This window comes from Panicum virgatum, chromosome 3N (genome assembly GCF_016808335.1).
Source record: "Panicum virgatum strain AP13 chromosome 3N, P.virgatum_v5, whole genome shotgun sequence".
NCBI classification, from domain to species: Eukaryota; Viridiplantae; Streptophyta; class Magnoliopsida; order Poales; family Poaceae; genus Panicum; species Panicum virgatum.
Genome location: NC_053147.1, coordinates 15,609,598 through 15,752,103, shown reverse-complemented (window position 1 = coordinate 15,752,103; position 142,506 = coordinate 15,609,598). Strand labels below are relative to the sequence as shown.

At 46.4% G+C, this 142,506-nt stretch overlaps 8 protein-coding genes, 2 long non-coding RNA genes and 3 pseudogenes across 12 annotated transcripts; 8 read left to right on the top strand and 5 right to left on the bottom strand.

The window, feature by feature from the left end:
* The first annotated feature begins 28,549 nt into the window (after positions 1-28,549).
* LOC120667603 lies at positions 28,550-34,064 on the top strand (annotated as a pseudogene).
* Positions 34,065-43,018: 8,954 nt separating this feature from the next.
* Positions 43,019-43,654, top strand: LOC120667602 (pectinesterase inhibitor 11-like). Its single transcript, XM_039947644.1, has one exon. It carries the CDS (start codon positions 43,019-43,021, stop codon positions 43,652-43,654), a length of 636 nt encoding a protein of 211 aa, XP_039803578.1.
* A 722-nt stretch (positions 43,655-44,376) lies between these two features.
* Positions 44,377-48,893, bottom strand: LOC120667600 (probable pectinesterase/pectinesterase inhibitor 32). The gene is made up of 3 exons (XM_039947643.1): positions 48,840-48,893; positions 48,429-48,762; positions 44,377-45,334 (listed from the first exon to the last, which is right to left on the bottom strand). Exons 1-3 carry the CDS (start codon positions 48,891-48,893, stop codon positions 44,652-44,654), a joined length of 1,071 nt encoding a protein of 356 aa, XP_039803577.1. The 3' UTR covers positions 44,377-44,651.
* A 4,225-nt stretch (positions 48,894-53,118) lies between these two features.
* LOC120668106 lies at positions 53,119-53,982 on the top strand. The gene is made up of 2 exons (XR_005672237.1): positions 53,119-53,249; positions 53,332-53,982. It is a non-coding gene; the product is annotated as an uncharacterized LOC120668106 (long non-coding RNA).
* Positions 53,983-68,233: 14,251 nt separating this feature from the next.
* On the bottom strand, positions 68,234-68,351 carry LOC120668168 (annotated as a pseudogene).
* A 27,033-nt stretch (positions 68,352-95,384) lies between these two features.
* LOC120667599 lies at positions 95,385-96,029 on the top strand. The gene is made up of 2 exons (XM_039947642.1): positions 95,385-95,770; positions 95,898-96,029. Exons 1-2 carry the CDS (start codon positions 95,495-95,497, stop codon positions 96,027-96,029), a joined length of 408 nt encoding a protein of 135 aa, XP_039803576.1. The 5' UTR covers positions 95,385-95,494.
* Positions 96,030-96,149: 120 nt separating this feature from the next.
* Positions 96,150-98,234, top strand: LOC120667598 (WRKY transcription factor 42-like). The gene is made up of 5 exons (XM_039947641.1): positions 96,150-96,158; positions 96,243-96,407; positions 96,514-96,981; positions 97,074-97,187; positions 97,304-98,234. Exons 1-5 carry the CDS (start codon positions 96,150-96,152, stop codon positions 97,967-97,969), a joined length of 1,422 nt encoding a protein of 473 aa, XP_039803575.1. The 3' UTR covers positions 97,970-98,234.
* A 1,307-nt stretch (positions 98,235-99,541) lies between these two features.
* On the bottom strand, positions 99,542-104,324 carry LOC120664611 (GTPase ERA1, chloroplastic). Its single transcript, XM_039943886.1, has 9 exons — positions 103,895-104,324; positions 103,502-103,647; positions 103,216-103,356; positions 103,016-103,129; positions 102,798-102,923; positions 100,388-100,486; positions 100,187-100,288; positions 99,933-100,013; positions 99,542-99,831 (listed from the first exon to the last, which is right to left on the bottom strand). Exons 1-9 carry the CDS (start codon positions 104,247-104,249, stop codon positions 99,745-99,747), a joined length of 1,251 nt encoding a protein of 416 aa, XP_039799820.1. The 5' UTR covers positions 104,250-104,324; the 3' UTR covers positions 99,542-99,744.
* A 140-nt stretch (positions 104,325-104,464) lies between these two features.
* LOC120664610 (pre-rRNA 2'-O-ribose RNA methyltransferase-like) lies at positions 104,465-109,796 on the top strand. The gene is made up of 11 exons (XM_039943885.1): positions 104,465-105,055; positions 105,481-105,528; positions 105,617-105,772; positions 105,866-105,909; positions 106,901-107,063; positions 107,149-107,210; positions 107,358-107,544; positions 107,628-107,717; positions 108,082-108,215; positions 108,314-108,446; positions 108,622-109,796. Exons 1-11 carry the CDS (start codon positions 104,582-104,584, stop codon positions 109,543-109,545), a joined length of 2,415 nt encoding a protein of 804 aa, XP_039799819.1. The 5' UTR covers positions 104,465-104,581; the 3' UTR covers positions 109,546-109,796.
* Positions 109,797-120,254: 10,458 nt separating this feature from the next.
* Positions 120,255-124,144, bottom strand: LOC120664609. Of its 3 annotated transcripts, none has more exons than XR_005670968.1 (7): positions 123,871-124,144; positions 123,512-123,780; positions 123,193-123,338; positions 122,157-122,689; positions 120,823-122,051; positions 120,654-120,747; positions 120,255-120,537 (listed from the first exon to the last, which is right to left on the bottom strand). It is a non-coding gene; the product is annotated as an uncharacterized LOC120664609 (long non-coding RNA). The 3 variants fall into 3 exon arrangements; XR_005670969.1 differs by having other exon boundaries at positions 122,157-122,318; positions 122,535-123,338; positions 123,871-124,101; XR_005670967.1 differs by having other exon boundaries at positions 122,157-123,338; positions 123,871-124,101.
* Positions 124,145-124,167: 23 nt separating this feature from the next.
* LOC120664608 (protein RADIALIS-like 3) lies at positions 124,168-125,496 on the top strand. Its single transcript, XM_039943884.1, has 2 exons — positions 124,168-124,534; positions 125,214-125,496. Exons 1-2 carry the CDS (start codon positions 124,276-124,278, stop codon positions 125,216-125,218), a joined length of 264 nt encoding a protein of 87 aa, XP_039799818.1. The 5' UTR covers positions 124,168-124,275; the 3' UTR covers positions 125,219-125,496.
* Positions 125,497-125,986: 490 nt separating this feature from the next.
* Positions 125,987-127,232, bottom strand: LOC120664607 (probable DNA-3-methyladenine glycosylase 2). The gene has a single exon (XM_039943883.1). The coding sequence runs from the start codon at positions 127,148-127,150 to the stop codon at positions 126,293-126,295; it is 858 nt and encodes a 285-aa protein (XP_039799817.1). The 5' UTR covers positions 127,151-127,232; the 3' UTR covers positions 125,987-126,292.
* Positions 127,233-129,668: 2,436 nt separating this feature from the next.
* LOC120664606 lies at positions 129,669-134,719 on the top strand (annotated as a pseudogene).
* Positions 134,720-142,506: the final 7,787 nt, after the last annotated feature.

Sequence of the window (142,506 nt, the reverse complement as noted above, 5' to 3'; positions counted from 1 at the left end):
TTCACCGCCTCGCGGTCCCTCGCTTCAAAGCCTTGATTTGCTCTTCTCCATTGCAACCGGTCCATCAAGCCAAGCCTTGTCTTGATCTTCTCCACTTTGGTCACATAACTCCATGTCATGTCTCATATGCAATGAGCTCCTCGATCACACTATATGAGCATAGCATCAACCCTTAGCCATTTCTTCTCCATGGCACATGTTGCTCATACTAGTGTCTTTGTGTGGACTAATTTACTGTGTATCTCAACATAAACACTTATTAGTCCACCTAAGTTGTCACTCAATTACCAAAACCAAACAAGGGCCTTTCAGAGTGTCACAACGTGGATTAGGGGTGTGTGCCAACACATCGACACCACGGGAAAAAATCCGGTTGTCTCTTGTCCACTCTTTCATTTTAAGCAATTACTTTCTTGCAATTATTCATGTGCTTGACCTTAGAGATCATAACTTAGCTCTACCTTGCTTAGTTTCTTTTCTTTGTTAGGTTGTGTAGATTGCTTAGTTAGCCGGTTGGTGAATTGAGCCTTACTAGATTTGCATAGGTTAAGATTGCTTTAATTGTTTTAGAAATCTGAAAAAGGCCCAATTCACCCCACCTCTTGGTCCATCGATCTTTACAGCTGTCCTGTCAGAGTAGAGTCTAGCCTCTGCAGCCACGCGTCGAGGTCATGATGAAGCGCCGAACTACTGACTCAGTCCACTGTAGCAGTGTGCACTGTTGCTCCAGTCAGTAGCTGGTCATCATGACTCGTCGCCCATGCGCGCGGCGCTGAGTCTTTAATGCTTGCCTTGGTAACTGACGAGCCGTCTCGGTAACTGGCGATCCACAGTGTAGACTGACAAAAGCTGCCATGTGCCCAGAGGCAGCAGAGCCCGCCTCAACCACTCGCACTTAATTCGGGTGGGTGAGGGAGCTTCCAGCGGAAAGCTTGCGCCCGCGCCCGCGTCTGCGTGACACGTGGTGGCTCCTGACCCTTCCCGAGCAGCTAGCTGAGCCGAGAGCTCACGGGGTCCGGATAGGCACGTGGAGGCCCCGGACCCATCTGCGGGAGTCCGGATGGCACGTGGAGGTCCCGGACCCACCTACGGGGGTCCGGGTCCACGGCCACAGGTGCTGAGCATTTCCACCTCTGGAACACGTGGTGACACCGGACCCGTCCCCAAGCGGGAAGCGGGTCCGGGACCGTTGGTCCGGTGAGATGGAGTCGGACCCCAGGGGTCCGGCTGCTCAGCTCCTTAGGGCGTAGTTACGGATAACTACGCGAGTCTTGTTACAGTAGGAGTGGGTACCCCAGTTGCAGGGTACCGACAAAAACAAAAGAAGAATCATCATCTCTTACCTCAACACACAGCAGACGGAGGAGACATATTGCTACACTGCCGGTAGCAGGAAAAAATGCAGGGGAATAGGAAGGTTCCAGATGCGCTAGGGAAGAGAAATAGAGTAGTAAAATCTGTTGGGGAAATAAATGAATCATAATTTTGTGTCGGTAGCAGGAAAAATGCAGGGGAATAGGAGGGATCCAGACGCGCTGGGGAAGAGAAATAGAGTAGTAAAATCTGTTGGGGAAATAAATGAATCATAATTTTGCATGAACAAACTCTTGGGCTCCTGGTAGATGAATGGTCTTGTGTGAGATGGTGGATTAACGTACAGCAAAATAGACGTACAGGAGAACAGGGAGGATGAAATCAGACGGTGTAGACTTAATTGATGACGTGGCTTCATGTGGTTGTAGCAAAATCAGAGTTAATGATGTTTAGTGGGTTCCATCTATATAGAATATATAGGATTACCCAAATATTCATATAGGCTTTATGGTAATTAATTATACAGCGCGTAAGGAAAACAAACGTTTACAGTTACAACGACTTAAAATCCAAAATGTTGAATCCCCTTGCCACCTTTTGTTCTTTCTTTTGTGAGTTCAAGTGTAACTGATAAATCATAAATCTATAGTTGCTAGGGGTATGTAATATTATCCCTTCCTTTAGGAAAAACAGGTTAAAGAACATAAGCTGCCATAATGTGGTTGGCCTACAAGATGGATGGTTAGGTTTCTATTACTTCTGGCAGACAGATGTCTACCCCTGCTTCAAAAATGACTTATAAATAGACTCTAGAGTCTCATATTTTTAGATAAAGGAATATTGAACAATATTCCAACCTCTATATCAAATAGTTATATCCGGCCCTTATTACAAACTTAGAGAGATAAACAGGAAGCAGATTACAAGCCACAAAGCCTATTACTAAACTGCCACCCGTTCCGTGCAAAGATTTCCATCGCCGTCACCTCCAAGGCGCGACATGCATCTGCAATTAAGACTCTGTCCTCCTCCTTTTGCAAAATCGCCCATGTCCTGATAAGATAAGTGGCCCTGAAAAGAATCTTGTCTAAGTCCCTTTTTAGTCTGGAAAATTTTTCCTATGTCATCATTGACCTTGACCCCAACGCTTCCTTGTCAAAGGCTTTTTCAAAATCTAGTTTTAAGATTACCCCATTCATCTTATTTTTGTGAAGTTCATGTAATGTTTCATGTAGAATTACAACCCCTTCCAAGATGTATCTCCTTGGCATGAAAGCAGATTGTGTTGGTCGGATGACCTTATCCGCCACTTGCGTCAGTCTGTTAACCTCCACTTTTGTGGAAATTTTGAAACTCACATTAAGGAGACAGATAGGACGGTACTGTTGAATTTGTACTGCATTATCCTTCTTTGGAAGAAGGGTTATAATGCCAAAATTAAAACTATAGAGAGGAAGGGTCCCATTGTGGAAATCTACAAACATAGCCATTAAATCATCCTTGATTAGATCCCAGAAAGGTTGATAAAATTCAGCTGGGAAACCATCCGGACCAGGTGCCTTGTTGTGTTCCATTTGGAAAATAGCCTCTCTAATCTCATATGGTTCGTTGATGAGTATGACAAAAATAATGAGGTTCTAGGCATAACACTTGCAGACATAATGTGAGTGGGATGCATCTGGAGTTCTAGTTCTGGGGCCAACAACCTGGACTGCACGTAGTAGTGGCCATAATGTTTAGCCCGAGTGGCTCACCAGTCATGATATTGCTGCAACAACGATAGGGCTGAAGGAATCTGTCTCACAGGTGCCTAGTCCAGTTCTAGTGCATCTCCTGGGTTTGGAAGAGATCAGTCAGTTTTTAATCCTGCAAGGATTAAAAAAACACTAAGCAACTGAACTGGTGTCTCCTCTGCTAGCAAATCGAGGAGCTCTACTAGATGGAACGGCCGAGCTGTACCCCTTCCTTCCACTGATGAATGACCACGACAACACTAGCACTGATAGATTATAGTGCTGAAGTTGCATTGGTCAGGTTCGTCCAGCATTTTTGGTAGTTGTTAGCTTTACCAAGACCCTATAATTTCTGCTTTTCTTTTCTTTTTGGTTAGAGTGTTCAAGTTCTTTCTGTTTTTGTATTGACATATAGCGCAGACTCCAAATATTTTTTGAGCCGTGAAAAATGTTTCTTCACATGGGGATTAAAAACTGGACATGGCCAGCTCGTGTTTGGCGTAGAGTTGTTGCATGGTCCAAAATAATAAAAAAAACTAAACTGGAAATTTTGTACCATAATAATCCTCATTCAGTGCATGAACAGAGCATTTAAAACTTCAGAATCAGAGTAACATCCAGATGCAACATGCAACACCTCTTGAAGAATCAAAATACACGTCAAGCCATGATGGGTCCAAGTAAGAAGCGCGGCAGCGTCTCGCATTTGCTGTGTGCCAGCCTACGATCACGCAGGCAACCCAAAAGGCTCTTCGGCAGTATGTCAACGCTCCGATGGAGGTAAACGATGATGAAGAATACCTGGATTGGCGATTCTTTGAGGCACAACAAGCTTTGTCAAGATCAGTGGCAGATGTCGCGGCATGATGATCCGGCCATTGGTGCTGCAGGGCAAGGACATGAAATGTCGATTCTGGAAGACCTCGGACTCGGACTCCGATTACACTGTAGATTACGTAATTGAGATGAAAGGAATCAATGATTTCGAAATATCCACTCCGAAGTTCATCGAGGAAGTATTAGCAGCTGGTTTCATATATTGTTCAGCAACTTAGACATGCAGAAGCAAGGCTTTCAGCAATTTCAACATGCAGAGGCAAGAATCGCTGCTCTCTAGCGTCTCAGAGCGTTGAGGTGATGGAAATTGCTTTTTTATTTAAGAAAAGAGAGGTGATGGACATAGGTTATTTACCGAAACATTATTTGTTAACATAAAAAGCTTTGGGTGATAATCTGGCTAGAGCCAACACTTTGTGGTGTTACTGTCACTACCGGAAACAGGCAGTCTTTGCCAAGTGTCTGGCCGTTAGGACACTCGGCAAAGTCACCGTCACCGTTATCCTTCAGTGCCATCTACTTTTTTTTGCCGAGGGCCGTCTAGACACTCGGCAAAGTGTTTGCCGAGTGCCCGATGTAAAACACTCAGCAAACACGCCTTTGCCAAGTAAACAGTTGCCGTGTGTTGTATGCCGAGTGCGACACTCGGCAAAGCAGAGAAATCCGGTAGTGTGTAACCTATAAACATATATCTGTGCACTCTCCATGCCCATATATATATATATATATATATATATATATATATATATATATATATATATATATATATATATATATATATATATATATATATATATATATATATATATATATATCGTGCCCGCAACTTGCACTACTACAGATCGGGCCATTTGTCCCGGTTCCAAAGGGCTATTTGTCCCGGTTTTGGAACCGGGACAAGGCCGCCGGGACAAAAGCGCTGGAGGCTTTTGTCCCGGGTGGTAGAACCGGGACAAAATGTCCCTCGCGCTAAAAAATATTTGCGCCCTGCGGGATTGGAACCCAAGACCTATTGCCTAGCGCATGACTTCCTTGCCAACTCAACTAAGTAGTACATGTGACTCAGTAAAGAATAACTCCCTTTTGAACTATCACGTGGAGGGGTCTTTTGTCCGGGTTGGTAACACCAACCGGGATAAAAGGGTCCTTTTGTCCCGGTTGGTACCACTAACCGGGATAAAAGGGTCACCCTTTTGTCCGGGTTGGTGTTACCAACCGGGATAAAAGGGGTTGGACCTTTTGTCCCGGGTGGAGCCACCAACCGGGACAAAAGGGGGGCCTTTTGTCCGGGTTGGTGGCTCCACCCGGGACAAAAGGCCCCTGTCCCCCCGCTGGCCCGGCTAGCCTTTGGACCCGGGACAAAAGCCACCTTTTGTCCCGGGCCCAAAGGTAACCGGGATAAATGACCTGGAACAAAGGCCTATTTTGTAGTAGTGTTGGTTAGCTTTATTAGTATGAATTACATCTACATACAGCTTGGAATATTGAAATTGGTTGGTGAAACAGTTTACGGGGAGAGTGTGAATATATGATCTAAGTCCATCATACTTCTATACTGACATATAAATGTAAACTGTATCCCCTCATTTGTTGCATCATCGGTGACATAGGACCAATGTGTTGTGTGGCATAATAATTGTAGTAAGAAATTGCATGCATATTGTTCTAAGTGTGTATACTATGAGTATGGGATGCATCGGGAGTTCCAGCTCTACAGTAGCTCATACCGGAAGTTATGGTTTCAGCACAACAAATCTTGTGTGAGGAAAGCTAAAGACAAGGTCCAGTTTTTCTCCGCCGAGCTGCTGCACCATGCCTGTACGAGTCTATGAGTACTTCTCACTAGTGCTGGTCTTCATGAAGCAAGCTGTTGTTGATGCAATTCAAGAAACAGCTAGAATTGCAAAAACTATCGCTAGCAGAATATGAGTTTTGTATTATGATAATCTTATAGTTGATGTCATGGTTGTACTAGACTGTTCGACGACGGATGGAAAATACCGTTTAGCTTTCGTGACGGCTTATAGTTGAAAAAAAGGACCACGGCTCCACCCATGGCACGGCTTTTGGCCCGGCCAAGGCATATAGCATAGCCCGACGATGGCCATTGAGCCAGGCATGGGACTGAGTCTTGGCAACGCCTGGCCCGCTCCAATGTCCAGCATGGCCACTGGCCAGGAACCTCAGGCCACCAAAAGCACCATCCACCTTAACCCCCATATATAAGCTCCAACCACATAGACTCCGACACTAGCCTCATCGCTTCCTGACGCCCCAACCCATATGACAATGAATTTCTCATCATTGCCATGATAGATTACTATAAATTTTCCACCAATTTACCTATGCTAAAGAAGTCAGCATTGCGATATTGGTCAATAGTCCACCAATGAGGATGCAAGTCGACAATCTTGATCACGGAGATCATTTCCGTAACAGTGATATTTTTCTAACTATTTTTTTAATCTTTACCTCATACAGGTTTGGCTTTGTATATTCTCCCCTTATTTCAATTGGCCCTTAATAGTTAAACTAATAGATATAAAATATATTTGATTAGTCAATTGTCACACCATTCAAATGGAGTCAATTTGGCCCTTTTCTCAGGATATTCCTCACCACTAAGTTTTGAGTGCTGTAACGAACATGGCACCATTTATGCCATTTCGAGTGATTTTGGTGATCGAATGACAACACAACACTTGGACTAATATGATTGTTTAGATGATCATTCTCAGGCTTTTAGGTTCAAGTGATGACAAAGAGAAAGAGAAGATAGGCGTAGCAAGGCCCAAGTGATGATCAGAAGCACCGGAAGATCCGACGCCATGGGCATCGGAGCATCCGGTGGTAGTCGGAAGAACCGACGCCATGATGTTTGGTGCAGGATGGAATCGAAGCCAAGTCAGCCTTTAGGCACCGGTTGAACCGACGGTCCAAGAAAGGGCATCGGTGCATTGGCCGTCCTTTGTACCAGAGACGATGTCAAGTGCCCAGAAGAAGTTTCTTCAACACCGGTTCAACCGACGATGCATCGGTGCATACCACCGGTGTAATGACGTCAGCGTCCAGGAGAAGATTCCTTCAGCACCGGTTGAACCGGTGAAGCATCGGTGCAAAGCATCGGTTCAACCGGTGGTCACTGCGTCAGCTGTCAGGAGTTCAACGGCTACTTCGGTTTATAAGTGACCGAAAGAACCGACGCTACCCCTGCCAGAGGCATCGGTTCTTCCGGTGGTACGCAGATTTTCAGCTGACCGTTGGAGCAACGGCTACAAGACTTGGTGGCCTATATATACGCCTCACCCCGGCCATTTGAAGATTGCTGGAGTTGCTGGACATCCCACACACACCCAAGAACATCTCCAAGCCATACAAAAGCATCAAGATCATATCCTTAGCCCTTAGCACACTTTGAAAGTGTTGTGTAAAGGATTAGCTCTTAGTGAGTGAGATTGCAAGGCCTTAAGCCTTTGTGCTGTGGTTCTTTAGCGAACCAAAACAAGAGCTTGGTGCGCCGGCACCTTGGAGCGTGAAGCTCGCCGGTAACGTCATCGACCCTCCGACTTGGTGTGGAGCGGCGACGACATCTTTGTGCGGGGGACGTGGAGACCCCCATCCTTTGTGGAGAAGCTCCTTAGTGGAACCCGGGGCCAAGGTGACCGTGATTGTGTTCACGGAAGAGACTTGGTGGCCGAGTAGCAATACTCTTAGTGAGTGCTACAACAACGTGGATGTAGGTGTGCCTTTGTGGCTAACCGAACCACAGGATAAACACCCGCGTCAAGAGTTTGCTATCTCCTATCCCGCTCCTTAAGCTTCCACATTTCATACTAGCAATTTGTGTGCTTTTACTTTCATAGAATAGTTTCTTAATAGGAAAGGCTATAGGTTGCTAAACTCTTTTGGGATAGGGGTTTTACACTTGAACAACCTAGTTGCACATCTAGATAGCATGTTTTAGTTTAAGTTTTGTGCAAACTAGTTGGAGCCATAGGTCTAAGTTTTTATTAGAGCCTAATTCACCCCCTCCCCCTCTTAGGCTAGAGCACCCGATCACTTTCAAGTGCCTGGCTTTTACCTGGCATGGTGATGATAATTCAGAACATGTGTTTTGAATGCTGAGTGTGCAGTTGTGAGTACTAGGTCCCGGAATGTTTAGGGAGCTTAGTTTGTAATAAACTAGCAAGGTGCCCTGCGCAAATAGCGCGGGTAGCTAGTTTTTTTTTCATTTTAACATTTAAGTTTTTTACTTCAAAATAATTTGTCCAAATATTATTGATTTCACTGTTATTCTTTTGTTCAAATTGCACGGACCATGGTGTCACATTTTTTTATCTTCATATTTTTGGTGGAAGATAAATTCTTAGTAAAAGTAATACATTATGCAGAAATATATCTTTTATGCTTACTGAAATATTGTAATTTTGGTCTTATAATGTGAACCTATTACAGAGTTTTAGGTATGGTGATAGCTATTCTTAAGGTTTGAAGTATAAATGTGTTAGTAGTTTTGTGTAGTGCGTATAGAATAAAAGCTTGTGAATGTAATCTTGCCTCACTCAACCAAATTCTTATATCTAGCTAGGGTGCCTGTATTTGACTTCTCTGTTCAATTTTGTATTGGCGGTGGCGGATGCATTCATCGGCCTTGTAGTCATAGCAACATTGGGTCTTCAATTTTGGTGTCAAAAGACATACTTTGCTGAAGGATGCGTTTGCCATAACTGCATCCATGGTGCCTCTTGCCGCGGTAGCCACCGATGTAGGTGACGAGATCATAGAAGTTGAGGGTTTCATCGTTGCAAGCTCCTTCTTATGTAACAATGTGATCGTGATAATAGATAGATCACATCGGTTTATGCCTATATATTTTTTCTTTTGTTTCCATACCAATGAAGAGTTCCTTCTATTCCATTCATCGGGAGTTTTAATTTCCATATAGAATCTAAGTCATAGTAATCCATATATGACTACAATAAATCTAATCTTTTTATTTTTTATATATATTCTTCTAATACATCTATCGGTTGTAACTTGCATGTATTCTTACCAACAATATATATTTTCTCTAGTTTCCACCGATTAGATCTGAGCATTATTCAAGTCAGGCCCAAAATGTATGCAACTAAATTCGGTCCAAACTTCACATATAGTTCCATCCTATGGCCAACTTTCGAACCGAGCTCGAGCTTTCCACTATTTTTTGGTTGAAAAATAATTAAATTATAATATCGGGCCATGCTCTCATGAGGCTGATTCTCAAATCTGATTTCCTCTGACAATCATGCCCCTACAATGGTGTGGGCAGGGCAAGACCGGATAAGTTCGAGCAGGGTCTAAAATGCTTGTGTTTACCACCTTTTAGTTGAAAATTTATTATTCCACAACATTAAAATGGTAGTTAATATTTTTATACTAAGTACTCTCTCTATTTTTATTTATGTGTCGTATTATGTTTGTCCTAAATCAAACTTGGCAAACTTTGACCAAATTTATAGAAAGAAATAATAACATTTAGAATACCAAATTTGTTTTATTGAATCCACTATAAAGTATAGGTTGATAGTGTGTACGTTAGATAATATAGTTGTTGCTATATTTTTCTATAAATTTGGTCAAAGTTAGTTAAATTTGACTTAGGATAAACCTAATATGGTATGCAAATAAAAATGGAGGGAGTAGATAGATAAGGGTATCGAGCTGTTTTATTATTTACATGGACTCTTTAAGTTATTGCAGATTAATAAAATCAAACTTCATATATCCTTTTATTTTTCTAGATTAATATTTTAATCTTTGGAAAATTGGATCCATAAAAAATCTAATTTTTAGAAAAATACTATTGAAAGATTGTATTGTAGATTTTAACATCAAAATGTTACTCATTATTTGCACCTACCATTCCACGTTAACTTCGAGAAAAGAGAAAAGCTCACACACTTCCCTAATCACTGACCCTATAAGCATTTCATCCAGGCTTTCCGAGCTCCGGCACCGTGTATAACTTCGTCTGCCGACTTCCGCACCGTAGTTGACCTCGGTATGCTCCTCGACCCCATTTTTACCATATCTGTGCTCACCTTCTGCTCCTTGGTCTTGTGCCATGCAACTTTCTTACCACCTGTGATAGTGGCTCCTCGACGATGCTAATGGATTTGCACTCCTTGTCATGCTCCGTGCATTCCCGTGCTATGAGGCCGATAGTGGGCCTTGCTGTGCACTTGTCAGACCAGGCGCGCTCGCTTTTGGCCATGACAGAGTGCTCACGATTGTCAACATGGCGATATAGCTTCGCGTGCCAACTCATGCACCCTGCATCCGTGGCTGCGTGTGCAGAATAGGGATGGTGAGGATAGCTTCTTCATGGGCTCATGACTGCTGAGGATTATTGGTGAGATGGACTGTGGATGATGCAAGAGATGCTTGTCTTGGTGCCTTGCTCCATGTGTTTTGACCTGGGATGCGTGCAGGTATTTAAGTTGGATGAGTGCCCGAGTTGAAACAACTTAGCAATCTTTCTCATAAATTCTAGTGTTTTCCTTATCCGATTGATAAGACAATTTCTTATTTCTTTTGTCGAACTTGGACTGTCTAGGTTAGCCTAGACTAAAATTAGCTTCTTATTTCTTATTTTGGGAAGGACTCTTTAGTATTGTCCTAATTTCCTTATTTTTTTAATTCTGGAATTAGCTATTTACTCATTGTATTTGATATGGACTTTTGAGTATTTTGGACCGTCAGATGTTCATAAAATCGAACATGTAAATCCTTCTCTTTTTTTAGATTAATGTGGAAATTTCTAAACCCTCTCAGCAAATGTGGTGTAGGTATTTACTCCCATGGTCCCTTCCATAAAAGTTATACGAATCTTAAAGCAAAAAATCATCAATTACTTATTTTCTAAATTATTTTCATCTAGATTTTATCTGGGTCTGGCCCTACTCGTGCCCAGCCCGTGCGCAGGAGAATCCAATCTATTCCCATACTGTTTTCCGAATCCGCACTCATCTTCGACCTATTTTCGCACTGAGTCTAGACGCAACCGACATCCAGCCATCCAGATCGACTTCGGGCGACGTCTGGCCACCGCCTTGATCCACACGAATGCACATCATTTTTTGCCTATCGTTTTGTAGTGTTCAGGTCCAGCTACTGATTTCGTTGACTTGTACTGCTCATCTCCATCATACTCCAAATGAAGGTCCGTTTGTGATTGATTATAGCGCGTTGCATCTACATGGCTTTAGGGTTGGTTGCATTCTCCATCTGTCGTGGATAGTAATGCCAAAGTTGTTTCGTTCTGGCAACTAATGAAGAAACCACCTGTTCTAATAAGCAAATCACCTGTTGTATGTTTCTATGAGTGATTGATTATAACGTTTTGCGGGCTGAAGGAGCCGCCGTTCTGACATCTAAGCGACTAACGGAGATCGAGATGAAAGCGAGACTAACCTGGGCTAGGGATATGGATGCGGGCTGGATCCGGATGAGGACGATAAAAATTTAACTAAACATATTTTATCGTGCAAATTTTTATGGAGGGGACTACCGAAACAAAACTCGTGTATTTGATATGGACTCTTGAGTATTTTGGACCGTCGGATGTTCATAAAATCCAACGGTATAAATTCTTCTCTTTTTTAGATTAACGTGGGAATTTCTAGACCCTCTCGGCGAACGTGGTGGCTTCCTTTAACACTCCTTTAATAATATAATAGATACCAGTGGCGGGGATAAGAACTTGAGATATGTTCAAAGGCGACCAATGAGATTTAATCGTATATATACATTAATTTTTGAAAAGATGTTCACGTACTCAAACCATGGCCATTATATGTGGCAATGATGTCTTACTTTTACAAGTACTATGTTATGGTTTCTTTCACACATTTACCACAAATTGCTTCTTGATATTTCAGAAGATTTTGGTCCTGGTCACATGTCTTCTTTAATATTTCATTAAAATAAGTTGATATAATACAACATTGTCGTAAATATTTTTTTACAAGTGGGTTAAAAATATATTTTATATTTCTGAATCATGTGAATGCTGTTATGTTTTAGGTGCCCAAAAGAAGGTTAATTATACTATTCACGTGATAGAAAACAATGGCCATGGATTTTTAACTGTAATCTGTGTTGGGGATGAGGATCCTGGGGATCCCAAGGGTGGCGGAGATAATCGGAAGAGCCCTTGTCCACGGAAGATTGGGGCGAATGTAACAGGTAAACTGTGCCCCAACCCCAGAAATTATCCGTCAGAGGGAACGTCTCTGGAGCATCTCTGCTCCCGCTGGCAGCAGGTAGGGGAGCTTGTGGAGATAGAGACGATCAGTCGAGCATTTGTACAGTTGTGTGAAGAACACAACGCAAAGAAGTGATAATCTCACATCGAGTCAAGTGCACTCAGAACATCTCCGCTCTTCGCACCATCGACCCTAATGGTCTGCGGAGATGCGGGTAAATCACTAATGAATACTTGTGGGTGATGGATGATGTGCAGGAATGTGCCGAGGTCGCCCAAGGGTCACTTGGAGCGAAGATCTCTGCCGTTCGTCCCCCCGATCATCAATGAGTTGGCAACGGCGAAGAACAGGAGGCAAAGCTGAATGAGCAATACTTGGGCCCGGTCACCATAGCGGGCCAGGCCATCGATGGACCGGTGCGGCGGCCCACGCACTAAGGCGATTGCTGTTGAAGAATTACCAAATGCTCCCTGGACTTAAAGGAAGGCCTAGAGGATATTCCTAGGATATTTCGAGGGACAAAAATGTAATAGTACCAAAGGCCAAACAGTAGCCTATAAATAGGGGGCTCAGCTCCATTGTAAGTTGGTTGGTGAACACATTTATGAAACCCTAATTGACCAAGGTCAACCCTTTGTCACTGCCCCTTTCCATATCTCCGCTCAAGGCCACACTTGGAAGCGGAGATCTTCATCCTTTTGGTGATATTACTTGTTGTCGGAATCGCAATTCCAACATTGGTGCCCACCGTGGGGCCCGAGCACAGTCGTCTGTTGGTGTAAGACACTCTTCGGGGCAAAGAGGTCACAACAACTCGGGTGACGGAAGGTAAAGTCCTCAAAGAAATAGCAAAGGTCGTAATGGAAGCACGAAAATCAAAGTGATAGCATTTGCTCTCTGTTTCATAATCCATTCTATAGTTACAGGGGGGTATTTATAGCCCAGAAACTCAACTACTCCCAGGACAAAATTCCTTTTCTACCCCCCAACCGCCAACATCTTGGAATATTCCCTGGGCAGAAACGTAATAATACAATACTCGACACAACTTAGTGGAATTACAGCTGTATAGTCCATGCAGAGTTCCGACAGTGGGGCCGCCTTGCTTCGTGCCTCTTCGCAACCGAGGGTCTTCGTTGCTCCGGTGAAGGAGCTGCCGGAATCGCCTCGCCGTTTGTCTCTTCGGTCCGTGCGCCGTCCCTTCGCCTCGCTTGCTGCCTCTTCGCTTGTCTTCGGGCGGCTTCGGGCAACTCCAGCCTTCGCTTGGCCTACTTCGCAATTCGTCCTCCTCGCTCACCGCCGAACGCCTTCGCCGATGGCCTTCGCTGCACAGCGAAGGTGGCGTCCCCAGTAGTAGCCCCTCGAGGCTTCGGTCGCCCCTTGGGGCTATCGAAGGCATGATCATCCGTCGCGTGGAACGCAGCCTCAAGCGCCACCCTTCGGGCGTGCAAGCGTGCGAGGACGTCCTGTACCTGCGGAGTCAAAAGGGAGGGCAAAAAGAAAACTTGTCGTCGAAGTTAGGTGTCGGTTATGTATTTTTCAGTTTTTGATCAGATTATTTTCGTTGGACAAAAGGTATGGATAAGTTTTCGTGGAAAAGACGCTGCTGTCCCGCGGCTCTTCGGATTCTGCTTGTTTTGCGCGTGGGCAATTTTGACATTTCTTGCTCGCGGCGTGCTCTCCCATCCGCCACGACCGGGAGCCTGGCACTATATAAGCTGACCCCTGGGGGGTGGCGGGCGAGAGCTCACCTCCCCCGCTCCCCTGCCAGTCAGCCCCCCAGCCCCTTGTCATTTCTCTGCTCTTGCTCTACTGGGCCTTTGCAAGGCTCAGGCTGGCTGTTTTTCTTCGTTCACATTCCTCGGGCACGAAGTATTCTTCCGAAGAAATGGCGTCCCGCGACAGAACTCGTTTTCCTCCGACGAAGGTTATTGGCAAGAGCTACATGACCCGGGGCATGATCGAAGACCTGGAGAGGCGAGGTGTTCTTGGAGTTGGCATGGCGCGGCCTCCTCCAGAAGGCGAGATTGAAGCGAAGCCTAACCATGACGAGGTCGTTGTCTTTCGCAACTTCTTCATTGCTGGTCTTCGTTTCCCGCTGGACCCGGTGGTGGTGGAGATATTCAAGCTCTTCGACGTGTACACCCACCAGATGACGCCGACAGGCTTCGTTCGGCTGAACCTGTACATGTGGCTATCAAAGACCTACAAACTGAAGCCTTTCGCCTCTTCAGGTGCCACTATCAGCTGAAGACGGTGTTCGTGAAGCCCAGCGAGGATGCTGAAGCTACAGAGGCGGATCCTCAATTCAGCATTTACATGTTCGCTTTCCACACCCAACTGCCAAGCCCGGTCGTCGCTTACCGCAACAGGTGGGGCGCGTGGCAGACGACGTGGTTTTCTATCACAAGGTTCCCCTCGAAGGACCATCCGGGACTCATCCTTTGGTGGTGAAGGAGATTGGTTTTCTTCCGGAGCAGCCTCCGTCCGTGGAGGTTGATGAAGGGACGGAGGAGGCGAAGGCTCACATCGCGATGCTACGCAAGGTGTCGAAGTTGTTTTCGACACGTGATATTGTCGAGGAATATGTCGCTTGCAAATGTTTTCCCATTCGCGAAGGTTGGTCTATAACCTCGTGGGTGGGAAGGGAGAAACGTTTGGGCGGCCTTCCGATGCCCAACTTCTCTACGTCTTTCGGGATCACGATGGAAGGTTAGCTTCTGGCCATTTCTTTTTTTTAACGTACTTCGCATTTTGTGCGCAGGTGTTGATGCCGTGGCCGTAGAGATGCTTGCTGACGAAGCCATTGGGGCGGAGGCTGCGAAGGAGCGGACTCTTCTTGTGTCCCGACTGGGAGGCACCCGGAACAACCGGGTTTTCGCTTTCTTTGAGATCGAGCCCCCCTGGCGTGCGGCCGACGCTCGGGTCGCTGAAGCCGAGGAGAAGAAAAAGGTGAAGGTCTTCGGGTCGCTGTAGACTGACTAATGGGTATGCGTTTGAGTACCACTTCGTGGGATGTCTTCGGTTCCTATCTTGTCGTTGTTGGCGCTATTGGGTTGCTGCTCTTGATTTCTCTTGTGGTGGTGTTTAGTCACGTGACCTTGATGCCGCGACAGAACCTAGACTCTCGTGTGTGCTGCAGCCACATGATTGAGCTACTAGGAGCGCGCTGGTGTCTAGGTATGTGTGACGTAACTCACTGCAATCTCTTTCTATGCAACCTTATTAGTGTTCTAACTTCTGATCCTTACTCAAGGGTATAGGGCTAACGAGATTTAGTCGCGGGAAAATAGGTACGGTATGCGCATTGCACTATGTGCATCATGCTTGTGTATCTCATACATGCATCCGTCAAGAGCATCATCATCGTTGCATCAGAGTGTATGCAAACTTGGGTCAGCATTGTGGCAATTGCATCATGTCATAAGCACCATTTCAATCGTGTATAAAATATTTCGTCATTATATTGCACTAGCATTGCAATCATACATCTCAAAAATGCATCATTATCACGGTTATCGAGCATATGCATCTCGTATCGTACCATTTAATTTAATCAATAGTTTGAGCAAGAATGTCCTTGACCAAAAACTCACCTTGATATCTTCTCTATCTAGATTCACCACCAGATTGAGAAATTGATTCTTCCAGGACTTAGATCCTATCTTCTCTGCAAAATCCTGCTATATGTTAGCACTAGGATAGTCCATCGGTCCTTTCCAGCTGATTTTGGCGGTGATTGTGTTCACCTATATTATCCACAGACTCTTTCTGCAAAAACTGAAGCCCTGGAGATTTTTAGGGTGAAAAAAAAAACAATTGATTAGTTCACACAGTGGCACAGTTAATCCCTACCATGCATTGTTTCTTAATTTTTTTCTCTAAGTTCCCAATCCTTACCTACAAGGGATCATAGCGTCAACATCAATATTTTCTATTGTGACTTTGTCCTGCTGACTTTGATGGTTAGTCTACTCCTCTTCCCTTGAGAGTCTTTCGTTCGGAATCTCGGGACGAGATTCTTTTTAAGGGGGGTAGGCTGTGACGGCCCAGGTTTTTAAATAGCCAATTTAGGGTAATTAGAACCAAATCATGCATCATTAAATAGGAAACCTTGAATTAATGCATGTGTATGCATGAATGTTTATGAGTATGTGTGTTTATGTGTATATGAAATTTTGCACATAAAATGACAAGTCAAATGAACCATAGTATTCGAGGTTTTAAACAATCTTTCAAATTTTAAACAAATATGCTTTGAAAATAATTTCTAAAATATAGCTCAAATGAATTTTTGTCCAAAACTAAAGTTGTAGGTTTTCAAAAGACGAACAACTTTTGTGTTCAAAGTTTTTCGAGTTATCACACAAAAATGGGAGAAAATTTTGAATTTTGAAGTATATAGTACCTTTTCAAATGCACTCAAGTTTCAAATTTTAACTTTCAAACGAAGCTTCAAATGAACTTTTGCCTAAAACGAAAGTTGTAGATCTCGAAATTTTGAACAACTTTGGTATTCAAGAGTTTTTCTTTTGAGGTGAATAAAATGGAGAAAAATTGAGTTTACAAAATGAAGTTTTGGAAATTCGAGTTATTTACGAGTTTGCCATCACTCCATCTCCTTCTCTGTTTTTCCCGTGACGCCGTCGACGCCGAACGCCGAGGCCGCCGGCCGCGTGCCGCGCCCTCGTCGCTCCCCCAGCCCTTTCCCCGCCCCTGGTTTCTCCCGAAGCCTCTCGACCTCGCCACGCGTCGCCGTTCCCTGCACGCACGCCGAGAATGGACGCCGAACCGCCACGACGACGACGTGCCGAGCCGGCCTACCCGCGCCTCATCCTCTGCCCTGCTCTCCACCCTTCCATTTACTTCGCAAGCAAGCTCTCTACCTCCCCCTCCACTCTCCTTCCTGCTCCGAGCGCCTGGCCGTGCTTCCCACAGCGTCTAGAGCCGCCGCCGCCCGCCATTAGGGCCACCGCGAGCAGCTCGCCGCGGAGCTCCACTCCCCAACCCTCCTCCGCCCGAGAAAGCCCTCGGAATCGGTCCCCCACCCCACCCCGAAGCTCTCCAACCATTCCTCGCCGCCCCTCCTTCACTGGACCGGCGCCGCCGCGGAGCTCCACCACCGCCGGCCGCCCTGCTCCGTCGAGCTGCTGCTTCCGAGCACCTCCCCGCTCCCCAAGACCACCCATAGGTGCAGCTCGAGCCCCTCTAGCTCCTCCACCCCCTAGCCCTCGCCGCCGGCAAAGGGAATCGCCGAAAAACCAAGCACCGCCCCTCCCCTGTTCTGTTCCGTCCGCCAGGGACCTTCCCTGAGAAGAAACAAACTTCCAGGGGCCTAAATGCAAGAGTTCGTTTTCTTTTTCTTTTGTTTCAAAAACAGCAAAATTGTAAATTCCATATAAAATAGTAGAAAAATCATAAAAATGTAAACTAAAATGTTTAGGAATCCTTAGATCAAAACCTACAACTTTTGTTACAGTCACATGTTCATATTATGCATCTATTTTAATCTAGGATAAAGATTAGATTAAATAGCACACAAATGTATCTAATGTTGTATTCATGAACTAAGGCTAGTTTTTGGAAAGAGTGCTACACCATAGATTAATAGCTTACTGTAAACATTTGAGGACATTTTGACAACTCTAGCTATAGGTTTCATTAGATCTTGTTTTATGCCTAGGTTAAATAGAATTAAATCCACAGGGTTCTATGCTAGTTTTCTTGAGCTTAAATTTTTACAACAGCCTTACCTTTATTTCTGTATGCTATAAAAATTTTTTGGGAATTTTTAGTAATGTATAACTAGTATTTTCGATTTAATCATGAATAAATTTTGTAAATCAAAAACCCTAGTTTCCTTCATTAGAAAAATCTCATAGTTTTACTAGAGCTTGAGTTTGAGTAGATGAACCTACATGCCAAGTTTGAGAATCAATAACTTTCTATTTTGTCCTGTAAAAATAGATCTTTATCCCAGCAAAAGTTGTTTAACTTATTATTCATGTTTAATCTGCTTCATGAAAATAGCTGAAAATTTTATTGTAAGTTGGTACTTCAGTTTTGCTCCTTGCATCAAAATTTGAACCCCATGAGCTATGGGTAATTATAGTTTTGGACAAAGCATGTTATCTTTAGTTTTGTTAGAAGAAATAACTTTAGTATGTTTTGGTATATAATGAAAACCCCACTTTGATTTTATGAACTAAGTTGTGTTAAATAACTACTCTATAAATGACTGCCCAAGAAATGTTAATTAAGAAGTTTCACATCCAAACTCACCTCATGTTGGACTACAACTTTATCGTGAAGGAAAAATAATAAAACCTAAATTGCGAAACAACTCGGAACTTTGCATTCATACATATGCATTGTTGCATTTCATTTAGGTATGATAGATGTACCACGTGAAGGATGTGATGTTGAAGCCGAAGCAGGTCCCGGAGAAGCTCAAGTGAATTTCAAAGACGCCGTTGAAAATCTGATCCCAACTCCAGAAGCCTCTAACTAACACTGACCTAGTGTTAATTCCAGGCAAGCCCCGGAGCATGTCCTATCTATTTTAAATTTATGCAACTTATTATTGTTTCTATCTACTTGCGCATTTAAGTTTACAGGAGTTGCTTGGAACCTTAGCTGCATAATCCTAGATACCTGTGCTTGAACACTAGTATGTGTAGGTCGCTAGTTGGCTAGGCTAATTGTTCGGTAGAAGTCGAGTGATTTCCTGTCACTCGCGAGAATTATAGGAGTTGAATGTCTACTACATACTGCAACTATAAGGCTCACGGGCGGGGTTGTGGTACTTGTGATACCCCGTCTATTTAGTGAAAATGGATAAGGCCGCAGTGTGTGGTAGTGGTGGTTAAGCTTTTGAACGTACTAACCACATGCCGAGAAATATGGTAATCGGTAAGCTTAAGTAATGGATTGCACCGAGGCCGGAACATACCTCCCCACCGTCTTTGAATGTTGTTCTCATGCGGCCACATGCGGGTGCAAGGAGGCTCACGACCCGGCGCCGTACCGTGGCGTGGATTCTTGTAGTCGAGGGCGGTGGGCCTGTTTCGTGCAGCGGGAATTGAAGGGAAAAGTCGCGTGGGCAAAGCGAGACGTCGATCCCCATGCGTGTGTGTTAGGTCTGCCTGTCCAGGTTAACAAATTCGATTCGAATCGTCCGCTTCTCACGGTTTGGGACTGCTTAACCCTTTTGCCACATAGAGTAAGAAGTGAAAGATGATGATGATGATGAATATGGTTGGTTGGATGATGAAAGATAATTGTTTCCCACCATGTATGCTATTGGATAGATGCTCACCTAGAATGGTTAATTGAACTAGAATTTGGAAGCTAAAAACTGAAATTAAGGAGCTACTCTTTACTGCTTTTCGGCAAACCAAACCCCTCCAGCCAAAAGCCTTGCATGTCTAGATAAAGGGCTAAGTATACCCTTAGTCGGGTAAGCCTTGCTGAGTATTAGTATACTCAGCCTTGCTTGTGGTTTTGTTTTTCAGGTGGTACATTTGGGGATGTGGCTGACGTCATGTACGGGCTTCATCATGACGTCTTGTTTCGTCGCTAGACTATCGTTCGTTTTCCGTCAAACTTAAACTCTGTTGTACTTTTATCAATTCAAACTTGGTTTGTAATAATAATTCAGTTTCATACTTGTACAGTAAAATTGCGGAATGTTGTATTCTCTGAACTGCTTTGTCGATCCTGTTTCAAGTGGTTTAATCGGGATTTTACCCGACAGCACTGCCGGATTACTCCGTTTTAAGTGCGTGTTAACCCTGGGTGCCGTTTCGGTGATGGTTAGCGCACTTAAGCCGGATTAATTTAGGCGGGACCGCCACACTTTGTGTGGCCTTCGCCCGACGAGGTTCGACCCGAAGCTCTGCACGCCCTTCCCAAAAATATTGCGAAGAACTTTACTTCGAGCTTTTTCAAGACGCATGGGAGGGATCTTGTTCGGGGCGAAGCAGAACGACTTCGGCAGCAGGTTTGTTTGCAGCTTTTCGTGAAGTGTCGTTAGTTTGGCTTGTTTCTAAGTTTGTATTCTCCCTCAGCTTCAAGACAACGCATAAGCCTTCGCACGTGCCTTCCTTAGACCTGCCGACGCCGGGAACATTCGCGGTGCTACGGCAAGCAGTGCTGCAGCGGCTGCTGGGGCGAAGGTGGACATGGCGCTCACCCTACCGACGAAGTAAATGCCGCGGACAAATAATTTGTGGATGTAACTATTTTGGAGTTTTTGTAAGAAACTAATGCCTTTGGTGATTGCACAGGACCCTGTGTTGGAACCTGCGTGGGTCACCGAAGGTACTTTGCCTTTGTGGATGCGTTTTGGTTCTTTTCATGTTGCCGGTCAGGCCTGGGCTAAATATCATTATGAACATCCGTGGGATTCGTTTGCGGAGTGGTTGGAGCGCTTGGAGCAAAAATATGATAGGGATAATGTGAAGGCCAAACTATTTTGGGCTGAGTTTTCTCGTGATTCGGAGAGACAAGCGGAGATTCTTGCTGATAGGTCGCTTTATCGCGAGACAATGCGTATTTTAGACACGGAACGTCCTTATATGCCCGCAAGGGGCTTGCTTGAGCCTAAACCCGAACCTGTCGACGAAGCCTCTGATGTTGGATGCTTCGCATATCGTCTGCAAGGGGACATTATGTCTGAATGAGACTCATGGCGGGCTTCGCTCATTTTCAGGCCTGGACTTCGAAGCATACCTGCGAAAGACGGCCGAAGAAATAATTGATCGTGTGGTCCGCATTGTCATCGAAGATGTGGACCGCGCTGTTTTCGAAGAGGAAACGTTGAGTGTAACAATGTAATTGAATTTATGGGCTTAGGCCTTTTTGTAAATATACTCGTTTGATTGAAAGGTGGATCCCTTCGAGGACAATTTTTACTTTGTAAGCGAAGCGCCACCCCCCCCCCCTTTGTTGTTTCTGGAGGGTGACACATTTCGATTTTGTGTAAAAGTCTTCGTATATGCGAAGACCTGATTGTTTGTTTCGTAATGTGAAAACTATCATGGCTGTTGTCCCTTCGAGGACATATTTTATTTTCGAAGCGCCATCCCGCCCTTTTTGTTTCTTGGGGTGACACACGACTACAAGATCGCAACATGTTTTCTTGCGAAGCGCCACTCCCCCCTTTTTGCGTTCTTGGGGGAGTGGGGCACGTTATACTTGTGGGTGCCTTGGGAACTATGTTCCGAAGGGCTTTCTTAGGGGGACCTTCGGCACTTTTGCTCGATTAGGTGGCCCTAGCCTTTGGCTTCTGCGCGATAGGACTTTCCATGCCATTGGCGCTTCTGCGCGTAAGGTCTTTACTATGCCCTTAGCGCTTCGGCGCGGAGGGACTTTCCGATGCCTTCGGCGCTTCTGCGCGGAAGGTCTTTTCCATGCCCTTGGTGCTTCGGCGCGGAGGGACTTTTCGATGCCTTCGGCGCTTATGCGCGAAAGGTCTTTTCCATGCCCTCGGCGCTTCGGCGCAGAGGGACTTTCCGATGCCTTCGGCGCTTCTGCATGGAAGGTCTTTTTCAATTGAGAAAAAGTAAGAACTGAGGCTCAAGGGTGCTGCGGGCCGCTCAGCTCCGCGAGCCCTGGGCTCATTTCTAGAAGTGTTAACCACGCACACCGCACCGATGACTCCCCCCTTCGCTGCGACGGAGAGGGAAAGATGCTTCGGTGCCTTTTCACATGCTAGATTTTTATGGGGACCATGTTTATATTTCACAAGGGGTTACATTGGGTTGCCGCCTTATTAAAAACCTCACACCTTCGGCAACCAAAGCAATTGCGCAAAGGCTTCCCCTGTGAGGAAAAGAGTACGGGCCCTTGAATACATTGTTCAAATAAACTGAAATAATATTACAAATTATTACAAAAAAAGAGGACATCGTGGAACTAGACAAAGTAGCGCTGGAGCATATCCTTGTTCCAGGAGTATGGCTCTTCGACTCCTTTGAGTGTGCGAAGACTGCAGGCTTCGGGTCTTGCCATCGAAGCGACCAAGAATGGTCCTTCCCATTTGCAATGCATTTTCCCTTGTTGCTTGCTCTTCGGGATGCGTCGAAGGACGAGATCGCCCTCCTTGATTTCTCGAGGTCTCACTTTTTTGTTGCGCCACGTTCGGGTTTCCTCCTGGTATTTGTCGAGGTTAATTGCCGCTTGGGTTTTGATAGCTTCGATTGTGTCAATTGTTGGATTGATGTCTTCGTCGGGTGCTTCTGTCCTATAAGACTCGTGGCGAAGTTCTCCTGGAGTCATGGCCTCTTCGCCATAGAGGAGCTTGAAGGGTGTGAACTTTGTTGCCCTCGACTCCATTGTGTTGTGACACCAGATTACTTTCGGCAGCTCATCTACCCACTTGCCCTTCGGCTGCTCTGTGATGTTCTTTTTGATCCCTGTGAAGATGATCCCGTTTGCTCATTCAACTGCCCCGTTCGATTGCGGGTGGTATACTGAGGCGAAGCACAGCTTGGTGCCCAAATGTTGACAGAACTCTCTGAATGTTGTGCAGTCAAATTGTTTGCCATTGTCTATAGTGATTTCTTTGGGTACGCCGAATTGGCATACAATGTTCTGCCAGAAGAATTTTTGCAAAGTGGCGGTCGTGATGTCGTGAAGAGCTTTGGATTCGATCCACTTCGAAAAGTACTCTACGGCGACTGCTGCATACTTGAAGTTGCCTGGAGCTGTTGGCAAGATTCCTACAATGTCGATGCCCCATCACGCGAGGGGCCAGACTGGGGGTATGAGGTGGACTTCTTCGGGTGGAAATTTGCTGTAGTGCGCGTGCTTCTGGCAGTTTGGGCAGGTGCACACGATTTCATGGGCGTCAGCCACGGCCGAAGGCCAATAAAAGCCTTCGCGGAAAGCTTTTCCCACCAGGGCTCTTGTTCCGATGTGCGAAGAGCACATTCCAGTGTGTATTTCTTGCAATAGCTGTCTGCCTTCGGGTTGTGAGATGCATTTCAACAACGGAGCACAAACACCCCCACGATACAATGTGTCATTGATTATTGAGTAGCTTCACGCCCGAAGGGCAAGTTGTTTCTCCTCTTTTTCATCTTCTGGAACAAAATGGCCCCGAAGGTAAGTCATAATCTTAGTTCTCCAGTCTTCACTCAATATAGCATTGACAAATTTTGCTAGCTCTTCAGCACAATTTACCGAACCGCTCTTGATTGTTTCGAAGAATACATCCGGAGGCAACGGGTCATTTTCTGCTGCTGCCTTCGCCAGGACGTCTGCCTGCTTGTTCTGTGTTCTAGGGAAGCTTCGCACGCTGAAACCCAAGAAATATTTTTCCATGCTGCGGACAGCTGCCAGGTACTTCACTAACTCTGAGTTGAGTACTCTGTATGTTTTGCCGATGTGGTTTGTGATTAGTTCGGAGTCAGACTTGATCGACAGTCTCCTCGCACCAAGTGCCCTTGCCTTGCGAAGGCCTAGGAGCAAACCTTCATATTCTGCGACGTTATTTGTACATCATGGGAAATCCAACCTAGCTGCGTACTTGTGTTGAATTCCCGAAGGTGCTGTGAGAATTGCCGAAGCGCCTGAGCCATTTTTGCAATAGGCTCCGTCACATTCCAACTGCCAAATGGCTTCGATGATCGGAGGGTTTTGCGAAGGTGTTGATGGTGTCCAATCGGCAACAAAATCTGCCAAGACTTGAGACTTGATTGCGCTTCGCGGGATAAAATCGATGGTGTGCGAAGCCAATAGTGTTGCCCATTTTCCAATTCTGCCCGAGGCCTCTCTGTTTTCAAACATGTTGCCAAGAGGAAAAGATGTTGGGACTTTGATCTTGAAACTCTAAAAATAATGGCAAAGCTTCCTGGCTGCCATTACCACTGCATAGGCCATCTTCTCCATTTCAGAGTAAAGGAGCTTCGATCCATTTAGAGCTTCGGATACGAAGTATATTGGTAACTGCTTCAGGGTGCCTTCGATTGTTCTCTCCTCGACTAGTGCCGCGCTCATCGCGAAGCTTGAAGTTGCGATGTACAACAAGAGCTGTGCTCCGGGCGTTGGGCTTGTCATTACCGCCAGGTTTTCCAGGTACTTTTTCAGATCTTCGAATGCTTTGTCCTGCTCAGGACCCCATTGAAAATTTTCTGTGCCCTTCAACACCTTGAAGAAATGAAGAGATTTCTCTGCAGACCGCGAAATGAATCTATTGAGTGAAGCTAGGCGGCCGGTCAACTTCTGCACGTCCTTCTTGGTCGAAGGTGGTCGCATTCTTCTTATGGCTTCGATCTTTACCGGATTTGCCTCTATGCCCCTCTCAGTGATCATGCATCCCAGAAGCTTTCCCCTTCTGACCCCAAAGACACACTTTTCTGGATTCAGCTTGAGCCCATGTTTGCGAAGGTTGGCAAAAGTTTCTCGAAGATCCGCGATATGTTCCTCGCGTTTTTTGCTTCGCACGACGACATTGTCGACGTACGCGGAGATATTCCTGTCTAGCTGTGTATCAAGTACAGCTGCGACAGTTCTGTTGAACGTGCACCCTGCATTGCGAAGCCCCTCAGGCATTCTTACATAGCAGTAAGTGCCGAAGGGTGTGGTGAAACTGGTCTTCTCCTCGTCTGACTTCTTCATGAAAATTTGATGATAACCGGAGAAACAATCTAACATGCTTAGCATCTCTGATCCTGCCGCCACATCTACCAATGTATCGATGCGAAGCAACGGAAACTCATCCTTTGGGCAAAACTTGTTGAGAGTAGTGAAATCAATGCACATTCTCCAATTTCCATTCTTTTTGGGTACCATGACTACGATTGCCAGCCACTCTGGGTACTGCACTTCGCGGATTACTCCTGCATCAAGTAACTTTTGAACCTCGCTTTGTGCAGCTTTCTTTCGGTCTTCGGACATTGTGCGAAGATGCTGTTTGTGTGGCTTGACCTTTGGATCGACTCTCAACTCGTGTTCCATGACTGCCCGACTGACACCACGTAGGTCCGAAGATGACCATGCGAAGACATCTTGGTTGTTTCTCAAGAACTGTATCAATCTGGACTCTTCGGCTTCCTCTAGGCCTCTGCCTACTGTTACTGTTCGATCTTGGACATCTTCGCAGAGCAGAACTTTTTTGGTGTGCTCCGCCGGCATGACTCCGTCTTTGTCGTGTTGCCCGGGACTGAGTGGCTTCGCTTCCTCATCTTCGTCATTATTGTTGTCGGCTTCGATTGCGTGCACATTTTTCATTGCACACGCTGCATTGTCCTCACACCTCCTTGCTTCTTCTTGGTTGCCGAGGATCGTGATGACTCCTCCGGCCATTGGGATTTTCATGCACAGGAAGGCTTGATTGATAACTGCCGCAAACTTGATGATGCTGTTGCGGCCGAAGATGGCATTGTATGGATAGGTGATATCTACCACATCGAAGGTTATTATTTCTGTTCTCTGTGTGTTGCCTTCACCGAAGGTCACATTCAACTCTATTTTGCCGAGGGTTTCGATTTTTTTGCCTCCGAAGACGATAAGTGGGTACTGAGATTTGTGGAGGTTTTTTTTCTGTGAAACCCATCTTCACGAAGCATTGCCAGGTCAAGACATCCGCGGAGATGCCATTGTCGATGAGGATCCGACCAACATCATTTCCCGCGAAGTGTACAGAATTTTTCCCAATGTTTGCTCGAATGATGAGGGGATCATTGTGTGGGTAATGCTGGAGCCTGAGGTTGGCTTCGGAGAAGGTAACTGGGACGTGGGACCAGAGGGTGCGGAAGTGTTTGCCTTCGCAGACGTGTGAGATGGTGCGGAGGTATTCTTTCCTCTGACGCTTCGTCTCATGCACTGGCTCGTTTGATCCGCCGGAGATGGCATTGATGACATTCACCGTGCCTCCGACCGGATCGTTGGCTCTCTCTGGGATTGTGCCGGGTTCTAGCTTCGGCGGTGGAGGGAGGTAATTGGAAGTGTGTGGCTGGTGTTGTGGGCGCCACCCTTGATGTGGAGTCGAAGGGTTTTGGATTTGCGGGAATTGGGGGGCCGAAGGCGCTGGAAGAGCCGAAGGCGTTGGTAGGGCTGGAGGGGTGTATGTGGGGTTATAGTAGAAGGTTGGAAAAGATGGTGAAAGGGTGGGATATGCCGAAGTCCAATGTGATTGATGCGAAGGCTGCCACTGAATTTGCGATGGCGGGCCTTGCGACTGGTTTCTGTTGGTGCAGTTGACGGGCTTCGGCAGCTGCTCGGTGTTTGTGGCTCACTCCAACTCTTCTTTTTTGTCCTTGATGAGGGGCCATTCATTGGTCCAATGACCTTTGTCTCTGCCATGAATGCAGCAATAGGGTACTTTTTGTTTTCGGCCAGAGTTTTCCCTCCGACCACTATTGGAGTAGCTTCGGTCGCTCCTCCCTCCTCTGTTGTTCTGAGGCCGGGAGTTGAGGGCTTCGTCACCGGAGACCGTGTTCACGGCCTTCGGTGTTTTCTCTTGCTCGGTCTGATGTTGGTTTCGGACGGTCGTGATTACGTCCCCTGTTCGCATTCATTTCTTTGATTCTTCGATGCTTCCCTTTGTCAGATACACAGTACTCTTGCATAACCTCAAAGAGCTTGTTCAGAGTCTTCGGCCTGCGGTGTTCGAGGTACTCTCTGCATGGGCCGAGACTCAAGCCGGCGATTGCAGCATCGATGATGGTCTTCTCATCTACATTTGGAGCTCTTGTGTGAAGCTTGACGAGACTGTGCTGATATTCTTGCAGCGAAGAGCCTCCTTGCTTTAGGTTGTGGAAGGCACAGGAATTGACTTCTTCAGGCTTCGGTGCTCTGAAGGCAGCGGTGAGCTCTCTTCGGAGCTAGTCCCAAGTGTGGATGTGTCCAGCCGGGAGATTGGAGTACCAATGTTGAGCGAGTCCCTTCAGCGAGAGGACGAATGCTTTTACTTTGCAAGCCGCGCCGCCTCCAGACGCTTCGATGGCCGCTTCGTACTTGAGTAGAAAATCTCTTGGATCGGAATCCCCATCGAACTGTGGGAGGATGGTTGGGTTGAAACGTGGAGGCCACGTGATCTTTTCGAATTCTACGGAGAGGGGGGTGGTGGGGTTCTGTTGTGGGTAATGCTGTTGTTGGCGAAGCTGGTTTGGAATCACATACTCGCCTTCCTCTTCGTCCGAGTACTGGTCTTCGGTGAAGGGGGTTTGCCTGCGAAGTCCTTGAGGCTGAGGCACTTGTTGCACTAGTCTTGGGTCTTGACGAGGGGGTTTCATCTTCACCAAACGATCTCTAATGGACTGTCGCATTGCCTTGCAGCGAAGTTCTTGTTCTTTTAATTTGTTGAGTTGTTCCTCTAACTCTTCGGCAGATAGCTGGTGCCCTTTTCCCTTTTTTGTTGCAGCTGCCACATTGGATGTGCCGGTTTGTGCTTGTTGCGCTTGAAGCTGCCTCTCTGCGAGGCATGCGTCGATTCTCTTCATGGCTTGGATGTCTTCGACAGAAATGCCGAGGTCATGGAGGTCGACCTCAAGGCCTCCGTCAGCGAGGTCTTCGACCTCGAGGTCTTCGCCATGGTCGTGGTTGTTACTGGTGTTGATTGGGACGATGATGTTGTTCGAAGGCCGGGCTTCGGTCGAAGCGTTGGCCTCCGAAGCGCTAGGATCTTCTTTGCTGCCATGTGGTCGTGTCGAGGACGAACCGCGGGTGGGCGCCAAAACTGTTGGTGTAAGACACTCTTCGGGGCGAAGAGGTCACAATAGCTCGGGTGACGGAAGGTAAAGTTCTCAAAGAAATAGCAAAGGTCGTAATAGAAGCACGAAAATCAAAGCGACAACATTTGCTCTCTGTTTCATAATCCATTCTATAGTTACAGGGGGGTATTTATAGCCCAAAAACTCAACCACTCCCTGGACAAAATTCCTTTTCTAACACCAACCGCCAGCATCTTGGAATATTCCCTGGGCAGAAATGTAATAATACAATACTCGACACAACTTAGTGGAATTACAACTGTATACTCCGTATAGAGTTCCGACAGTGGGGCCGCCTTGCTTCGTGCCTCTTCACAACCAAGGGTCTTCGTTGCTCCGGCGAAGGAGCCGCCGGAATCGCCTCGCCATTTGTCTCTTCGGCCCGTGCACCGTCCCTTCGCCTCGCTTGCTGCCTCTTCGCTTGTCTTCGGGCGGCTTCGAGCAACTCCGGCCTTCGCTCGGCCTACTTCGCAATTCGTCCTCCTCGCTCGCCGCCGAATGCCTTCGCCGATGGCCTTCGCTGCACAGCGAAGGTGGCGTCCCCAACATCGTCCCCATGGCTGGTAAGAGGAAAACCACCGCAAGGCCTACCAATGCCCCGGCTCCGGCCAGGGGAAGGCTGCGAAGAAATACACCGAGTACATAGGCTACCCCACATGTGGATCAAGAGGCAAGCGCGGAGATCCAAGATCCTCCCATGGGCGATAATCCAGGAGGAGAAGCAGTGCCAGTCTTAGAGCTCAATCATCCGGTGGTGCAAGGTAGTGAGCAGGAGTTGCAGCAGCTGCAAGTGCAACTTCAACAACTTCAGCAAGAGAGGGATAGAGCTGCAGCTGCGCTGGCCGAAACACAAAGAGCATAGCAAGTCTCGACGAGAGCAGCGGAGATGCGACAACAGATGGCATAATTGCAAGCGGAGATATTAAGCATGCAAACAGCGCAACCATCAGCGGCACCAACAATGCAGCCCACAGCGTTCGTCAGTGCCACTATGCCTTCAGTAGCCCAGTATGCTCCTGCTCGCACCTCAACGGGGCTGCTAAATAGAGCGTTCGATCCCAAATCCCCATTATCCGAAGGCATACAGAGAACGCCATGGCCGGCCAAGTACAAGCCCATCCAGTTGCCGAAATTTAGTGGCCGATCAGACCCCCATCTATTCATAATGAGTTATGAGGCCGCCATAGCCTCCGCTGGCAGAGACGAGACGGCGTTGGCCAAATCTTTCATTATAGCGGCTGAAGGGGATGCACTGGCCTGGTACACGATGCTGAAACCTAGTACCATTTATTCGTGGGTAAATCTCCGCGATAAAATCTTGGCAAACTTCAAAGGTTACACCAGTGAATCTCTCACTTCAATGGATCTGTTTCTGTGCAAACAAAATCAAGGAGAGCCATTGAAGGATTACTTCCAAAGATTTCTTCAGATCAAGTCGAAAGCACCTTCCTGATGAGACTATCATAGATGCGGCCATCAAAGGTCTCCGCATAGGCCAATTCGCCTCGCACATGGCCAGGAAGAAGCCGAAAACAATGCAGGAATTGTATGATCAGTTCGAGAAATGGTGCAGGTCAGATAATGACTATCGAAAAAGGCTGGAAGAGCAAAATGATGGCAAGCCTCAGAACAGCAAGAGTCAGTTTAAAGGGTCTGATAGCAACAAAAAGCAACAGGGTCAGCCACCGCAAATGATCAATATAGAGCAATAAACAGTGCCCAGAGGAACGAACAATTCAGATTCAAAGCAATCGAATTCTCAGCAGAAGAACCCCCAGGGGAAAGCAAACTACCAGGGAAAACCATGGAATAAGAAACCCAAGAAGCATTACTGTGCGGTTCACGGAGAAGAACAGGGCCACTCCACAAAGGATTGACCTGAAATCCTACAAGCCAGGGAAAGGGCCAAGCAAGCCGTTCAACCTCCGCAACAGCCCGGCGGGCAGATAAACCACGCCTTTACGGCAAGCCAACCCGCCAACACTCTGCAACCATATTGCCCAACGTACTCGCAAAACCCGAATGCTTTCCCGCCACCACCAAATGTCTCATCGGCATACTATCCGAGCTTCCTACCAGCTTGGCGGCCTCCGAACCCCAACCACCTCCGCCACAGCTGCATGGGGCACCCTTTGCTTACAGTCCAAGACCGCATCTCACTTACATTGAGCAACCTCAACCTCCGCACTGAGTTCTTCAATACCAAGCGCATGGCGGGGCTTCGGGTCATTTACCAACACCACCGCACATGCTATAGCCAAAAAATGAACCAAACTTGGAAAATCAGCACAATACTCATGCACCATTGCCAACCATTGGTCACATATTGCCAATAGCGGGAGATCTGCGATGGAATTTTCCACCAAAAGGCAGAAAAAAGATCATCTTCGCCTGGTTAACAATGTGGCAGTCCAAGCTCAAGTTAGATCAAATGATTGGTCGAGAGTACCACTAACTTTCTCCGAAGAAGACTTGAAGTTAGAAAGTTATCCTCATACAGACGCATTGGTCATAAAAGCCAACATAGCAGCTTGGGGCATAAGCAGGATACTAGTGGATTCTGGCAGCTCAGCAGACATCATCTTCGCTAGTACCTACGACCAAATGAAACTAAGCAGGGGCTAGCTACAGCCTTCTGAGTCACCATTGATAGGATTCGGAGGTAAAGTGCACGCTTTGGGAAAAATATCCCTCCCAGTGTCCTTCGGGGGTCACGAGAAAGCAAGAACAGAATACATCACCTTTGATGTAGTGGATTTATACTACCCTTACAATGTGATATTTGGAAGGGGCTTCACGAACAAATTCAACGCAGCAATACACATGGGCTACCTATGCATCAAAATCCCAGCATTTCATGGAATAATCACTGTGCATGGCATCCAGAAGGAAGCCAGAAACATAGAGAAGGCTATATATAAAGAACACAAGAATATTAATTATGTGCAAACTCCGGGCGAAGATGTTGAACTGCCGGATATGCCAAAAGGAAAAACAAACTTGAAAGATCAAGAAGAGACCAAGACAATACCTTTAGAAGCGGAGATTCCAGGAAGGAATGTCATCATAGGGGCGCAGCTGCCACTGGAAGAAGAGATGGAACTCATGAAAACCCTGGTAAAGAACAAAGACATCTTCACCTGGTCTGCAGCTGACTTGAAAGGAGTCAGTAGAGACATCATTCAGCATATATTGGATATTGATCCGAAGATAAGACCAAAGAAGCAAAAACCAAGGAAGATGTCAGAAGAAAGGAAATTGGCAGCCCAAGCGGAGGTGCAAAGATTACTGGACGCTAACATCATCAGAGAAGTGAAATATCTAGAGTGGATGGCCAATGTAGTGCTAGTGTTGAAAAAGAACGGCAAAATGAGAATGTGCAATGATTTCACAGATCTCAACAAAGCTTGCAGAAAAGATCCCTTCCCCTTGCCAAGAATAGATACCTCAGTGGACAAAGCAGGTTGCCGGAGGTTCTCTTTACTAGATTGTTTCTCAGGTTACCATCAAATATGGTTAGCCAAAGAAGATGAGGAAAAAACAAGTTTCAAAACACCTTCGGGAACATACTGTTTTGTCCGAATGCCTGAAGGGTTGAAAAATGCAGGGGCAACTTTCTTAAGAATGACCAGCAAAGTGTTCAAAAATCAGTTGTCAAGAAATATGATAGCCTATGTAGATGACATTGTGGTCATGAGTAAAAACGAAGAAGATCGCATCAAAGACTTGCAAGAAACATTTGCAAACTTAAGGGAAGCTGGCCTAAGATCAAATCCGGAGAAATGTGTCTTCGAGGTAACCAAGGGAAAGATGTTAGGTTACATTATCAGCTCTGAAGGCATCAAGGCTAACCCGGAGAAAACAAGAGCTATCATCGCCATGACAGAACCAAAAACAAAGGAGGTGCAGAACTTACCGGTCGCATAGCAGCTCTCAACAGATTTATCTCAAAGTCTGCAGAAAGAAGCTTACCATTCTTCAAAACCCTAAAGGGAGGAGATAAGTTCACTTGGGGACCACAGCAGTCCGAAGCTTTTAATCAGCTCAAGAATTACTTGGCAGCACAGCTTGTCGTCACAGTACCATCGGCGGAATCACCACTGCTACTATATGTAGCTGCCTCAGATCATGCAGTAAGCGCTGTTCTGGTACAAGAGAAAGAAGACAATCACTAGGTCACGCAAAAACCAGTGTATTACATCTCTGAAGCTTTATCATGGTCTAAGCTGAATTACTCGGAGATCGAGAAAATAGCTTACGCAGTGCTCATATCAACCAGAAAACTGAAGCATTACTTTCAAGATCATGAAATCATAGTCCCAATGTCTCAACTGTTAGCGGAGATCCCGAAGAACAAAAAAGTCTCAGGGAGACTGGGAAAATGGGCAGCAGAGATATCACAATTTGATATATCCTACGTCCCAAGAACAGCCATCAAATCTCAAGCTCTGGCAGATTTCATGGCAGATTGGACACCTTCAGACAAAAGAAATGATGTGCAGCCCACTCAAGTCTGGATCAGCTACACAGATGGTGCATGGGGACAGCACGGGGCCGCAGCAGCAGCAATCCTCATGTCTCTGGCTGGAGTTAAAATGAAATATGCAGTACGGCTTGAGTTCAAAGCAACAAACAACATAGCAGAATATCAGGGGCTGATTCTTGCCCTTAACAAAGCAAAGGCTCATGGAGCTAAAGTCTTAGAAATCAGAACAGACTCCCAGATAATCGTTGTGCAGGTAGAGAAAGAGTGCATGGCAAGGGAACCGGAGTTGGTTAAATATCTATCGGTAGTTAGAGCGCTCGAGCGAAGATTCCAGGGGTTCATGGTCAAGTATGTACCCAGAGCAGAAAACAAAGAGGCAGATGAATTGGCTAAAGCAGCAGCAACAAACTCCCATATCCCGTCGGAGGTCTTCTATCATGTAGTGAAGAAACCAGCCACTGATATGCTCAAGATGGCCTTCAACTCCGTAATGCTAGTCCAGAATGAGGATTGGAGACAGGTTATCATAGATACCATCCACAACTCCAGTTCATCAAAAAGCGAAGCAGAGGAACATAGGATGAGTGCCAGGGCAAGAAATTATACAATCATTGATAACAAACTATACAAGAAAGGTGTTGTTCAACCAATGCTGAAATGCATAACACAAGAAGAAGGCATAGAGTTACTACAAGAAATCCATGCGGGGATTTGTGGATCGCACATTGGTCCAAGGGCACTATCTGCGAAGGCAATCAGGCAAGGATTCTATTGGCCGACCCACGCCGCAGATGCACAGCAAGTAGTCAAAACATGTGAAGCTTGCCAAAATTTCGCCAAACAAAGGTCAGGGCCATCGGCCGAAACTCAGCTCATCGCACCATCGTGGCCACTGCAAAGATGGGGGATTGATCTAGTCGGACCACTGCCAACTTGCCAGGAGGGAGCAAATATGCGATTGTTGCAATAGAATATTTCACAAGGTGGATAGAGGCCAAGCCTCTAGCGAAGATAACCTCCGATTCAGTTAAAAAATTCTTCTAGCAAAACATTATATGTAGGTTCGGAGTGCCTAGAATGCTTATGGTCGACAATGGTAAATAGTTCGACTCAGACAATTTCAAAAGTTTCTGCAGCTCCATGGGAGTAAAGATAGCCTTCGCATCAGTCTATCACCTAGAATCAAACGGAGCCGTAGAAAGAGCAAACGGCATCATATTCTCTGCCATTTCCAAAACTTTGTTCAATCTAAGAAAAGGAAAGTGGGCCGAAGAACTGCAAAAAGTTGTATGGTCGCATAACACAATAGTGTCCAGAGCAACAGGGTTCACCCCCTTCAAGCTGCTCTATGGCGAGCTATGTTACCAGGGGAGATAAAACATGAAAGTCTCCAGGTAACGAAGCAAGCTCTGGCAGAAGACGAAGATTACACAAAAGAAACAGTCGAAGAAACAAGGTTACGGGCCGTACAAAACATGCAAGCATACCAAGAAGAAACCAAAAGATGGAGAGACAAAAAGGTAGTAAGGAAAAAATCCAGGACGGAGATCTAGTCCTGAGAAAAAAGCCAAATGCAGATACTGTTGAAAAATTGCAGTCCAAGTGGGAAGGCCCATTCACAGCAAAACAAACTGGAAGAAAAGGATCATTCCACTTAATAGACTAGAAAGGTCAGCTCTCTACACACACTTGGAATATTGATAGCCTTCGAAGATTTTACATATAGAAAATTACTTCTTGTAATAAGCCTACGCATACTATAAGCGCAGGTTACATATCATTTTTCATGCATTTTGTTCAAGTATAGTCCTGTACTCTTTTCCTCACAAGGGGAACTCCGTTACGGAGGTGAGGTTTTTAATGAGGCAGGTACTTTGTAATCCCTCTATAATATAAAGAGGAAAAGTTCCCCAATTGACCAAATTTCTCCGTCGAAAGCAACTAGCAAAGAAGTTGCAATATTCGACAAAAGCAGTAACGCGAAAAGAGAACATCTCCGCTGCTATTAGTCAAGAATCTAATTTAGCAGCGAAGAGATCTCATGTGAATATACCTGAAAGAAGACCTGTAGATAAACAGGCATCAGGAAGGCCAAGGCCTTAGAAATTCGGAAGAAGACCTACCCAAGCGGTAAGGCACCGATGATAAACTCCAAATCACAATATCTCTGATTAATAAAATCTAAAATCTTACAAGTACATTTTCACAGAAGGAATTTTAAAAATTACATATCTTCGCCAACAGCTAACGTTGTAGCAGCTGCTACTGAAACAGCTAAGGGAGGCAAAATTAACATCTCAGGTTACTTTTATTGGCCACACTGTAGTAGAAGAATGAGTGCTCGCGAAGAAATCACATAAGATAACTCCGCATCAAAACAATCAAGATCAGCAACCAGAAGGCACTGCACCAGTTGTAGCATCGGCACTCCGATCACGATCTGAAAAGGAAGATTAATCTGTCTGGATATGTGGTCTTCATGAAGATTCCTTCATGGTTTCTCATGCTGACACAATTAGCTATTTCTTGCTTGATCTGTCAACGTATAGATGGACTGCTGTCTTGGCAAGATCTTATATTATTGGACTTCTATCAGGGAGATGTTTATATTTTTAGAAAGGACGCAAAAGGTTTGCCGCGATTTCTATTAGACGAAGAAAGAAAAAGGCAAATAACCGCCCAGCTTTTTTTAGTAGAGACTGGGCCCAAAAACCATACAACCGAGTAGAGTGTTCCATCGTCCTACACCACTTTTGTACAACCAGCCAACTATCAGCTCACACCACTGCTTGCTTCAACTTGGTCGAAAAGACCCAACTAAAACAACTCAACTAACAACTAACAAGGATAGAAAAAACACAACGACCTGCCACACGACACCAATCAGCACAGCTTGGGCCTTGGGGCACCCAAAGTCATCCTAAAGGAGCAACTGCAGAACTAGAAAACCTAGCCATGCCTCCAAGGAGAAAATGACGTTAAAAGCGCAGACAAGGTAGCCGTCATGGGAAGGTTTTCACCTGCAACATCTAGTATGGTAGGAGGAGAGGTAGGAAAAGACGCCTCTAAAAAGGGAACGGCATCTGCTAGCGTCGTCGTCCAAGCTTTCGCCCCAACCTCAAGCAACCTCCAACACCATCGACACCGGAGACCAAACCCTACCAGGGAGGCTAGGTTCGGCGACAGATCAACAACAGCCCCACCTAGCCGCTGCCCTTGAGAAATGCCGGGAGAAACCCATCGGAGAGTCCATGTAAACCACCGGAACCGGCTAAGCTGGCCAGCAACAACGAGATCCGGCCAGCTTCACCACGGAACCAAACTGAGGAAGAGGAAAGGCAGATTACGGGAAAAAGAGAGTCAGGATCAGAAGAAGCCTCACTCGTCTAGCTCACCAACATCCTAAGGCGGACCCGCATCAACCACACCACGTACGTACGACCCCAACAACCTCCACATGTCATCAGCGCGCCTGTGCCCTGGCCCTCCGTGGATCTGAGCCAGACCACAGCACAGCCAGAAGAGAAATTATTGGAAAGTTGGGTTGGAGTTGCTACAGAAGGATAGTGAAATAAGTTTTCCACATATTTTGTTGTGTGTCAATGTTTAATCCTTTTAATATATTAATTTGTGTGTTCCGCCTCGTGGTGTTTGGTTAAAGTACTTTTTTAGACCAAAGAAAAATTATATTATATGATAGTTAGGTACATCAAGATATTATAAGCACTCTGGATTATAAAAAAAGTACCTACGATGTAAATAGCACAACTCAAAACCTAACTTGTTAAATGTTCTGTAGTGTGGATGACCACACAAGCTAACACTCGGCAACGAAAGATGGTCTGAGAACAAATGCCCAACGAACGACGGCCAACATTCATGTAAGCGGAATTGAGGATCTTCTTCTTTCTGGTGTCTTTCTTTTTCTTCTTTCTGCCACCGAAGAATGAGAAAGATAGATTTGAAAAATATTCTCCCTAGACCTTCATTGTGGCTAGATCTAACCACAACAAAAAGGAGAAGAGACCGGAGAAAATTATTCCATGACGGCGACATCATCTCCTCCTTGATGGCGCTGTCCGGAAATAAAAACCTTCATGTCGTCATGTCGATGAAGATGTTGACGCCGAAGTTGTCACCCTCATCTTCAACGGAGCCGCCATGGAGAAGACGATTCCACCCTTCCCCTTCACCGTCGGCGGAGAGGAGGAGGAGGAGATAAACCACCAATACCAAGAAATTTGATATGGAGAGACACTAACTTTAAGACTCAATGTACTAGAAAAAACTTATTAAAAACAATGGCCTTCAGCCTCCGGCGTGAGCTAGGGGAGAAGAGAGGGGACCAGCGGCGGTGAATGACGGGGCGCGGCGGTGGCGGCAGTTCCTCTAGGGCTCACCCCATGCGGCTCCTGTTTCCGTAACGCGAGTTGTAATACAAACGGTTATACTCATTCACTTGGGGATGAATGAGGCCAGAATAATTTTTTTTCCTGAATCTAAAAATCAAAATCTTACAATGTACCTCAGTGATCTAATTCTAATCAACAGTCCATAATCGCATTGCGAATATTTAGAGAGCACTGAACTCGATGAAACATGATTTACTCCAGGCAAATTACAGATCGAGGTCGATTTTATTCCAGCGCAATCAGATCTAGAAGGATGTCAACTTATTTACTCCTGTAGGTGATTTAAGGAAACACAGCTGCATTTTATAGCAAAACTAATATCTGTTAGTACATGAGAATTGACAGCAAACGGACCTTTCCTTCAAAAAGGATCCAAGCTCCATCGTCGTTGTTCATATATTTACCCCTCCCTCCGTACCTATGGTTTTGCTAAAAGACCCAAAGTAGTCGCAGTTCATATCATATGGACTGTTGGAATCACTCCCTCTCTAGGTGTTTATCACAAACACACTAGCCTTTCTGGTGGCTCACACACACACGCAAGAAACACAGCAGCACAAGAAGTCTCTTTTGGTCGACGCAAGCCACACAGCTCTCATCGTTTTCATTCATATAAATAGACTGAAGTACATGCAAAGGATAACAACCGGCTAGTCTGATCCATGCATAGACTGCGCCATACTCTCCTAAACTAATGCAAACGTGCAGATGACATGCAAGCCTATCCATCCTATTCTCCTGCCACGAAATCTCATCATGGCCTTGACCCGAACTAACAGGGCATGCACTCCTGCCGTGCTCATCTCATGCAGGTCACACTGCATGCATCAGATGTTGGAGCCTCTGGCCGCTTCTCCGGCCGCTTCACAGATCACACGGCTCGTTTCACACGCATCGCCGTTACATTTCTTTCGGCACCACTCACTGCTGCAATGCAAATTTCTACACTTCTACACGACATTATTGACTACATGCAAGTACTACTTAACAAACGTGCACATGCATAAACTAAATCAAGATTAGTTCTAACATTGACAACCCAAGCCATGGCGATAGAAACCATCTCCCTCCAACTCTTCCTCCTAATCATAGCCACCGCCGTCGTCGCTACACAGAGCTCATCATTAACGTCTCCGGCACCCGTGCAGTCGCCGGCATCCATTTCCACGATCAGCTTCCTCAGGACATCATGCGCCGTCACTGATGTTCCAGATGCCTGCTACAATCTCCTCGCCGTCATTGATGTTCCAGATGCCTGCTACAATCTCCTTCTCCCGTACATGGACACCTTCCACGGCAACCTCGCAAGGGTCGCCCGCGCTGCCAGCGCCTTTGCGGGTGCTCGACAGCACGATCTCGCCGATGATCTCGCCCGTCTAAAGCTCCGGGGAACTGGCGCTGGGAGGGTGGCGGATATGACGCTGGGGGACTGCTATGACACAGTGTCAGGAAGCAACATGTTTGCCAATGAGACGCTGGGCCACATTGACAACCTCGTTGTGCAAGTAGGAAGCAAGAAAGATATGGACTCCGAGCAGATTTTGGCTCGGGAATGGCTTGAATCTTCGGACTCGGGCATGATGCAGTGCATAGACTGGTTTCATGATGCTGGTGAAGCCGCCGTCTCGTCGCCGGTGGGGAAGGAGGTGATCGCTGGGTGCACCACTGTGTCTCTTTACATGAATATGGCCCTCATGCTTGTAAATGCCATAAAGTTCTAGGCCTTATATGGCAGAAGGATGTCAGTTCCCCGCGGGTTCCTGACGGATTATCGTGAATACTTTCACTAACCCTTGAATTTCGAATACTGCAGTGAGACATAAATCACATCATTGTGTTGGTAATCAGCAACTTGTTTGTTAAATATCTTTGACGGAAAAAAGTTATATTGAAAATACCATAGTTTTAAATAGCCGGCTATAACTGCTGCTATAGCCGGTTATAACTGCTAGGAAGGGCAGCGGCTATGGCATTTATCCGGCTATAGCCCGTTATAGCCTCTATTTAGCTGTCTATAGCCCGCTATAGCCTGTAATGGCAGCCCTACCGCTAAACGTCTAGCCGGCGATTTAAAACCTTGGAAAATACACATGTTGAGTAACTCAAATACATTTAATTTGATATTAAACAGTAGATGACCTGACAATATTACTATGATCCGGTTGCTTATTTTAAAAAGTTCTTGTTGAGGCTAGAATTACGTGCAAATTAGATTATTGTCTGGGGGTACCTAGCCCGAAAGGCAACCCTCTCCTAAGGTTGTTCACATTTTTCTGTGATTTGTTTCGGTTTTTTTGGGATATTGATGTGATGACATAGTTGAGCAATTCATAAGCGTAGTGTGTACGTGGAAGAAGATGGTGACACCATCTTACTTTCTCAGTGGCAGTGCTGTCTGTGCCTACAAACTGTGCAAAGATCAGGATCATGATCAGTACCGGATGGCGCCGCCTACCAGCTAGGGTTGATTGTGTTCGCCTTTTTTGCAAGGAAGGCTATGGGCTCCTCACGCATCTAGGTAGCCAGATCGTGTGCGCTGTCTGGATTGGCATGTATTTCCATTGTAACTGCAATACGTTGCACGCGGTGATCACCACCTTCACCTTTGTTGTTAAAAGCAACAATGAATGCTGGGAGCAACTGTGAGATGTTTGTTCCGGAACATGTTAACATTCTGCATTCCACCTGCCGTCAGTTAGACATGTCCCCAGGCAAGCCCAATGACATTTTCAAGTTCTGCTTACTGCAGTAAGTTTACCACTCCCCAACTCCCCTTATTGATTCCTAGTTTCCATTCTCACTAGTTCTATAGTTCAACTATCAATTTCTTTTTGCATCACAAGTGATTTTTTCTTCTGTTTTCTCTCTCTTTTTTTGTACTTGTTTGAACACCAACTAGGGTGTACGAGGAGTTTCATCATGCGAAACCAGCTCTGAAGTGCTGATAGATACTTGTTGCCTCGCCCTGAAGCTGGTTTCAACATCTATCCCCTGAAGATATTGGGACATTTTCTTCAAAAAAAAAAGATGTTGGGACATCACACAATGGCACCTTCAATGCCGCTGGAGGGGATGGATGTTGAAACCGGCCCTGGAGTGCTGACAGATACTTGTTGCAGGTCTGAATTCTTTTTTCTCCATGAAAGAATCTGTATTTGACTAAAATATTCTTCTGTACATATTAATTGTTAAAGTTCCTTGTGATTTTGAATGTACTTTTTTTTGCTATGAAATTTGTCCGGGAGGATTTTTTTCGCGATCGGGTCATTCACCCGTGTTTCAGAGCAGGAGGATCTTAAATGGGATTGCATATTGGCATTCTGTTGTGCTAGATGACTCTGCTATCCAGATCAACAAAGTTCTATATATTATTTGCCAAGTTGCCTCTCTTTCAACTGTGTATAAGATCACTGTATCAAATGGAAGATTGGATTGCCAAGGCAAAACTCTCACACAGTCACACCGCATTGCACCATGGACACGGTTACTATATCTGATGATGATTATGAACTGATGAAGCAACCTTTATCATGGCATTTTGTTTGTGGCAGAAAAGTCATGTGCTGTACCAAGCGAAGAAAATGAAATCTTTAGGTGCAGCTTGGATTCGGAAACCATCAGCATTCTCCCACAACTTGTGTTCATTTCTATTCAATATCTTGTGTTCTTAATGTCGATATAAGGATCGTTGCGATGAGTGATTCTCTCGAGTATGTCTATATTTTCTCTAAGCCTCCCGAAAACAGATGGATGCATTGCAGTACCCAAGGTTCTGTCGATCTGAAAAGGAAGATTAATCTGTCTGGATATGTTGTCTTAAGTGAAGATTCCTTCATGGTTTCTGATGCTGACACAAGTAGCTGTTTCTTGCTTGATCTGCCAACGCATAGATGGACTGCTGTCTTGACAAGGTCTTATATTATTGGACTTCTATGAGGGAGATGTTTATATTTTTAGAAAGGACGGCAAAAGCTTTGCCGCGATTTCTATTAGACGAAGAAAGAGAAAAGGCAAATGACCGCCTAGTTTTTTTAATAGAAACTGGGCCCAAAAACCATACAACTGAGTAGAGTGTTCCACTCGTCCTACATCACTTTTGTACAACCAGCCAACTATCAACTCACACCACCGCTTGCTTCAACTTGGTCAAAAAGACCCAACTAAAACAACTCAACTAACAACTAACAACGATAGAAAAAACACGACACCAATCAGCACAGCTTGGCCCTTGGGGCACCCAAAGTCATCCGAAAGGAGCAATTGCAGAACTGGAAAACCTAGCCATGCCTCCAAAGAGGAAACGACGCTAAAAGCACCGACAAGGTAGCCTATCATGGGAAGGTTTTCACCTGCAACATCCAGTACGGTAGGAGGAGAGGTAGGAAAGGACACCTCCAAGAAGGGAACGACATTTGTAGGCGCTGTCGTCCAAGCTTTCGTCCCAACCTCAAGCAACCTCCAACACCATCGATGCCGGAGACCAAACGCTACCAGGGTCCGGCTGGGTTCGGCGATGGATCAACAACAGCCCCGCCTAGCCGCTGCCCCTAGGAAACGTCGGGAGAAACCCATCGGAGAGTCCGCGTACCACCGGAACCGGCTAAGCCGGCCAGCAACAAGGAGATCCGGACAGCTTCACCACGGAACCAACCCGAGGAAGAGGAAAGGCAGATGGCGGGAAGAAGAGGACCGAGATCAGAAGAAGCCCCACTCGCCCAGCCCACCAGCATCCCAAGTCGGACCCACATCAACCACACCGTGTACGACCCCAGCAACCTCCGCACGTCATCAGCACGCCTACTCGCTGGCCCTCCGTGGATCTGAGCCAGACCATAGCACAGCAGGAAGAGAAATTGTTGGAAAGTAGGGTTGGAGTTTCCACAGAAGGATAGTGAAATAAGTTTTCCACATCTTTTGTTGTGTGTCAATGTTCAATCCTTTTAATATATTGATTTATGTGTTCCGCCTCATGGTGTTTGGTTAAAGTACTTTTTCAACAAAAGAAGAATTATATTATATGATAACTAGGTACATTGAGATATTATAAGCACTCTGGATTATAGAAAAGTATCTACGCCGTGAATATATAGCACAACTCAAAACCTAACCTGTTAAATGCTCTGCAGTGTGGATGACCGCACAGGCAAGCACTCGGCAACGAAAGATGACCTAAGAACAAATGCACAACGAACGACGGTCAACATTCATGTAGGCGGAATTGAGGATCTTCTTCTTTCTAGTGTCGAATTGAGGATCTTCTTCTTTCTGGTGCCTTTCTTTTTCTTTTTCTACCACCGAAGAATAAGAAAATATAATCTGAAAAATATTCTCCCTAGTCCTTTGTTTTTTTTAGATCTCCCTAGTCCATCGTTGTGACCAAATCTAACCACAACCAAAAGGAGCAGAGACTAGAAAAAATTATTCCATGACGGCGACATCATCTCCTCCTTGATGGCGTTGTTCGGAAATAAAAATCTCCATATCGTCATGTCGATGAAGATGTCGACGCCGAAGTTGTCACCCTCATCTTCAGCAGAGCCACCATGGAGAAGACAATTCCACCCTTCCCCTTCACCGTCGCCGGAGAGGAGGAAATAAACCACAAATACCAAGAAATTTGGCATGGAGAGACAGTAACCCTAAGACTCGATGTACTAGAAAAAACTTATTAAAAACAATGGATCCTCACTCCCCTCCGCCGTGACACCGGAGGAGAAGGGAGGGGAACAGCAGTGGTGGACGGCCGGACGCGGCGGCGGCAGTTCCTCTAGGGCTCACCCTGTGCGGCTCCTATTTCCGTAACGCCGCGAGTTGTAATACAAACGGTTATACTCATTCACTTGTTGATGAATGAGGCCAGATTAATTTTTATTCCTGAATCTAAAAATCAAAATCTTACAATGTATCCCACTGATCTAATTCTAATCAACAGTCCACAGTCGCATTGGGAAGATTTAGAAAGCACTGAACTCAATGAAACATGATTTACTCCAGGCAAATTACAGATCGAGGTCGATTGTATTCCGGAACAATCCAATCTGGAAGGATGTCAACTTATTTACTCCTGTAGGTGAATTAAGGAAACACAGCTGCATTTTATAGCAAAATTAATATCTGTTAATACATGAGATTTGACAGCAAATATACCTTTCCTTCAAAAAGGATCCAAGCTCCATCGTCATTGTTCATATATTTATCCCCCCTCCGTACGTATGGTTTGCCAAAAGACCCAAAGTAGTCGCAGTTCATCATATCGACGACCCAAGCCATGGCGATGGAAACCATCTCCCTCCAACTCTTCATCCTAGTCATAGCCACCGCCGTCATCGCTACACAGAGCTCATCATTAACGTCTTCGGCGCCCGCGCCGTCGCCGGCATCCTCTTCGGCGATCAGCTTCCTCAGGGCATCCTGCGCCGTCACCGATGTTCCAGATGCCTGCTACAATCTCCTCCTCCCGTACGCGGACACCTTCCACGGCAACCTCGCAAGGGTCGCCCGCGCGGCCAGTGCCTTTGCGGGCGCTCGGCAGCGTGATTTTGCCGATGAGCTCGCTCGTCTAAAGCTCCGGGGAACTGGCGCCGGGAGGGTGGCGGATATGACGCTGGGAGATTGCTATGACACTGTGTCCGGAGACAACATGTTTGCCAATGAGACGCTGGGCCACATTGACAACCTCGTTGCGCACGTGGGCAGCAAGAAAGATTTTGACTTCCAGCGGATTATGGCTCAGGATTGGCTTCAATCTTCGGGCTCGGGCATGATGCAGTGCGTGGACTGGTTTCATGATGCTGGTGAAGCCGCCGTCTCGTCGCCAGTGGGGAAGGAGGTGATCGTTGGGTGCACCACTGTGTCTTCTTACATGGACATCGCTTTCATGCTTGTAAATGCCATAAAGTTCTAGGCATATATGTTGACTCAATGTCCCTTGCTTTGGGATCATCAAGAAATCTTTCGTTAAGAGATAGAAGCTTGAATGCTGAAGTGACAGACAAATTCCATGGTATTCATAATAATGAGTAACTTCTTTGTTTGTTAAAAGATCTGTCACGCCTTTAGAATCTCGACTTTGAGATGTTGACTAGAGAACATTAAATAAAATAAAAGATTTAATATTTTTTCTTAAATTTTGTTTTATTTTGTATGTTGACAATTGAAAGACTCGAAAATATGTTTTATAATTTTTCACAAGTTAATGAAATATGTTTTCTCCAATTCATACTATTGTATTAATTTTATTGTGTGGAAAATAAGTTTCTAAGATTCGTTTTGGGCCACATGTAGAGTATATGGTTAAAAATAAAGCTTCAAAGTTGTGTGTCAAAAACTTAGGTAATAAAAACAAGTTCAATTTTGAGATTGAAATGCCTTTTACATGTATTTTAGATATGTTCCTAAGTGACAAAAAATGGCTTCAAAAATAGTTTGTCTACGCTTTCGAGATTATGGTCCCGTTTGCAAACACAGATTTTAAGAATTCTGGATAAAAAAAATCTCAGAATTTCATAATCTGTTCTAAACACCATAGGATTCTAGATGATTTAACACCATAGGATTCTAAGAACAGAGTGGGTTCAGACTGGAGCATGAACACTAGAACTTCGAAGTTCAATCCGGAAACCAGTATAATTCACCAAGGTTCATCGATCTTGATATTTTTGGACCTTTGATCAGTCAACTTTAGTGTCTATAAGACCTGTAGCTCTACATGCCAGCTTCAAACTTTAGTAAGCCAACTAGCCAAGGGATGTTGGCAACACACATTCAACCCTGACAGATTTTAGATACCAAACATCATATTGCCATGACCCACACCTAGTCAGCTAAATACTACTTGATACAAGAAGAACACCTACAGCTCAAACCAGCTAATCAAGAACACAGCCCATGGATGTGCACCGTCACAGACCAGGTGTGAACTCCACACCTGTCCCCGGTAGCCAGCTTTGCCCTTCCAAGAAACTCGCAACAGTGAAGTTGGCTGCTTCAGCTGCGGTGATGGCATGGAATCCTGGCCAGTTTACTCTGCCCTTCACATCGGAGCCGGGTCCAGAGTTATTGTACTCACCATAGAAGAGAGTATCAAGACCCATAGAACCGTTCCAAGGCAGGTAGCCCCGGCGGTCAACCACGGAGTCGATGAAGCACTCGATGAAGACAACACGGGAGTAGGGCTTCCAGGGGCGTCCAAGGTACGTCTCCACAACCTTCTCGCGTAGAAGTGGTTCACCGGTGATGTTGCAGAGCTGGAATACAAATCCAGAAGTGCTGTTCGCCTGGTAGCGTCCTTGAGCTGTTACGACATTCTGCTGACCTGGGTGAGGAACGCGTGCTACCAGCAAGCAGCTCTGGAAGACAGCAGTCGCATCTTCAAATATGAAGTCCACTGTTCCTGAGATCATGCAGGCATGGTAGAACTGGTAATGGTCCTGAGCGTAAAGCGTGTCTTGGTGGGCTTCCAAAGACACTCTGTACACCACAGACCTGGCGGAGTGGGACCGAAGCGCCAGCGCTTGTTGCTTTGCAGATCCAGCGGTGTTCTGGATGGTCAAGTCGTGCGCTATGAAGCCAGGGCCATCCACACCTATACGCATGGGAAATTGTTCATTAGTACTAGTGAGGATTGATAAAATTATACTTACAGGAGATCCAACAAAAAAGTAACCTAAACTTGCTCATATTTTTTCGAACCAGGATACCCTCATTTCCATTAACATGGAAATCAATACAGTTACAGAGTTTAGAGCAGCGAAAGACAGAGATACTGAAGCACCTGTTTCAGGTGAGAACCAACACTTCTAAAAGAGAGGAGAACTACAAGCCAATCCATTACCATCCCAGCAAACAACAGCATCAGAAAGAATAATGTACGAAATAATATTTTATATGTAAGTATATTGTGATTATAAGCATAATATATACTCCTAAGAACACCTCTGTTCATAATATAATATAGTACTACTAGAAAAGCAGTACGTGGAGTGCTGCCATTGTGAAATTGGTCTCAGTGAACTTGGATACAACGTGGCTGATAAGCAAAATTGGCAGTTACACATAGTTTCAGTGAGCAGCAGAAAAGTTACTACAATCCTTAGTCGACTAGAGTAATAAAAAAGGGCAATGTGTACTGTGTAGGGTATGATATGTAATTAAGAAAAGTAACCTGGAATTACAATGACTTTTAGGCTTCTAACTGTGACAATAATGTGCTTCTGAAACCAAATGGACAGGGCATAATCTTCTTCATACACTGCACATAAATGAATATATGACAGAAAATGTGTTATGTCTACGTAGAACTAAATGGTTGACAGTTCTGTTGCTTCGCATTAAGGTATATGTATTCTTTCATAGTAAATAATATCTGCCAATGAACATAGAGAAGTGCTAAGGAACACAAAAATCTCATGTAGTATGTAAATCAAACTAAGAAAGTAATACAAGCATGGCTCAGCAACGAGACTTCCCTTAAATAGACGATTGGAGATGTATGACAGAGTAGAGATTTATGAAAATTAGTAGCTTAGTAGAATGAGAATGTCATCAAATCAGTCTTATCCTATTTTTATGAAAATGATTAAAATTAGCAGCTGTAACAGTCTCGCAATGCCAGGGAGAAACTATAACAGTGTAAATCATATATAAACTGCAACAATTTCATCAATCAAACGCAAGAGGCAAGGTAACCAAATAAGGAAAGCATGTGTAGTGTGTATACCAACAGGTTGAGCAGATAAGCACCATGGCACAAACTGCCTAGAAGGTGAATGGAATTAAGTGGGATAAATAATCACGATGTGGTATGAAGCTTCATCAAGCAATTAATTAATGCCAATTATAAACATTATTGAATTAGTTCTGACATAAGAGCTTGAAATTATGCAATGGAATTTGAGAATGCCAGGTACACGGTTTCATGAAGACAAAATAGGTAATTCGTATGGAAGAAAGATTCCCAGAATATAAAGTACCTTATTTTGCTAATTGGTTAAGTTGTGTTTATTTCAGTTAAAAATAAGCTGTAAAATCTCTTTAAAGTTTCATGCTTACAGACTGAGGACATTTTTTTTAATGCAACTGACATCACCATTGTACTTTTGACCCTTGCCTGTGCTTTGCGGCCAATAGGTTACAAAGAATACCTGAAAGTTTTAGCTCAGTGTACGATATAAGGTTAAGTAAGAATGATAGATTACCACCTGATCTTGGGCGTGCAGTGTCAATTGCTATCTTGCTGTAATGTATGACCTGTATTGTTTTTAATTACTCACAAAAACACTCCTATGGTGCATAAAGTGATGATCTCAAGTAGCCAGATTTTGTCGTGAGCAAAGAAGAAAATGTAGACGGATAAGCAATTGCCTCACTTTGGAGGCCCCAAAGACACAACTTTAACTATTAATTTGTTTGACGGCATATATGTCTATAAGAAACACAAAGATAAGTGATGGCCTGTGGATTGATCCATCAACCTGCAATCTCAAATAGTAAACAGAGAGCTGTTTTTATCTAGGCAGCACATCTTACAAAAGCTTGAAAATGCTTTTTGCCCAAAAATATCAAATCCAAGATTAAAGATAAGGAGGGACCTGTACCAGAACTTCTCCATATGGGTGAGGAAGGAATCGAAGAGGGGCAACTCGGCATGAGTATGTGGATGCTAGATGGATATGCCGAGGTGATTGCTGCGATATCATCGGAATGCAGCTCTGAATGAGGCAAGATGCGGCACTGCGTGCATCTTGAGGGAGGCATTTCGTCGACCAGTTGCTGGCCATCGACGGCTCCTCCAACTGTTGGGCACCGGCCGGTGCGGCCTCAAGTGCGACCGAGGAACCAACTGTTGGGGCGCCGGCCGGTGTGCTCTGCGGCACAAGCGACGAACCAATCGTTGGGGCCCTGATCTGTGTTTTGGTCCAGGGTTACAAGTTCTACTCTCTTTTTTTTGTGTGTGTGTGCGGGGTGGGGGGTTGTGAACATGTGAGAAGTTCTACTGAAGAACTATGGACGCCTGTTTGTCATCAAGCAGTGAGCCCAAAAGGGCGCGGTACAGCTGAAGACAATTTAACTGGGCCACATGGGTCGACCAAGAGAAGCAAAAGGGATCCAAGGCCCAATCCACGATGTTCCAGAGAAGAATAGAAAGACTTTTAGCGGCCCAGGAAGGACTTTGCCAGTGCGTTTTGCTTCCTGGAGCGTGCAACCGGTGACGGCGCCGACCGGCGGGCTCGCCGGCGGTGAGACTGGTGGTCTAAGGAAGAGGTCTCTCGTAGGGCAAACTTCCACAGGTATAAACTCCAGAGAAGAGGTCAAACAGCAGGGCAGTACACTCTTTTTTTTAGAACAACTTATTGGCTCTCTAGCGCCGGTAAAGCGTGTTGCATTGAACTTTTACTCAATCTCAAAATAAAGACTCTTGTCAAAAAAAAATCTCAAAATAAAGACATGCAAACTGATCATTGAAAAAAAAAGGGCAAGGCCATAGGCCTGTTGGACAGAGCTAGAACCAAAATTCGCGAGGAAGAAGGCATCCGTTGCCATCCCTTAGCCGCTGGGCCGTCACACACTCACACCTTAATACCGGCCCTGACAGCCACGATCGAGGCAATGGAACAGGAGAAACATACACAACTAGTATACTACTACGCTATCCATTACTATGACACGTAAGTACATACCGACGGTGGCCGTCTCCGGCATGGAGTAGCCGTCGTCGAACGCGCGGCTGCCAGTGACCACCGTGACGCCGATGCCGTCGCCGAGCAGGGTGAGGTTCCACACGTCCTCAGGAACACGGACGATCTCGTCGTAGACACCCTTGGCTAATCGCACGACATGCCTTTTCATACTCGCTCGTGGAGCTGCGTCGATGGCGGCCATGATGGACTCGAAGTTGCCGCTTCCATCCTTCGCGACGACGACGTCGACGGCGGCGGCTGCTCCCTGCTGTCCTTTCTGCAGAACGGCCGCGGCCCACTCCGGTGTAGCAGCTTGCTCCGCCTCCGACGACGCCTGCAGCATGTTAATTACTTTATAGCAGCGCATGATATATAATATATGGACTGCAATCCCTAAAGCTTCTGCTTTACCTGGATTTCAAAGAGGAAGAGAGCTGCGAGCATGATGAACTTGAACATCGTCATGGTGGAATGCCCGCGAGTGTGTGTACCGTCGTCTACTATGGCTAAGTAGCGTGTACCGTCGTCTACTATGGCTAAGTTTGGAAATATTCTCTCTGTAGCCCTATCCTGTTGCGGCCACACTGACACTGCCACCCTTTCCAATTGGGCACGCATCGTCTACATATGATCTTTCCATATATTATAGGGTTTTGAGCGCCTTCTACTTTGTAAATCTTGAAATGCTGGTTCCGTTCAAAGTAGAAGAACTTACAGCAGAAGCAAATGAGCCACTATTATGAGTGAAAATGGTCAAACAGAGTAATTCCTTGTTAACCTTTCTACGTAAAGAGGATGAATGTCTGAAAGTAGTAGCTATGTAAAAAACTTAGAGAGGGAAGGACCCGGGGGGGTCAATAGTACCTGGTCTAACAAGATTGACTGTGTTGCAACATGGACACCTTACGGTGTCTGCACTGCGAGTATACATCAGCAAAGATCGACAACCACCACATATAAGCTGAGCCATCTCCAGTCCTGCAATAACCAAGTTAAAAGAACATCAAACTAGAGTGTGAAGGACTATGAAGCAACTATAAATCTCATAATGGTATTCGGAAGCCCTTTGTAAATCTTTTCTTTTCATGCAAACCAGGGGGGGGGGGGGGGGGGGGGGGGGGGGGGGGGACTCCACCGGAAACAGAGAAATAAGACATACTAAGTCATAATGTAGGATTTGCCTCATTTCAAAACAAATAGATGTAATGGTGGTAGAAGATGACTGGAACATAGAGGTGAGCACATAAACAAATTGCGAACAAAAAGGGACAGCCCGGAAGGATATAGAATCTGTAGCTTGATAGAAAGATAGAGCTTGTTACCAAAGCTGCGAGGGATTAGCTTAATTCTAATGTTTGTTCTCCACAGAAAATGGTTCCTGTAAAGAAAAGGTGGATCATTTGTTCATTGCCAGTTTTGTCAGGACCCGCTTGAGGAAGCTGCAGCATGCATGCCTTATTTTCTTTATTTCCTTTCTTTGTCTCTCGAGGACTTTCTGTTTTTCTTCCTTGGCTCTTTATTGGTCTTGTATTTGGTTTGTTTTTTTTTTGAACTTTGTATTTGGTTTGCTTTCTGCGTTGAGAGGCATTTCCAAGTATTGTAAAAAAGGCTCTTATAACTAATGCATTTCGATAGAGAGTAGAGACTGGGCCTCTCGGTCCATCATGCTGTTCCCTTATATATTTTTTAAAAAAAAAAACAATGCAGCAGCACTTCCGGTGTGTCTTCACGTAATACGATTTCTTTGACCACCTCGCACTCTCAGACGTGTATGTAGTCAAGGTGAACATGCACCGTTGCCCTTTCGTCTTGCTACTCCTGTATTGTGTTGATCCCGCCCCTCTCTACGACTACGTGGATCGACTTCGACGGCTGGTGAGTGGGTGCCCGCCTGCCCGTGACTTCCCGCAGGGTTTGTGCCGCTGGTGTTTCTTGCCTAAAAGAAATGGTATCAATCTCTTGGATCCGAGCAGTGGCCCCGCCTGGAATGGAAGGTTGCACATGCAGTCTCCAACGATTCTGATACGACTACGAATATGGTTTCTACTGTAACGATTTTTGCTCTGAGCATGGTTTGTCTTTTCGTCCAGTATACCTGTGGTTCGTGGGTCCGCTTGTTAGAGTATTGGTCACCAATTCGTCTTGGTGTGATACTATACTACCTCCGTTCTCTTTTGTAAGACGGCATGATCTTCTGAATAATAACACTTTGATCGTTCATTTATTCTGTTTATAAGATTAATTATGATTATTGGATGTACAATTGTTTATAAACCTAATCTAATATCAAGTTTGTATTATACGGAATAATGGTTTCAATTCATTATTGGTCAATTTTTTAAAGTTCAAAATCTTAATATACATGTGCGTTCCATGAAATGGAACGGAGGTAATACTTTTTTTAAAAAGGAAACTTTCATTCCAGCCTTCACATCCACACAGTAGATGATTACAGCTCAAAGTCACAATGCAAGGGACATAGCCCAACAGTTCCGCAAAGCAGTTAAAACAATATGAAAAAATCCTCACGTAGGAGGACAACTAATACACATCATGGATCAAAAGATGCCAGATAACCACCAGTCATCTAAACCAGCCATGTTCAGACATACCAAAACGAACGAAGGAACAAGCAAACAATGCCTGATTCAATTATTCAAACAGACATCCAGCCACGTTCAGGCCCCTTGACCGAGCTCCATCAAGCATCAGACACTGTGTCATAGACTCCATTACTTGTGTTAATTAACTAAAATAATTAAGATATTTATATTGCATATTTTAATCCTATATCGGGATTGATATTTTCCTATTCCTGAGGATAAAACTGTTAAATTGCATATAAATAACTAGCAAAATTAACTTGTATGTGGTGCAAAGTGTGGTTTGGGGCACCAACATACCCAATTCTATTATAAAATTACAAATGTAACAAATATGTTGGTGCAAAACAGGGGGTTTAGGTGCACCAACATAGCCCAAAAATAATTATCATGTCACAAATGTAATATGTATGTGGTGCAAAGGGGGATTGGGTGCACCACATACTCCAAAAATATAATAGAAATATTTATGGCATTGTAATATAGTATATGATCAAACCACAAAATATATTAAATGCCAATGTTCAGAAGGTACCAAGAAATAACAGTCATGTCCAATAATTGATGTTCTTGTAGGAGAATAAATTAGCTAAATCATATGCTAATTAATTCTACTACTACTGAAATGAAATAATAATGAAACAATTAAACTGGGCGCAAAACGAAAATAGAAAAAGCCCCAAGCAGCGACTGATCAGCCAGCGGCCTTGTGGCAGCCCATTAGCGCGCGCCCAGAACTTGGCCCAGCCATCTAGCGGCCTTAGCGGCCCAGGCGGGCATCCTGGTGCGGGCACAGGCATGGCCCAAGTGGCTCGCGTCCATGGGCCAAAATCCGGCCCGTCCGCCGTCCGCGGCCTGGGCGCCGAAGCCCAGCGCGCGTGGGATAAAAGCCGGGCGGTTAGGGTTGCCAAGTCCCAACCGCCGCCGCCGGTGATCCTTGAACCACGGCGGATTGCCGCCGCCGTTTGTTCCGCCACCGTCCGGCCTCCAGCGCGCTACTAGCCACCAACGCAGCACCCAGCCGCCATTAGCCAAGCCGTGCGCTGCCGGACTGCCGCCGTTGACGTTCATCCGCCGATCCGCCGCCGCCATGACGATCCGCTGCCGGTGAGCCATCGTCGGCGTCTAGCCAAGCCCGACGACCGGCCGACCAACCGTGCGCGACCGCCGCCGTCAAACACGTCCAAGGTCGCGAAGAAGCGTGCGTGCTCGGTCGCGCAGCCACAGCACGAAGGCCGTCTGAAGCGAGTAGAGGGTCGTGCGGGTTCATGGCGAGGAGACTGTCGGCCGCAAAATCGCGAGTCATGCGATTTCTGCCAATAGGTCTCAAGAGAAGCGGGATGTGTTGTTTGGACTTCTACTTTGACTAGAACTTGAGTGTGGAATCTATGTAGGAATTAGTACTAACTCCTACATGCATGTACGGGGTCTTGAAGGAAATTATATAGGAAGGAATTATAAGCCATGACAAGGGGCTGTAGCTTGTAAGGAGCTGTTATTAAGAGCACTCAAAAAGATTAGGGCTACACAGTTCTATTATACTAAATCCGGACCAAATTATAGTTCGTTGACTTTTTTAACTCTAAGTTTGACCACTCGTCTTATTCAAAATTTGTGTGAAATATAATTTTTTAAAAAAAATTTCAACTCCAAGTTCAATTTAAATTTGAATATATTCGCATCAATATTTGAATAAGACGAGTGCTCAATTTGGTACTGAAAAAGTAAAAAAAATTATAATTTGGAGCAGAGGGAATACTTGATTCCTTTATAATGCTAGACACTGCTACACAAAAGATTTTGCATGGCATTTCCATTTTATTAACCGTAGCAGTTTTTTTTGAAAAACACCACTATTAATGTCGGCCGGCCGAGCCATCCGACACGGAGGAAAACTGTCTTGGTTAATAGATTAACCATGGTGGCTTTTGTAGAATGACCGCTACGGTTAATTTTCATTAACTGTGGCGGTTTTTTATAAAAAAGCAGATCCTAGTTTAGTCCCTAAAAGCCCACTCAGCCCGGCATTATGCTCTACGTATAAAAACGATTCACTCCCCCACCCATCCTAACCCTAACTCATCATTCACTCCCCACCCATCCACTCACCAGTTCCTCCTACCGTCCACTCCATGCTCTTTACTCTTGCAGCTTCAGATCTGCAGAGCATGGAGTAGCGCTAGCCGCCGCAGCTGCAAAGACATTTCAGCCATCGCTGGTAAGCAGACGACGACGGCTGCCCCTAATTTCTCACTGGCAATTGTTCCTCTTCTCAGCGACACGTTTTTTATTTGCTCCAGGTCGCATTCCCCTCTCCAAGTTCCCTTCTCTTCAATTCAAGCACTTACTGCTCAGTCGACTCCTTCCACCTACAAGCTAGCCAGCGCCGCTGTGTCGCCATGAGCCCCATCATCACGATGCTCCTCGTCCTCATCGGGGTCGTCGTCGGCGGCGCCGTGGTGATGATCTGCGTCTGGTTCGTCAAGCTGGAGCGCGAAGTGCTGGCAGGAGTCGATGCACTAGCAGCACTTGCTGCAGTGGCAGCGCTGAATGAGCTGGCGGCAGCAGCAGGCAGGTCCCAGCTGGAGCCGGAGGAGCCGACGGCGACGCGCCGCCGGCGCCATGCATGATCGATCGTCGAGATGGAGCTGCGGTGTGCGATTTGCAGTTTATTTAGACAATTTGTTGGTGAGGTATGGTCTCGATCTGCTTCGATCTGGTGTTGTGTGTATGTGTGCTGGGGTTCGATTTCGATGCAAGCTAGCTAGCTCAGCTCGATCAGCTACTTCATCTCTCTTCTTTTTCTAGTCAGATGCAGTGTTATTAATTGTTCGCTGTATATATGTCTCTAGGGTCTTAGCTTGTGTGGATCGACTATGTGAGAAAATGATCCATCAGCATCAGGCACTGTCGTGTGTGTCGTGGATTAATTATTCGAGGATGCTAATTCTAATTGCTGGGGTTCTGATGATAGTAGTAATGTGCTAGAGCTAGTTACCAGCTAGATATGATGCATGGGTATTTAATTAAGTTGAGCCATATATGTCACATACTCCCTCCTTCCCCGTTTATAAGGCATGGTGGAACATGACACGGTCTTCTAAACAACACTTTGACCATTTATTTATTATATATTATATCACTTTTGATTATAAACTTATAATCATTGTAAAATATATTTGATTATGAATCCAATCATATGAAATTTGCATTATAAAAATAAAAATTTAATAGTCAAATTATTGGTCAAAGATGACAAGGTTTGAATCTTGATATACGTGTATGCCTTATAAACAGGGAAGGAGGGAGTATTTGGGTAGCTCAAGTTGAGGATGCTACTAGGCTAGTCGATCGATTTCATTTCCACATGCTCAATGTGTTAAGTGAAGAGATTTGTTTGCTGCAGCCGATGCTTGACACGTCAGCACGATACGAACCACCACGAAGCATCGTCCCATCCTCACACGATGCACAGCAAAAGCAGAGTGAGTGGCCCTAGTGTCATGATAACATGCACTGCTCCAATTGCACCCAAATGTGTATAGGTTTCCAATTCCATCGACCAGTCTTTTTCTTTGGCCTCTCCGCCTCCGTGTCGACCCATCAGTGGTGGTGCACGCCCTGAACCAAAGTTCTGTGATAGATGCATGTGCACGCATGTTCCTGCAGAGCTGCTTAACTTATCCCCACGACCAAATGTTGACATGCGGACTTGATAGATTGTCCACAAGTTAGCCCCATCAACACACACCCTAAAAATGTTCCCAAAACACACACACACACACACACACACACACACACACACCCTAAGTTCTGTTGTTACATATAAGTACTATGTAATAAAGTTTCGTTGACAAATTAAGTTAGGGGCATGACCGAGAGCATGCCACTGGATAGTGAAGCCCACTCGTTCCCTATGGATTTTTTTTATATCCCCCACTAAGAACTAAGATGATAATTAAAATGATATCCCATTATTGTCCGTGACAATACTGACTAGAGCAACCCACATTATTGTGAGATCAAGGGTGTTGAATTTGCGCCATAGCTCTGCAGTTCACGTCAGAAATTTGCATTGGTTGCTCAAAGTTGAGGATGCTACTAAGCTCATCGTTCGACTTAATTAATTCATTCCTTTTTCCTACATGATCAATGTTGTAAGTGATGAGATTTGGTTGTTGTAGCTGATCGACGACACGACACCAGGATACGCACCTCCACATGGCATCGTCCCATCTCCCCATACTCAGTTGACGGATGCAGCTAAAGCGTGTGGCCCTAGTCACTACTCGATAGATCAGTGACTAGCAGCTAGTGCTCCTCCCGTTTCTAGCAAGCACGCTAGGCTTTGATCACATGAATCGATGCCGTGTAGTAGGCTGTGAATGGCTTGTAAAAGTATCATGAATATATGCTTCCGCATGCACTGCTCCACGGTCCACCACTTTCGCCAAAAAGTGTCTAGGTTTCCAACTCCATCGACCAGTGTCTTTTTGTGTGATGGCTACAAATTATTGAACTCATGCACAGATATTTTTTTATCACGATTCATCTGCAAATTACATCTCTACTGCAATTGTGTTGTGCCTCACAAATGCCCCTTGATAGAAAAGTTTTTGTCCTCGCAAAAAAGATGCAAAGAATGAAAATTAAAGCTTAAGTTGTAGACTGGATACATAGTAAATCGATCATGGGTACTTCATTACTTCATTTGCACCGTACCATATCTCTGCAGTTCACGTACGTTAGGATCAATTTTACGTTAGGATCAATTTGGTTGCTCAAACTTTTTTTTTAGCATATTTGGTTGCTCAAACTTGTGGATGCATGCATGCATGGTAGTAAGCTGATGGATCGATTTCATATTTTCCCAAGCTGATGCCAAGTAGTTAAAGATGTGAGTGACATATGGTTGGGTGCTGCAGCGAGGTGATCGAAGGATACACGCACCGCCACGTGCCCTCACTCGTCCCATCGATACACTCAATCAAAGCACCTAGCAAAGAGATCGAGAGCTAGCTAGCGTTCAGTGCTACTCCCTCCGTTCCAGAAAACATGCAATTCTAGCACAGTATCATGATTTAGTATCTCAAGTTTGATTAATTATAGATAAAAAAACTATCAATATTTATGTTATCAAATAAATATCATTAGATTCATCACGAAATTTTATTTTTTTAAAATTTATTGTAAGTCATAAATGTGAATAGTATTTAGTAAAAATTTGGTCAAACATACACTACTTTTGACGGCACGCAACCCATAGTTGCATTCTGTCTGTAACGGAGGGAGTACTACGTACCATGCATGCAACTTTTGCCCTGCTCCTACCATGCTTCAGAAGTTCAGATGGCTGCTAGTACAAGAGCGCATACAGTGCTAGGTAAACCTGCACAAAATGCGTGTTCAGGATGACGACATCTGCGAGCTATGCTGTCAGGCACCTCATCTTCCAGTGCACGGTTGCCAGGGCATTCTGGAACCACCTTGGCTGGCACGAGTGCACGACCTCCCAATACTGGCGGTTAATCGACTCTGATGAGGGCCTTGTTTGGTTGCAAATTTTTTTGGAATTTTGGTATTATAGCACTTTCGTTTGTATTTGGTAATTATTATTCGATCATGGGTTAACTAGGCTCAAAAGATTCGTCTCGCAAATTACAGACAAATTATGTAATTAGTTATTTTATTTAGCTATATTTAATACTTCATGCATGCGTTCAAAGATTCGATGTGATGGGAAATTTTAGAATTTTGAATGCAACTCACCCTGCTAACAGTTTGGGCTAATATGGGTTTATTGGATTGGTTTTCGAAATGAGCTGCATTGGTTTGGTTAGTGATGGGCTGAACTACTTGTTAGATTGGTTTGGATTGGGTTGTTGGTTAAAATGGAACAGTCTGTTACCATTTTTTGGTTCCAATCCATTGGCCGAAACCATGGACTCACCCGAGAGGTCCAAGCTTCGCCTTAGTCCCTCTGCAGACTGCAGCTCCTCGCCTCCGTTCTGGTCACCGCCGCTGCCGACCCCTTCTGTTGTCGCCTCCGCCGCGCTCGCCGACCCGTCAGTCGCCTCCGCCGTCGACCCCGTCGGCCGCCGACCCCGCCGACCCCGCCGACCCTGTCGCCTCTGCCGGTGCCCGCCAGGCCACCAAGCCACCGTCGCCTCCGCCACACTCGTCTACGCACTCTCCCTGTCCGACGCCGCTGCACAGGGCCGTCCACCATCCTCTTCCACCACAGGGCCGCCCGCCGCGTCGCCTACGAGTCCTTCGATCGCAGCCGCAGCGCCACCTGACCCCACCGTGCCAGCCGCTCCCACCGTCCCAGCCGGGATAGCACTGGCATCGATCGGTGCATCAGCAGCCACGGGCGCCACGGCCAGTGCGGCAGCTGGAGCACCAGCGGCGGCGGCACCGGCAGCAGCACCAATGTCGTCGTCGTTGTCATCGGAGGTCAGCTAGCTTGTCCCGATTTACCATTATTTAATTAAACGCTGCGCGCGCGTCGGCGGTCGGCCTCACCGCGACGGCGCCGGACGCGATGAGGAGAGTACAAGGAGGGAAGAGAGGGTGACGGACGATGGCTGGCTTCTTGAACGCCATCAAAACTGTGTCTCTCTCTCTCCGCCGTGCCTGCACAACTGCACTGATGGTGCTGTCACTAGCTACTCTCCCTGCTCATTTGTAAATTTTGATGGCTTGATCGTTGAGTGGTTGGTGGCGGCCTGGCGGGGCCTCGTGGAATCGCTCACTTGCTCACTAGGATGGTTTAATGGGCTGAATCCATGGATTGTGATTTGGTTTGGCTTGAAATTATACAATGGTTTGGTGTAGTTTGGATTTTCAACATGGAGGGTTGGATAGGATTGGGTGGATTTGATTTGTATTGTGGAAGTGGATTGGTGGGGGTTTAGGTTGGATCCTGGCCCATTAGCAGAGCGAAATGCAACTAAACAAGGGCGACAAATGCCCAGACCTGACAATATGCCCCCAAAATTTCTTCTCGACGATGTTGCTCCATGCCCCCATCCTCTTTTGTTGGCAAATCAGGGACTACTGACACGACGTTGTCATCTTCCGCCACATCCAATCATGCTTGCGACGACTGATTGCAACATGCAAGATTAAAAGCCGAGGATAGATGGATAGTTGAGTAGTCGACAAATCTGTGCAACATAAAAAGAATGAAAGGGGGACACCCCACCGTGCGGTATTTGTTCGCTCCGTCGCTCTGCCGTCGCGTGCGATACCGCGACTTCTCCCTCCGAGTCCCACGCCGTGCAAGGATCCGACGCCGCGCAAGGAAAGCCAACGCAATCCCCGGCTCCTGCGACTCCGCCCTCTCCCCAAACATAGACTGACACCGCCAGGAACAATCACCGCTCATTCCTCCATCTCTCTCCCGTACGTGCATGCATATACAATACGTTCATGCATATACGCATATATCTTGGCCTTGCATCTCGACGTTGCTTGCATCTCAGCAAGTCCGTACGTGCATGGATATACGCATATATCTTGCCTTGCTTGCATCTTGATGAATGTTGCTTGCATCTCATCATAGCACGTACATCTTCAGGCGACGTTTGCAAGTTTGAAGCGCCGAACAAGGAGCAGGAACGACGGTCCCTCAACGACGCACTGCTGCGGCACCGCCGGCAAAGGGTCGCCGCCCTCGACGACGCGCTGCGGCGGCACCGCCGGCAAAGGGTAGCCCTCGACGACACGCTGCTTGTCGTCGTACGTACTCCATTTCTTCCTGCTCCATCGATCTGGTTGGGTACTTTGAGCCGCAGTTGCCGCTATGGCTTTGTGCCAGCACTGTCGCTCCTAAGCTTCCTATGGCTGCTGCCGCTAGGTTTGCCATGGTCTTATCGGAGCCTTGGTTGTCTAGCCGAGCCTGGTCCACGCCTGCTGCCGCTGTGTGGATCTCTGCGTACCGGGTTTTGTTAATGATTTGACGGATGGATTTGAGGACGAATTTTGTGATGATGTGTGGTCGTCATCTACGATTTTTTTTTTACTCAATCTACTTTGGTGAAAGATCTGCTAAAAGGCACCTCTTTTCTGTGATGGACGTCATGCATGCTACTGTTGAAAGCCTCTCCCGTCCTTGCCGGTCTCCCATCGTCGCCTCATCCTCTCCCGTCCTTGCGTCGTCGCCTCCACGTCGTCCATGCTAAATTATATATTTTTTTCATGGTGATGTTTAGTCTAGGTGCTTAATCTGGAACACATTTGTTTACGTGTGAAACCATATTTTGGTTCCTTTTTTTTTTGCGCTTTCCAAGTTTAGTATACAGAGAATCGGGCGTTCCAGAAATTCAGCTAGGCTACAACATTGTGGTACGAGGATTACTGTCAACATAATTGTGTGTTGTCTGCTTTGCCAAACTCGATAGGACTGAAATATATTAGTCTTGAGACCCTTTTGGCATGTACATCTGTAGCTTCTACGTCTCAATTATGTCTGCCATAGTACCCTGTCCATATTACATTCAAATTGTAAATGTTTCCACTCCTTTCTGCTACGTTTAGCCTGAGAAAATGCTTATGTTAGTATGAAATCATTTGATGTCAGGTGAAGCCTCTAGCTGTCCAGCTGACACAACGAGAAAGGGGGATTAATTTATGAGAAGACTGAAGTAAAAAAAATTGCCTAAATTCCTTAAGACTGCCTTTTTAAACATAGCAGCACGGCTAGGTACCATGCACACGTTATTATGATATAGATGGTGCTTAACGGAGTGCTTATTTTTATTTTTACTAGTACAGGATATGGCTTTATTCCCGGTGCTAAAGGGCCTTTAGTCCCGGTTTTGGCACCAAGACTACGGTTCCGGGACTAAATGTTTTCGGTCCGGGACTAAAGGTCGACCTTTAGTCCCGGTGCGTAATACGAACCGGGACTAAATGTTTTCGGTCCGGGACTAAAGGTCGACCTTTAGTCCCGGTGTGTAATACGAACCGGGACTAAAGGGTCCGCCAGGCACGTGGCCTGGCAGGCACCTTTAGTCCCGGTTGGTGTTATGCCCCGGGACTAAAGTTCCTTTTTTTCTTTTTTTTTGATTTGATTTCAATTTATGATTCAAATAGGTTTCAAATTAGGTTTTCGAATACGATTCTACGCTGCACATGATAGATGTATACGCGGGCTATTTTCGGTTCGATCATTGTACGGAATTAAATAACACAACTAAATGAATGAAACTAAAGTAGGTAAAGATATAACACACACACACACACACACACACACACACATATATATATATATATATATATCAATTGTATACACAATTTACAAACACATATACGATTGTCAACATGTCATTTGTCTTCGAATTACTTTTGGCTTGTCCCCTCACCCACTTCCTCTTCAATTACCTCTGGTGCTGGCTTCCAATGTACAGTGGGGTCATAGTAGAACTCGCCCTCGGGATTCAAGACCTGGTCATTAAGAAATCCTGCTATGGTCTCTTGAATTGCTTTGAGCCCGTTTAACTTTATTGTTTGTTGTCCGTTCAACCATTTCGTCTTCAATTTGAGTTAAAGAAAAAGTATTAGTATATATCAATATATATATATAATAATGATTAACTGTGTTTATGTATCTATATGCATGCACGTACTCTTTCGTTTTCTATAATGCTTCTATCTGTGCACATCCTCATGAACTCGCAGACGTAGAATCCACAGAGATTGCTCCCCGCTGGCTGCCGCGAACACCACTTTACGAGAAAAAGATTCATCATCCAATCTGGTAAATCATATAGGGAAATTGAGATAAGATAGGAATTATAGTACTTACTTTGTAGGGCTCACAAATCAGTGGCGTTGGTCTATCCAAATGATGTTCTTGAACGACGCTCATCCAAGCACTGTCCAATAAAATAAAAAATATTTGAACCATTAATATTGCATGTAAAGAGAAGAGGTATATATATAGTTGTGCTAGAGAGACTGCAGTTACCCCTGGAGTGCATCTATCATTTCTTGATACTCTTTCTTCGGTTTTTTTAGTGAGTCATATACGAGCATAGTACCGGTCTCCAGACATAGGTCGAACAATATCCAGTGGTCACCGTAGTTGTAGGGGAAGAGTATATATTTCTTGTAGCGTTGGTTCTCCAAGAACATCTTTATATTTTTCTCCGTATCGGTCCAAAATCTTGGATAGGTTTGATGTCTTTTAAAAATGATGTTTGGATCAATGTAACCAATAGAAGTAGTTCCTCTCTTTCTGCACTCTCCCATCTCAAATCTGCATAAACATATATACAGTGATAGGATAGTTAATTATTAAACACATAAAATTTTAGATATACGTAGTAGTGACTTAATAATATTTAGTACAAAGAATCACTTACAGACAATAGCAGCTAATGAGAGTTTTGTCGAGGTCCCTCATGTGGCATAGTTGGTGTAGTTCTGGAAACTCAACAAACATAATGTCTGTGCCACGGAACCAATGTTCGTCTCTAATCTGGACACAAATGCTCATCTTCCCATCTTTACATGCCTCGATGTACCATTTGTTCAGCAAGTACATTTGTGTTCCCAGATGATCATAGTTTACAGGGTCCCATAGGGGCTGACCCATCTCAAATTTATCATAACCACCAACTACCGGCGCCATTTCGAATATCGATCCAATGTCGACACCATGATCTAAGTATAACCCAGCAAGGTCCAATACATTGATTTCTTTGTCAGTAGGCAATTCCATCAACTTTTGGTTTGAACCATATTCATAAGGAATCACTAGTGGAGCGACTGTTTGCAATGCTTGTTCTCCAAGTTGTGGAACACCTTTCCCGGATTTTTTTGCTCTCTTTTTCTTATCAATCTCCTTTTGTAAAGTGCGGTCATAGTCCGTTTGTGGCAAGGGCTTTTTTCCTTTTGCCTGCTGCTTATTCTGAAAATTTTGCACCCAATGCCTAAATTCAGCTCTTCCTATCTGCTTCTCCGGCTTCTCCTTCACCATTGGTGCGAAGTGTGCTTTGATGTATGCATTGACGTCTGCTTCCAATTCTGCAGCAGTCTTTTCAAAAGTCAACTTAGGGGGAACAGACTTTGTCTTCACGGTTGCTTTCTTGGGAGCCTTCGCCTTCGGTGCAGATGGCCTCTGCGAGGAGGCTCTCTTCGGGGTAGCAGCAGCTGGCTTTGCCATGGGAGCTGGCGAGGGATCTCACGGTGGAGACTTCCTTGGAGATGGTGTGGATGCAGCGCAACCATAATCGCCGCCCAGAGCACTATGATCTCCTGGGGATTGTTGTATTGGACTTAGCCTCGGGGAGACCCTCCTATGTGAGCACAAGAAATGCGGTATGAGTAAATTAAATTGTTATTTAACAAGCCAATAGAAAATCAGTGAAAAGACTATTTCGATCACTTCATTAGATCTGCACCTTTGCTGAGGTACTTCAGGAGGAGGCAGTGGAAGACCAGGAACAATGATGTAGTGCTTGCGCCATACAATGAATGCCTTCTCTGCTTGTCCTAGCATCTTCTCCCCATCACCACCTTTAATCTCAAGAGCCAAATCTATATATTCTTTCTGAACTCTATCCACACTGATGGCAGCATATCCAGCGAGTATTACTGAGTTGTGGATTCTTGGTGTCTTGGTACAGTCTATACGGCTCACAACACCAGTTGCCACCATGACTGTGGCATTCCCCCGTGGAATGTGCAGCTCACATGGTGTAAGAGGTTTAGTGACGTCATCCACGGGGAAGTGCTGTGTTGCGTCATCTTGACCTGCGGGTAGCTCTGTGGAAGCACAACTGCTTTTCAACTATCCAGGGGGGCTGATGTTGGCTGCGGGCTCCAACTCCCCTTTCTTCAGGGCACTCAATGCTAGTTGCACTTGTCTTTTGATTTCCTCCTGCATTCTTTCTTCCAAGGATTTTGTACACGCCTCTGATTGGCGCTGTGCTTCCCTTGACTCAAGAACTAATTCCTCCATCACGCGGAACCGCTCTTCCACCTCATCCTTCTTTCTCTGGCGGCTTTTATATGTATCTCTATACTCAGGGAAAGCATGCTCCCATGAAATGGCGCCTTTGCCTCTAGTTCAGCCACCATGCTCAGCAGTGCCAATGGCATATGTCAGCTCATCCTTCTCTCTGTTGTGCCTGAACAAGCCTCTTTCTCTAGCATTTATAATAAATTTCAATCTCGCTATTGCTTCATCGAGTTTTTCGCCGCAATCTACCTTCCCGGTCTCTGGGTCTAAGCCTCCCCCGTGACCGTAGTACCACTCCTTCGTGCGCTCAAGCCAATCAAGAGTTTCTGGCACTTTCCCTTTGGCAATAAGATCACGTTCCATTCTTTCCCACTTGGCCTTATTGGTAGCGTATCCACCTGAGCCCATGTGGTGGTGGTATTTCTTCTGCGCGGCATTCTGTCGGTTCCTTGTATTCCGTTCCACCGACTCTTCGGATGTCTTGTACTGGACAAAGTCGTCCCAATGTGGCGCTGCCTTGCTGATTGGACCCTTTTCGTTGAAGTTTGGCCTCGTATTGGTCTTGACATATGTGTTGTACAGGTGCTTCTTCCAATTCTGGAAAAGTTGGGCCATCTTTCTCATAGTACATTCCTTAACTGTTTCTTCAAACTCCTCTCGTGAGACATCTAGATAAGCATCCGCTCTGATCATGAAATGATCCGTAACAGCTTTCCAGAGTATGTTCATGTCTACATCCGAGACATAACTAACGTCAGGAGCACTGGGCTTTTTCTTCCATTCACGGATACTGATCGGGATCCTATCCCTTACAAGGTACCCACAGTGATGGACGAATTTATGTGCATACAGTCCTTTTACTTCGCCTGATGTCGTATCAAACTCTGTTAGTATGTAGCGGCCGTCCAACGGCTTTTGGGGGCCTCGACCTCTCTTCCTCTTGCCTATCATGTTTGATCCAGAGGGCTACGTACATATGCATAGACACACACATAGATTGAATAAATATATATTTATTACATGAATACACAATTACCACACATAATCAATAATGAACTACTACCTCGTCATCAATATTTTCTTCCCCCTGATTAAGACATAGGTATTGACTCCCGTCGTCTTCAATGTTCTCTTGGATATTACCCTCATCGGCAGGTTCTTGACTGCCGCCGTGCATAATATTCATAATTTCATCTTCCATGTCTCTCCCGTCAGCCATCGAAGCTTATGCAAATAAATACTATAAGTTGTGAATAGAAAAAAGTACAAAATGAATATTCATCATGCTCCTGGATCATATTCATCACTTCTTTTTTCATTTATATTTGGAGTACAAAATTAGGGTAAGAAAAGTACAAAATTAATCAGAAAATATACAAAGTAGGTAAGAAAAGTACAACATTGTAGCATCATTTAAGAAATTGTAGTTCGAAAGTACAAAATTAGGGTAAGAAAAATACAAAATTGTAGCATCATTTACAAAAATGTAGCTTTGTAAATATTTGGCTCATAAGTGCCCATTTCTCGCGTCTACACTAGTTGCTTGTATATGGTATACAAGCCGTCCTATGCCACTGCCTCAGCATAAAAAGATCCACATCATTGCATATGCCATTGCCTCAGCATAAAATTGAAGTGTATAAAAATTTCAACAAAAGTGTCACATCATTGCACATGCCACTGCCTCAAAAGTAGTAGAGTAGTAGAGAGTATGAATAGTAGTAAGTAGAGTAGAGAGTAAGTAGCTAGAGTAGAGAGTAAGTAGCTAGAGTAGTAGTAGTAGAAGAGTAGTAGGAGAGTAGTGTAAGTAGAGTTGTAGTAGTTGAGTAGTAGGAGAGTAGTGTAAGTAGAGTAGTAGTAAGTAAAGTAGAGTAGTAGTAGTAGTAGAGTAGTAGGACAGTAGTGTAAGTAGAGTAGTAGTAGAGTAGTAGTAGGAGAGTAGTAGAGTAGTAGTAGTAGCACTACTACAGGATATGCCTTTAGTCCCGGTGCCAAACAACCTTTTAGTCGTCCCAGCACAAAAATTTATAAAAAATTAAAAATCACAGTGGCATATGCTCAGTTCAAGTTTATATATATAAGAATATATGTAATAGAAATATAGCATCACGGGCAGAAAGTTTTTTCACAGTGGCATATGCTCATCTCAAATTCATCGCAAATTAGCATCACAGGCAGCATATTTTTCGTCACAAATGGCATCACAGGCAGTGGCATATACTCGATTCATCCATAAAAAATTGCATCACAGGCAGTTCGATTTTCATCCCAAATGGCATCACAGGCGCCGGCAGCTAGCTAGCAGAGCATCGATCATGTGAGAAGGTCAAAATTTACCACTGGCGGCGAAGAGGGAGCAGCGTGAGTCGGCCCGGGAGTAGGGAGAGGATGGCGCAGGGACGACGCAGGGACGGCGCAAGGAAGAGGGCGGTTGGCGGGGACGAGGGGGACGGTGGGGACGGCGCAGGGACGACGATGAGAGGCGGTGGTGTGCCGTGGGCGCGCGTGTCTCGACGGGGCGCGGGGAGGGCGGAGACGGCGCGCGGGCGAGGGCGCGCAGCAGAACGGAGGATGAGGGCCCACCGGGGAACGACGAGGACGGCGGGGACGGCGCGGGGACGAAGATGCGGCAGGGGACGGCGCGGCCAGGTCGGCGTGGACGTACGATGCGGCGGGGACGACGGAGCCAACTGGAGTAGGGACGACGGCGGGACGCGCGTAATGGCGGCGCCGGAGGAGGAGCAGGGCCACTGGGGAGCAGAGGGTCGACGGCGGGGATGGCGATGACGGCGGGATGATGTGGCGTCGATCTAGAGCGGCAGCGGAGATCGACGAGGAGTGAGAGGAAGGCAGAGTGACTCGATGGGAGAAAGGGGAACGGCCGGGTTGCTTTTATACCAGAGGGACTTTTAGTCCCGGGCCTTCTTAAGCACCAGGACTAAAGGTCTTTTAGTCCCGATGCGTGGCTAGAGCCGGGACTAAAAATATCCCCTTCAGTCCCGGCTCTAGATACGCGACTAAAAGACATTTAGTCCCGGTGCGTAATGAGGCCCAGGACTAAAAGTGAAATTTTGGCGGGCCAAATTCTGCGGCCCGCTTTAGTCCCGGGCCCTGATTTCAACCCGGGACTAAAGGGGGCTGCAGTTTCAGTTCCCGCCACTTTCAAAGCACCCTGTTTTTTATATACTTTACTTTTTTATATAAATGCTAAAATCTCATTATTTATCCAGAAAATTGTATAATTGGGCATAATAATTTTTAAAAAATAATGAGGGAGCACAATTTCCTTTAATGCACGCAAGAAAAATGTTTAACCTAAATTATTTTTTATTTTTGCTACAAATATTGAACATAATATAACTACCTACTCACTATTTCGTTAATGCAAAAATGTAGTCCTTAATTAAAATAGTTAAAGCTATTGGTTTTCGACAGGAAATTTGTTGTCGCATCATTTTAACGTGAAACTTTATGTTCTTCATCACCCATTGTATAAATGTGTGAAGCCTTACAATTATTACATATAAATAAAGGAAAATTACAACAAAACATATAAAATTCAATTTGAACCTAGGGAAAAAAAGTAACTATGTGGCGCCTGCGTCGCTACTCATCATTCAGCAAGATGCATGGATCTTTGGTCACTATGAATGGCACAATTCGGTGGTCATCCTTCTCGTAATCCGTTGACAAGTCTGATTTGTCCTCAATTCCCACGATGCTCCTTTTTCCTGAAAGAACTATGTGGTGCTTGGGCTGATCATTGATTTGGGTTTTGACATTTTTCCCTTTCTTTGGTTTTGTAGACATGTCCTTAACAAAGAACACATGATTCACATCTTTGGCTAGGACGAATGGTTCGTCCATGTAGCCAATATTGTTGAGGTCCACTGTTGTCATCCCATACTCGTTGTCGACTTTTACCCCGCCTCCGGCCATCTTCACCCATTGGCACTTAAACAAAGGGACCTTAAAAGTAGGTCCATAGTCTAGTTCTCATATCTCCTCTATGCGGCCATAGTATGTATTCTTAATCCCATTCGGGTCTGTGGCATCTATACGAACACCACTATTTTGGTTGGTGCTCCTTTGATCTTGGGCTACTGTGTAAAATGTGTTCCCATTTATCTTGTACCCTTTGTATGTGAGGATATGCCATGATGGTTGCATAGCCAACAAGTATAGTTGCTCTGGAATACACTCATCCGTTGCATAGCCAACAAGTATAGTTGCTCTGGAATACTCTCATCACCCTGACATTTTTTCGCAACCAACTACTGAAAGCTTCCATGTGCTTATGCGTAACCCAAGTTTCATTCCTATCTGGAATCTCTGATCGCAGGACCTCCTTGTGTTTCTCGATATACGGACCCACCAAGGAGGAGTTTTGCAGGACAGTGTAGTGTGCTTTGTCAAAATGATCGTCCTCCATACCGATATAACTTTTCTTCCCTAGTGTCCCCTTTCTGCTTAGCCTCCCCTTGTGTCGCGATTCAGGTAGACCAATCGGGTCAAGGTCAGGAAAAAAGTCAACATAGAACTCAATGACCTCCTCTGTTCCGTATCCCTTGGCGATGCTTCCTTCAGGGCGAGCACGGTTGTGAACATATTTCTTCAGGACTCCCATGAACCTCTCAAAGGGGAACATGTTGTGTAGGAACACATGACCAAGGATAGCAATCTCCTTGACTAGGTGACCTAGGAGGTGTGTCATGATATTAAAGAAGGATGGAGGGAACACCAACTCAAAGCTAACAAGACACTGAACCACATTATTCTATAGATTAGCTATATCCAGTGGATTGATTGCCTTTTGAGAAATTGAATTGAGGGATGCACATAGCTTCACGATGTCTAGACGTACATTTGGAGATAGATTTCCTCTTAATGCACAGGGAAGCAGTTGTGTCATCAGCACGTGGCAGTCATGGGACTTTAAATTTTGGAATCTCTTCTCTGGCATATTTATTATACCCTTTATATTCTAGGAGAATCCAGATGGTACCTTGATACTACTTAGGCAGTCAAACTTGCTTTCCTTCTCTTCTTTGGATAAAACTGGCGCAGTGTATTGAACGTACGAAAATAAAGGAAACTATGCTAAAGTCGTGGCCAAAACAAAAAATAATTTAAAAAATCAAAACAAAATAGGGAATGAATGACATAAATGAAGGAAACATGGCAAATTCGTGGCCAAAACAAAAAATAAATCGAAAAATTAAACAAAAACGGGAATGCAACACGAGGATTTTCATGGAGGTCACCTACTTAGTACTATTCTGGTCTAAGCACTCTTAACTTTAGAGTTCCGATGGGATCCAGTTCTTTAATGCTTGTATGATCGTACCCGACGTACCTTGTGTTCTCCTTCCTCTTATGCCCGCGCCTCCATGCCCGGCTTGCCCGTCACTTGGGCCCGAACACGCCGCATCGAACAATGGCAAAATCAAAAAATTAATAATAAATCAAAATGTCAAAGAAAAAGAGAATACAACATTAGGACTTCCCAGGAGGCCCAGCGGCAGCCCTACTCCGGCTAGTTTAAATACTTGTTTAATTGTTTGGCTTAGCAAGTGCCTTTATAAACTAAATCAATGAGGATGGATTTGACAACAAATTTTTAACTAGAAACATGTATTTAATATTTTAATTTCATACTTTTGGCCGGGAACGGCCCCTTACCGATCCACAGTACCTCCATCGGGGTGGTCAGAGTTCGAGTCTGTCAAGTTTGAGTCCTGACAGACTCGCTCTCGTGGCTTCGGCCACAGCAACCGAGAGAAAAAAAAACCACTCCCTCGTCTATTCGTTATCTAAATTATTCAATTAGTTATTTGTTTTATTTATATTTAATGTTTCGGACATGTGTCAAACATTTGGTGTGATAGGTAGATATAAAGTTTTTGGGTAAAGAACTAATCAGGCCCTAATTAACTATACTGCTGCTACTGATGGGTGATGGGTGCTGCCAAACACCACCCCTGATTGTGATTGGGACGCCAGCTACTCCAAATAAAATAAACCCGGAGGCGGCAAATTAAAGGAATCTGCTTTGCTATTTCGATCTCAATCCAATCTCCTCGCAATGTAACACCCCTCCAACAATGGACTTTCCAAAAAAAGTGTCAGGCGCCTGGGCCAATGGGCCCAAGAGCCGGCCGTGCAGCCCAAGGAGGAGGGGGGGGGGGGGGGGCGCACGCACGGGCAGAACCTGGTAATGGGCCAGGATCCTAACTGAAACTGCACCAATCCGATTCCAATACAGAGGCAAAGCAGACCCACACCCAACTATTTCCCTGCCGACGGAAACCTCACCACACCAAACCGCTGTTTTGCTTAAGCCCAGACTGATCCAAACTAGTGGTCGAACTGTGGATTCTAACCCATTTGAACCTGTTTTCCAAACCGTGGGCTCTCCATAGCAAGCTGAGCAGATCAGAGGCTAAATCCACGGAAGGGGACGAAGCCAATAATCAAGGTGGAAGACGACGCGGCCGTTGCCGGACGCGACAGGGCGGGCGTCGTCGAACGAGGCACCCCCTTCGCCGCCGGCGAACGGGCCGCCGCGAGACGAATGTTGTCGGGACGAATTAGCAATGCCGGTCCTCCGCCACGCGCGCAGCGGTCGTTCTCCTGGAGGAAGGCGCCGATCGCGAGGTGGGGAAGGAATCCGCCGGGCACGACAGATGGGGCGGCGCGCGTGGCCACCACGCGGTCCCAGCGGCGGCACGTCGAGGCACAGCGCGCGGCGTCGGTGAAGCCCGACACGCGGGAGAAGAACCCAAAGAGCACGTCGTCGGGCAGAACGGTGGGAGATGGAGGCGCGCCGCCACTAACGACGTTGCCGGATTCTCCGCGTACGTTTAGGAAGCTGAACCGTGGTGCGATGCTGGGTTCGAACTATAGTTTTAGCCCAATATGAAGCCAAATCGTTCAGTCCAAAACCAAACCAATCCAATCCAGTGTAAGCAGTAACTCAGACCAAACCAGCCCGTATCTTGCTCAGCCCGTTTTCACCCAAATCAAATTGGCCCAACAAAGAAACCAGACAATACAAACCAGTTCTGGCCCGAACCATTGTCAGGTCCCAGAACTGCCGCTGCCGCCGTCTCACATCACTATCTACATATTTATGAAATAAAGATAATAGATAGAAATAGAATAGAGATTGGTTAGAGGCTGAGTCTTTTTTTTTTTGCGATCACCGGCCCCTTTCATTCATTAGAATCAACGTTACAATCTCGGATCAACAGGTTTGATACACAGGCCAGGGCACAAGACCACCACCCGGACCTTGTGTCACCTGTGACCTGCTTAGCTATAACATGTGCTACCTCATTACAAGATTGAGCAATATGAGTAAATTTAAAAGACTGAAAAACACCATTCAAATCTCTAATCTCCTAAGTCTCCTTCATAATTGGATCAATGGTAGATCGTTGATTCGGGCCAGCTTGCCAAAGCCGCAGCACCTCCTGAGAATCAGTCTCCAGCCAAACTTTGTAGCATTGATATGCCGTGCCATCTGGAGCCCATCACGACACGCCAGTGCCTCTGATGTGAGGGCATCAAGACAGTTATCATACCACTTTGCGCTAGCTCGAACAAAAGCTCCATTGTCATCCCTAAGCACAGCACCTGTTGCTCCTTTCCATTGCCGGTCATAGAAGGCTCCATCAGTGTTACATTTCAGCCATCCTAGGTTTTTATAGGACTATAAATACAAGGGGCATGTAACCATTTGATTTTAAGAAAGAAAAGAATTAAAAGAGGAAACCCTAATATTTCTCTAGCTCTCCAGCTCTCCGGCTCTCTCTCGCTCGCTCGCCGCTGCCGGCCCTACTCCCGTGCGCACGCGCACGCCACCACAGCGCCCGCGCGCGGCCACGCCGCCGCCTCCGCCGCTCGCCGCCGGCGAGAGCCCGTCAGGCTCCTTACAGAAAGCTTCAAAGCTCGATCCATTCCAGCTTTGATTTACTGTCTACTCCCTCGATCTATTCCCGCTTTAATTTCCTGTCTATATTCCCTATCGGTGGCAGCTGTCAGGTGAAGCCAACGATCGACGAGCTTAGGCATCGTGCTATTGCTTGCTATCACGTTGCATCTTCGGAATCGGAATCGGAATCGCAAAAGCAAAGAGCTGTCGCACGAGTGTGATTTCTGCGTGTTCATTGCTTACATCCATCCAGGAACGAAAAGCAATCGGGAGTAGACACGCGTACCTTGCTGGTCGTCGTCTTCCTTCCACTGCGGGGAGGAGTCGGCCTGCCACCGCAGCAGCGTTTCTCCAAGCAATATACCGAACTCCCCAGCGTCACCCATGTCGAGGTCATCAATGCCTTCCTCAAAGGCACGACGTGCAGGAACCTGGTGCACGAGCTTGCGCGAAGCCGTCCCGCCAGTACCAACGAGCTATTCGATGCCGCCACCAACTACGCCGCCGGCGAGGAGGCAGTTGGTGCCATCTTTGACAGCAAGACGAATAAGCGCAAGGAAGATGCGCCTGCAGAGGGCAGCAGTGCCAAGACCAACGCCCCCGCCAAGAGGCAAAAGCGGGGAAAGAAAAGAAAGAAGCCGGCCCCACCGAACCAGCGCGGACCGGGACAGACGAAGGACTCCGACGAGGCCTTCGTCGCTGCCCCAGACCGCAAAGGACCTTGAGGCCCCCCTCAAGACGGAGGCGGCCTGTTCGACGATATGCTCAAGTAGCCGTGCCCTTACCACAAGGGCTCGATCAACCACACCCTCGAGCAGTGCGAAATGCTCCGGAAGTACTACAACCGCGTCGCGCATCGCGACGAGGACAAGAAGAAGGATGCTGGCAACAAAGGTGGAGACGACGAGTTCCCCCCAGTGGAGAACGCCTTCTGTTGACGGTCACTAACGACCCATTTTGACCGTCAACTATCGTGCAAAAGTCGAGCATCAGAAGGAATAAATGATAGCATATGATGATTATTTGACAAATTCCACAGATACTGGTCTAAGAATGTGTGTAGGTGAATTTAGGCCAAAACTGCAGATAACTAGCATATTATCCAATGTATAAATCCCCAGCCCAAGCACAAGCAAGCCCAAGGGACAAAAGGCCCATTTGGCAGCCACACAAGAGGAGGAGAACCAGCCCATGCACAATGCCACATCAGCAATCCGAGGCAAACTCCTCTCGACCAATCAGACGCAAGCACGAGGATCAAAGGACCCACATGGCAGCCATACACAAGGAGGAAACTTGGCGTCCACTCTTCCCTGGATGAGGGGCCCACGTGTCAACCACACAGCCAAAGGGGAGGTCGATGGGCCACAGGGCCAGGCCGGCCGACCAAGGAGGTCGGCCGACGGCCCATGGGCCCCACCGCCTTCCATCCTCCACGTGGCGTCTCCCCATTGGCTCCTTATGGCGGTTCCAGAAGGAAGAGGTCGTGGCTCCCTCCTATATATACAAGGGGAGGGGGTGAGAATGAAGACACCACACATCACACAACACACATCACTCACCTCCAAGTGTAGAGCCTCTCTAGCTTGTGTTTAGTAGGAATTTAGGAGTAGAGGTACTCAGGAGGGGTGCCGGCAACAACGCTCTTCTCCAAATTGTACCTCTACGAGAGTGAGGGAGATAGTCGGGGGATGTGCCGGGCTTGTCGGCGCTCTTCTCCGCTTGTCGACGGATGCTTATTCGGTTGTAAGTGCTCGAGACTTTGTTTGCTTATTTAGAATTAGAGTTTAGATCGCAAGTTATCATCTCTGCCTTATATTAGTTGATGTGTATGCTAGCGAGTAGCATTTGACTCTAGAGTGGGCTCCGGATAGAAAAGGATAACCCTGATCGCCTCTAGAGTTAGTAGGGAAAGGCGTAGACGTGGTGTCTAGGCTGGACTATACCACTCAGTTGTCTGATAGTCCCACAGTTTGTAGAGGTAGCCGGCAGTACGCCTCCTCGAAAACAAGTTCGACGGCCTAGAACTCAATCACGTCCCGCGCAAGTACAACGAGGATGCCGACGAATTAGCCAAGATCGCGTCAGGGCAGACCACCGTCCCCCCGAACATCTTTGCCCGTGACCTCACAAAGCCGTCTGTCGATTTCAAGAACCCTGCAGAGGCCGCCGGAGCGGCACCCGAACCCTCGGGGACTGCAACCACGGGGCCATCGGCCGAGGACCCCTCGACGGAGGAGCCTGTGGCCATGGACACTGACTTCGAGACCTCCTCTGTGGACGAGGCTGAAGCAATGGAGATCGACGAGGCTCCGCCTTCGCGAGATTGGCGCACCCAGTACCTTGACTGGATAATTCGAGGGGTCCTACCCTCGGACCGCGCTCAGGCGTGGTGCGTCGCGAGGCGGGCCAAGTCCTTCGTCTTGATCGATGACGAGCTGTACAAGCGCAGTCCCTCGGGCATTTTGCAGCGATGCATCCCCATCCCCGAGGGCAAGGAGCTGATCCGTGACATCCACGCTGGCATCTGCGGTCACCACGCCGCGCCGCATACCGTCGTGGGTAACGCATTTCAGCGAGGCTTTTACTGGCCCATCGTGGTCGCCGACGCCACCGACGTCGTGCGGACCTGCGAAGGTTGCCAGTTCTACGCCCGGAAGACACACCTCCCAGCCCACGCTCTGCAGACCATCCCCATCACGTGGCCATTTGTAGTGTGGGGATTGGACCTTGTTGGCCCGCTGCAGAAGGCGCCCGGGGGCCACACCCACTTGTTGGTGGTAATCGACAAATTCTCCAAGTGGATCGAGGCTCGACCCATCAGCAAGATTAGATCCGAGCAAGCTGTTCTATTTTTCACTGACATTGTCTTCAGGTTTGGGGTCCCGAATTCGATCATCACCGACAACGACACCCAGTTCACGGGCAAGAAATTCTTGGCGTTCTGTGACAGCTACCACATACGCGTGGACTGGTCAGCTGTGGCGCATCCACAGACGAATGGGCAAGTGGAGCGTGCCAATGGCATGATCCTCCAAGGCCTCAAGCCAAGGATCTTCAACAAGCTGAACAAGTTTGGCCGAAGGTGACTCATAGAGCTGCCCTCGGTTATCTGGAGCTTGAGAACGACCCCAAGCAGAGCCACGGGCTTTACCCCGTTCTTCCTCGTCTATGGCGTCGAGGCCATGCTCCCCACGGACTTGGAGTACGGGTCACCGAGGCTCAAGGCCTATCAAGAGTAGCAGAACCAGCAAGCCCGCGAGGACTCGTTGGACCAAGTGGACTAGGCTCAAGACGTGGCGCTCCTGCACTCCGTGCGTTATCAGCAATCCTTGCAAAGATATCAGTCGCAGAGAATTCGGCGCCGAGACCTCAACAAGGGGGACTTGGTGCTGAGGCTTCGGCAAGACAACAGGGGACGCCACAAGCTTTCACCGCCATGTGAAGGCCAGTACATCATCGCGGAGGTGCTTAAGCCCGGCACGTACAAGCTGGCGAACGAAAATGGTGAAGTCTTCACCAATGCATGGAACATACAGCAGCTACGTCGCTTCTATCCTTAGAATTCCAAGCTATTTGTACATCACTTGTACTCGTATTTAAAATTTCCCTAAGCAATAAAGGAGTATGCTTTACTTATTTATCTTTCGGAACTCTCCGAAACCTCGGGTCTCGGATGCGCACGAATACTGAGGTACGCTCGGCTTTACCCTGGGCAAAGCCAAGCCTCCCTCGGGGGCTACTACGGGGGGAACCCCCGAACGTCCCCAAAAATCGCCAACGTTTTTTTGAAAAATTTTCGTATCTAAGTTTCTCGTGTACTTAGAAAGGTGGACGCAAGGCGTAATCGACTAAGGAACGGGATCGGCCAAGCCGCGGGACCGCCTACGCCTCCGGGATACGGCATCCCCACTCACCTCCCTACGCCTAAATCACTTATGAACGACAACTTCCTCGCTGAAGCCTATCTAAGACGCATACGAGAACACGGGGGTTAAGTAGCAAAAAGCAAAGGCTCGAACGCACAGGGCCTCGATGGGCCACACCGTCAATATACGATAACGAATTACTTAATCCAGAAGTACAATTATGACAAAGTACTAACTTTTTACATAGGCTCCGAGGCCCAGACTTCCTACAGGTTATCATCCCCCCTTGCGGGTTTTCAACTGCATCGAATTCGGCTATGGGGGGATGTCAGCTTCAAGCTTCCCGCCCAGGACGGTGGCAAACTCCTCGGCGGCGGCGTCGACGTCATCCATGATGGCCGACGCAACATCCGCATCGGCATCGGTTGGGACGACGTACCCCGACGACACCCTCTGAAGTTCCATAATATAGTGCGTCGAGGCCATGGCGAGGGCTCGCAGGACACCGAGGCGGAAAGTGCTCTTGGCATGCTCGGCGATCCGGCCGCCTAGCGCTCACAGGCGGCTGACCACCGAGCTACCAAACACGGCACCGTCCCCCTCGAGTTCCTGGCACACGCTCACGGCGTTCCGCTCCAGTTCAGTGTATTCAACTTGCGCCGCCATGAGCGTGGTGTTGACAGCCTCCTTCACCGCAGTCTCGTCCGCCACTTTCTGCCTCAGCTCTGATCAGAGGAACCAAGATAAGTTGCGATAAACTCAGATCAAACGACAATGAAATTTCGAACGCTCACCCGCGATATTTTTCTGCACCTCTTCCTGCTGGACCCGGGAGGCCTCCTCGAGCGAGGACAAGGAGTCCTCCTTCTCCTTGAGGGCGGCCTCCGCGTTCCGGATGGCCACCTCCTTTTCCTCGAGGGCTCTGCCCTGCTCCTCGAGGGTCCCTGTCAGCGTAGCGACGGTCGCCTTCTCGCGCTGGAGCTCGGCCTCCTTCTGCTCAAGCACCGTCCTAACACGCTACAGCTCGGCAGTCTGCGTCTCGGCCTCCTGCACCTTCTGCTCCGCTGCGGCCCTCTGGACGTCGCGCTCGCCGGCGGTCCGCGCCAGCTCCTCCTCTAGCGCCCGCTGGCGCGCCCCCAGGTCTGTCATCTTGGTGTTGGCGTCGATGTTAAGGAGCACCAATTCGGCGTTGCGCTGCCCGAGCCAGCGCATCTGAGAGTACAGCCGGGCCAGCTCGGTGCTCTTTTTGCGCGAAATATCCCTCAGCCGCTGCAAATAGAAGAGCGTGAGTAAAACGCACAAAATCAAGACCAAATGCGAACGATTCCCAGGAGAGAGCCACCTACCTGACTGATCTGGAGGTCCGTCGTCCGGTGAAGCCCTAGGGCACGGTCGAGGTGGTCCTGAATTTGAGAGCCGACCTCGAACTGCGTTTTCCAAACCGCTTCCTCCTCCTGCTCACTACGGAGAAATTCCAAGGGGACCCCAGACTGGATGATCGCCCCATGACGGGGCCCCTCGGACGTGCCCGCGCTAAGTACCTCATCGGAGGCCGACATGAACTCGGCAATCCGGTCGGCGGCGCTGGTCGCAGCAGTGGGGTCGATGCCCCTCGAATCCCCGAACTCGTCGCTGCTCTCCGGCAGCTGCACCACCAGCACCACATTCTCTGGCGCCGTGCACGCCATTGCTGCTGCGGCAGCGGCAGCGGCACACTCGTCCTCGGTCCTCGCGGGCTTCGGGATGTGGGTCTCCTCCATTGCCGGCGCTCTTTGGCTGGCGGGACGCTCCTGCGCGCCCCTACCAGCTCCTCCTCCTGCAATCGACTGGGCGGCGCTGTCAGCGTCGCCCCGACCGGCCTCGATTTCGACGTCCGGCCGGGTGGTGTCATCCGCGCCGCCCCGGCCGACCTCCTCCTCGGCGTCGGCTCGAGCGGCCGTTACAACGCCGCTCTGGCCGGTGTCGCCCCCACTCTCCGGCGCTCAAGCCAGTTGGTCCTTCTGGGCCCCTTGAGCCATCGCCTCTTGGAGCTTCGCTGCCTCCGCCACTATGTCCACTACGGGCAGGGGCTGCGGCGCCGTGTGCGACATTGCACGCGCCCCGATCTTGAGGGCCTTGGTCGGCGCAAGCTGGGCCGCATCCCTGGTGACGGCCCCGGAGCTGGGTAATCGGGGAAGAAGCATTGAAGTCAACAGGACTGGAGGGTCGATTAAACGAATGCGAAGGATAAAATCAAGATCACTTACCCTGACCGGGCGCTCATGCTGTGTTTGCCCGTGCTGCTCCTCCGGGCCCGCGGCACGCTGACACCTCTCGATGACTGACCCGAGGGCGCCGCCCTCGGGTCGGCCTGGTGCCTCGAGGCCGTTTGCGCGGGCGTCTCCGCACTCGCCGCGGACCCTCCGCCGCCCGTCGACACCGCGGGCACGGGTGTCCTCCTACCCGTCGCCGGCGGGGGCGACCTCTGCCCCGCCACGGGCATGGACGATCTCCTCCTTGCTGCCGGCGTGGGTGACCTCTGCCCTGCCGCCGGCGTAGGCGACCTTCGCTCCGTCCTCACGGCGGGCGGATCCACCAGTGATCCCAATGTGAGCCTCGCCTCACCTAGCGTCACCGTCGCTTCCTCGTCACCAGCCCCTCGATAGGCCGATAGGGATTCCGCGCCCGTCACCACCTCGTCGTCATCCGAGAGGTTGAGCTCGACGTCCGAGGAGTCCTCCTCCTCAGTGGACTTGGGTGTGGCGGGCCGCGGCCTTCCCTCCGCGAGTGCAATTTTGCACTCCTTCTCGTGCTTCTCCTTCCTCTCCCTCTTCCTGGTGGCGGCCTGCTTCGCCACATCCTTCTTCTTCTTCACCGCCTCTCCGTGCAGGCGGTAGGCTTCGCGTTCCTCCGGGACCGGGGGCTTGGAGACATAGCCCTTGTGGCTCACCCCCTGCAAACGCAACTAAGTCAGGATCAAGGAGCGGGTAGAGGAGTAGCACAAATCGACAACGAATTGAAACTTGAACTCACCACAGAAATATACCCCGTCTCCGGGCGCATCTTGATCTCCCAGAGATTGTCTGGGTTGTCGGGGAACTCCGCCACCACACTCTTGGCCCTCCGAGCAGCGACGTCACGGGGGAGCAGCACGTTCGATGTCCTCGAGCCCGCGTACGGGGACTCGGGGGTGAGGTTGAAAATTGGCAGGTTCCTCTCCGTGAGAGGAATCACCCTCTGCTGATGAAAGTTTGCGATGACGGCCGCCGCCGTCAGCCCCTTCCTCGCCAGACGCTACAATGTGTTGGTGAGCACCTCAAGTCTGGCCTGATGCGGTGGGGGCGATACCCCCCAGTTCCACTTCTCCGGCCTCTCCCGGAGCACCTTGTTGGTGAACGCCGGGAGCCGGTTGCCGAAGTTGCGCAGGTAAAACCACCCCCGGGTCCACCCGGCGTTGTTGGTGGTCATCTTGCTGGGGATGTACAGGTGCGACCTGTACCCGCGCACATGAAGCATGATGTGGCAGAACCACCTGAATTATCCCGGCTCAAGTTCACTGGCCATCACCATAAAGGCAACACCGACTCAAACGCACTTCAAACGGAACAATTCTTGGTCTATCAGGTAACGTCCCGATACAACCACCGGTTCTCGGATCGAACAAGCATACCCCGCACTAAGGCGAGTCCAGAGATATCACAACCATATATTTTACAACACAGGCATAGTATTTATTACATCAAGTTCAAAGTACTTAAAATAGATCCAAACTTAGCAAAACATTATACAAGACATAAGTTTAAGTTCAGAGTTCAAAAGCAGCGGAAAGAAAACACGACGGCTACATCACGTCGCAAAAGGACACCAAGCTAGCCCAAGCAAGGTATCACTCATCGGGGTCATTGCCGGCCGAAGACGGATCCCATTCTACGGACCAGCCAGGAGGCAAAGAGCAGGGCCAAGACAGACTAGCGATCTGGTCCTCAAAACTCATACCTGAAAAATGTTTCAATAGCAAGGCTGAGTATTCTAATACTCAACAAGACTTAACCGTCAACGGATATACTTAGTCCACCTAGCTAGACTATGCAGGGTTTTGTAGGCTCTGGTTTTTCTTTTGCTGAAAAGCAATAAAGAGTAGGTCCTTACTTTCAAATTTTAGCTTCCAAGATTCTAGTTGATTAACCATTCTATGTAAGCAACTACTCCTATTCAACCATGGTAGAACTTTAAGCAAATATCAAGATTGATCATAATAATGTTACTCTTATTACTCTGTGTGGCAAAGGGATCAAGCAGTCCCAAACCGTGAGAAGCGGACGATTAGAATCGAAATTTGTTGACCTGGCCAGGCAGACCTAACACACACATTTGGAACACTGTCGGGTCATTCCCAAACAACCGTTGACCTTTCATTCCGGCTTGTGGATAGGGTCACTCTCCCCGACTACAGGGCACCAACTTCCTCCCTGCACCCGTGGTGTTGCGCAACATAAACATAAATAAAACCTATCTCTAAGAGAGAGTGAAAGGTATATCCACTTCCCGGTCTGATCGGCTACTAGGCTTACCGCGTACCATATTTACGGCATGTGGCTAGTACGTTCAAAAACTTAACCACCGCTACCACACATCGCGACCTTAGCAGAATTTATCAACACAGATGGGGTCTCACCCAAGGTCATGATATCGAACACGACCCCGTTCGTCATCCTTATATTGATAGCAGAAAGTAAACAAGTAATTCCTATAGAGCTCGCGAGTGACAAGCAATCACTCGACTTTTACCGGTCATATAAGCTTAGCAATTATTCGAACTCAGGTCTAGTGTGTTCAGTACATAGGTTCCTAGGATCATGCATCTAGGGTTTCAATTCAAATCCTAAGAACTGTAAATGCACAAGTAAATAAAAACAATAAATTGTAATAATTTGAAATACTGGGTTATGTCAGGGGCTTGCCTTCGCAGTAGTCACTAGCTAGATTAGCCTTGGGCTCTTCCGGACTTTGGTCCAGGTCTTCAGTCAGTACAGCAGCGTTCACCTAGACTTCTGGATCACCTCCTTCAGACTCCGAGATCAACTCCTATGTCCCGTCAGCTAGATCAGTCGTATCTATATGTGATGCAAGAACAATATTATAAACATACACACGAGGCGAAGAAACTGCTGTCTAACAATTAGCAAACAAACTTAACACATGGGCAATCATTTATGGAGTAGTTAATTAAAATCTCTTACTCCTCAAAACAACATGATCAACTTCACAAAAGAACTACACTATCTTCATAAAGCAAGTGGTAGTTGTTTCCTATAGCAAATAAAACATGGTTTGCTAATAAATCAACAACTCAGTACTCAAATAGCAAGAAATTCAGAAAAAATTACTCTCAACAGATGGTATACAGAGTAATTAATCATGAAAATTTCATATCAATTAATGTAACCAATTATTCAGAATAAATCATTTATTCAGACAACACCTAGATAAAGATTGAATTTTTCAGAACAAACTACAACACTTATGAAGCTCAAAATTTTACAGAACAGGATTCATATGTTTATGAATGTTCTATAAATTTTTCATAATTTATTTAATCATAAAACTGAAGTACTAATTTTGACAAAAGTAAACCACATATGGTAAAACTAATTAGTACAGGAAGCTCTATAGGCATTCTGGATCTTAAATTTTACAGACATGATTGAACGACCAAAATAGAGTTCTATAAAAATTCTCAGAATCTTCTAAGCAAGTAAATTATTTATCATAATTAAAGCCTACTTAACAAGTATTAAATCAAAGATATAGTTCAACCGTTCTAAAATTTCTCAAATTTGTGTATCAGCAAGGTTTTAGTAACACATATGCATGGAAAAAAAGTTTCACAATCAGAACTTGATTAATTCTACCAGCATAAATAAATTATCATAACTAGTAGATCAAGGAATCTTGAAACTTTGACCTAGCTAATGATGTCAAATAGGTTTAATATTTTTACCAGACACTAATAATACTGCAAGACACAATCAAGCCAAAGATCACATGCAATTACAGAGTATAACTCCTAGAACAATTAAAGCCTAATTATTCAATTCTTTTTCTTAGATTAAAATACAAACCAGAAATGAAAATGTGCATGTAACAAAACATGTAGTTCTTATAACAAGGATTCCAAAACATTTGGATTTGCATTTTTTTGATTTTTCTGCGAATTTCTAGGCATTTTCAAAGTTCACTGGTTTGAATTCTAGAGTTCATGAACATTTCTCAAATTAGCCCCTGGAACTTTCTTTTCTTTTCAAACGAGGTCCCTGGCCGGAGCAGGGGAGGAATGGCGCTGCAGATCCCGGCAAGGTCCAGCCCTGGGGCGAGGGGGAGGTTAGGGGAAAGAAGGAGGAAGTCCCTGCGCACCTTTTGGTGGTCTTGGATCGGTGGGAGAAGGTCGGGAAGGTGCTCGACGGCGGTGGACAGGGAGCGGCGGTGGAGGTTCAACGGCGGCGAGGTTCTCCGGTGAGGGATTGGTGACAAGGGGAGGCTGGTGAGCTTCGCAGGCCCAAGGTGGAGCTCGCTAGGGGGTCGAGAGGGTCGGAAAAGATCTGGAGCAGCAGGTTCACGGCGGCGTCTAGCTCACCGGAGTTTAGGTGGCGGTAGTGGTGTTCTGGGGTTTCGGGGCGGGGATTTGGCGAGGAAGTGAGAGAAACAGAATGAGGGGGTTCTGCTGGTGCTGCTACGCGCGAGAGGAGGGGAGCCGGGGCACTGCCCTGGGCTGGCCACGGCGGCGGCGAGGTGGCGGCCGCAAAGCTCGTCGGGGTGGCGTGGCGAGGGAAGGAGGGGTCCAACGCGAGGGGAGGTGGGGCCAGGGGGTCGCGGGGGCGCCACGTGGGGCGGTGGGGAAGCAGGAGCTGGCCTGCGGCCCTCCTCGGCGGCGGGCGGCGCGGAACTGTGCCGGCGGCGGTGAAGCAGAGAGGGAGGCAGGAGGTTGAAGAAGGGTGGACTTCTTTGTGAATTCAGAAAATTCCAGGGACCCTACTGTAAATCAATATTAACTTTTAAACTAGGGCTCAATTGAAAAAGTGCCAAACATGAAAGTTGTTCAACATTTCAAGATCTACAACTTTGGTGTTGTGCAAAAATTGATTTGACCAAAGGTTAAAGAGTTATTTTGAAAACATAAGAAGGATTTTGAATTTAATGGACTTTTGTCTTTTCCAATTCAAATACACCTCAAATTCAGACTAAAAAGTAAAATTTTCTGCCATGTAATGATTGCACTGAATTTTGCAAATAAACCCTCCACCAAAACAATAATCACACATCCTATTCAAATAAAACTATAAGAATGACCCTACATCAATTCATATTTACACAAATGGGCCTGATATTTTTAAAATAGACCCTTACTCAAGCAATTTCACACATGAAGCACAGAAAATAAATGTTGTTCTACTATGCAGACACCAAGGGTGTCACACATGAGGCCGCCGGCGTGAGTGTACCTCTTTGGCTGGCCCCGCACGTTCTCGACGAAGAGCTCGCCGTGGAACAGGTGGATCCACAGATCCCAGTGTGCTTCAATTCCCAAATACCCCTCGCAGAGGGCGACGAAGACCGCCACCTGCGAGATGGAGTTGGGGCTGAAGTTGTGCAGCTCCACTCCGTAGTATTCGTATAGCACCCGCATGAATCTGCCGACGGGGACGCCGAATCCCTGCTCGTGGAGCCGCACGAGACTCACGACGTAGCCATCGGGGGGATTCTGCTTGGTCTCCTCCGGCCGCGGGGGAATCCACACTGGGCGCTCCGAGTTGATGTTCACCGGCAGCAGCCTGTCGGCGACCAGCTGCTCCAAGACCGCTGCGGTGGCGGTGGACTTCCCCCACGGCAACGGCTCTTGGACATTCGACATCATTTCAAACTGCCGGGGAACGCGAGTAAGCAAGCTCTACGATGGCTAAGGTGCGCTTTCGCTCCCTCCTTCTTCTTCCTCCTCTCGCTCTCGGCTCTGGGTTCTAGATGTAGGGGAGGCGGGGAAGGCAGGGGAGACGAAGGCAAAAGGCCAGGTAAGCCCAAACAATCCCCCTCTTTCTGCTTTTATCCATCAAGACGGGCAGATTCGCCGCCGCAGCCCGAATCCACCGCATTAAATGTGGTAGATTTTGCTGTCACCGATAGCTGGGCCCCACGACCGCGGAGTCCCCCACGTGCGCACCTGGCAATAATTACGGCACGGTAACCAACGGGCGCGGCGCGACTGTAGTACTATTCCATCTGTTAGCCGCCGCCCACGCCTCTCCACCTACCCAAGGCAGCCGCCTGAAAAGGCACGCCCTGCACCGCGCTACGCGTACTGGGCCACGTAGCCCACGACTAGCGGGAGACTCGCGCGCACAACCGGTGACTCCACGCCGTTTTAGCGAACCGTTACGGAATATTCCCCCGGGGATTCCTAACCGTCGAAGGAAATCAATTTCGAGGCCTTACTGATCAGGGGTTCGAAGCCTGGCCCGTCGAGGGTTCGACAAACGCCCCAGATTACTAGAGTCAGGGACTGCACGGATGTGCCGTACAAGCTACCCTCGAATGCAGAGTTCGAGACATCCTACATAGTGTTCAAGGCCAGTCGAGGGTGCCTAGAAGGGGGATCCCATCGAGGGAGAGCATCGAGCCCTCGGACCCTATCAAATGGGTCCGTGCCCCGCCTAGCGAACATTTGCGAGCGCTTTATGTGATGTGTCCAACCCTTATCGAATGGGGCACGGACGTCCACTTGAACCACCCGATAACAGCTCACTAAAGCAGCCATAGCTCGCGGCCCGGGCATGGGTAGCATGGTGCGCTTCACCTCTCGTCCCTGCGGAAGGGCGACGAGGGTCGTAATAAAAGTTGAGGGTCCCCTGAATGCCTTCATGTAGGCCAGGGCTCAGGGGCTCCTCGCACACCGCGGCTCAGGCCGCACCCTCGAATGCCGGCTGAAAAGGAAGCTAAGCAGTCTCCCCAGTAAAGCAACCAAACAGGGCGACGTTTATAGCCCTTGGACGAGTGCAAACACTCGTCCAAGGCCTCGGGGGCTACACCCGCGGGTGCACTGATGCGCCCCCATGGAGGAAACTTCACATATTCGAGGACCAAAATCCTCTACAGGCATGCTCGAACGCCTTCAGCAGCCCGACGGCGACATCCCCAATGATGGCGCCATGGTGCTCGAGGCGGCTATGATCTGCATAGACAACTCGGAGTAGCCTCCTCATTGCTCCTCCAATGAGAAACCCCTACTTTGGATCAATCTTCTCCGACAACGCACTCTGGAGCACTGTTGCGCCCCCGCCGGGTGAACCGAGATCCCCACAGTCAGCACCCGAGTCACGCCCTCGAAGTGTTAAGCCTCCGCAGGACTGATGCTCACCCCTACAAAGGCTCGGGGGCTACTGTCGGGTACCATAATTAGGGGCACCCTAATTAGGGGACTAAATTGCCCTAAAAATGCAAAACATGGCCCACGAAGGCCTATGGCCTTTTTCCAAATCCGGAGGAAAGGAAAGGACTCAAAGAAGCCCAATCCACGGCCCATGTACACAGTGCGGCCCCTCCGAGCCCCCTCGAACCCGCGGGACAATCTCTACCTCGCTCGAGGGTCTCCCGACGGGACCCTTGACAAGCGCCTCACGTTTCCGCTTCGCTCGAGGGTAGTGAGCCTACCCTCGAGAGAGCATACTGACTCCGCCTCGCTCGAGGGTAGCTTGAGGGTAGGGAGCCTACCCTCAGGGGAGCGGATCGTCTCCGCCTTGCTCAAGGCCACCCATCGACGGAAGGGACAAACGGCCCTTCCGCTCGCCCGCCCCGCTGTACGAAGGCATTAAATGCCAACCACTCCCTCGCAGCGCCCGGGTCAGACGACGTCAGGCCTCCATTCCCCACAGTGGCTGTGACCGGAGTCCTGTCCGCCAACTCCGGTCACTGCTCCGCCATTCCGGACGCTGCGGCACCACTATGGGAACCTGCGATGTCGTGCGAGATGTGCTCGGCACTGCTCCAGCCACTGTGCTGCCAACTCCCCATACCTCCTTCGTACTTTCCCCTCCGCGGGACCCTCGAACGGCATGGGCACGACCCTCGAAAGCGGCTCCGACCTTGACCAGGACAAGACCCTGGCCTGCAGAACCTTCGGAATGTCGCCACGCCACGCCTGGAGGATGGTACACCCTACAGCAACCACCACGCCGCCGGCTGAAGCTGCCAGGACGCCAGCGCAATCTCCGCAAGGCCAACGACGACACCCAGGACGACCGCCACGCCAGGCGCCATACCCCACAGTGTACTTTCTACAGTGCTCGACCACTGCACCCCCGCGATTTGGGAAAAAGATGACGACTTCTCCCTTCTCCTGTACATGTACACCGCCCCTCCTTGTGTCTATAAAAGGGGGAGGCGGTCACTGTCCTCGAGCGACGGGATCAGGCGAAACACCACACTCAGCAACACTCACAGAACACATACGCTCTTCTGAGCCCCGATATTGGCACTCGCCTCAATCAACTCCTCCTCTAGCAGAGACCTGGGAGCTTCCCTCCCTCTCTCGCCTCGTTTGTACCCCCTACTACAGGCACCCTCGGTGCAAGACAGTACAGTGCTCTCGCACACCCCTTTGCTGGACGTACGACCCTGCGGCCGGAACCAGGATAAACCCGTGCGTGATTGTGTTGCCTCCTGCATCAACCATCTGGGACGAGGAACACGCAGCATCATCACTAGTTGGGTCCGGAACAACGGGTCAAGACACCGACAATGTTTTATTAAATCACCATGTTTTAAATAGCGCGCTATAGCAGCGCTATAGCGCGCCAATTGAAACACCGTGATGCAATTGCACTTTTTCGCGCTATAGCGTGCTATAGCGCCGCTATCCTGGAATAGCGCCATAGTGCCGCTATTCTGGTGTATTGTCATTTGATCAGGCCGGCCCATATGTTGATAAAAAAAAAGAAAACAGCCCGGCCCAAACTCTACATATTGATGATATGGCTGTTTGCATGCACTTAATTCCATTATCAGCTATCCTATATGGTTGTGAATTGTGAACTTATTTGCTTTTATGCCTTTATGTATGGCTGAACAGCTTGTTTGTGTGCATTATGTTGGATTGTTGTGTGAACTAAGAACTTATTTGCTTTTATGCCTTCATGGCTGTATGACTATTTGCTTTTATGCCTTCATGGATAATATTATCACTTATCACTATTATGTACTTATGTTATGTTATCAGATATATCATATATGCATATATCATGGTTTTCATGTTTTCTGGTTTTTTTGAAACAAATAGCACGCTATAGCGCCGCTATAGCGGCGTAATAGCGGCAACAGCAGACTACCGCTACTGCGCGTAGCTGCCGCTATAGCGCGGCCATAGCGGCACTATAGCGGCGCTATAGCGCGAGATAGCGGCCAGAAAAGCCCGCCGCTAATTTTCATAGCGCGCGATAAAAAACATGGTTAAATCATCACATCGAATAAAAGAGGTATGCAATAAAAGAGAGAAGATGATGAAGCTTGGACAATTCAGGGGCATTGTGGGTAGTACACATGAGGTAAAATTAGATTAAATGTTTTATTAAGTCATCACATCGAATCATATCGATTCATGTAGTTTCATAATAGCTCCTGAGGAATCCTAAGCGTGGAGTGATATTTGTAGGATCTCTAAAGGCCAATAGAGGGGTGAATAGGCCTATAAAAATTCAGCTCAAATACAGGTCAAATTCCACAGTGGCACTACCACACCTACAGACAAGGTCAGTTCATAATTCAAAATCTGCTCGAGTAAATTTAGATCAGGTAAATTTCTGACTTTCCTACAAGGGTATAGACCACATATCGACAACTAAGCAAGTAGATCGGCCACAAATCATAATCACAATATGAACTTACAAGACTGAAATGAAGCACGCGAGACATAATTATTTATCCTGTGGTTCAGCTCGCCACCAAGGTTTGCCTAAGTCTACGTTGTTGAGGAAGCCACAAAAGGCTTGGGCTCACCACAAAGGTTAGCCTTACCTTGTTCTCTAATCAAGAGAGCAAACTCTTGAAGTGTGGGATGATTTCTTTAGCTATAAGAGGGTATTACAAACCTCCCTAGGCTGCCACAAACGTAAGCAAGCTCTAGGGCGATGCGCTAGCTAGCCGGTTAGGAGCCAAGCTCTAAGAGTAACAAACACAAACCACCGGCCAAAATGTGAACTAAGTGCTGCTAAACAATGGTGATCAGTGGATTTGCTCTCTACTCGAGTTTGGAGCACTTTTCTCTCAAGGATCATTGATGGTAAATATCAAGAGGAAGCTTGAGAGATTGGAAGAGCACCAATGGAGGAGAGAGAGATGAGCACGTGCCGTTGTTCTGTCGAACTGAACCAAGCTAGGAGAGAACTGTTGGGGAGAAGATAAGGTGGTAATAATACCCCCTGGTCCCAATGGTCAGTTCAATGCCGCACATGAACTGCGGCACTGCCGCACAAGCAAAGACAGCAACTGGTGAGAATGAAAAGCATTGCTGTCAATGCTAGGGAAAGGAGGATATGTGTGTAGAATTTGAGCACTTGGGTGCACATTTTGAATAGAGGTTTTAGTCCCTCTTAATAGTACGGTGATTCCTAAACACAATTTTCAAAATGTAAAAGAATTTAAACCTCCAATGAGCAGAATGTCGTCATGAAATGAAATTAGAGCCTCATCTATTCCATGTGCCTGTTTGTCATCTCGATAAATCTCATTAGTCCTCTAATTAGGTGTTCATCAACACCAAAACCCACATTAGGGCTTGATTAAACTTACAATCTCCTCCATTCTCAAAAAAAAACTTACAATCTCCTCCTTTTGGTGATTGATGACAACACAATTAAAACTTACAAAAGATATAATCATAAAATTAAGATTTTTTGAGCCTCTGCAGGCCATGATAATAGGGATTGAAATTCCAATTTGGCATAAGACGCCAAGATTCTCATATTTAGATGAAAGTTGGAGATCCTCCCTCTAAATATGTGAATGGGATTTGAATTCCCAAATTTGCATGACACGGTCATGTTCACATATTTAGAAGAATGAAGAGGTCTCCCCTGCATCCATGTCTGTTGTAGGGTGCTTATAACATAGTGTCACACGAATAATGTGATGCACATGACAAGATAAGCACAGCAAGGAGCCTGGCTGCTATTGGTGAGAGCGGCACTGCCGCACCCAGAGGGCGACACTGCTGCAAAACCTTCAATAGTTAGGTCACAATGAAATTAACACATCAGAAAATACACATTAATATTAACATCTAGCACAAATATGAAAAGCTAAATCACACAATATCAATACAAGGTCCATATCCCATACATAGAGTCAAAAAGGTAGCAATATTACATAAATTAGAGGTTTCACGCTCTCATCTCGCACCTAACACTACTCTCAACGGATAAGACCATGAAACGTAGCTGCATCATCATCATCATGGCGTCAAAAAAGAATTGACCCCTCTAATTTTCTCTCCATTTGCATCAAGTACCAAAAAGAGAGGAGAAAAGAAGAAAAGTCAACTCACTCATCATCAGAATGCCCATGCGCTCTCAGTCTGATGCCATTAGGCTATTTTGGATTCTTGTACTTCATGTACTCTGCATCTGCCATCGAAACAAAACAAAGCAGTAGAAGGAATGTCCAGGAAATATTGGAGTATCTCATGTCTAAAAATTTCTTTGGGATAGTTTGGCCTGATGGTCTTGATCCTCGAACCATGAACAAAATTCATGAGGCCCTATATGAAACATTAGATATTAGATAAATCAAAATCAGCAGGCAGATCAGAAAGAAGTACGTACCAGTGTATGAACAAAGAAAATAGTTTTCTTTCGAAGGACACAAAAAATGGGCTTCAAGACGTGACCTAATTAAGTTGTAACTCCTGATCTTGTTCAAGAAACGAAGCACACCTTAACATGTAGTAAAACACATGATATGAATGATATTATTTTTTAAAAGAAAAAAAATTATGTCTCTTGTGCAGGTTATCTATTTGGTTACCCACTAGCTACATACTTGGGCTATTCTGCAGAAGCCGGATTATATTTGCAAGATACAGTTGTAGCGGTATCACAACAGCTGACACATGTGGTCAAAGATATTTTCTCCCAGGCACATGGGTGTAAATCTGGACGAAAAACTCGAAGCTCGTTAGCTCGCTCGGCTTGTAGCTAGCTCGGCTCGACTCGACTCTGCTCGTTAGGGTAACGAGCCGAGCCGAACCAAGATTTTACCTCGTTAGCTATAACGAGCCAACTCGAGCCAGCTCACGAGCTGCTCGCGAGCCAAACGAGCTACACATTGAAGAAAAAACAGTAAAATTTATATTAGTTTTGTATTACTTCAAGTCATGCATTATATATGTTAGCATATATTAAGTTTTTTTTCAATTTAAAGTGGCTAGATGTATTACTTTTTGTATTATTACTATTTTTAAACTTTAAATAAATACAAATATTATATTTTGTGTATTTTTTATACCTCGCTCGCGAGCCTACAAGCCGGCTCGAGCTTTTAATGAGCCGAGCCGAACTTTTAGCTCGTTAAGATAACGACCCAAGCCGAGCCGGCTCGTTATCTTAACGAGCCAAAACGAGCCCAGCTAAGCCGAGCTGAGCTGTCTCGTTATCCAGCTTTACATGAGTGGCGGTCTAGTTTACAAATTGATAGTCACTAAATTGTGTCTCTTTGAGTGTGTGGCTCATGTTAGACAGAGGCCGAAACTCGTCTCCTTTGGCTTTGTATCACTCGATGTATTGCTACTGAGGTTTTAATAAAGGGTTAATTGGATCCATGACATTACAATTTCTCAAATTCAGTGATCTGCCATTACAATTCGTCATATTGGAACCGTGCCACTGCAATTTTACAACTCTCTAAAACCTGCCACTATGTACCCCTTCGTTGTGTTTCTTAAAATTTTTGGATCAAAATACCCTTGCCCTTCTTCTTCATCTCATCCACTCTCCTTGCTCTCTCCATGGCAGATCCCCTCTGGACTGCCTCTGAGCTTCTCGATGACATGATCCGCCGCGTCGGCGCGGCGCCGGCAGCACTCGCAACCTCGACGCCTGCGCGCTCGTTTGCCGCCGCTGGCGCCGCCTCGAGCGCGCCTCCCGCCGCACCGCACGCCTCGCGGCGTCTGGGGAGCGCCGACGAGGTGCTCCGCCTCGTCGCGCGGTGGACGAGCACCTCACCGCCCCCAGTCGTGTCGCCCGCACCAGGCACACGCAGTTAGTCCCCCACCCCCCCCCCCCACACACACTGGAGGAGATCTTCCTCCGCCTCGACGAGGCGGCCGACCTCGCCCGTGCATGTGCCGCGCGCATCCTTCAGCCGCATCGTCTCCGCGCGCCCGTTCCTCCATCGCGGCAGATCTCTCTGCGCCCTGCCAGTGCTAGGGTTGCTCGACATCCATGACACCCAATGGTGGCGACGACGACGGCGGGGTCAGAGGGGAGGCGTTCGGGCTCGAGGAGCACGACACGGAGGCCGGCGGGGAGCTTGGGGAGGAGGTCCTGGGTGGTGAAGGCGAGGACGGGGCGCGCGTCGGCGACCTGCTTGGCGATCTCGGCGGGCGTGTTGAGCGGGTTGGCGGTGGTGAGCACAGCACCGAGGGACATGGTGGCGAGCGCAGCGACGGCGAAGTGGACGGAGTTGGGGGACATGGCGGCGAGCGTGGCGACGGGGAAGTGCACGAAGTTGGGGAAGAGAGCAAGGAGGGAGGGGATGAGAGGAAAAAGGAGGGCAGGGGTATTTTGGTCCAAAAATTTTAAGAAACACATCGAAGGGGCACGTAGTGGCAGGTTTTGAAGAGTTGTAAAATTGCAGTGGCACGGTTCCAATATGACGAATTGTAATGGCGGATCAGTGAACTCGAGAAATTGTAATGGCATGAATCCAATTAACCCTTTAATAAAAGCTTCCTTTATCAAAAGAAATTCTTCCTGGGTGAAAATTATTGATACCCCCTTAGAATTTTTCTTTTTACCTTGCTAGTCACTCTTAAAATTTCGCACTGAGAATGTGTTCACATATCAAAGTTTCAACATTTCTATCTACGTCCACGTTCCACACAAGTGTAGTTTTCACGATACAACTATCACTATTCACTACAGTAGTGAAGTACGTACATTTGACATGACTGAATGAGAACCATTTCCAGCAGGTAAAGAATAAAAGAATTCGACAGAATGCGGCGAGTACTGTGTCACTAATCATTAGCAAGGATAAAAATAAACTAAACTCATGGCACTACTCAACCGTGTGGTCAACGAAAAATATGATATGGTAACGAAGTCAACACGTACGTCTCAGGAGGTTTTATTATAAAATACTGGCCACCCAGAATCGAGCCAAAATAGCTGACAGCGGGACACTAAAGTGGCGTGTCACACCCTGGTTTCCAAAGAAAGCCCAGAGTCATCATATGTGTACCCAGGAAGTCCACACATACAACACAGAATGAAAGAATATCAGATAAACAATGTATAAAGCGTAAACATAACTATATTAACACTTACATCATCAGAGTAACGCGGAACGGTAGCTAAGGCTTCACTTCAGGCTCCATCTCAGCAGGGACTGTTGACTGGGGACTCAGTACGCCAAGCACTTCTGACAATCTTCAAGGAAACTCCACAACATCTCTATCCTTTTTCTGAGCAGCACCTTACTACACACTGGGGGGGGGGGGGGGAGCAAGGGTGAGTCCATGTCGAACTCCGCAAGTACAGACGGAAAGTATAATGATATGCAAGGCTTATACAAAAGGTAATGCTAACACTGTTTAACTGCGGTAGCATCATTTTAATAGTCTTGGTCATTTTAATCAACAACCTGTTTACTAATAATTGGTAATAAAGATCCCACCCTTAATTAAGGTTCAAGTAACATTTAGGTATGTTGCAATAAAACAGTTGTTGTCTTTAATAAACACTTCACTGAGGTCGCAGCCTCATTAGGTAAAACCTTGGAGTGGCAACTCCAAACAGAACACGGGATCGCAGTCCCTCTAACACGAGGTTCCAACCTCGCCAACATCTTCCAAAAGAAAAGGAGTTACAGCTTCTAATCATGTGAGGGTGCAGGGCCGCTCATAACCGTGAGCACGGCTAGTATACCAGTTTAATAACTCTGCGCAGAGGTGTACACTTTCACTCCAAGAAGTGATTCCCATTATGCCCGGGGCCCGTCGACCCCCTAACTCTTCCAAGGAGAATAGGCCAGGGGTCACTACAAGACCTTTCGCAGGTGTCAAGTGTAGGGCTTCACTCGCTAGGTATAACGCGGGCGCATGGCAACGTCCCCGACTCCACGGATCTACCAGAAGCCATACTAAAATCTCGAGAAACCCCAACAACACTCCAATGCAAAAGTTCCCCCCTACATTGAGGGACCTGTTACTTAGTCAAGCCAGAGCCCATTAGGCTTGGAGTTGTACTGTTGTCCCTGTTGACCATCCACGAACCGGTCCTTATGGAGGGTAGACACGGATGCCCCCGGCAACCCAGGCACACTACAGCAATCCGTTCTCCCTTTCCCACATATAAACCACGATGCCTTCCGCATCCATCATCACCAACCATGACCGCAGTCATGAAGCATCTCCACCATATGAATTCATAATAATTCCATAAAGTTAAGAGTGATTAGAGTAAGGTGAGTAGCACTAAGCATCTAAACAACTCCTATTCTACCCGTAACCCCCAAGGTAATATATTTGTATAAAAGTGGCTAGTCAAATCCTTAGGGTTCACACATTTAGACACATGCATAAAAGTAAATGGTGAGTAGGTTCAAAATGATCAAATGGTGTCTGCACTTGCCTTAATCCAAATCCTAGCTGCTCAGAAATCTTTGTCCTCTATCTTTTGATCTCCAGCTCTTCTGCACACTTGTCGGTCCTCAGCTCCTGGTCTTCAACGCTAACCAAACGTCCTTCTATTCGCAGCATCCAAGCAACACAAACAGACAAATAGACAATACTAAGAACAATACATCATACAAAAGAGAAACTAGACAGAGAATGATCTAAACGTTAAGACTTGGCACTGCGAACGAGAGAGCGCACGAACGACGAAAAACAGAGCTATCATTGTGATGACACGACTAACGAAGCGCAAGAGACACACATAAAGCTTATAAGAGCAACTAGTTCGATCACTACTTACTTTATGATAGGTCTAAGCAGGTTATTATTGAAAAGACATTTATGTTGTTATTTATCATGTTAGCATTGCTTTATAAAAGGACAAGGTGAAAAACTATAGTTTTATTTAATTAGAAACATAGTTTGCATAAACATAAACGAGTTGGCAAAAAGGTCACATTTTCAAAAGTATGAAACATGGTTCACAACACTGCTAACGCGAAGCTTATGACGATACGATCCTAACGCAACTTGAACGGGCTAAAACGGAGCTACAATGCGAAAGTTATGGCTAAAACAAGGTCAGGGGCAATTCTGTAATAAAGCTAAACTATTTTCAAATTAAAAAACAACTCAAAACTGAGTTTAAAATGACTTTTGGACCTGTTTCACAAAATCCGACGGGAGCAAGGGCTTAGCCGCAAAGCGCAGAACTGCTATAAGACTACGGTGGACCGATTTGCAAATACAAGAAACTGAAGGGGTTTTTCTGCAAAAAGCGAGGGGCTGACTGCAGCTTGACCACGTCAACGCGGTCAGCGCACGCATGGCGCCTGCGTGGCGCTGAGGTGGACCGCACGTGGCTGCCACGTGAGCAGCGGGCGGGGCCGATTGACTTCTGTTGATTGGCATTCTAGATCTAATCTGGACCGTCCGCTCGGGATCTAGTGGCTGGGAGGGATGGATAGGTCAGGGTTGCCGGCGGCGAGCCGGGCGGTGATGGCCGACGGTGGAGCTTTGCCGGAGTTGGTCGAGTTGGCGCTCCGAGGCTCGGTTTGGCTCGCGAAAAGAACGGGGAGGGAGAGCGCGAGGCCGCGGACACGACCACGGTGCCGGGTGCGGCGATGGGTGGCCTAGCATGGCGTATTGCCATCCGCAGCGGCGATTACCTCACCGGAGCGGCGAGAGCGAGCGCTCTCCCTCCTAAATACGAGGGAGGGAGAGGGATAGGGGAAAGGAGTTGGGACTATCATATAAATAGAGTTGTAGAAAGACCACATATTTTCATTCGACGTTTCAGGGTGCCCGATTCGATCAACGAATTTGGCGAGCTGATCTGCTTTGATCAAGGAGAAAGCCCAATCAACCATCTTTTTGGTGCAGGTCACATGATCTATAGCTCGACCTTCGCTTTTTGAGACTTCATCTACCCACATCTCTATGTGCCCTCAGCACTTTCATATGGAGAAAGATAGGCTTACCATGTTTCATCAATAGCACCTAACCTGTGTCAATTTTGGCGGACCGTGCTCCACCCTGGTGAACTCATGTGGTTCCGACGTGCCCAGAGGCCAGGCGAACTTGACAAATGCCAAAAAGAAATGTCCCGAGAGCCAACATGTCATAAACGAGGGGAAAAGCATGAAATTCACCTTATAGAAAGTCCGCTATAAAAAATTACTAGACAGAATGAGTAGCACAAATTTATTTACAAATCAAAGTCGTCGGACCTTCTATCCACTAGTGGATATATACAGTCAGGAACGGAGAATGTTACGTACCCGCGACTTCCCTTCAGCATGTCAGCATTTGTGTTTACATGAGCATGCCGGTTACCACCCTTAACACTTTTTTTTTGGATAAGCTTAATGTTCTTTGGAAGCAAGTACAATTGTCCTTGAGATTTATTTAGAGATGTCCACATGTGCATCTCATCTTGATCATGATCTAGTGGTTACAGGTAGCTATCCGGTGCACCGGCTGGACCGCAGCAAGCATGACCGATTGGATCCGTGAACAGGCACTGGACGACCCGGTTCTCTTGCATGCAATGCATGCCGTACCAACCCAATGGCGGATGAGGCTATCCATGAGACCAACACACCGTAAAGCCACCGCAAAACCAACGCTCCGGTGCACCGGCGCAGTTGCTCAGTCAACAACCCCGAACCAAGACACCGTCCATAACAATCCCAAAAAGGATACAGCGGGAGTACGTGTCGACGACGCGGCGGTCGCGAGTCCATGCAACCCAGGTCACCGTGCATGACAGCCAGCCCCGCCATTTCTCGGATCGGGAGCTGACCGCCCGACCGATAGCCAGTCTACCGGTGGCTGACCATTTCCCCCTGCTGCCTCCCTCCCCTCTGCTCGCGCCCGGTTCGTGCGGGCGCCACAGCTCCGTTTCTCCCTCCTCATGGACATGGACTGGGCGGCGAGTCGTCGCGGGTGCGCGACTGGAGGCGATCGCATCAGCTCTGAGGAGGCCTCGGCCTCTGACTTGACGCGCGACTGCATGCCAACGCCAATGCCCACCCCATCTCTCTCCTCCTCCGATCCTCTCCTTCCCGTCCTGGTCAATGGTCACCAACACTGCCTATAAAGATGGACTCAGATCGGCGACCGGGGCCGCGGAGCCCCGCCACGTGTGCCCCCCACCGCCTTCTTATACGTCCCTCCCCGGCATTCGATCTCCTTCCTCCCCCCTTCTTCTTCTTCCCCGTCGTCTCAGCTCGCCCCCATTGACACGCATTATTCCCCGTTTAGAGTGCGCATGATGGAGTCCTACCTGGGGAAGCGCAAGCTGAACGGCAGTGGCGCACCGGCGAGCGCCGAGCGGGAGCCGTCCGGGGCGCCGGCGGGCTTCCAGGCGGTGGTGCTCGGGTACGACGACGACGCCGGGGAGGCAGGCGCGGAGGCGCGGCGGGTGGTGGGCGAGATGGACTTCTTCAAGACGGAGAAGCGGAAGGAGGAGGCGGCCGGCCGCTCCCACTCCGCCGCCGGCGCGCCGGATGATCTCAGCATGAACAAAGACGACCTGACCATCAACGTCCGTCGGTGAAACTGCTTCTCTGAATTCATATCGCCAACTCTTTTTTTTTTTCTTCTTCTTCCGCCCTCGTCTCCCGGATCGGCGCTGGTTTTTCCTGATGCGACGCGATCGGCTTTATTTTCAGATGGGCCTGCACGTCGGCAGGAGGAAGAGCGGGAGCGAGGAGTCCATCGTCGACGACGGCGTCTCCTCCAACGAGGTAGATCACAGGGAGACCAAAGCTGAGGTGAGGAAGAAATCACTCCTGCAGGGCTAGAAACAACTGAACGAGCCGTGATCCACGCCATGTGTGCTTGACTGCCAATAATATCGATAGCTTTGTTCTTGGAAACTTGATTTCAGATGCACCAATTAATTAGTGTAGTCAAACCTCTCCATGTGGGGGGTATTACGTGACTCTAGCGAGAAACAAAAAGTTTAGGATTGGTGTCGTTTAGCTTCTGATGTACTGCGTACTAAATATGATCAGCTGGCACTGGCCAAATCCGAGATTGAGCGCCTGAACGAAGAGAACAAGCAGCTCAAGAACATGCTCAACCGGGTGACCGCCAACTACAACTCCCTCCAGATGCACGTCCTCACACTGATGCAGCAAAGGAACAACCATAGAGGCCTCGGCGCTCCGGGCCATGAGGTAACAACACACCAACAGACCAAGAAAACTTCGATCCATGGGTGCGGCCAAGCGAGAGTGCACACTGATCGATTCGCCATGCTGAACTGTACTTTGTGATTAGCAGCTCAACGTTGATCCGGAGAAGAGGGACCAGGACGGGAGCCAGCTGCTCCCGCGGCAGTTCATCAGCCTCGGCACCGCCGCGTCACCCGACGAGCCACCGCTGCGCTCCGCGGGGGCGGACATGCGCGGCGGCGACTGCTCGGCGTCGCCCAGCAACACGGACGCGGCCATGCCGCCGCCGGCCGTGGACTACTGCCCGGGCAAGGGCAACGCGGCCACGATCAGTAGCAAGGACGTCATGCCGCTGCCGACGTTCGATCACCACCACCACCACCACCGCGGCGGCGCGCACGAGAGGGACCAGAGGGGCAGCAGCCCGGAGGACCCGCCGCCGCACCACGTGCCGCAGGGATGGCTCCACAGCAAGGTGCCCAAGTTCCTGCCCGCCAAGGGCCCCGAGCCGGTCCCCGAGGCCGCCACCATGCGGAAGGCCCGCGTCTCCGTCCGTGCCCGCTCCGAGGCAGCCATGGTAAGTCGTCAGTGGTTCTCGCTCTCTGGACTACTAGGCAACAAGCTTGTTTTTGTTCATTTGTTCAAATGTTTGTTCTTGGTGACACGCAGATCAGTGATGGATGCCAATGGAGGAAGTACGGGCAGAAGATGGCCAAGGGCAACCCGTGCCCCCGCGCGTACTACCGGTGCACGATGGCCGCCGGCTGCCCGGTCCGCAAGCAGGTACGCTGATGGAAGCTAGAAGCTGGCTGTGATCGGCTGAAGGCTTCGAACATTTCGATGTGTGTACCGTGGATTCACGGCACGTTGGATCACGTGTACGGTGTGTGTGATGGCAGGTCCAGAGATGCGCCGAGGACACGACGGTGGTGATCACGACGTACGAGGGGAACCACAACCACCCGCTGCCGCCGGCCGCGATGCCGATGGCGTCGACCACGGCGGCGGCGGCGTCCATGCTGCTGTCGGGCTCGATGCCGAGCGCGGACGGCAGCCTGATGGCGGGGTCCAACTTCCTGGCGCGCGCCGTGCTGCCGTGCTCGTCCAACGTCGCCACCATCTCGGCGTCGGCGCCGTTCCCCACGGTGACTCTGGACCTCACGCAGCCGGGCCCGGGCGCGCAGCCGCCGCCGCCGCAGCAGCAGCAGCCGCACCCGGACCCCGCGCAGCTCCAGGCCGCGCTCGCCGACGCCGCGCGGCCGGCGGCGCTGCCGCAGCTGTTCGGGCAGAAGCTGTACGACCCCTCCAAGCTCTCCGCCGTGCAGGCCGCGGCGGGCACCGCCAAGGCGGCGCCGGCGGACGCGAGCGACACCGTCAGCGCGGCGGCCGTGATCGCGTCGGACCCCAACTTCCCCGCGGTGCTCGCCGCCGCGATCAAGTCGTACATAGGCGCTAGCAGCAGCAGCGGCGCCGGCGGGAGCAGCGGGACTGTGCCGCCGCCGCCGCCGGCGAGCAGCGGCGGCGACAGCAGTAGAGACGACAAGATCGGGGAGCCGGACAGCTGACGCGGTCGCCTAGTCTCGATCGACCGTTTGGCTTCCTGCTTGAAGTTTTGTTCGTCGCGTGAGTTTCGTTCAGTTCGAGCTTTCGTAGTTGAGTTTCCTTCGTCTCCTCGCGGCAGGAGGCCAAAATTTTGCTTAGTTTTCTACTCCTTTCGGTCGTTTTTTTGTGGCAAGAACTGGAGGGAGTAACAGTTTTTGTGCTTGCTAGATCGTTTACTTAGAACTTAGAAGGGAAGAAAATATGCTCAATTTTCATGCGGCGTTCGCAGTTCTGTCGTCGCGGATGTCCTTTTCCTCACCATAGCATACAACTTCTGTGCTCTGTGTACGCTTGTCAGCCACCATTGGTGGTTCGGTTGCCCCTCTGCGAGTCGATGGAACGGGGCAGAGCTCGTGTCCGTGTTCAGAAAACTGCCACTGTTCCGTCCATTTCCCGTAACGTGGTGCCCTGGTCTGCGCTCTGCACATCGTGCACTTTTTTTTTCGAAGGTACGCATCACGCACGTTGACCACTGGCGGCTGCTGCGGCGCCAGATGTTGACTTTGGACGCGGTGCAGGGTGCGGGGTCAACGTCGCCTCGGGCCGGGTCACGGTTTGACATTAGCAGGGTGTGTTTGTGCGTGGTCCGATGCACCGCCAGGCACGTCGTCGTTCCGTGGTCGTCGCTGCTGATTCCGGAGATCCGCTGAAGAATAGCAGCGGCTGCTCTCTCGTCACACCGTTGACTCGCTCGTTCGGAAAAAAAAAAAGACAACCGTAGCGCCTACGTATGGGCGGCATTAGACCGTCCACGGTGGAAGGAGCAAATGAAGAAGCAAATACACTGTTTGACACTGTAGATGTACTGTTTGGCACTGTAGACAAAGAGGGCGTGGGAAACGAGGAGGGAGCAAATTTGCTCTTGCTCCCTCCGCTGTGGTCAGCCTTATTGGAGTAATATCCAGCGATCAGCACGACATGCGTACGTGTTCACCTTCGCCCAGCCAGTCAAAGGGCTGTTGAGAAGTTAAGATCTTCGTTTCAAAAAAAAAACAAAATTGTTCAAAAGATTCGTTTCAGAATGGAGGTTACGACCGGGTCAATGCTAGCTGCAGCCTGCAGTTTCCTGCCCGAGTCAATGCTGTGCGTCCGGTTTGACTCCGCATGCTGCCTGCGTCCCGCCGTCTCGTGTCTCACACACTCCCACGGGTGAACCGACACTCCCGCACTCCCGCTCGCTCGTGCCGCACCCACCACTGCCGGCGCCACGACCTGGACGGGACCCGCCGCCGCGTGACGCCCACGGCACTCGGTGATTCCGCGCGTCGTTCGGCGGGCGGGTCGAGCGGCACGGGTCATCCTTTTCGGCGTCCTCGCCCGTCGCCTCCCGTTTCGACGGGGGCGAGATGCCTGCCCCTGCCGTGTCCACCGCGGCGCGGCGTTGTTTCGCCGAGCGGAGGACACGACGCGCACGCCTGCACCGATCCCGTATGTAGCCTTGTACTCCGCTCGGCAGATGCAGGTGCAGTGCAGTACAGGTTTGCCAATGGTATGCTGTAGCAGTCTGCAGAACCGTGCCTCTGTACAGGGGATAATGTGCAGCAAAATCAGTTCCATAGAGATAGAGCATCATCACCACAGAATTTGCTGAGAGGGCCTCACTATTCACTAATAACTGCGCTACCATCATCCAACTTCTCACATCAACAAGAAAGCAAAGGAAAAAAAAAGAAAAGGAAAAGCAAAGTCATCCTCCTAGTCTCGGCAGCTGATACTGATAGTGATAGCACCCCCGTAGTCATAGTGCTTGAATCTCGCCGCCGTAGCCATAACGCTTCAGAAGGCGTTCATCTTGCCGCCAGTTCTCCTTCACCTTGACCTCTATCTGTACAAGGGATCATGTGCTGCTATTAGAAACTTCTCAAACGTAATAGCACAAGGAGATGACAGGTTCAGAGCAACCACACAAAGGGGAGGAGCTATAACCTCGAGGTAAACTTTCTTTTGTAGGAAATCCTCGATGTCAAGCCTTGATGCAGTTGCCAACATCTTTATGGCTTTGCCATCCTGCATCAATCGAACATATCAGGGGAAGACCAGGAATTTATGGCCAAATTCGTTTTTTTTAAACAATGGAGTTAATCTTAGGTTGAAATGATTCTAACTTCTATCTCATGCATTTCAAATATTCAGAGAAAACAGCCTACATCATGCATAATTAGGGTAATTAACTTTTTTACCTTCCCAAGGATAATGCTTCTTTGTGATTCTTTCTCAACAAGTATCTCAACTTGAATGAAATCCTTAGCTGTAGGTCGGCTTTTGTAACTGACAACATTAACCTGTCACAAAACAAAAAACAAAAAAAATCAGAAATCAAAGGATAGAAAAACGGAGAATATGCTGCATTAAATTGATAGGAAAAACACCAGAAGATATACCTGGCATGAATAAGGAATTTCCTGCCTATATTGAACAAAGATCTTTTCCCTCACTATTTCACCAACAAAAAATCTCTCAGGGTGTTCACTAGCTATGTCCTGAAACATGAACCACATAGTTAAGTACATGGTATAAATATATCATTGGTCTCAAAACTTATTAGGGCATAAGCTCATCAAATACCTAAACCACACCACAATAAAGTGTATGATAATGAAATACTAAAAGGTTGTAAACTTTGTTAGAGAGACATGTATAGGCTGGTCCACGGGCCTCTTGGTTAGTCGGCCGTGCTTTGCACCCTAATCAATCCATTATCTTCCTGGCCATATTCGCTTACATGGTATCAAGAGTTCGGGTTTCCCCCGTGATTCTCCTCCTTCCGCTGCCCTAGCCGCGCGCCACCTTGGCTGCGCTATGGCCGGCACCCTTCCCCCCAATGACGACGTTGACGCTGCGGCCGCTGCCGAACAGCAGCGCCTTGCGGCCGCCGCCGAGCAACAGCGTCTCGCAGACGCGCGCACGGCGCGCCAGGCGAAGCACGAGGCCGCCCTCGCGCGCGCCAAGACAGCCGAGGCGGCGGCGGCGGCCGCCCGCGTTCGCGAGGCCCTCGCCCTCGCGGCTGAGGAACGCGCCGCCGCCGACCAGGAGCGCGACACCGACGCCGATCGCCCTCCCGCCGACGACGTTCGCGCCGCCATGCTCCTCCATGAGGCTGCCGCTGTTCTGAACCTCCATGCCCAAGCCGCCGGCGTCCAGAACATCCGCAGCCTCATACCCGTCGTCCTCGATGCCACCTCCGGCTCCTACACGCGGTGGCGCGAGCAGTTCCTGCTCGCCGTCGACCGCTTCGCCCTCCAGGACCACGTCGAGGAAGACGCTCCGTCCCCCTCTTCTCCGGATTGGGAGCGGATCGTCTGCTCCTGACTTCACGACACCATCTCCGCCGAACTTGCCGAAGTCGTGATGGGGGGCGGCGGCTCTGCACAGGCGGCCTGGCTCGCCATCGAGGCACAGTTTCTCAGCAATCGAGAAACCCGCGCCCTGCATCTCGACGCCCAGTTCCGCCACTTCTGCCAAGGTGACTTGTCCATCACCGATTACTGCAGGAAATTCAAGTCCATGGCCGACGATCTCGCTGACCTCGATGAGCCTGTCACGGATCGCACCTTGGTGCTAAACGTGATTTGCGGCCTCAACGAGAACTTCACCGACATCAGCCGCCATCTTCGTCGCGGTCGCCCATTCCCGACGTTCCTCGACGTCCGCAACGATCTCCTGCTTGAGGAGATCACCGCGGCCCAGCGGAACTCTGCTGCGCCGACCGCCCTCCTGGCCACGGGCGCTGGTGGCGCCGCGTCCGGATCTCCTGCTCCACGCTCCTCCGCGTCAACCCACGAGGTCGCGCCTAGAGCACGAGGCAGCCTATACTTCGTGCGGGAGCGTGTTGCTGTTGGTGATGTCCGCGTCATGCATGTTCGAACATCATCTCAGTACGCCGACATCTTCACCAAGGGACTTCCGTCTTCGGTGTTTACGGAGTTCAGGTCCAGTCTGAACGTCCGTGCTGCAGACGATCAGACTGTGGGGGTGTGTTAGAGAGACATGTATAGCCTGGCCCACGGGCCTCTTGGTTAGTCGGCCTGCTGGCCATTGGGGCTGGGCGCCACACCTGTCTAGGTGCCCCCCCCCAAATATCTGTGTTGATTAGGATAGGCAAGGATCCCCCATGATAGGGTTGTTACCATACACCGCGGCATCCTTGCCTATATGTACCTGTACCGTGCTTTGCACCCTAATCAATCCATTATCTTCCTGGCCATATTCGCTTACAAACTTATTAAGATGCAAGGAAAGTCCTTATTCTCTGGCTTTAGATAAGAACTTTCCTTGCATGACTGATTTATAGCAGCAGAGCAGGAGCATAGTAACCATTATGTGCTAATTCATACATTAGTGGTTTCAAGTTCACATTGTTCAGTACTTCAGTTCACCAATATGGGAAAAAAGCAAACTGCCATGCCATCAACACAAAATTGATTTGTCAGCACCTCCATCTGTCAAACTAAGACTGATACTTCATATACACAATATTTGTAGGATTTAACATTGGAATGAGTTCAACAATAATGAGATCCAATTATATATAAAAAAAACAAATATGAGATTCAGGAGCACACTCCTGACCACAGTGACAAAACTCTTATTAAACTACACTGCTAAAGGATTTAATACATCGAGGTTTGAGGGGCTGAGGCTGAGAAGAAAATCAAAATAACTAAAATTCTCTTAGCATCTGAACCTGATTCTCTCAGTTTATAATATAAAGTCAGGACAGTCGATAGCATTTAACAGTAAACAAAGCACAGGTGGAGAAGCCACTTGAAAATAATGGCATCTGTCCAATACCTTGGGGTAGTAAGCAGGACCCAGAGGGAGCTTTGACAATATCCACTCCTTGATATCATCCACTCCATGACCAAATTTAGCACTTACAGGTATAACATCATCAACATCAGTGAATTTCTGATACCACTGTCAAAACAGTAGTCTGGAAGTCAATACCATTCGCATCAAGGGGAAAGCACAAAAGAAACACCTTGTCGACTTTTGTATAAGGTTAATACCTCAAGTTTCTTTGCAATTTCTCCTGGTTTTATGAGATCTTTCTTGTTCAACACTAGGAGAACAGGAACTCCAATACCTTTGTTTCCCACACCTTCTTCCAGCATTTCATCAATCTAAAAGCACAAAGTTTCCAATGCATAAGGTAAAATGGTTGAATATAAGAATTGATTATTTTCTTTACTAGAATTACTGCTAATACCTTTTCAGGCGCTTTGCAAGCATCAACAACAACAAGCACACAGTCTGCACTGCCGATAGCACTCCTAACATTCTTCATCATCATACTGTCCAGCTTATGCATCTCCTTTTTAATGACACCAGGAGTATCATAAAGTACAATCTGCAAACTAAATGATATCTCAGATTAGCGGTGAAAAGCAATATGATCCCCTTGATGGTAGTGGGATCAGAAACTTGAGTGGACCTTAATTTGCATTTAACTGAATTGAGTTCTGCAAGTAGCACATTAGAGAGAAAACTGGTACCTGGTATTCTGGTTCAGAACATATACCAAGAATGCGATGGCGTGTTGTCTGCGGTTTATCTGTTACAATTGAAAGTTTCTGACCAACCATTTGGATAATAAGGGTGCTCTTGCCAACATTTGGTTTCCCCAATACAGCTACATAGCCTGAAGAGACACTGTATTAGTACATGCAAATTATTCAAAGCAGATCCATTTCGTTTTTAAGAACAAATAAACCATTTTTGTTCAGGAATCTTAACGAAAATGCTTTGCTTGCAACATCCCTCATTTTACATTATTATCAACTAGACCAAAATTTAGCGAATAAAGTTCTAAAGTAAGAGCCTAACCTCAATTCTAATCAATACTAAACCCGAGTAATTCCAAACGTAGAAAAGCACAGAAGCCTAACCGCTGCGGTGATTGGCACATAGAGAGGTGCTCAACTCCTCCGACTCGTACTCATCTAGCAGCGCCAGGCTCCAGTCCGGCTTCTCAATGAGCTCCAGGCGCGGCCTCGTGCTCGCCCTCGGTTCAGACTCGTCCTCCTCAACCACCTCATCTTCCACCATCTCCTCTTCCACTCCTGAGTAGGTCATACTCGCATTGGACACAACCCCAACTCCATGCTCCAGTCCCGAGACGCGGAGGCGTTTTCCTCGTAGCACACACGGGGAAATAAAATCAGGCTGAAGAGCAAGACATCGACGGGAGATACAGGGCGGCGACGGCGGCGCGACGAGTCGGAGCGCTAGGCCAAGCTCCATCCCCTTCGAGAGTGGCAGTGCGCAGTGAAGATGTTCGCGTGCGTCCGCGTTTGGGGATAAGAGGACAGAGCGAGAGAGCAAAGCACACCAAGACGACGAAGCGTTTTCCTTTTGGGTCATGTACAACGGCCCACAAAAAAGAAAAGGCCCAGGCCCATGAGCCCGTCTCGACCAAACAGCCTTGTAGCCCGGCCTTTCGACAAAGCAACCAGAGCAGCAAGCACCCAACCGCCGCCGTAGCAGAACCACCTCCAAAACCCTAGCCCCCCCCCGCTTCCTCTCTGAGAAGTATCTTCGACGTCGTCGGCAGCGGCTGAAGCGGCGGGGCGGAGATGGGTAAGGCGAAGGGGAAGCAGCGGCAGGACAAGTACTACCACCTCGCCAAGGAGCTAGGGTACCGGAGTCGTGCGGCCTTCAAGCTGCTCCAGCTCGACGCGCGGTTCCGCGTCCTTCCGACGGCGCGCTCGGTGCTCGACCTTTGCGCCGCGCCAGGAGGGTGGGTCCAGGTGGCCGTCAACCATGCCCCAGTCGGAGCCTTCGTCGTCGGCGTCGATCTCGTGCCCATCCGCCCCATCCGCGGCGCCCACTCGCTCACCGAGGACATCACCACCACCAAGTGCCGCGCCGCGGTGCGGAGGCTGATGGACTCCAACGGCGTCTCCGCCTTTGACGTCGTGCTCCACGACGGGTCACCCAACGTCGGTGGTGCCTGGGCGCAGGAGGCCACATCGCAGTCCGCGCTCGTCATCGACGCCCTTCGCCTCGCTACAATGTTCCTCGCCCCCAAGGGCGCCTTCATCACGAAGGTACAGAATTACACAGAGGAATAACGCTCAATTGTTGCAGTTGACATTCTGCATTGGCTTGATTCACCATGATGCTATCTTCATTGAGAACACGCTAAGTTTGTCCTTGAGTTTGACAGCTTGATGTTTTCATAATGTCATTCCTAGGCAGGTATAACACTTGCTCCTTTATTTGGTGGCTAATACACTGAAGGGCTTATACTGGGTCTTTATCTGCAAGCAATGTTGTTGCATGCATTCTTCTGGCGTCATCTTTGGTGGTTTTGACATTTCATAGTTTCATACCTTCTTACTCTCATTATTGCTATGTGTTTTATTACTAAACTCATTGGTTGATGAACGAGCTATTTGTCCGCTGCAATTTTCCTTTGTGTTATTCCTATATTTCAGTACACATTTAATTAGCTGTTCTTTTCCGTAAACAGGTTTTTAGGTCTCAAGATTACAATGCTATTATGTACTGTCTTAAACAGGTGTGTGTTAATTAAATGTTTTGTAACAACTTTTTGTTGTTTACCATATTGAGTTAATGGAAAAATCAATCAACATCTCCACTTGCAGTTGTTTGAGAAGGTTGAGGCAACTAAGCCTTCAGCAAGTAGGTCTACATCAGCTGAAATTTATATCATCTGCCTGAAATATAAGGCTCCTGCAAAGATTCAACCAGAACTTCTTGATATAAAGCACTTGTTCAGTGTGGTTCCAGAACAGAACAAAGTATGTTAAGTCACTTGTCTGAATTATCTGTCTGTGGTTTCCTTTCTTCTATGTGCTAGAATCCCTTGACGTTGGAAATGTTGTGCACTGCAGCCTAGGGATATTATGGATAAATCGCAAAAGAGACACCGTGATGGGTACGCTTCCCTTGTTACATTATTGGAGTAGTTTGCCTGCTTGTTTTCCTTTTCCCCCTCTCATATTTTTATTATTACTTATCAAGTATCCATATTGTGATTTGCTGTCTTCACATCACAGTGGAGTCGAATGTTCGACCTACTTCTGATCTTCCATTACATTTACCGCTTCTTGTTCCAGTATAGCAGCCTGTTTTTTCAGTCCGCTCGTGTGTAAATAAGTAGATTGCTCTTGACAGTGTGAAAATTGACAGTTGCTATGTTATCTAGTATAAACAATTGAGCGTGTTTTGATGTTTGTTCTCGACAATTCAGCATTTATTGAGTTTCACGTTTCAAATCCGAACAAGAGAACTCTGCGCTCTTCTCCTGGCCTTTGATTAAGCATGAATAAGAATGAAAATTGGCTGGATGTTCTGATGCTTTCCTGCATGCTGTAGAATTTGAACAACAATAGCACACATGGGTTCATATGGTGCATCACTAAGATTGTTACAAACCAACGATTTTTGCTTGGTTTTACTTTCATAAGAGTGGCTGGGTTTATATGTTGAGTTGCCGCATATCACAGGCTTTAGTGGGTGAAAGTGGGACGGGAAGTTCCCGTACCGACTGATACCGTTTTCGCATTATGATACCATTTCCGTTTTTAGAAAAATAAAAGTTATCATTTACAATTAGTCAATTAATTTTATAGTCGGTTTTCACCCTATTTGATTCTCTTAATTTCATAAATACGTGAAAATCCCAACCCGACTGCTTTCGTTTTCCATTTTGTAATACCGATTCCGACCGTTTCCGATTGTTTTCCTGTGTATATCTCTACCCAGTTTTAGGGGCGGGTTTGTTAAGAAGGCACTGGCTGCTTCTGTCTATGTTGAAACAACATAGGTGAAATCTACCTGTAGAAGTTGTGGCTTGAAGTATGCAATGTCCTCATTGCCAATATGATACTTCAAATGTTATGCTGATATAAATGACATTTATGTAGGTATGAAGAAGGGAATACAACATTGCGGAAAATTGGTTTGGCATCAGACTTTATATGGTCTGACACCCAGACGCCACTGGAGTTCTTGGGCTCCTTCAATTTGATTTCATTTGATAATCCAGAATCTCTGCCCATAAAGAATCATGAACTTACTACTGATGATGTAAGGAACTGAGCATACTGCCTGGCTTATCTTTCAATTTATTCTAGTCATAGGTGCTGACTGCTTATTATTTGATTTGTGCCAGATAAAAAATTGTTGTGAGGATTTACTTCTGTTGGATAAAAATAGTTTCAAGCATATCTTGAAGTGAGTACCTTGTTTGCCATTCTGTTTTCTTATGCAATTTATTTCCATTCATTTAAACAGTTAATACTAATATAACCTAAACAAGTCTATAAGTTGAGCATGTGCAGAGGATGTCAATCTCACATATCTATTGTGTAACTATTTTAGATGGCGAATCCGCTTACGGAAAGCACTGTCATCATCTTCACAAGTTACCCCAAAGGTTGAGGATGACACAGAGACCACAAAGGTCAAGGATGATGATCAACTTCTTCAAGAAATGGAAGAATTGACCAGTGTCATTGATAGAAAGAAAAAGAGAGAGAAAAAGCGCCTGTCAAAGCGTCGAGCAAAGGTATTATGAATTACGTACACCAGCCTTTGCAGCATGTGATGCTAATTGCAGTTTTGTGGTGACATGCGGTCTCTTCATTCCAGGATAAAGCACGCAAGGCTACAGGAATGCAGATTGACGCTACTGGAGACGATTATGGTGATCCTGACTTGTTTTCTATTAGTGTTATCAAGGTATCATGCTGTTTTTCTAGTTATGTCTTGTGCTATGTTTCTTTAGTCGCATTTCTATGGAATCTGATTCTAATAATATCTCGTTGGAAAACATTACATGATATTGTAACTTTTTTCCCTTGGAGGATAAAACCAAAATACTCGTGCTCGTGTGGAGTAACCTCTCTGCCCTGCATGTAGCGGCCTTTATTTTTTGTTAAAACTCCACAAGAAAGCTGATTCTGCTCTGTTGGAATTTTTTTAAAATGCCTTCTAATTATGACTTCTTTAGGTCATATTTTTCACCATGGCTTGTTGCGAACGCTAGAAAAACATAAGGTTATCATCTAATTCTTTAGTTTCCATATTCATTTTCCTTTTCTAGGGTGGAAAAGAACTTCAAGCTGTTGAATCTGCAGAGCTTGATGTGGAAGATGACATTGAAGACAGTGAAAATGAGGAAATTCAAGCTCGAGAAGTCTCTGATGAGGAAATGGATTCGGATGAAGAACAACAGAGGTAATTAGCATCCACACTATCAGGATGCGCAATTACGTGGTCAATACTATATTTCTCAAAAAATGCTGTAATTTTGTACTGATAATCGTTCACATCAGGTATGATGCCCAACTTGAGGAGATGCTTGATGAAGCTTATGAGCGCTTCGTAACGAAAAAGGGTGGGGAAGTAAAACAAGAACGTAAACGCCCAAAGCGAATCAATCCTGATGCTGATGCAGACTTATTAAAGGTAATAACAGTTAACACCCTATTTCTCATGATGTCTTGATACAATGACAATTGCATCTGAAACAGAATTTTTACAGCAGCATGGGACCCAACTTCCACAATGTTCTACTTTTTTTTAGGTTATGGTTATAGAATATGGAAGGTTTTACTATGATATGATCTTTTAAACTTGCTAGGGTAGTGAAGATGATGGTGATGATGTTGAAATGGATCAAGATTTTGATGAAGATCAAGATCCGGAGACCAATCCCCTTATATTATCTCTAGATGAACACAAGCCAACTAAAGAGCAGATTGTACAGCAGTGGTACAGCCAGGATGTGTTCACAGAAGCAGGAACAGGTGTTACTGAGCAGAGTGACAGTGAAGATGAAATGGAGATTTTGCAGAGGAATATGAAGAAGATTTTGCAACAAGATGATTTTGAGATTGTACCAGCGGAACCAGTCCGAAATGAAGAGGATTCATCTTCATCTTCTGATGAATCAGAGGATGATCTAGATGATTACAGAAAGGCTGAAGTACTAGCCTATGCGAACAAGATGTTGAGGAAGAAGCAGAGAGAGCAGATACTTGATGATGCTTACAACAAGTACATGTTTGATGATGAAGGGTTGCCCAACTGGTTCATTGAGGATGAGAAGAGGCATAGGCAGCCCATGAAGCCTGTTACACGCGAAGAAGTAGCTGCCATGAGGGCTCAGTTTAAGGAGATTGATGCCCGTCCATCCAAGAAGGTCGCAGAGGCCAAGGCACGGAAGAAGCGTGTTGCCATGAAGAAACTGGACAAGGCACGCCAAAAGGCAGATGCTGTCGCAGACCAGAATGACATAAACGAGCGGTCAAAGAGGAAGATGATCGACCAGATTTACAGAAAGGCGATGCCCAAGAAGCCTCAGAAGGAGTACGTTGTTGCAAAGAAGGGAGTTCAGGTGAGGGCTGGCAAAGGGAAGGTACTGGTGGATCGACGGATGAAGAAGGACAAGCGGGCCGGTGGGACTGGGAAGAAAGGGAAGGGTGGCAAAGGTGCTAAGGGGAAGGGTGGCCAAAAAGGCATGAGAGGGAAAGCTGGGAAGAAGTCTGGGAAAGCCCCGAGGTAAAATGTTGAGCCAAGCATGCCTGGGGCGCGCCCTCCTAGCTGCTGAATTTTGTCTCGGTCCAACTACAGTTACTCGGTAGGCAGCTGAGAAGTTGTGTGATGATAAAATTTATGCGTTTAAAGTTTTGTAGCATGATTTAATTAGTATCAGAACTGGTGACCTCTTCAGTGTCATTATGGCATAACATAGAGTTACTGAAACTTTTAGGCCGTGTTTAGATGTTTTGCAAAAAAAAATTGCGATGAAATCTTGCTAATTTGAAGTACTAAATGAAGTCTATTTACAAAACTTTTTGCACAGGTGGGTTGTAAATCGCGAGACGAATCTAATGATGCTAATTAATCCATGATTAATTCATAATTAGCGGATGGTTACAGTAGAATCACTGTTGCAAATCATGGATTAAGTAGGCTCATTCGATTCGTCTCGCGATTTATAGTCTATCCATGTAAAAAGTTTTGTAAATAGACTTCATTTAGGACTCCATGCATATGTCGAAACTCGAAACTGTTGTGAAACACGTCGTCAACGTCGAATCGACTCTCTCTCTCAACAATCACACGGACACATGGAGACACAAGAACACAAGTACGAGAGACAAATCTTTATTCCTCAAATTCTATATTTTACAATGAACATATCTCTCATATATATATTCCAATCAAAGTCTAAGTCTCGGTAAGAGCCCACAAACAAACCGGACTAGGAATAGGACTTCCAGTCTTTTCCTTTCCTTCTAGGATTCTTGTTTCCAAAGTTGATTTGTTTTACAACACTCCCCCTTGGGCGATTACCAACGATATTTTATGCCTCATCAAAAACTCCATCCGAAAACCCAGTGGGAAAAACGGTTCATTGGAGAAAAGAGTACATATATACCGTACTTGTTAATTGCACTTTATTGCCTCATTAAAAACCTTTATGAGAAACTTCAGGAAAACTCATAGTAGGAAAAGAGTACAATAATTATATAATCTTCAAGATATTTATTGAATATTCTTCTGGAATAATCATTATGTCTTCTAGATAAGTTTATCAGGATTACTCAAGGAGTTCTCCCCCTGATTCTTGTATTTCTCTCAGTCTCCTCATGCCAAGTCCACGAACACATTTTTCAAAAATTGGTGGAGCTACTACTTTTGTGAATACATCTGCAAGATTATCACATGATTTGACACGAGTCACTTTTATTTCTCCATTCTTTTGCAAGTTATACGTGTAGAAGAATTTAGGTGAAATATGCTTCGTGATATTTGACTTTATATACCCTGATTGTACTTGTGCAATACAAGCTGAGTTATCTTCATAGATAATAGTGGGGGTAGGCGCTATCATTATTCCGCATGCATTCTGTACATGCTGATGAATACGCCGAAGCCAGGTGCATTCCTTGGCTGCTTCATAAAGTGCTATAATTTCAGAATGGTTAGTAGATGTCGCTACCATAGTTTGCTTTGCTGATTTCCAAGAAATAGCTGTTCCACCACTAAGAAATACATATCCAGTGATAGTGCATTATGGGGATCAGAAAGATACCCTGCGTCCGTATATCCAATTATGTTGAGATCTTGTTTCTTCTGGAAATATAATCCAAGATCAATCGTACCTCTTAGGTATCTGAGGATTCTTTTAATGCCATTCCAATGCCTTTTGGTTGGAGCTGAGCTGAACCTTGCAAGTAGGTTGACAGCAAATGCAATATCAGGTCTAGTACCATTCGCTAAGTACATTAAAGCTCCAATGGCACTTAAGTAGAGATATCCTGATCCCAACAATTCCTCTCCATCTTCCCTTGGTCTAAAAGGGTCTTTCTCTATGTCGAGAGATCGCCCCATCATGGGTGTATGTTCTGGGTGTGCATTTTCATGATGAAATTTCTCTAATACCTTCTTGGTATAAGCAGACTGGTGCACTAAAATCCCTTCTTGGTTATGTTCTAGCTGCAGGCCTAAACAAAATGTAGTTTTACCTAAATCCTTCATTTCAAATTCAGATTTTAGGTATGAACTAGCTTCTTCAATATCCTCTGTGGTTCCTATGACATTCAGGTCATCAACATAAACTGATATTATACAAAAACCTTTGTTAGATTTTTGTATGAACACACAAGGACAATCATCATTCTTCAGGAATCCCTTTTCTTCGAGAAAATCGCTAAGACGATTATACCACATTCTTCCAGATTGTTTTAAACCATAAAGTGATCTTTGTAATTTCACACAATACATGTTACGTTTTGTTGGGTTAGGGATAGTAATTCCTTCAGGGACTTTCATATAAATATTTGCATCAAGTGACCCATATAAATATGCTGTCACGGCATCCATTAATTTCATCTACAAGTTCATACTTGCTGCCATAGATATTAAGTACCGGAATGTGATTCCATCCATCACAGGAGAATAAGTTTCATCGAAATCGATACCGGGTCTCTGCGTAAACCCTTGTGCTACTAGTCTCGCTTTATATCTTACCACCTGGTTATTTTCGTTTCTTTTTTGAACGAAAACCCATTTATGTCCTACAGGGAATATCCCTTCAGGGATTCGATCTACTGGGCCGAATACTTTTCTTTTATTAAGCGAGAACAATTCAGCTGCGATTGCTTCTTTCCATTTGGGCCAGTCAGAACGCTTCTTGCATTCTATTAATGACTTCGGCTCCGGATCTAGATCAATTTTTGCAATCTTCTCAGCAAAATATATATCGACATTAGTAGTCTTTCTATCATATATTTCTTCTGTTTCAACATAATTTGTTGAATTTTCCAATATTCTTTCACATTCATCCTGATCAATTATTATATTTAAATCAGGAATTTCCGGTCTCCCAACGTGAGTATTTTCAGTGCGCACATTCTCACTGGGTGTCACTACATGTGTACCTTTACTTTTATTATTATTTTCATTCTGCCCAGTCTTAAGCTTCTTAGGACGTCTCCCTGAAGCTATAGTCTGAGTAGATGCACCATTATTAGTATTTCTACTCTGTCTCCCCCTCTTCAGGGTATGAGGAGTCAATGTAGATTTTACTTGGAATTCCATTTCATCCACTTCATGTGGTATTTCTATTCTTTCTGGTGCGTTTACTGCAGGTATGTGAGATTTCATAATCCCTTTATTATTAGTGAAGGCTTCAGTCAGCTCGTTTGCAATTCTTTGCAAATCGATGATACTCTGAACTTCATGTTCAGTTTCTTTAGTGCGAGGATCCATTCCTAGGATCCCTATGCTTTCCCATGTTATTTCTCGGCATTCGTCCCTAGCGAGATACTTTCCTCCCCTAATGCCGGGAAATGATCTTCGTTAAAAATACTGTCAGCGAACCGAGCTGTATGCAGATCTCCAGTTAATGGCTCTAAATATTTAATTATTGATGGGCTTTCAAATCCGACATAGATTCCCAGCTTACGCTGAGGCCCCATCGTGGTTCGCTGAGGTGGTGGTATTGGAATGTATACATCACATCCAAATTTACGCAGATGGGAAATATTCGGTTCAATTTTTCGCACTAATTGGATCGGTGATACTTCATGATATGCAGATGGTCTAAGTTGTATTAGTGCTGCTGCGTGCAGTACAGCATGCCCCCAACAAGTGGAAGGTAGCTGACAATTCTGTATCAATGGCCTTGCTATAAACTTGATCCTCTTAATTAATGATTCTGCTAGACCATTTTTGCGTATGCACGTGTGGCACAAAGTGCTCAACTTTAATTCCCAAAGCCATGCAATAATCATTAAATACCTTCGAGGTAAATTCCCCAGCATTATCCATTCTGATGGATTGAATTCTTGAATCTGGGAAGTTGGCTCGTAATTGAATTATTTGGGAAATTAATCGTGCAAATGCATGATTTCTAGTAGAGAGAAGACATACATGGCTCCACTTCGTAGAAGCATCAATTAGCACCATAAAGTACCGAAATGGCCCTGACAGGGGACTGATCGGACCGCAAATGTCACCCTGAATTCGGTTCAGGAATGCTGGTGATTCATCTCTCACTTTTAATTTTGAGGGTCGAGTTATTAGTTTCCCTTTGGCGCATGCGATGCACACAAAATCTTCATGATTAGGAAAATCATTTTTCTTTAAACTATGACCATTGGAATTGTTAGTAATTCTTTTCATCATACTTAGACCAGGATGTCCTAATCGATCATGCCATATTCTGTATGACTCATTTTTTCTAATTATTGTTTGCATAGTAACATGTTTGTGAATAGGCTTAATGTAAGTGTAGTACAATGCTTGGCGCATGGAAGGAAAGGTTTCGACAATCTTCTTGTTGTCTCCTATTTTCTTAGTCATGATTAGGCATTCTTTACCATTATCATCATTTGTTTCCACATGTAAATCATTTGCACGTATATCCTTGAATGAAAGCAACGTTATGGTTGATTCAAGATAAAGTAATGCTTCTTGGATTACTAATTCAGTTCCATTAGGGAGGATTATAGTGGCTCTACCAGTGCCAACTATATGCATACCACTGCCAGTGATAGTAGTGATATTTTCATCATTCTTTCTAAGAGTCTGAAAATATCTTGTATCCCTAAGAATTGTGTCAGTTGTGCAACTGTCTACGAGACATAATTCCTCTTCCATAGCCATTTGTACTCCACAAATTTTATAATAAAGCAATATAATTCGTTCAGATTATGCAGATAATAGATATATGCTTAAAAAAATAGAATACACGAAAATATTACTCATATACTAAAATTTATTTAAGCAAAAAAATTGTCTGCAAGACTCTTATTACATAAATAAGCTCTACATGAGCTGACTCCAAACCACAAAATTCATGCAGGAATTTTAAAATACTTAATGTAATATTAAGACCACTATACTATTAGATAGTTGGGAACAATTTGGAAGACTTAGACAGAGTCCCCATGCATATCTTCAAGCTCTTCTCCTAGAAGATCATCATCATCATCTTGCTGAATTTTATTCTCTAGATTCTTCATGATTTCATCCATAGTGTCAGTAGGTTTGATATCTACTAACATATCTTCAGGATTTTCTTCAGCAGCTGGAGCTTCATTCTTCTCTTCATGCTTTGAAGAGTCAATCTCCATTTCCTTTGACTTGGAAGATTCACCTTGTTCAAACTTCCGGCTAGAGACAAAGTGAGCTTCATGTTCAGTCTTCCTTTTCTTGAGCTGACCATTGAGTTCTTGATAGAGTTTCACTATATGCTTAGGAGTGCGACATATTCTAGACCAATGGCCTTTCATTCCACACCTATAGCATTCTTGGTCCTGTTTGCCATATTCTCCCCCTGGTGGAATTTTCTTTGATTTCCACTGTCCCTTCTTTTTGAAGTTATTAAACTTCTGGTTTTTTCCTTTCCAAGGTGCCTTCTGTGACTCCTTTCCTTTTCCTTCATTCTTCTGTGATGAAGAAACAGCATTTGCTTCAGGCTTACTTAAGCTGCCAGTAGGGCGAGTTAGATGATTCTGCATCAACTCTTCATCTTCACCTTTGTCTTGCTGTAAAGCATTACTAAGGTCAATATACTTCTTGTATTTTTCTTTCTTATACCGGCGGCTTAAATATGTCTGTTTAGGATGGAAAGTGGACAAGGTTTTCTCTATGAGATCTGATTCAGTCAGCTTAAGTCCACACAACTTCATGTGTGTAACAATTGCATAGAGTTTGGCATTGTATTCCTCCACAGTCTTGTAGTCTTGATAGCGAAGATTCTGCCATTCGCGTTTTACTCGAGGAAGAAGTACAGTCTCCATCTTTTCAAAGCGTTCATGCAATGCATTCCACAAGACTATAGGGTCACGTTCAGTCATATACTCATTCTTCAGTGATGAGCTTATGTGATGCCTGAGAAAGTGTAGAGCTTGCGCTCTTTCAGCACTTGTTGCAATTTTGTCATTGGTGGGTTTAATCGCATGCAGGAGATTTTTCCCATCCAAGACAATCTCAGCATCTAAGGACCAAGACAGATAGTTGCTGCCATTTGGGGCGAGCTCTGTGATCTCTCTTTTCACAAGATCAGACATTTTCTACATGATGAAAAAAAAAATGCAAGTAAGTTTACTGCTAGTAAACATGTAGTATACAGAAAGTAAATTGGTTTGGAAGCTTAAATAATCTTAGTTATATTTTTCTAGCAGAATAACAAAAACAATAAACCATGCTAGAAAAATTAAAATATGAGCCTCGTGGGGGGTTTAGAGAACTCATATGCCTGCAACATAAACAAAAAAACCAAAATCTAATGTCCAGTTGGTAAACAGGCATGTAAAAAAATAATATACCGCAAAGATGTTCATGATCTGAACTGCTAGTTCTATGGTTAACTTCAAGTTTTCGAATTTAGCCGAGGGGTGCCGCATGGCTAGCGCGCACATATCAGTGGCAGAACGTCGCGTTCAGGCGGCTTACCCTGTTCGCCGGCAGCGTGCGATGAAGCGGCTTTACTTCAGGTGACAGGCCAAATACATAGCATGCGTTGCAGGACTGTTAGTGTTCGTGCTTACTACTAGCAGGCTAGTGCTACGATTACTTCCGTGTAATCTAAATCTTAACGATTACTTCCATGTAATCTGAATCTCAATCTTCAAGACTTAGGATTAGATGTATAACAGTTCAAGCTGGTTCTGACCACGGTCTTCAAGCCGGTGGTATACTACGTACATCAAGAATCGTCGGCATGCAGTACCAGCGAGAATCCTATCTATTCTGCCCCTTTTCTTTTCCAATCACGGCTAAATTCTTATGAGCGAGTTCTTTGCGTAGATTAAAGTGCGTAGAACAGATACAAACACATATCTACGCAGCAGATTAGAACCAATCTAATCTACTATCAATCATGTATGTACCTCGGTTTCTCACGTAGAGGAAAAACGAAGCTGTCGCGTAGGACAGTTCGGCTGAGCCGAGGGGACCTGCCGGCATGATGCCGGCGCGATGTCTGAGTTGATGCCGATCAAACGTAGACGACGTCGAGGTTCTCGGCGCCGTCGAAGTCGACGTAGATGAACTGGACGTCGGTGTCGATGTACAACTTCTTGATGCGTCAACTCCGTCGATGTCGATGTAGAGCAGCGTGCTGATAACGTGTTGTGAAACACGTCGTCAACGTCGGATCGACTCTCTCTCTCAACAATCACACGGACACACGGAGACACAAGAACACAAGTACGAGAGACAAATCTTTATTCCTCAAATTCTATATTTTACAATGAACATATCTCTCATATATATATTCCAATCAAAGTCTAGAGTTTCGGTAAGAGCCCACAAACAAACCGGACTAGGAATAGGACTTCCAGTCTTTTCCTTTCCTTCTAGGATTCTTGTTTCCAAAGTTGATTTGTTTTACAACAGAAACATTCGATGTGATGTTTTTTTTTTGCGTTTACGGGTTGCGATCTAAACAGGGCCTTACCCACTTCTGGGGCATACAAATGTTGGAGGCTGCATCTTCATTACGTGAATCCGCTAAGCTTAGTTTCAACCTTGGGGTAGGGTATCGAGATGATCTTGGTCTTATGGCTGCCTGCTTTGAACTTTAGATAGCCGCCTCTGGGTAGTTAGGTTCCCTTGGAATCCGCTTGCATTTCCTTTTCAGATGAAAAGAAGTGTCCGTGTGCACTTTGAATCCCAGACATTGCGGTGCAGTGACCACCCTGGATTCCCATTCCCCAAGTTGCCGATCAGAGTAGAATCGGATCCAAGCTTTGTGTCTCGAAGATTTGGAATCCGGCTGATCCAGAGGCGGCCACAGAATCCCGGCTACTTGGTGACAGGATCAAGCAGCTGGCCAGATACCGACTAATGATGGCTCAGGTCTTGCAGAATATAAAAGCAGTGAGCGATGGCTCACAGCAAAAGCCATCAGAGTTGTGCAATGCTTGATCAGTTACTTTTATTTAAGTAACACACAAGTTGACCGTATAACTCCAGGTCCGACTGGAGTGCAATGAGCGGTTTTGTGCAAACGTGCAAGCGGCAGCTACGGCACGTTCGATGCACATCCGACGGCGAGTCGAGTTTTACAATAAGCCCCTCCCGCTTAGTACCCGCAGCCCAATGAGCATAATGCGAAAAACCCCCTAGGAAAAATGATCCACCACAAATCAGTCTACAGATCCCCCATCGCATCGGTGTGAGAGCGACTCGTCGCCCTGGTCACCGCCACCGCGCTGGTTCCCCGGCTCCCCGCCCGCCGGCGCTCAGGCTCACCGCTCTCCGCCGCTCCGAGGGGCGTCGCCCGCCGCATCCCTCGGGCTCTTCGCCCTCGTCCACCCCTAGGGCCGACCTCCGCCGTCGCCCTCGGGTTGGCGACCTCCGCCGCGCCCCTGGGACACCGCCCGCCCTCGCCCCTGGGTCGCCGACCTCTGCCGCTCCCCTGGGACGCCGCCCGCCGTTGGCCCCGAGTCACCTACCTCCGTCACTTCCTGGGGTTGCCTTCAGGGTGGGACAAGGCTCCAATCCATTCCATCTTAAGGTGCTCATCGAGTTCGAGGATGGTGATGGTGGAGAACTTGAATGTCGATGGTGGACAGAACCTTGCTGTTGGATGCATCCTTGATTCCGCTGATGTCGTCCACACAGTAGTGCATGGCTACAAAGCTCCTCAAATTCAAATTTGATGCCATGTACTCCGTGCTGCAATGCACGTACTCCTGTGTCATTTGCGACAGATGAAGTGACTTGCTTCTACTAGTAGCCATCCTTGATCTTTGCTATGTTTAGCATGGTTCTGTGAGATACGGTGTGGGCAAGAAGAGGAGGTTTCAGATAAATGAATTGCTGCCAATCTTATTCTGGTCATGATCAGTGCACAGTTGCACACATTGGTGGTTTCTGAAACCAGCAACCTGAAACTGTTTGGTAGCCTGAATGATCCTTGTACTTGTAGTACTGAAACAATTTGAAAGTGTTTTGGTTGTAAGCTGTATGGTGAACTGTATGGTGTTTAGTTGTGTGTGCAAGTTTGGTTGTAAGCTTCGACAAATTGAGTTATTTGATTTTTAACATCAAATTGTAATGCATAATTGAGCAAGAATGTGTGAAGCTGATCAATTTTGGCAATAGTGATGAGTTTCAAGTTCATTTTGCCATAACTGCATTTGTAGAGAAGGTGATTATTTCTAAGAATATGTAAGCAGTGAAGAGGCAATATGAGATAGCATATGTAGCATTCATAACAATGAAGAGGGCGATCAAAACTCAAAGGATTATAGTGTTCCATACTGAAAACAAATCTGAGATGCTATTTTTCTATGTAGCAGGAAGAGATAATGAACAAATTGCAGTTCAGGCTTCAGCTTTCATGTGTATCAGCCCTTGATTCTTTCTTTGGACAATAACGTCTATCATGCCCGACATCTTTGCATATCGTGCACTTACGTGAACCCGAATCTTTTTGCCTTTTGTTTTGGTCTGCATGTCCCAATATTCTCTTGCACTTTCCCTTTGCGCGAATGTCATTAGGTGGGTGAACCTGCACGTCATTAGGAATGCTACAGCCAATAAAATTTTTCTGTTCCTGTTGTCTAGTCTGAGTGCTAGGATCAAACAACAGGGAAAGTGATTCCAGGTTTTGTATCAAAACATCTATACCTTCTTCTGATGTTTTCGCCCTTTGAAAAATATCTTCAAATTTATTCTGTGCGCTTGACATCTTCCTTCTCATAGATGCAACCATAGAACTAGTGGCCTTCTCCACTAATAAATTACCATCGCTATCAAATGCATGGTTTCTGAAAGAAGAGTAAAAAAATATCAGCTACGAATAAATACATGTGCAACCATATATGTATGTACAGAAGTTTACCTTTTTACAATTTTTCATCCATCTTTTCGTGATGTAGTGCTGTGGAATTTCATTTAGTCTTGCACCTCTAAACATGCGTATGATATGATATGACGACAAGGTATTCCAATGGACTCAAAAAGCATGCACGAGCACTTATATATCTGCTCGGTGCTAAAGCAAATTACCTCTCTAATTCTTCTATAGTTGTCGGTCATGGTAACAATTTTTCTACCCTCCAATTCAGTTGTGCTCTGGATATCACAATACTCCCTTGCAGCTAACACCTCTTCCTGAAATATTTCAAAAACCTCATGTGTGAAAACATAGCTACCATGTTTCTCAATTTCCCATGTAGTCAATAGAGTAGGGTTTGTATGCAGGGTTGTGTTATCATGTATCAGTTCTTCTTGACGCTGGCATTGCAAAGCTGTGTCAAACCAGAGCCAAAACTCAATTAATGCAAGCTTACGACCTATAAAACGGTTGAAAAATGAATTCGCACTCTCCGATCTTGATGTGGTTCGAAGAATGCCTCCAAGCCAAATATCTTTAAAATATGCTGGGATCCATGACTCCCGAATGCGGTACCTTCCCTCCAACCAATCGTTGTTCCCCAAATTATAATCTGACAGTAAAGCAAGCCATCTGCTCTCAAACTCTTCTGTTGTTTCTGAACCCCATACGCATAAGTTAACCCTTTTCCAAAATTCTTCATCCTGTAATAAATGAGGACCAATTTTCTTGGGAAATTTTTTCATTATGTGCCACATGCACAACCTAGGCATGGTACTTAAGAACACTGGCTATAGCAGCCCTCATACTAGCATCCTCATCTGTTATAATGAGTTTATGATGCTTCTCTCCTATTGCCCGTAGGAAGGTCTGAAATAACCAAACATAACTTTCTATCTTCTCTCCTATCTTGTATTTGCCTTCACTATTGCGCTTAAAATACATGTAAGCTTCACATCCACATCTAGTTTCTCTAGTATTTTGCGCCTTCTTATTCTTCTTGGTTCGATCCACAGGTGCGGTAGTTTGTTGTTTTCTATATCCTTGCCTTGCGCATAAGAACCGCTTCCACAGAACCACTCCATTGTCATCCAGTTTTTGTTGACCGATACGAACAGAAAATCCGATGTCATGTGCATAGTTCATGTAAAACTCCTGTACTGATTCCACATCATCGAATAGCATCCCTACCTTTAAAACCACATAATATGAATATCAGTTGTGAATAAATAATTATATAATATAAACAAAAAAAATCATATAAACATATTGTAAACGTATACTTTTTAAATAAAAAATATACTCACCTTAGGGACACTCGCTTTCTTCGTTGGCGTTCTAAATCCATCATCCTTATAACCGTCTCTGACATCATCTAAATTATCGCAAGGTACTTCGATTCTAAAAATTTTAAGATCTCGTGTTACATGTCTAACCATAGAAAATTTAATGCAATAAATAAGTAGGTATTACTACCTCTCGTCCATGCCGGTCGCATTGGTGCCTGGACTGAAACTGGTGCCCTGGATTACATTAATCTCACCTTTTGCACAAAACTCTTCAACTTCATCCATTAATTTAATACTACCTATCCTGCTGTAACGATCAAGATTTAGCATTGATGACAACTCATGCTCCTAATTAAAAACCATACGACGTACGGATCTTCTTTCACCCAAGACGCTAGACGCAAGGACAAGATGCACGTACGCTGAGATGGTGATGGCCGAAGATGCAGCAATTAGTGAGGCTCGTCTCTCGTCGGAAAGACACAAATCACTTGCGTCGGCAAGGAAGAGGGCGACGAGTTGGACGACGCCGACGCCGCAGATCACCCCGTCGAACGACGGCGATGGCCACCAAACCGCGACGGCGCAGAAGCAGGCGCTGATAGCGCGATCTTTCTGCCGAGAGAGGAGGCATGATCGGTAAGATTTCTCGTTTTCCAGGGGTTATTAGCATTTGTTTTTCTATCCAACGTTACCACGTGGGAGGGGTTAAGTGAATAATGACGACTCGCCATCGGATGTGCATCGAGCATGCCGTAGCTGCCGCTTGCACGTTTGCACAAAACTGCTCATTGCACTCCAGAGTCACAGCCAGTGCGTGCTCTGAAACTTCAACGTCAGAAGAATTGCAGGAACCAATCAAAACATCTCTGTACACAAAAAGCTTTGGAATAATATATTCTTCTTTTGAAAACCAATATTCTTCTCGTTCCAATACAATTCCCCCTTTTCATTTGAAAATAACACAGTATACTTGATCCAGAATCTCCAATTTTACAGGACAGCATGCAAATACAGATTCAAGATTTGAAGTATCTTGTCACAATCGATATGTCGTAACAGCCCATATGTGAAGGTGTACATACCAACAATAGCCTTAAATTTTCAGACACGCTCGTAGAGTGCATGGAAGAAGCCTCCATTTCACTACCCAGCATCTCCCTGAAAGCCTTGCCCGTATGGTTCAAAATATCAATGGGAATCCTGCATCTTTCCGATGGCCTTTTGTGAAGATATTATTCCATGGGAGCGATCTCCTGATGGCTTGATCCATGCCGCAAGAATCAAGACCGATCCGATGGATGCAAGCCTTCCACGCTAGTCCATCTGAATGAAGAAATGGTAGCCTCTGGACAGGTCAAGTGGCAGCAAATCAAATCTTCTTGCACGAGACAGTATGATAATTCCACGAACAAGCTGGGAACAAGATTGGAATGTAGTCAGTTATCTTTCCAGGATCATTGGAGATGAAAAGTTACATATACCCACAGATATATTCCTTTGGTCCCCAGGAGCACTCACCGTCTGCTTATCTCCTTAAGAATATGTTCTATGAATTGTACACCAGATGGCTGAGATTGCGAAGAGATATACGGTGAAAAAGAATGGATGTTCTTAGCCCACATCTTGTTATCCCCATACTCCAGTGAACTATAAATCATATTGCAAAGTACTTCTGAAGACCTGCATGTTCTTGTTCCAAGTACAGCATTTTTAGCGTGTTCTTTTCTGAACCACGGATTAGGATGTCATTAGGAACATGTTGGGAGATCACTCTCTGATCAGATACATCAAACTGATATGCTAATTGACAATCTAAATAATAGACTATGAAGTAGATGCAAGAGTCTGGGAACTCTGAAGCGTGGAAGCATTCAATCATAGTTTTGGTTTGCGCACCTTTGCAGTTCTGACTTTTCAGGAAGCACGTCCTTCAGAGCATCTTACAGGCACGGCCACGAAGCCTATTGGCTGATACGCACATTTTACGAGCTCTGTGTTCTCAGGCATCCAGTCTCGTATTTCAGACAGTAAAGACAATGTGGGCCTCCATTCTGCAAGGCCAGCATCTTGCAAGCATCAGGCTTGACCTAATAAATATTTACTGATGTGGGTTTTCACATGCAACAAGCCATAAGTAGCAAGCATCACACATGACCTAATAAATACTGATGTTTTAGCATTTAGCATGGACCCTAGAGAACATATCCAATTCCCTCTTCCGAGGCACCCTGCCAACAAGTGAAACGTATTCTCAGTCCGAAAGGGGTTCAGCATGCCACCCTTTGACACATATTCTTCCAATCTTGCATGCTGCACGGGGGCATGAATGCAGCCCAGATCAAGCCGTTTCAGGTACGCAAAAGGCTAGGCTTCAGATTTCCATTCACTCGCCATGCAAAAGTTAAAACCTTTACAGACAATCTCCTTGGTGAAGAAGACGAAGCATAATACTGCAAAATTGCTCGGCCAACTCATAGCATAATACCAGCCTCTTAAGGAGAGGCAAATCAATACGTCAATCTAATCACTAAGGGATTAAGCAGTTACTACTTACAGAGCAGGGCCAGCATGTAACTTAGTTGGATTATATGCCCATGCATGCCCAGCACCATCCTTTTCTCTGCAGCTGCTGCTGGATACGAAGCATACAAAGCAGCTGCTGGATACAATAGCTGCCCTCTCTTTTGTCTGCATTGCCACCTGGAAAGTAGAAGTTTGATCAGAGCTTGAGCCAAATATAGGAGCCATTACTTTATCACTGATCTGGAGAAAGCTTCATCTCCTTTCATCTTCCATGCATGTATCCAGAAGTGCGTATATGGCTATTTGCTTGAACTTAAATTGTTTTGATGTCTTAAAAGGAGTAATGATACCATGGTAATGCTTTGGACTGAGGAGATATGTTGCCATGCAAGTCCTAATTTTGCAGCAAGAAGCACTCCACGCGTGCAGCCAAGTGACCTGTGATGAACAGCTGTTACATTTCCTCAGTAGGCTCAAATGATCAGGTCTGCTGAAATGGGGTGTCCAGACTCCAGATCAGGTCAGCTCCATCTCGGTTGTGTGAAACACACAGGCAGACCAGAACCTAGAGCTTTTCCCTTCCGAAGCAGAATGACCACTATTCGTGAGCTTTACACACCTACAAGTTCAGACACAGGCTTGATGTGCTAGAAAAGGGTGATGAAGTGCTTGCAAAAAGTCATTTAACTTTAACAGCAGATGAACTCACAGGTTCTATGGCCATAAGCTTGAGACACAAAGAACCATTCCTCTGATACTGTATCTTTGCATCATGCACCACCAGTCATCTCAACACAAAAAGATTAAGAGGTTTAAGAAAACATAGACATTCTACTCTTCGAATTTAGATCACACACTCTCCATGTCCCTTGGCTCTGAAACCAGCGAACCTTATTCTCCTCAGCCGCCTTTACTCAACAATCATGATTCCATACAACTTACAGCTCACACACGCAGCAGGCAACCTCAGGGCCTATAAATAGCAGACCTTATGACAAGAGAAACCAAACCATAAGAGCTTCTGAAGAGCAAAAGACTTCAGTCTAGACACTAGATACAGTAAACCTTAGCACCAACCCACCAGGTTCAGTATCTTACCAAGGATACTCCAAAGATGGCTGGATCACGGAGCTCCTCTCCCAATTCCAACTCAACGTGGAGCCTGAAAGAGAACAAGATGTTTGAAGAGGCACTCGCCTACTATGGTGAGGGTGCGCCCAACCTGTGGGACAAGGTGTCCAGCGCCATGGGAGGCACCAAGTCTGCTGAGGAGGTGCGCTGCCACTATGAAGATCTTGTCGACGACGTCAAGATGATTGAGTCAGGGCGGGTTACGTACCCCAAGTACAAGACACAGGGATTCTGGACCGGAGGTAAAGTCCATGACACTTCCAAAGCAAACTGGCAACAAATAACAGAAGATGCTTTGTTCTGTATTGATAAGCATGCTAGTTAGTGATAGTCACAAACAGCAGGCTGCAGCTAAGCATAGTGACTACCATACTTTCTTTAATTAACAATCACCGATGGGTAAACACCTGAACTCACAGACTTGAGGGCATCTAATTATTTTATGTTCGTTAGCTTTTCACTCATGATTGACCTCATCAACTTTCTATGCGCCAAACTACAGACATCCTTAGGCATTCAGAAAAAGGATCAGGGTCTAATTACTTGGTCTTTGTCCTCTGATGCCCACTAATCATGTACCAAGTACTTTCAGAAAAATCTCCTCCTTCCATAGTGTATGCAGCTTGCAGCCGACATGCAGTTCTCGTATAACTTAACCTATTGCCAAAAAGTTTGTCCCCCTGGCCTTTTGAGCAGTGCAGGTCTGCGTCCACTCCTGGGCATGCTTTGAGTTGGCTAGTTTCTTTGCTCTCTTTCATGTCCTTTTCTTTTTGTTTTATTTCGAGGGTGGTTTTGCAGATGCAATGCCTTACTACAACCGTAGTAGCAGCTAAATCAGTACAAGCAGACTTGATTAAAAATTAGAAGAAATGTTCAGCACTTAGATGAACTGACGTTGTGTTTGTTTGCTTTTGTTTCCAGGTTGAAGCATCAGAAGCTCAAGTGGGCTGAAACAGAAGTTCCAAGAAACTATGATCCACTTAGGTTCTAGAAGGAAGCAAAGTAATCCAATTCTGGTTGGAGAATAAAATGATGAAAGATTGTGTATATGTATATAGTAGGTAATGAGCAATGTTAAGTCTCCTTGTTGTCTTAGGATCTAGTTTACATTCATAAACCCCCTGTATACATTATCTCCTTAAGCTAAGTTATGAAGATGTAAAATCATGTATTTATGTTAATTAAAAAGTTGTGCCTTGTAGCATTCTGTTGCCTCCAAAATTTGCTTTAGCTGGCCACTGTTTTTTGGCATCGGGCTCGAAAAGAGAGATCGCTAGATTGTGCTCAAGAACGACGCAAAGAACCAAATGCTAGAATCATGTACATTCTAGTCCACCAACAGTCACTGTTAAAGAATCCTCAGTGCATAAAGTGAAACAAGATGGTGTAACTGTAGAATCAAGACAGCAACACAGACTGGTTCTGAAACATTATTCCAACTATTTTGCACCTACTGGTCTAAGATCCACAATCAAGTCATGACTAAATCAGGGGCGTAGACAGGGGGGTGGGCAGGGGCCTGCCCCCCCCCCCCCCCCTATGGCTCCCAAATTTACATTGAAAATTTGAATTTTGATTAAATTTTTATATAAATTAGCATGGTTGCCCCCCCCCCCTAATAATGAAAAAAATTCCTGGCTCCGCCCCTGGACTAAATAATGATATGGAATGGCATATATGAAAGCACAAATCCGTATCATTTTCCAACAACAAAATTCCTGTTTCTCTAAACAAGAATCAGGAAAGAAACCCTCAAATTATTATGCTCAGCGGTACAAGCTTACAAGCATAGTAGCATCGATTTTGAATATCTAATACAATGGCAAGCGTGTTAGCAATTGACTTCGGTTGCAGCTCTGCAAGGACAGACAGAGCCGCAACAATTCACAAATCTTGGTCACCGTCTACCCCAGAATCATCTAAATGATTAAATCTAACAACCTGGGACAGCAAATACATAAGATCATGACATACATGGCATATTGACATTACATACCTAACTAAGAGCTCGCATTACCCTTCTTCTTCTTCTTGGCTGCAGCGCCCTTGCTCTCCATGAGGCGCCACATGTACCACGCGCCGACTGACCGGTAGGGCCTCCACCGCTCGCACAATGCCGCCATCTCCTCTGGCTTGGGCAGGGTCTTCAAGTTGTACAGCTCCTGCACGCCCTTACGAACGCCAAGGTCGCCGCACGGAAGCACGTCGGGGCGCTGCAGCGAGATCATGAACATGTGGACTGTCCACTCGCCAACGCCTTTCACTTTGGTGAGCTCGGCGAGGAGCGCAGATTCGTCCATGGCGGCGACGGCGGAATCAGAAAGCTCCCCGGCTGCGAATCTGGTCGCGAGGTCGTGGAGGTAGGAGGCCTTGCGGCCGGAGACGCCGATGGTGCGCAGGTCGGCAGTGGCGAGGGCAAGGACCGCGGCAGGGGTTACCCCGTCGGAGACTGCGGCAGGGAGGAGTTCGAGGAAACGAGCATAGATGGCGTTGGCGGCGGCGGTCGCGAGCTGCTGGTAGAGAATGGAGCGTGCGAGGGAGTGAAATGCGGGGAGGGAGGGAGAAGCGGCGAAGGTGGGGGGCTCAGTGGAGGCGATGACCGCGGAGAGGAGGGGGTCCGCAGCTTGGAGGTGGCTTAGCGCGGCAGCTATCGCTCCCGGCGAGGAAAGCGCCGGCAGCACTGGAAGTAAAGGCGCCGGCGCCGTTAACGGTGGTGCCCCGGCGGCCGTTGTGAGGGGTTTTCCCGGTGGTGTCTTGACGATCTTACGGGAGCGGAATGAGATCTTGGTGGAGCGAAGTTCGGTAGTCGGCGGAGGCGGCACGGTGGCCGGAGACCGGGAGCGCGCCGGCCGGCCCATCAGGGTCTCGGCGACGTACGGCGGCGCCGGAGTTGAAGGTCAAAGGAGCAGCCAGCTGCTTGGGACCGTCGGGATAAAACTATGCGGGCCAGATGAAGACAGCCATGTGTAGACGGCAAATATAGTTTGAGCTCGCCCGCCTGAGCACGGCCCACTCGAGTACGGATAAAATGGGCAACACCGTCTCGGCCCACTCCAATTTGGATCGCGGAGAATAATCGCGGTCCGACCTGGGCCGCCAATTTTTAGATCCTGGGCCCGTCTTTAATGGCACACCCTCCGGCCTAAGTTGAGGCAGAAAACATATCCATCTTCTACAAGATTTTTTTCAACTTACATTCCAGTGTTTAAAATTTGTACAAACAACAACAGTCCTTGGATCCAACTCAAACCCTAACTTCCTCTCTCTCCCGCACCCCGCCGCCGTCCGCTCGCGCGTTGCGTCGCTACCGCCGCCCGCGTGCCGCGCCCTCTCCTCATGCTGCGCCGCCGCCGCCCGCGCCCCTGTGTGCTGCCTCGCCGCTGCTGCGTGCTGCCCTGCTCCGCGCGCCGCCCGCGCCGGCGCTGGAGAAGAAGACGCCCCGGTCGCCGGAGAAAGGTGCCCTATTCAACTTTCAATTTTAGTATTTTTCAACATTCCGTGACTCCAATTTCAACATCATGTCTCTACTGTTTCAACAATTCGAAATTAAATGTTGAACATATTTATGAAAAATGTTGAGGTGATTCTGTTGAAATATTGAACATATCTGCAACAACTAATTGGGCCAAATGGGCTTTAAAGATAAATAGCTTATCTATCTTCCGCAAGGTGTATAGGAGCCCCCAAGTTGAGGTCCTAAACGAACATGTGGGCCGTCATTCGCGGGGAGAGAGAGGAAAAGGGGTTGTGTGATTGGTAGTCAAACCAGAAAAAATTTGTATTATTCGAACAATTTTTTTATTGCTGCAATAAAAAATTTATCCTACATTCTAAAAAATTCTTTTAATTATTTTAATATTTATCACAAACTAATATATTGGGCCAATGGTCGAGGGATCGGAGCAGTCGAGGTCCTTGATGACGATGGACTTGCTGGTGGTCTCGATGAAGAGCTGAGGAGGTCGGTGTGAGCACGATGTCATAGACGTTGTACGAATAATGAAAAGAGTACTCCACCACGAGCAGCGAAAGCACGCTCAGCCAATCCTCACTCGACAGCACCGTCCTTGCTTAGGAAAAAAGCCTGGTATTCGAGGTAGTTGGCCAAGGCAGCGATTATGGTGGGCTTGCCAGTGCCCGGTGGGCCGTAGAGTAGGTAACCGTGATCCACGCCTTGCCGACGCGTGCGCAGTAGTTGTTTCCGCTGCCGGTGAGGTAGGGAGCTCCGAGCGTCGCGTGGCGGCCGGTCGGGGAGGGGCATCGGCGATAGCGGCAGACTCAAACGAGTCGACGAGGTACTCGCTAGCCATTGGGCTCATATGGGCTGTTACAGGCCTGATTTGTTTGCAGTGTTTGCTATACAAATTGGATGGTTGAGATGATCGACGGTAGACGGAAGTCGTTTCGGCCGACTGCAGAGGAGCTCGTTCTACTGCAACTCTGCAGCAAGGACGTGGAGGTAGAGGTCTTTGCAAGCAGAGGCGCCATTTCTGCGTATAGCGTTGCCGTCGAGGTCAGGGACACCACGGCGGCGTCGCCGGGTGAGCGAGGGCCGAGAGGGGCACCACGCATAAGCGCGCGGGTGCTTACAATTAGCTAGTGGCCGGAGTTTATTAATCGGCTGATGGAAAGACCTCGGACGAACAGCCCATCAATCTTGTAACCATGCGGGGGTGCCGGCGCGATCGCCACCGAACACGGAGACAGCGAGCGACAGCGACGCATCTCCATCAAATCAGGGGGAGATCCGCCATGACCCGCACATGCGTGTCGTCTGGACCCTGGCCGTGGCCCGTGGCACTGTGGCAGGACGCGAGCAACCCCCCACATGGCCCTTTCGTCGAGCTGGTCATGATCCCGTGGGCTGGCACCAACGTGCTTACGCGTGCGTGTATGCCATCTACATCTAATATTCCAATAACATGAATCTGGACGAGAAGTTTTGTAATCTTTGTTTTTTTTTAAAAAAAAAAGAAGTTTTGTAAACTAGTGCATGCGGTGTCGATCTGCCGTATCTGTCGGTCAATGCTCCCCCATTTTGGGGAAACGAGTTCTTCGAGCATGTCAAATCATCAATTTTTATGTTTTGTTATCCTTTGAACAAAGTGCTTATTAGTAGTCTCGTTTGGGGTAGACCGAAATCTTAAAAGACCATTTCACGTCGATCTGATCAACAGAATACAAGCTTGCTCGGTCTTACTTATTGGCCCCCTGCTTTGATCATGGTATAATCAAATCATCAAGAACAAGCTTAGTTATGGACCAACATGCAAAAATGGCTACAAAAACTAGTAACCAGATGGACGCAAACAGATTCGTAGTACGGTCCAGCGCAGACTCGGCGAGCTCATCTAGGTGGCTAACCGATGGGCCCCCAACAGAGCTTCAGGCAAGACAACCCACTCCCCGAGTCTTGCCTACCCTTTTCAACGGGACGACGGTTCCTCTTCGCGTCGATCGTGTCCTCTGTTCCTCTTCCATCTCCAGTGGGGAAAGAAAAATCAAAGCTCGCGGCGAGGGGAGAGCCCAACAAGCGAGCGGCGGCATGGGTAGCACCAGCAACAGGGGCGGTGGCGGCGGCGGGGAGGAGAGCGGCAGCGACCACGACGGCGGGATGCGGAAGCCGCTGCTGGTCGTCAACACGGGCAGCTGGTACCGGATGAGCTCGCGGCAGTCCAGCGTCGCCCCCGGGGCCTCCTCCATGGCCGTCCTGCGCGAGTCCCACGTCTCCGCCTTCCTCTGCACGCTCATCGTCGCGCTCGGGCCCATCCAATTCGGCTTCACCAGCGGCTTCTCCTCGCCCACCCAGGACGCCATGGTTCGGGACCTCAGACTCTCCATCTCCGAGGTGAGTCCCAGCTGAATTGACTTTCCTTGACCACGGTGCTTGCTTCCTCCCGGGTCCTGCGGCTCCTCGTGCCTGACGATATAGATCGCGCGCTGCAGTTCTCTGTGTTCGGTTCGCTGTCCAACGTCGGCGCCATGGTCGGGGCGATTGCCAGCGGGCAGATGGCCGAGCACATTGGCCGCAAAGGGGCGAGAAATTCGGCACCTTTCTTTCTTGGCAGTTACTAGCTGTTGTTCCATTCTATGATCAGTTTGTTACTTGTAAGCTGACGATGAAGGAGGAGGGTCAACATCACTTTCTCTTATGTAGACAGAGAGTAGGTTGTGTGCAGACTAACCAACAAGAAAAGCCATTCATTCCCCTGCTAGAAATCACTTCTTTTTATGTGGGGCCTTTTTTCATGAAAAAGCAGGTGGAATTTTGAAAATTAAAAGTCAATTATTTCCAATGCAATGGAGGCTTGGGGACTGTGGAGATACTTTTCTGTATAGTCAACTAAATTGGGATTTGAAACTATTTTTTTCATGTTTGTTTGCTTTCTTTGCTTTGATATTATGTGTTAAACATGCAGTTAGTATGGGAGAGAATGTGTGGTTCCATGTGTAATTTGTACATAAGTTTGGTCTCTTGTTACACGTGTGGCAACATTTCAGTAGTTAACTGCACTAAAGCTTTACTACTCTTCTGACGGTTTTGCTAAATATTTGCAGTCGTTGATGATCGCAGCAATCCCAAATATCATCGGTTGGCTTGCGATCTCCTTCGCAAAAGTATAAAACAAGTGCTGAAGTGCATGTGCCCTGAGTCACCCATTGCTGCTTCTTTATCTGCCTGTTAATGTCTGTTTTACTATACAGGACGCCTCATTTCTGTATATGGGAAGATTGCTTGAAGGATTCGGTGTCGGCATTATATCCTATACGGTTTGTAATAGAAGATTTCTTGCCTGCTTATTTCCTGCAAAGAATTTTGTATTTCAGAACTACGGCACTAGTGCAGTTGTAAGTGTTCGGGGAAAAAAAGAGACTAAAGATCAAGTGGGATTCCAATATTGTGGAGCTAAAGTGAACCATGACTGACGTATATTTACTCGTTGCTAAAAGAACCTTGAATGTTTGGACTAGTTACATGACTGAATCTTGGTGTGTAAATTATGTGATACCAGGTACCAGTATACATAGCAGAGATATCTCCTCAGAACATGAGAGGAGCTCTTGGTTCCGTGAACCAGGTATGCTTCATCACAAGAATCTTTTCATTTTTCTTTTTGCGAGATAAACAATACTTGTTTTTTTTTATGTTGGACTCATTGTGCCATTGTTCATCCTACAGTTGTCTGTAACACTTGGTATATTGTTGGCCTATTTGCTCGGCATGTTTGTTCCATGGAGGCTTCTTGCAGTGATGGGTAAGGTTGCTAAATACTGATGTATCACTGATTTAAATTCTTGTTGATTCCATTCTATACTTAACCTCTGATATTTCAGCTCACAAGATCGGTAACTGCAATGTTTTCTCCCAACATGACTATGATCATAGAAATGTGCTAGTCAGATATTCTAGTTTCACATTAAATATGAAAAGTGCAGACTAGTATGTGTGTCTATAGTCAAGATAATTTCTTACCTAAATGTCTGGGCTACCATCCCTTCAGGAGCCTTGCCGTGCACAGTGTTGATTCCTGGCCTTTTCTTCATTCCAGAATCTCCAAGATGGCTGGTATGTATATGCATAAACTGGATATGGAATGTTACATCAAACTGAAATCCTAGCGATCAATGTTTGCTGCTCTTATCTCTAGGCAAAGATGAATTTGATGGAAGATTGTGAGACTTCCCTGCAAGTGCTGAGGGGGTTTGAAACTGACATCACTGCAGAAGTGAACGATATAAAGGCCAGCACTTTATACTTTTCCTCTGGACTGACTAAATGCAATCTATGAACTATTTCCAGTTTAGCTGTCAATATTTTCTTTAGATTGGACACTAGAATCATCTTTAGTTTTGATGCACATATTGCAGAGGGCAGTGTCATCAGCGAGCAAAAGGACTACAATCAGTTTTCAAGAGTTAAACCAAAAGAAATACCGTACGCCCCTAATTGTAATTTCCTTAACTTTGTTGGCTTAATTCGTGCCAAAACCATTAAACACAGTTTGTAATGTGATTATTGGTCACATTGGCAGCTAGGGATTGGCCTACTTGTACTGTAAAATTTAAGTGGAATCAATGGGATACTGTTTTATGCAAGTAACATCTTCAAAGCTGCAGGTAACTTGTATGGTCTTTTATCTTGGCAGTACGTTTTTGTTCTTAGTAGTTGTTATAATAAGTCTTATGCACCACAATTTGGACACCTTGCAAATATAACTGGAATTGTAGGATATAATGCTTGCCGATAACCAATATCATCGAGCAAACTATTAATATCGTTGTTTGTTTGGCTACATGCTTTCTAGAGGTAGGAATAACATAGTAGATACCTGATTTTCAATCCACCAGAATAGCCATAAACTTAACTCTTTTCCTACTTTATGAAAGATGATAAAATGTCTTATTTAAAAAGGGGAATATAAAGGCCAATTTCTAGCCGCAGGCCAACTTCTCGAAAAAAACAAACAAACTATAGTTAGGCCTACCTGTACTGTCAGAATACTTACCTTTTTCATTAATAAGGAATGAAGAGGTCAAGAATCAATACCGAACGAGCTGCCATGAGTCACTTGCCATTACATGAAACAAATTACAGGCTATGAAACTAGAACGACCAAAGAATGGTCAGGTTGCCATCTAAATGATGAGGATGCCATCTAAGCAACATGCATTACTCCTGATGTGGGAACTGCAACCAATAAGCTTCCTGACTCCCACCTGAACCAAAGCCAATGTTTCTTCCCCAGCTTCCAGGCCACGAGCGTTTCACAGTATTTTTTGCAATAGTGCTCAAAAGAAGTTTATTTGACATCTGATAGCTCTATGTATTAATAGTTTAGGATCCTTTACCATTATGTATAACATGTTAAGATATTCTATTTTGTCCAAATTTAACACCCAAATCTTCAGGGGTTGCAAACAGCGACTTGGCCACCTGTTCTCTTGGAGCTATCCAGGTGCGTAGCTCCGATAAGTGGATGACCTGATTCAGTTTATCCTGATTTATTTAAGCTGCTCACAGCATTTTGTCAGGTTCTTGCCACAGGAGTTACAACATGGTTGTTAGACAGCTGGGCGGCGCATCCTTCTTATTGTAACTTATTCTTCCCTGTGCAATCATTAGTTTGCATTATTCTGCAACTGTGACTTAACTTTGCCTCCAAATGACAGATTTCTACTTCTGGGATGACTCTATGCCTTCTTGCTGTTTCTGTTGTATCTTTTCTCAAGGTATGTTCAGGTTTCTGTACTCTAGGATCTTAAATCTTAATCAAAAGATAATAGCTCATGTAAGAAGATCTTGATATGCAATATCATTACAGGGTGGCTCATCTCAGTCTACTGTGTTTTTTTCTATTCTTTTCAGGATAACATTTCACATGATTCAAACACATTAAATCTTAAGTATGATCTCCTTGGTTGCTCTCGTGGTATGTTTCTTATATTTCTTCTGAATATTTGCATCCAATGTGGAATCGACGCCAAATTTTAACTCAGACACTGTATATGTTCAGGCTTTGGTCATTGCCTTCTCGTTCGGTATGGGTGCCATTCCATGGCTTATGATGTCTGAGGTACATTACTTAGTCACAGATAATATGGTCTGAGATATCTCTGCTTGTCAAATACCTCCAGTTTTGTCATTCCAGTGCAAGGCAGTTTTTTTTTTCTTTCTGCATAATCATAACTTTTGGAGCAAGTACATTTGTTTTACAACTCAGGCACATGATGTAAGTTCTCTGTAGACAACTCAAACTTTGTATGTGTTCAGATCCTCCCGGTTAGCATCAGGAGTCTTGGAGGAAGCTTTGCGACACTGGCAGCCTGGTTGACGTCATTTGCTATAACAATGACAGCAAATTTGATGCTCACCTGGAGCGTTGGAGGTTCAAGTTTTATTTTATGCCTCTCTTTCCTAGGAATAGGATTATGAACCATGATATCTGATGCAGGTTGCCTTGTTTTCTTCCTGCAAATTCAACAGGCACTTTCCTCTCCTACATGATTGTGAGCGCCTTCACTCTGGTTTTCGTCATCCTTTGGGTGCCAGAGACAAAGGGCAGAACTCTAGAGGAGATCCAATGGTCGTTTCGCTGAGGTTCACACGCAATGAGCAGATGCAATCATCCAATGATTCTTCGGGTTTTTTTCTCCTGGAAGGCAACGGTTGATTCCTGCAACTGGAAATTTTGGGTTTTCCTCCCAGCACAAATACTAGGTGAAGGCCACGAACTCTTTCTGTTCGTACGACAGTTTGTACATTCTTGTGCAATGCTGTGAAAAGTACATGTAAATGCTGGGGCAGTGACTCTTATCGAATTGCTCTCCTGCCTTCAGTGCTGTATAAGATCGATCCAAGAGTGCATTGTCAAGAACTCCCATTTCTCAATTCTCATCATGAATTCATGATGAACGCATGCACAAGATTCCCAAAGCTGAAACCCAACTTAAACAAATGCTAAATTCATGCACCTTCCTTGGTGTTCTACCGCAAGCGTATCATTCAGCTGCGTATCCAAGGAAGCCCAATCATATACAGGAGAAGGCGACACCTTAGGAAATTTCCCAGGCGACACCGATGTCCGCCCCTCGGCGCGTCGCCGGAAATTTCCCAGGCGAGATCATGAGCTTCCCGATCGATTCCACGACGAGGTCGTTCCAATGGGCCTGCTCATCGCCGCTCTTCCCCGTCGCAAGGCTGGACAGAGATGCCGTGCAACTAAAGGCGGACCCCCATTCAGTTTCGATGGCGATCAGCGGCGGCGGATGTTTCTCCGACGGAAGACTCGGCGGAGGACGTCCTGCGCTCACCGGAGAAAGCGACGACCAAGTTTGACCCACACCGAAATGGATTTGGTCCGAACACCACCAGGAAGGTGAGGTCACCTCCTCCCGCTCGGGGTGTCGAGGGCATTTTGGGAAAATCGCCATTGCCGCGTGTCTCGACCTCAGAGGTCGGTGCTGTTGGGGTAACTGCTACAGGGGGTAAGGGAATCTTGAATCGAGAATCACATCAGCCGAATCTTCCTGATCTATCTTCCTTCTCCTCCCTCCCTAGATCTCTCCCTCCACCAAAATTCCAATCCTACATCGAAAAATTTGTTGGTTTCTTTGTCAAGGGGAAGGAGAAGACACCTCCTGGTCCTAGATCCTACGCGCAAGTCGTCCGCTCATCCCCTGAGCCTGACGAGATGGTGTTCCCAGCCGCGAATCGCGGAGGGGGGAGGCGCGAGGGTTTTGGTACCGGCCGGATGGGGCGCGGAGCGGGAAGAACTGAAGCCAGAACAAACGTCTGGCAACGAGTTGGTGGGCGGGGGAGAAGAGATGAAGAGGAACCCCAGATCCATGGCCTAGGTGGTGATGGGGTGCCGGAAGAAGCTGAAGGCACGCTGGATTCGAAGAAGAGTAGTTCTTCAAACACCAACTGGGATCGTGCCGCTGGCCAAGAACACAAGGGAGAGTCGATGGAGGGCAGATCCAAGTGGGAACACCGTGAGGAGATGCGCGATGCCCAAAAAGATGTTGCAAAACATGGCAAGCAAGCAGCAGATCCAAAAGAAGAATGGGGCCAACAGAAATCTTCTGAGGTAAATGAGTCTCAAATCCACTCCTCTAGGGTTGGTTGTTCCTTCTGTGGTCTTAAGAACCATGTTTTTGAGGAATGTAAAAGGAGGTCTGCATGCGAACTCTGTGGGTACAACAACCATGGATCATTTGATTGCAAGAGAGAACCGCTGTGGAATCTTGGCCCAGAGTTGTGCGCTGCACAAGTTTCTGACCAGAGCTTTTTTTACATGGATGAGCATATTGACCCCAAAGCTGCTAAAGAGAAGGCAAGCGTGGCTCTAATCACTGTCATTAATGGGGAACTAACAGCCAAACAAATTGAAATGGAGTTTCATAATGTTCTGAGTACTGAGCATTGGCGATGGAGTGCTAGGAAGTTGGCAGATAACAAGTTTTCCATGCGGTTTCCTAATGCCAAGATGATTCTGGACTATAGCATGTTCAGGCTGGGGGTGAGAAACAGTGAGACACAGATGATCATTGAGCCATGGACTTCTTCCATAGGGGCTAAAGGGATGTTGCAACAGGCTTGGTTTAGAGTGAAAGGGATTCCTACTGATCAGAGATCTATCAGGACCATAGCAAGAGTTGGAGGTCTGGTGGGCAAGAATGTGGAGATTGATGAGGTCACAAGATACAAGGCTGACTATGAGGTCACAAGATACAAGGCTGACTATGTCAGAGTTAAAATTGCGTGTAGAGATGTGCTGGAGGTTCCAGAATTTGCAGAAGGTAGCTTGGGCATGTACTTGTATGATTTCTTTTATGAACTTGAAAAATCAGATAATATGAAGAGAAAAGCCCATAAGATTTCTGTGGAGACTCAGAGGGCAACAGGCCAGCCAAGTTCTAAGAAAATGAAACTGGATGAACCCCAGGCCAAAGCTAGTTCTGAAAAGTAGGTGAACACCCCAGACACCAAAAAGTCTGGTGTGGGGGGCACTGATGGGCAATCCTTTCATAGGCAGGTTGTGATGTCTAAGAAGTTTTCTTTCTCTGCACCAGGGAAGTTCAACTTCTGCTCTGAGGGTTTTGAAAAAAAAAATCTGTCTAAAAGTGATGATTTTATGTCTGGTGTCCAAGATGACAATGAAACAATACCAGCTGCAACTTATCAACCTAGCTCAGAAGGAGAAGATAGTGAGAGCAGCTTTGATTTTGAAGGAGAAGTGAATAAGGTGATGAGTGGAAAACAATCTCAGTCCAATAGGAGGGTATGGCTTTTCAGTCATGACCAGATCAGGGTGGAAAAACAAGATGTCTCTCACACTGACTCACTGAAAACTATGGAGAATCTTAACATTGTTCAGCAGGTGTCTGAAAAAGAGCTGGACTTCAACAATATGCTGAAACCCTGTGAAATGATGCAAAAGCAAAGGAAGAGAGGAGGTGGAGTGAAAGAACTCAACACCAAGCTGAGAAGGAAGTGCTAGCTAGGAAGGAGAACAAGAAATCTGCTGGAGGCAAGAAAAGGACTATTTCAGGTAACAACATATCTACTTTCAACTCTTTTTCTATTCTAGACAATGTGGATATTATTGATAGAATGTCAAATATGGTTATTCCTGTTTTTGATAACAATTATGAATTAGTTGATTTTTTAAAAGAGATAGAAAATGCTAGGGATGCTTTGATTCAGAAAAATGAGTTAAGATAAAAAATAATTACTGATGCTCCTTCTCCTCATACTTCTGATCCTGAGATGATTACCGATGAAATGATAATCCTAGATTGGAAAGGTGACTCCTCTCAGGCTAGCCTAAATTCAAACATAATAACTACAAAGAGAATCAGAAAACCTCCAAAGAGGCTCTCTTTGTCTGTGGCTAAGAAAAAGAAAGGGATTAGCAAGGCAAAAACTTGTGACCCTTCTCAAAAAAATTCTAAGGACAAGGGAATCCCGAGTCCTCTGAAGTCTTCATCTAATATTTTGAAAAGTGTTATTAAATGAAAGCCCTTATCTGGAACTGTAGGGGCATCAAGAAAAAAAGTGTCTCCTCTTTCCTTAGAAATCTAATCCTTGAACATAAGTTCCACATTATTGGGCCGCAGGAAACCATGCAGTTCAATATTGAGGATTGTCTTCTGAGAAAAATTGATCCTTCTCAAGAATACATCTGGAAATGGATCCCAGCTAAAGGTAAATAAGGTGGGATTCTAAGTGGAGTAAGGTTAGATCACTCTGATGTTGGACCTTTTAAAGAAGGCAAGTTTATTCTCCAGTTAATCTTATGGGAGAAAAACAACAAAGTGAAATGGAACTTCTTGAATGTCTATGGGTCTCCACATGAAGAGCACAAGGCTGATTTTTTAGCTAAGCTTGCAGCTTTCTGTGGTGGTAATCAGGTACCATTTTTGGTAGGAGGAGACTTCAATCTGATTAGATTCTCTTCAGAAAAGAATAAGCAAACTCATATGTCCAGGCACTCTAAGACCCTCAATTCAATAATTGCATGCTATGATCTCATAGACTTGAACATGATTGGTGGAAAGTACACTTGGTCAAATAATCAAAGCCCTCCTACTCTTGGAAAACTAGACATAATTCTAGTAAGTAAGAGTTGGGAGGGCTTATATCCTATGGCCAGGGTACATAAGTCCCCAAGAGAGGTATCTGATCATAACCCTCTTATTCTTCTTACTTCCCTCCATCAACCTGTGAGAAATATACCTTTCAGATTTGAGTTAGCCTGGCTGAAAGATAACAATTTTAAGTCTCTAGTGGCTGAAATCTACGCAAAACCCTGCCATGCTGATACTGCCTTTGATAGAATTCAGGCTAAAATGGAAATAATTAAACAATACTTCAAAGGTTGGGGGTTTAATAAACAAGGGGAACAGAGAAAGTTGAAAGCCACTTTGCAAGATGAGCTTCTACAACTTGAACAATTGGAAGAGTTTCAGGATCTTGATCTTGCACAAAATCAAAGAAAAATTGAAGTACACAAAAGAATTCTAGAGATCCTTGAAGAGGAAGAGCTATATTGGTATAAGAGATCTCATTCTAAATGGCTTCATGAAGGGGACAACAATACTGACTTCTTCCATAGGATTGCCAATGGCAAGAAAAGAAAAAAACACTATCATCTCCTTCTTAGATGGAAATGATGTCATAGAAGGGGACTCTAATCTCTGTAACCATGCTACTGATTATTATAAAAACCTTTTTGGGCCTACTCCTGGAAACACCTTCCCCCTGAATGAAGATTTATGGGACTATGGTGAGAAAGTTACAAGTGAAGATAATGAGTTGCTAACCCAACCTTTTACTGAATCTGAGATTAAGGAGGCACTTTTCCGAATGGAAAAGAACAAGGCAGTTGGGCCAGATAAGATCCCAATAGAATTTTACCAACATTGCTGGGACATTATTAAAGAGGATATAATTGAGATGTTTGGTGATTTCCATACTGGTAGGCTTGAGGTTAGTAGATTGAATTATGGGACCATTACTCTTCTCCCAAAAATTCAAGATGCTGAGAAAATTCGACAATACAGACCCATATGCCTTTTGAATTGCATCTACAAATGGATTACAAAGGTTCTTACTCTGAGACTGGAAAAAGTGGTTGACAAACTCATACTAGCAAATCAAATTGCCTTCATGAAAAATAGAAACATCATGAATGGGATCATGGCTCTGCATGAGATACTTCATGAGACAAAAAGGAAAAAGGAAGTGGGGATTATACTGAAATTGGACTTTGAAAAAGCTTATGACAAAGTTTGCTGGGACTTTCTTTTTGACTGTCTGAAGATAAGAGGTTTCTGTGTAACTTGGTGTGACTGGATAAAGCAAGTGGTCTCTGGTGGCACAGTGAGTGTAAATGTAAATGACCTCACTGGACCTTACTTCATAAGCCACAAAGGTGTTAGACAGGGGGATCCCCTGTCACCCATCCTATTCAATTTTGCTGCAGACTACTTAACAAGAATGGTTAGACAAGCACAAAGAAATGGGCTTATAACTGGACTAGTAGACAATCTAATACCCCAAGGGATCATCATTTTGCAATATGCAGATGACACCATCATTTGTTTAAAAGAAAACATTGATATTGCTAGGAATATGAAGCTCCTTCTTTACATTTATGAGCTCATGTCTGGTCTGAAGATCAACTTTACCAAAAGTGAAGTGTTCATGATAAATAGAGATGATGATCTGCACATACAGTATGCTGACCACTTTAGTTGTCAAACTGGTTCTTTCCCTATTAAATACTTAGGGGTACCTGTAAGCCCTACAAGATTACACACAAAGGACTGGTTACCACTGGCGGAGAAGAATGAGAAAAAACTGGCCATTTGGAAGGGAAAATCCCTCTCCATTGCTGGCAGAACCACTCTTATTAATTCTAGCCTTTCCAATACTTTTATCTACCATATGTCCATGTATCTTCTTCCTAAGCTTATTCATGAAAAGCTAGACAAACAGAGAAGAACTTTCTTTTGGCAAGGGGGTGGGAAAAAAATATCACCTGTTGAGATGGGACATTATCAATAAAAGCAAGACATATGGTGGCTTAGGCATTAAAAACATTCACAAAATGAATGTCAGCCTATTATGCGAGTGGTGGTGGAAACTTGAGACAGAAAATGACATTTGGCAGCAAATTGTTACAAAAAAAAAATGTGCAGAGACACAGCCAGTTCAGTTACTCATAGGTTGGATGATTCTTCAATTTATCTGACAGGGAGATCTATTTCTGTGAGGAATGGAAGGATCACTTCCTTTTGGTTAGACTCCTGGCTTGGAGATAAACCCTTATGCACTTCCTTTCCTGTTCTGTTTGATATGTGCATGGACAAGCACATTTCCGTCTTTCCGTAGCAGATCCGCCCAAATTAAACCGGCTTAAGTGCGCTAACTATCATCTTAATGAATAATCAAGTTACCACGCACTTAAAATGGTGTAATTCGGCAGTCCGTCGGGTAATTCCCGATTAAACTACTGTACTCCAGGATCTCAATTGCACTAGAAGTCTCGCACGAAGACGAGCACAGGTGATACAGGCATACAAAGATTCTCAAATTAATTTACAACACGGGTTTTACATAAAGGGTTTGAATACAAACTATAGAGTTCAAACACGCAGCGGAAGTTTAAAACAGAGTTCGAAATACAATAAGGTACTACGAACGACGATAAAAGTGAGCCTCACATCTTGCCCACGATGTGCTGCCAATTGGCCCGAATTTCACGGAGAAGACAGGACCCACTCGACGGTCCACCCAGAAGGAAGCGGTTGTCCAATCCAGGACGCACAAACCTCCTAGAAGTCGGCGGGGACACAACCTGCTTAGGAGGGTTACCACAACAACCCTGAGTATACTAATACTCAGCAAGGCTTACCCGACTATGGGTATACTTAACCCAATATCTAGACATGCAAATCTTTTTGGCTCTGGGGTTGGTTTTGCTGAAAAGCTACTAGTAGTAAATCCTTACTTTCAATATTTTAGCTCAAGTTTAGTATTCGAGTACCAACTAGGTTTGCTATAGCATCTATAGCACACATGGTAGATCAATTAAACTGCTAGTAAAACACCAACGAACATTTTCATTCCAATCTCATTTACATCCTTTACTACGATGTGACGCAGTGATCAAGGCTCTCATATCCGCGAGACACGGCGAATCGATTCGATTTAACCTTGCAAGGTGGACCTAACCAACACGACACATGTAAGCCCCGTCGGGCCACGCGCGTCAACTGTTCCCATCATTACCACGACATCTGAACCACGCCTGCTAAAACCCAGGTAATGGGACCCTCACGGTGAACTCCGAGAGAACCCGAAGGCGGCATCCTATCCAACACCCGCCAACACCCATGCCCAACGTAGCAAGTCGGAATTCAAACTATCGTTGTAAAGCGGTACACAGCTTACCGGTTTTGTCTACCTCCTACTTCCGGCATGTGGTTAGTACAGTTCAATCCTTGATCAGCAGGGCCAACAATGGTACAGTCCTCAATCGACACAGGCGGAGGTTTTCTTTCCATCCATTTTATATCCAGAACCAACTCATCTCCGCCCGGTCTCCATTTCTCGCTCCTCATTGATTCATTCTCAAACCACATTGCTGCATGTAACAAGATCTTAAATCTCACAAGCGACAGGAATCACTCGACTTCTACCGAGATCCTACTTAGCAGAGCATTTCTATCGACATCTGCATACTAGTATAGACTCACAGGTACTTAGGGAGAACATGCACACTAGGGTTCCATACAACTCCTAGAACGTAAATGCACAAATACTTAAATAAACATTAATATACTGAATTTATGTGTTATGCTCCGTGGCTTGCCTTGCAGGTCAGCAGGGTTAGCGACTTCCACCGTAGCTTGCTCAGCTGCTTCGGCGGCTTGCGGTTCCCCGGCTTGCAGCTCCTGGATCGGCTCAGCGACCAACTTGTAGACGGTTTCGTTCGTGGCGTCTAAACGTATGAAAAAGATGCCATGCAAAAGTTAAAATGATGCAGGAAATGATACAAGGTACTCACGATGCAATGCGAGGTAACTAAAAAGAAAGACACGACTAGCATCAATTACCACTAATCACAAAATACGGAAAAGCACAAACGCATAAAAGGATTTACTTAACAACAAATAGAAAAGCTGCAGCTAAGAATGAATAAAT

What these genes read in the sequence shown, in the direction of transcription:
- LOC120664611 (XM_039943886.1), bottom strand. Translation starts at nt 104,249, where the DNA reads ATGGAGCTTGGCCTAGCGCTCCGACTCGTCGCGCCGCCGTCGCCGCCC. An exon ending in CTTGCAAAGCGCCTGAAAAG is followed by an intron (nt 103,130 to 103,215) that starts GTATTAGCAGTA and finishes TTGTGCTTTTAG; the next exon opens with ATTGATGAAATGCTGGAAGA. An exon ending in AAATTGCAAAGAAACTTGAG is followed by an intron (nt 102,924 to 103,015) that starts GTATTAACCTTA and finishes CTGTTTTGACAG; the next exon opens with TGGTATCAGAAATTCACTGA.
- LOC120667600 (XM_039947643.1), bottom strand. Translation starts at nt 48,893, where the DNA reads ATGACGATGTTCAAGTTCATCATGCTCGCAGCTCTCTTCCTCTTTGAA. An exon ending in TCTTCCTCTTTGAAATCCAG is followed by an intron (nt 48,763 to 48,839) that starts GTAAAGCAGAAG and finishes AACATGCTGCAG; the next exon opens with GCGTCGTCGGAGGCGGAGCA. An exon ending in GCCGGAGACGGCCACCGTCG is followed by an intron (nt 45,335 to 48,428) that starts GTATGTACTTAC and finishes CCATGCGTATAG; the next exon opens with GTGTGGATGGCCCTGGCTTC.
- LOC120664608 (XM_039943884.1), top strand. Translation starts at nt 124,276, where the DNA reads ATGGCTGGATCACGGAGCTCCTCTCCCAATTCCAACTCAACGTGGAGC.
- LOC120667602 (XM_039947644.1), top strand. Translation starts at nt 43,019, where the DNA reads ATGGCGATGGAAACCATCTCCCTCCAACTCTTCATCCTAGTCATAGCC.
- LOC120664607 (XM_039943883.1), bottom strand. Translation starts at nt 127,150, where the DNA reads ATGGGCCGGCCGGCGCGCTCCCGGTCTCCGGCCACCGTGCCGCCTCCG.
- LOC120667599 (XM_039947642.1), top strand. Translation starts at nt 95,495, where the DNA reads ATGATGGAGTCCTACCTGGGGAAGCGCAAGCTGAACGGCAGTGGCGCA. An exon ending in AAGACGACCTGACCATCAAC is followed by an intron (nt 95,771 to 95,897) that starts GTCCGTCGGTGA and finishes CTTTATTTTCAG; the next exon opens with ATGGGCCTGCACGTCGGCAG.
- LOC120664610 (XM_039943885.1), top strand. Translation starts at nt 104,582, where the DNA reads ATGGGTAAGGCGAAGGGGAAGCAGCGGCAGGACAAGTACTACCACCTC. An exon ending in AGGGCGCCTTCATCACGAAG is followed by an intron (nt 105,056 to 105,480) that starts GTACAGAATTAC and finishes TTCCGTAAACAG; the next exon opens with GTTTTTAGGTCTCAAGATTA. An exon ending in CAAAAGAGACACCGTGATGG is followed by an intron (nt 105,910 to 106,900) that starts GTACGCTTCCCT and finishes ACATTTATGTAG; the next exon opens with GTATGAAGAAGGGAATACAA.
- LOC120667598 (XM_039947641.1), top strand. An exon ending in TCGGCGCTCCGGGCCATGAG is followed by an intron (nt 96,408 to 96,513) that starts GTAACAACACAC and finishes TGTGATTAGCAG; the next exon opens with CTCAACGTTGATCCGGAGAA. An exon ending in CCCGCTCCGAGGCAGCCATG is followed by an intron (nt 96,982 to 97,073) that starts GTAAGTCGTCAG and finishes GGTGACACGCAG; the next exon opens with ATCAGTGATGGATGCCAATG.